This window comes from Pongo pygmaeus, chromosome 1, assembly GCF_028885625.2.
Source record: "Pongo pygmaeus isolate AG05252 chromosome 1, NHGRI_mPonPyg2-v2.0_pri, whole genome shotgun sequence".
Taxonomy (NCBI): domain Eukaryota; kingdom Metazoa; phylum Chordata; class Mammalia; order Primates; family Hominidae; genus Pongo; species Pongo pygmaeus.
Window position 1 is genome coordinate 92573071 of NC_072373.2, and position 116474 is coordinate 92689544.

At 38.7% G+C, this 116474-nt stretch overlaps 1 protein-coding gene and 1 pseudogene across 5 annotated transcripts; one reads left to right on the top strand and one right to left on the bottom strand.

Moving 5' to 3' along the window:
• Window positions 1–18428: 18428 nt before the first annotated feature.
• On the bottom strand, window positions 18429–25208 carry LOC129040009 (protein SON-like; annotated as a pseudogene).
• A 3354-nt stretch (window positions 25209–28562) lies between these two features.
• On the top strand, window positions 28563–52978 carry FCRL3 (Fc receptor like 3). 5 transcript variants are annotated; one of them, XM_054480543.1, is made up of 16 exons: window positions 28564–28776; window positions 28853–28979; window positions 29735–29755; window positions 30812–31057; window positions 31522–31785; window positions 32020–32304; window positions 33118–33405; window positions 33824–34102; window positions 38858–39136; window positions 39484–39603; window positions 46135–46162; window positions 48371–48489; window positions 48699–48767; window positions 50493–50524; window positions 50610–50720; window positions 52694–52940. In XM_054480543.1, the coding sequence occupies exons 2-16, from the start codon at window positions 28949–28951 to the stop codon at window positions 52748–52750; spliced, it is 2229 nt and encodes a 742-aa protein (XP_054336518.1). In that variant the 5' UTR covers window positions 28564–28776; window positions 28853–28948; the 3' UTR covers window positions 52751–52940. The 5 variants fall into 5 exon arrangements, with proteins under 5 accessions (XP_054336513.1, XP_054336518.1, XP_054336506.1 ...); XM_054480531.1 differs by having other exon boundaries at window positions 50610–52978; XM_054480508.1 differs by having other exon boundaries at window positions 33806–34102; window positions 50610–52940.
• The last annotated feature ends 63496 nt before the right edge of the window (window positions 52979–116474 follow it).

Here is a 116474-nt window from a genome sequence, read left to right on the forward strand (position 1 = left end):
ACTGCATCAAGAGTAAAATTTGACAAGTGGAACCTAATTAAACTAAAGAGCTTTTCCACAGCAAAAGAAACTATCAACAGAGTAAATAGACAACCTATGTAGTGGGAGAAAATATTCACAAACTATATATCCAACAAAGGTCTAATGTTCAGGAACTTAAACAAATCATTAAGCAAAAAACCAAATAACCCCATTAAAAACTGAACAGAAGACATGACAGACACTTCTCAAAAAAGACATGCAAGTGGCCAAAAAAATATGAAAAAATGCTCATCATCACTAATCACCAGAGAAATGCAAATCAAAACCACAATGAAATACCATCTCACATCAGTCAGAATGGCTATTATTAAAAAGTCAAAAAACAATATATGCTGGTAAGGCTGTAGAGAAAAGGGAAATCTTACACACTGCTGCTTGGAATGTAAACTAGTTTAGCCAATGTGGAAAGCAGTTTGAGGATTTCTCAAAGAACTTAAAATAAAGCTACCATTCCACCTAGCCATCCCATTACTGGGTATATACCCAAAGGAAAATAGATCATTACACCAGAAAGACACATGCGCTAGTATGTTCATCACCAGTCTATTTATAAAAGTAAAGACATGGAATTAACCTGGGTGCCCATCAATGGTAGATTGGATAAAGAAAATGTGGTACATCACATACTAGAAAATCTAGAAGAAATGGATACATTCCTGGACATATATATCCTCCCAAGACTGAACCAGGAAGAAATTGAATCCCAGGACAGACCAATAACAAACTCTGAAATTGAGTCAGTAATAAATAGCTTGCCAACCAAAAAATTAATAAATACATAAAACCCCAAGACCAGACGGATTCACAGCTGAATTCTACCAGATGTATGAAGAAGAGCTAGTATCATTCCTGCTGAAACTATTCCAAAAAATTGAGGAGGATGGACTCCTCCCTAACTCATTCTATAAGGCCAGCATCATCTGGATACCAAAAGCTGGCAGAGATACAATGAAATACGGAAACTTCCAATATCCTTGATGAGCATTAATTCGAAAATTCTCAAAAAAACTCTCACAAACTGAATCCAGCAGCACATCAAAAAGCTTATCCACCATAATCAAGTAGAATTTATCCCTAGGATGCAGGGTTTGTTCAACATATGCCAATCAATGTGTCGTTCATCATACAAACAGAACTAAAGACAAAAACCACATGATTGTCTCAAAAATGTAGAAAAGGCTTTCAATAAAATTCAACACTGCTTTATGTTAAAAAAAAAAAACTCTCAATAAACTAGGTACTGAAGGAACATACCTCAAAATAACAAGAACCATCTATGACAAACCCATAGCCAACATCACACTGAGTGGGCAAAAGCTGGAAGCATTCCCCTTGAAAACCAGCACAAGACAAGGATGCCCTCTCTCACCACTCTTATTCAACGTAGTATTGGAACTACTTGGCAAGGCATTCAGGCAAGAGAGAAAAATAAAGCGCATCCAAATAGGAAGAGAGGAAGTCAAACTATCCCTATTTTCAGATGACATGATTCCATATCTAGAAAATCCCATAGTCTCAGCCCAAAAGCTCCTTAAGCTGATAAACAAGTTTAGCAATGTCTCAGGATACAAAATAAGGTACAAAAATTACCAACATCCCTAAACACCAATAACAATCAAGCTGAGAGCCAAATAAGGAATACAATCCCATTTACAATAGCCACAAAAAGAATAAAATACCTAGGAATACAGCTAACCAGGGAGATGAAAGGTCTCTACAAGGAGAACTACAAAACACTGCTGTTCAAAGAAATTGGAGATGACACAAACAAATGGAAAAGCATTCAATGCTCATAGATAGGAAGGATCAATATCATTAAAATGACCATACTGCCCAAAGCAATCTATAGACTCAATGCTATTCCTATTAAGCTACCATTGACATTCTTCACAGAACCAGAAAAAAATCTGTTTGAAAATTCACATGGAACCAAAAAAAAAAAAAAAAAAGAGTCCAAATAGTCAAGGCAATTCTAAGCAAAAAGAACAAACCCTGGAGGCATCACACGACCCAATTTCAAGCTATGCTACAGGGCTACAGTAACCAAAACAGCATGGTACTGGTACAGACACATGGAGCAATGGAACAGAATAGAGAACCCAGAAATAAAATTACACAGCTACAACAATCTGATCGTCAACAAAATTGACAAAACAAGGGGGAAACATTCTCTATTTAATAAATGGTGCTAGGATAACTGGCTAGCCATATGCAGAAAATTAAAACTCCTTCATTACACCATATATAAAAATTAACTCAAGATGGATTAAAGACTTAAATGTAAAACCCAAAACTATAAAAACCCTGGAAGACAACCTAGGCAATACCATTCTGGACAAAGGAATGAGGAAAGATTTCATGACAGAGGCACCAAAAGCAATTGCAACAAAAGCAAAAATTGATGAATGGGATGTAATTAAACTAAAAAGCTTCTGCACAGCAAAAGAAACTATGAACAGAGTAAAGAGACAAATACATAGTGGGAGAAAATTTTTGCAAATTGAATATGACAAAGATCTAATATCCAGCATCTATAAGGAACTTAAACAAATTTACAAGAAAAGAACAAACAAACAACTCCATTAAAAAGTGGGCAAAGGACATGAACAGACAGTTCTCAAAAGAAGACATACATGCAGCCAACAATCATATGATAAAAAGCTCAACATCACTGATCATTAGAGAAATGCAAAACAAAACCGCAGTGAGATACCATCTCACACCAGTCAGAATGGCTAATATTAGAAAGTTAAAAAAAATAACAGATGTGGCCAGGTGCAGGGACTCATGCCTGTGATCTTAGCACTTTGGGAGGCTGAGGTGGGTGGATCATGAGGTCAGGAGCATGAGATCAGCCTGGCCAACATGGTGAGACCCAGTCTCTACTAAAGATACAAAAAAATTAGCTGGGCAGGAGTGGTGGCGAGCATCTGTAATCCCATCTACTCGGGAGGCAGAGGCAGGAGAATCACTTGAACCCAGGAGATGGAGGTTGCGGTGAGCTGAGGTCAAGCCATTGCACTCCAGCCTGGGCAACATGGCAAGACTCCGTCTCAAAAAAAATAAATAAATAAAAATAAATAAATAAATAACAGATGCTGGTGAAGTTATGAAGAAAAAGGAATGCTTATACACTGTTGGTGGAAGTGTCAATAAGTTCAACCATTGTAGAAGATGATGTGGCAATTCCTCAAAGTCCTAAAAACAGAAATACCACTATCTAGCCAAGGGTATATAAATTGTTCTATTATAAAGACATATACATTCATATGTTCATTGCAGCACTATTCACAATAGCAAAGACAGGGAATCAACCTAAATGCCCATCAATAGTAGACTGGATAAAGAAAATGTGGTGCGTATGTAACATGGAATACAATGTGGCCATATAAAAGGAGATCATGTCCTTTGCAGGAACATGAATGGAGCTGGAGACCATTATTTTTCACAAACTAACACAGGAACAGAAAACCAAAAACTGCATGTTCTTACTTATAAGTGGGAACTAAATAATGGAACACATGGACACATAGAGAGGAACAACACACATTGGGGCCTATCAGAGGGTGGAGGTTGAGAAGAGAGAGAGGATCAGAAAAAAACAGTGGGTACTAGGCTTAATGCCTGAGTGATGAAGTAACCTATGCAACAAACCCCCATGACACAAGTTTACCCACATAACAAACCTGTACAGTTACCCCTGAACTTAAAAGTCAAATAACAAAAAAGAAAATGTGGTACATATTACCATAGAATACTACATGGCCATAAAAGAGAATGAAATCATGTCCTCCATAGCAACATGAATGGAACTGGAGGTCATAACTTTAAGCAAATTAGTGCAGGAACAGAAAACCAAATATCACATGTTCTTAGTTATAAGTGGGAGCTAAGCATTGAGTATATATGGACAAAAACATAGGAACAACAGACACTATGCGCTACTAGAGCGGGGAGAGAGGGAGGGTAGCATGGGTCGAAAAACTACCTATTGGGTACTATGCTCATTACCAGGGTACAATATACCCATGTAACAAACCTGCATATGTACTGCCTGTATCTAAAATAAAATTTGAAATTTAAAAAAAGAAAAGAGTTAAAGATACATTGAATTATCTGAAGATTTCTTCAAATACCAATTAAATCTGCAAGGACAATTAGTGTGATGTATATTATTTCCTGAAAAGTGTTCTTAATTAAAGCTTTGAGAACATTAAAAAAAGTTATGTTTATACAATACTGTAGTCTATTAAGTGTGCAATAGAATTAAGTCTATAAAAGCAATGTACTTATCTTAACTAAAAAGTACTTGATTGCCTAAGGAATGCTAATGATTATATAAGCCTGAAGGGAGTTGTAATCTGTTTTCTGATGGGGAGGTCTTGCCTCAGTGTTGATTGCTGCTGACTGGTCAGAGTAGTGGTTGCTGAACGCTAAAGTGGCTTTGGTAATTTCTTAAGATAGCAATGATATTTGCTGCATTGACTGACTCTTCCTGTTACAAGACTTCTCTGTAGCATGTGATGCTGTTTGAAAGCATTTTTCCCACAACAGAACTTCTTTCAAAATTGGAGTCAATCCTCTCAAACCTTGCCGCTGCTTTATCAACTATGTTTGTGGGATATTCAAAATGCTTCATTTTCATTTCAACATTGTTTACATCTTCACTAGGAGCAGATTCCACCTCAAGAAACCATGTTCTTTGCTCATCCATAAGAAGCAATTCCTCATTCATTCAATTTTATCATGAGATTGCAGTGATTCTGTCATATCTCAGGCTTCACTTCCAATTCTAGTTCTCTTGCTGTTTCTACCACATCTTCAGTTACTTCCTTCATTGGAGTTTTGAACCCCTCTAAGTCATCCATGAGAGTTGGAATCATCTTCTTCCAAACTTTTGTTTAATGTTGATATTCAGACTTCCTCCCACAAATCATGAATGTTCTTAATAACATCTAGAATGGTGAATCCTTTCCAGAACATTTTCAATTTATTTTGCCTAGATCCATAGGAGAAATCACTAAGATAGTAATAGTCTTGCAACATGTATTTCTTAACTTGAAAATCTAACTTACCCCTTGATCCATGGGCTGCAGAATGAATGTTATATTAGCAGGCATGAAAACAACATTAATCTCCTTGTATATCTCCATCAGAGCCTTGGGTGACCACGTACATTGCCAAGGAGCAGCAATATTTTGAAAGAAATCTTCTATTCTGAGCAGTAAGTCTCAACAGTGGGCTTAAAATATTCAGCAGCTATGTTGTAAACAGATATGCTGTTATGCAGACTTTCTGGCTCCATTTGTAGAACACAAGAAGATTAGACTTAGTGTAACTCTTAAGGGCCTTAGGATTTTCAAAATAGTAAATGAGCATTGGCTTCAACTTAAAGTCACCAGTTGCATTCATACCTAACAAGAGAGTCAACCTGTCCTTTGATTCTTAAAGCCAGACATTGACTTCTCTTCTTTAGCTGTGAAAATTCTAAATGGCATCTTTTTCCAGGATAAGACTGTTTCACTACATTGAAAATCTGTTGTTTAGTGTAACCACCTTTATTAATTATTTTAGCTACTTCTGGATAACTTGCTGCAGCTTCGACACAGCACTTGCTGCTTCACCTTGTACTTTTTATGTTATTGAGACGGCTTCTTTCCCTAAACTTCATGAACCAACATTTCCTAGCTTCAAATTTTTCTTCCACAGCTTCCTCACCTCTCTCAGCCTTTATAGAATTGAAAAGAGTTAAAGGCCTCACTCTGTATTAAGCTTTGGCTTTTAAGGGAATGTTGTGGCTGACTTGATCTTCTATCCAGACCACTAAAACTCTCTTCATATCAGCAATGAGGCTGTATTGCTTTCTTATTATGCATGTGTTCGCTGCAGTAGAATATTTAATTTCCTTCAATAACTTTTCCTTTGCATTCACAACTTGGCTAACTGGCACCAGAGGCCTAGCTTGTGGCCCATCTCAGCTGTTGACATGCCTTCTTTGCTAAGCTTAGTCAGTTCCAGATTTTGACTTAAAGTGAAAGACATGTGACTCCTCCTTTCACTTGAACACTTAAAGGGCATTGTAACGATATTAATTAGAATAGTTTCAATATTTTTTTTCTCAGGGAATAGGGAGGCCCAAGGAGAAACAGAGAAACAGGGGAAAGGCCAGTCTGTGGATCAGCCAGAAAACACACAACGTTTGTCAGTTATGTTCACCATCTTATGTGGGTATGGTTTTGTGGAGCCCCAAAACAATTACAATAGATCATTGATTACAGATAATCATAACATATATAATAATAAAGAAAAAGTTTGAAATATTATGAGAATTACCAAAATGTGACACAGAGACACAAAGTGAGCACACGCTGTGGGAAAAATCGTACAAGAGGACTTTCTGAATGCAGGGTTGCCACAAACCTTCAATGTTTAAGAAACATAGTACTTGCAAAGCACAACAAAACAAGATACACTGGTATATAAATTTAGGCTGAAATATTCTAAACGCTAACTTAAAAACAAAAGTCCATGAACCAAGAGGCTTGAAAGGAGTTCACCTAGACAACCTCCTAGTGTATTCCTCCTAGCCAATCATGCATGAGCCATTGGTTCAGGAGATCAAAAAGGAACTTCATAGCAGCATCTGGTACCACCCTAGAAATGGAGAACTACTCTTATTTATTTATTTATTTATTTATTTATTTATTTATTTATTTTTTGAGATAGAGTCTTACTCCATTATCCAGGCTGCAGTACAGTAGCACAATCAGAGCTTACTGCCGCCTTGATCTCCTGGACCCAAGTGATCCTCCCACTTCAGCCTCCCAAGTAGTTGGGACCACAGGTCTGTGCCACTACACCCAGCTAATTTTTTAAAAAAAATCTTTGGTAGAGATGAGGTCTCACTATGTTGCACAAGCTGGTCTCAAACTCCTTCATCAGATACCTCGAGTGATCCTCCAGCTTTGGCCTCCCAAAGTGTTGGGAGTACAGGGGTGAGCCACTGCACCCAGCTGTGAAAAATTACTCTTAGCTCTTACTTACACACAACCATCCTTGGGAGATAGTACATACTCCCTTTATTAATAGTAACTCTGGAGTAAATTGCTCCAGAGGAATATATTAAAGTATACATGGCAACACAGGCACTTAATGTATCTCCGCTCAGTGACTCCTTGCACAAATAACCACCTCAAATTCATGTTTATCTATTAAGAATTACTGTACATATTTCTGGCTTGCCTGAATCTGGTGGGAACTGCAGGCTTTCAGAAATTCAAGGCCTGGACTGATGGTTAAGTTTCCAGTGACCTCTCTGGTCTCAGATGGAGACTATCTGATAACGAGATGTCACTTAACCATTTAACTTTCCTCCACATGCTTAACATCCATACATATGACTTGCCTGTGCTGAAATCTGAGAAACTGGACCCTGAACCTGAACCCCTTAGAACTGAGAAGGGCCACAAGAACCTATGGTGTGTGTTTGTGTGTGTGTGTGGGTGTCCATTATAGAAAAATTAGAAACATGAGAAATAAAAAAAGATAATTAAAAATCACTTTTATTCCATTAACTCTGAGATAATTGGTAATATCTCAATATCCATCAGCCAGAATATTTTCTAAGCATGTGCTCACATATACATAAATACACAATTTAAAAATAATGATAACAGTAATCTCATTTTTTCTTTTAATAATTTTGTTTTGTTTTCATGCCATCAAGTATTATTCTAAGATATTTGTGTATTGCCTGGTATGTTTGAAAACGTACGAACTTATTTTGTAAATGATTTATTTGAGGGCCTTTATAGTATTGACAATTACTCATTACGATAAACAGCATTACAATGAACATCTTTGTGTTTAAGTCAACATTTTGAGTAGCATTACTAGTTTAGAGAAATGAAAGGCTGTTACTCTATGCAGTCAGACAATAACTTGGCAATATTTCCCCTCAGATATCTCAGTGGTTGTGTGGAGGGTCTATCAGCTTATGATACACTACTGTTGAGATAAATAATCAAAACAATCTTATAGAAAAGAGCTCGGTATACTATGTGAGGAAGTAGAGATCAAACATTGGAGGAGTCTTACTTCCTTGCTTTCTATCTAGGTAAAATATTCTGAAGGGCTGTTTGTGATCCTTGCTTTTGGTTACTTTTTGATAGACCCCTTCAAGTCAGTCACTAAGACAATCTCCTTTCAAATAGATGAATGAGGAGGCCTCATGGTGCTGTGGTCGTTGCTGCTGGCATTTTATGAGCTGGACAACTTGGAATGAGATGTGGAACAGCAAGAGAATGGAGGTCCTGGGATCTGGATATCTTTGAGGTTTTCTCAGAGCCCAAGTCTGTGGCCATTGTCTAGCAGAAACGCTGGGTCTCACTTCCAATGCAGTCTCCAGAGATATTTGAGAATAAAGAAAATGAGATGATTTAGATTTCCAAGAAAATGTAGAAGCAATGCATTTCAAATTCTACTAGGAAAAAAAGAAATCTTTCTTTTTAATAAATTTCTGTTCTGATCTTATAGGAAACTTTATACATGATGTAATTGGTTTTTTTTAATACCACACTCCAGTAATCCATTCCTTCCAAAATGAAACAACACACTTTAGATAACAGATTAAAATTTGTATTAAACAATAGACCCTTTGGTATCACTGTTTATTTGTACACAAGGGAAGATAAAAACTTTGCTAAGAAACACAATTCCTTTCTCTGTACTTAGTAGACACATTCTGTACATAATTTTAGAGTGAAGAAATGGACTCCTAAGCAAAAAGTTGACCTAAAATCAAGAAAGGAGGACCTATACAACCTACAGAACATGGGAGAGACCACTCTTCTTCTGTATGTTCTCTCCCTAGCTCTGTGTCTTTTTTTAAAATATCTTAATATTTTATTATTTCAATAGTTTGGAGGTATAAGTGGTTTTTGGTTACATAGATGAATTATATAGTGGTGCATTCTGAGATTTTAGTGCACCCATCACCCAACTAGTGTACATTGTACCCAATATGTAGGGTTTTGTCCCTTATAACTCTCCTACCCTCCTTCTTCTGAGTCTCCAATGCCCGATACCACTCTGTAAGCCTTTGTGTACTCATAGATTAGCTCCCACTGTTAAGTGAGAACACAGAGTATTTGATTTTCCATTCCTGAGTTACTTCACTTAGAATAGTGGCATCCAGTTTCACCCAAGTGCTGCAAAAGACATTATTTCATTCACTTTTATGGCTGAGTACTATTCCATGGTATACATGTATACCACATTTTCTTTATCCACTCATTAGTTGATGGGCACTTAGATTGGTTCCATCTCTTTGAAATTGTGACTTGTGCTGCTATAAACATACATGTGTATATGTCGTTTTCACATAATGACTTATTTTCCTTAGGGTAGATACCCAGCAGTGGGAATGCTGAAATTAAAGGTAGATCTACTTTTAGTTCTTTTATTATTATTATTATTATTATTATTATTATTATACTTTAAGTTTTAGGGTACATGTGCACAACGTGCAGGTTTGTTACATATGTATACATGTGCCATGTTGGTGTGCTGCACCCATTAACTTGTCATTTAGCATTAGGTATATCTCCTAATGCTATGCCCCCCCTCCCTGCCACCCCACAACAGTCCCCGGTGTGTGATGTTCCCCTTCCTGTGTCCATGTGTTCTCATTGTTCAATTCCTACCTATGAGTGAGAACATGCGGTGTTTGGTTTTTTGTCCTTGCGATAGTTTGCTGAGAATGATGGTTTCCAGCTTCATCTGTGTCCCTACAAAGGACATGAACTCATCATTTTTTATGGCTGCATAGTATTCCATGGTGTATATGTGCCACATTTTCTTAATCCAGTCTATCATTGTTGGACATTTGGGTTGGTTCCAAGTCTTTGCTATTGTGAATAGTGCCACAATAAACATACGTGTGCATGTGTCTTCATAGCAGCATGATTTATAATCCTTTGGGTATATACCCAGTAATGGGATGGCTGGGTCAAATGGTATTTCTAGTTCTAGATCCCTGAGGAATCGCCACACCGACTTCCACAATGGTTGAACTAGTTTACAGTCCCACCAACAGGGTAAAAGTGTCCCTATTTCTCCACATCCTGTCCAGCACCTGTTGCTTCCTGACTTAGGACTTTTAGTTCTTTAAGAAATCTCCATACTGTTTTCCATAGAGGTTGTACTAATTTACATTCTCACCAGCAGTGTATAAGTGTTCCCTTTTCACCACATCCATGCCAACATCTATTATTTTTTTTACTTTTTAGTAATGGCCATTCTTGCAAAAGTAAAGTGGCATCTCATTGTGGTTTTAATTTGTATTTTCCTGATGATTAGTGATGTTGAGCATTGTTTCATATATTTGTTGGCCTTTTGCATATCTTCTTTTGAGAAACGTCTATACATGTCATTTGCTCACTTTTTGATGAGATTGTTTTTTTTTTCTTGCTGATTTGTCTGAGTTCCTTGTAGTTCTAAATATTAGTCCTTTGTCAGATGGATAGTTTGCAAATATTTTCTCCCAGTCTGTGGGTTGTCTGTTTGCTCTGATGATTATTGCTTTTGCTGTGCAGAAGCTTTTTTAGTTTAATTAGGTCCCATTTATTTATCCTTGTTTTTGTTGCATTTGCTTTTGAGGTCTTAGTTATAAATTCTTTGCCTAGGTCAATGTCCAGAAGAGTTTTTCCAAGGTTGTCTTCTAGAATTTTTATGGTTTCAGGTCTTAGATTAAGTCTTTGACTCATCCTGAGTTGATTTTTGTGTAAGGTGAGAGACAGGGATCCAGTTTTATTCTTCTACATGTGGCTAGCCAGTTTTCCCAGCACCATTTATTAAATAGGGTGTCCTCTCTCCAATTTATGTCTTTGTATGTTTTGTTGAATATCAGTTTGTTGTAAGAATTTGGCTTTATTTCTGGATTTTCTGTTCTGTTCCATTGGTTATGACGTGCCTACTTTTATACCAGTGCCTATGCTGTTTTAGTAACTATAGCCTTGTAGTATAAATTCAAGTCTTGTAATACCTCCAGATTTGTTCTTTTTGCTTAGGATTGCTTCAGCTATTTGGGCTTTTTTGTTGTTGTTCCATATGAATTTTAAGATTTTTTTTAATTCTGTGAAAAATGGTGATGGTATTTTGATATAATTTGCATGAAATCTGTAGGTGACTTTGGGCAATCACAAAATTGTGAAAATAACCATTCTTCCAATCCATAAGCATGGGATGTATTTCCATCTATATGTGCCATCTATGATTTCTTTCAGCAGTATTTTGTAGTTCTCCTTGCAGAAATCTTCCACCTCCTTGGTTAAGTATATTACTAGGGTTTGTTGTTATTGTTGTTGTTTATTTGTTTTTACAGCTATTATAAAAGGGATTCCATTTTTTATTTGATTCTTAGCTTGGTTGTTGTTGGTGTATAGCAGTGCTACGAATTTATGCCATTGATTTTGTAACCTGAGACTCTATGTCTTAAATTATACTAGTGCCCTGAAGATGTGGAAGCTGCAGTGAAAGCAATAAATACTGGAGATGCTGAACATCTGAAAAATGAAGAGCTCTTGGTAATGGGCAAAGCATAGGTTGGAAAGTTCCTTGTGAGCATAAAATAAAGCATGGGTTATAGTGCTGTTGGGAAAGGTGTGGCTTTGGGGGATATATTAAATATGGGAGAAGGAATTTGAAAAAAAGCAGAGATGTAGGGTATGGATGGGTGCCAAAAAACCCTCAGAATTGCAGAGTGAAAAAAGATGACGTACTGCTCTGTGCTTGCTTTTCATTCTCTCTTGCAGCTTCATTCAGTGGACAATTTGCTATGTTTCCCTGCTGGTCCTTTCTCATAGATTTTCAGTAACACTGTCCTTCTGACCAGCTCAGGAGGCATATAGATGCTGTCTCAGACATGTGAGATTGAGAACTCTCAGATATGCAAATACTCGGTGGTTTCCTCAGGCCCTGATTGTTCTGCTTTCACATACATCTGCTCTGAAAATACACAGTTTTTCTGGTTGGGCAGACACTGTCTGGTCTTTTAAAGCCCTCTAATCGGCCGGGTGCAGTGGCTCAAGCCTGTGATCCCAGCACTTTGGGAGGCCGATGCAGGCGGATCACGAGGTCAGGCGATCAAGACCATCTTGGCTAACACAGTGAAACCCCGTCTCTACTAAAAATACAAAAAAATTAGCCGGGTGTGGTGGGGGGTACCTGTAGTCCCAGCTACTCGGGAGGCTGAGGCAGGAGAATGGCATAAACCCGGGGAGGCAGAGCTTGCAGCGACAGAGCGAGACTCAGTCTCAAATAAATAAATAAACAAATAAATAAATAAATAAAAATGAAAGTTAAAAAGCCATCTAATCCTGTTTCAGCCCACAGATTTATTTTGTTTTACTTCCACTTTTTTTTGCATTAACAAACTTACATTTGTTGACAAGATGGCTTCAGGCTCTTACTATTAAACTGTACCTTGGAAATACCAAATAAACAAGAGACAAACTTTTGCCTATCAAAAAACCTGTAAAACTGTCATAAATACATAAGGAAACAAATACAGGGAAGCAGAAGCTGCTTAGAGAGGAAGAGGCAAATTAGAGGTAAGAGAATGCTTTCTGAATGAGATCTTTTCTCTCCCCCAGATTTTTCCAAACTGATCATTTCCTATCCCAGCAGGGCAATTATTCTACCAACCAGTGGTAGTGGAGTAATTACTAGGGCACTATTAGAACCCAGCCACTGTGGGAAGCAGATATCAATAGGCACAAGTGTACTGCTCCCAAGAATTCCTGTCTCAACACCATACACAGTGGGGTGGGCAACTAGGGAATGACGGTATCCAGCTAGAGCTCTAGAGGTTTTCTGCCCGAGACTAATCCTCAACACTCCCTCAACATACCAAATCATGACAAGTTAAATAACAGCCAACGAGAGACAATAAATATGAAAATTATAATTGTCAAAATAAGTACCTGACAGGTGAATTGATTAGCATACAGAATAATACTAAAGAAAAAAACATAGTGAGCTGGAAGGCCAGGAAAAACTCTCCTATAAATACCAAGAAGAGGTACAGAGAAGGAGAGTATACAAGTTAAGAAATATGAATGATGGCATAGGAAGTGTCAATATCTATATGATTCATGTACTGCATACAGGTACAAATAAGAAAAGTTATGGAAAAAATAATAACCCCAAATTTTACAAAATCAGAGAAAGACTAAAGATTTCACAATGAAAAGTATCATAATTTGCTAACTGAATTGATTTTAAAAACCTAAGTATTAAAGTCAAATTTGGGAATATCAATGACCAAGGAAAAATTTTGAAATACTAAAGAACATAAAACATTATGTATAAGTCACAGGAATGAGAATAGCCTAAGACTTCTTAACAATAACATTAAATGTAAGAAGTCAATGGAAAATGTTTTCAAAGTGTTCAAAGAAAAAAGGCAAACCTATTATTTTATATCTATCTAGACTTTTATTTAATTGTGAGGGTGAATTAAGATTTTTTCTTTGGTATTACAGCCCTCAAAATCTTAACACACACACACACATGCACACACACACATACACACACGCAAACCACTAAAAACACTTTTAGAGGAAGTGCTACAGCAAGATGAAAAATAAATGCAGAAATAGGCCACAAGATAGGGAAAGTGAGTTTGAATAAATAAAATAATAAAATTTTGTTGTTTAAACAATGAAAAACACACATGGAAAGAAGAAGTAAAATAAAATTCTATTATTTAAACTCAAGAACGATAATGTGATAGAAGAATGGGGAGGAAGTTGTTTTGAAGACATGTAAATGAATGTTGTTATTCATCTTAGTAAGTGAGTAATTACCACCAGAAACAAGAATAGAATGACCTTCAAAGCAGCATAGGAAAATCCACCCCCTTACCCTGTTGAGCCTCCTGTGGCTGCCACTGAGCAGAATATGGCTGTCCCTCCCATGTACAATGATCTTGACAAATGTACCAGGGATGTCTTCACCAAGCAGTATAGATTAGGATTAATAAATCTTCATTTGAAAACAAAATATGGGAATAGACTGGATGTTACAAGCTCAGGCTCAGCCAATCCTGAGGCCACCAAAGTGACAGGTAGTCTGGAAACCAAGAACAGATGGAACAAATATGTCCTGACATTTACAGAGAAGTGGAACACTAACAAGACACTAGGTGCAGAGTTACTGGAAAAGATGAGCTTTTTACATGGACTAAAGCTGACCTGTGATTCAGCCTCCTCACCTAACGCTGGGGGCAAAATTCTAAAATCAAGACAGGGTACAAGTGAGAGTACATCAACCTGGGCTGCAGAGTGGATTTTGACATCTCCAGGCCTTTCATCCAAGGTGATCTCGTGCTGAGTTACAAGGACTGGCTGGCTGGATACCAAATACATTTTGAGATCAAAGAGTCCCAGGTGACCTAGAACAACTTTTTGCGGTTGGCTTCAAGACTGATGAATTCCAGCATTACACTAATATAAATGACAGTGTTTGGCAGCTCCACTTACCAGAAGGTGAGCAAGACTTTGGAGACCACTGTCAATCACGTGTGGACAGCAGGAAACAATAACACTTCCTTTGGAACAGCAGCCAAGTAGCACATAGATCCTGACAGCTTCTTCTCAGCTGAAGTGAACAACTCCTGTGAGAGGTTTAGGATACATTCAGACTCCAAAGCAGTTATCGAAATAATTCTGTGAGTCCTGAGAGATAACAAAAACGTCAATGCTAGTCTAAAACGAGCTTGGTCTAAGACTGGATTTTTTTTTTTTTTTTTTTTTTTTTTGAGATGGAGTCTTGCTTTGTTGCCTAGGCTGGAGTGCAGTGGAGTGCCTATCTTGGTTCACTACAACCTCCACCTCCTGGGTTCAAGCGATTATTGTGCCTCAGCCTCCCAAGTAGTTGGGATTACAGGAATGCACCACCATGCCCAGCTAATTTTTGTATTTTCAGTAGAGATGGGGTTTCACCATGTTGGTCAGGCTGGTCTTGAACTCCTGACCTCAGGTGATCTGCCACCCAGGCCTCCCAAAGTGCTGAGATTACAGGCATGAGCCACCATACCAGCCTAAGACTGGAATTTTAAGCACAAATCAATGCTGTATAATTATTTAATTTTAAAGTATTGTGCAGCATAGCTACCTTCAAAATTTAATGTACCCTCTTATGTTGTATGTCTAGGATTCAAGTATTGCTAGGTATCATGATAAATCTCTAGGTTAAAGATATTTGATCTTTAAGATGTTACCTTTTCAGAGGTATAGAAGGAAGCTGATTCCCAAAAGGCCCTTTCAGTTAGAAATTTGGGAGGAATTGGTGGTCCCTCTAGAGATGTCTGGTTTTTTTTTGTTTTTTTTTTTTTCATTTAGAAACAGCTGCAAGTGGAAGCTGACAACATGTAGGCACTTTGTAAAATCATATTGAGTAAATGAACTTGTGACTTCTCGAGAACTGAACTTTAGTTTCCTATCCTAATGAGAGACTCATTGCTTGAAGTTGTGTACAAATATATCTGAGGGACACTTTTTTAGATGTATGTTCATGGTCTATTTCCACTCTACTCTATCACCTCTTTTATACCAAAAGTAGTTTGCAGGGTGTGGTAAGTTATTTCCTTTGTGACATTTGTGGGTAGCAAGGGTGATGAAGCCAATAATTCAAAACTGATATGATTTAGATCTGTGTCCCCACAAAATCTCATGTCCGATTGTAATCCCCAGTGTTGGAGGTGGGGCCTAGTGGGAGGTGATTGGATAATGGGATGAAATGCTTATGAATGGTTCAGTAATATCCCCTTGGTACTATATAGTGAGTAAGTTCTCATGAGATATGGTTGTTTAAAAGTGGTGGCACCTTCCCTGCCTCTTTTTCTTGTTCCTGCTCTGGCCACGTGCGATATGCCTGCTTTCCCTTCACTTTCCTCCATGACTGAAAGTTTCCTGAGACCTCCCCAGAAACAGAAGCTGCTATGCTTCCTGTACAGCCTGCAGAACCATGAGCCAATTAAACCTCTTTTCTTTATAAATTACTCAGTATCAAGTATTTCTTTATAGCAATGCAAGAATGGACTAATACAGAAAATTGGTACCAAGAAGTGGGGCATTGCTATAAAGATAGCTGGAAATTTGGAAGCAGCTAATGGTAACTGACAGAGGTTAGAAGAGTGTGCAGGGCTCAAAAGAAGACTGAAAGATTAGAGAAAGTTCAGAACTTCTTAGAGACTTGTTAAATTGTTGTGACCAAAATGCTAATAGTGATATGGACAATGAAGTCCAGGCTGAGGAGGTCTCAGATGGAGATAAGAAATTTATTGGGAACTTGAGAAAAGGTCACTTTTGTTATGCATTAGCAAAGAACCTGGAGGCATTGTGTCCCTGCCCTAGGGATCTGTGGAACTTTGAACTTGAGAGTGATGATTTAGAGTATCCAGCAGAAGAAATTTCTAAGAAGGAAAGTATTCAAAATGTGGTCTGGCTGCTTCTAACAGCCTAATGTAAAACTAGGACTTATATTTAAAAGGGAAGCAGAATATGAAAGTTTGGAAAATTTGCAGCCTGGCCATGTGGTAGAAAAGAAAAGCCCATTTTCAGGGAGGAATTCAAGCAGGCTGCAGACATTTGCGTAAGTATAAAGGAGTCAAGGGCTGATAGCCAAGACAATGGGCAAAAAGCCTCCAAGACATTTCAGAGACCTTCTTGACAACCCCTCCCATCACAGGCCCAGAGGCCTAGAAGGACTAAATGGTTTTGTGGCCTAGGATCCAGACCCTGCTGCCCTGTGCAGCCTTGGGACATTGCTGTCTGCATCCCAGCCACTCCAGCTTCAGCCATGGCTCAAAGGGCCCCAGATACAGCTTGGCCACTGCCTCGGAAGGTGCAAACCATGAGACTATGCAGCTTCCACATGGTGTTAAGCCTGTGGGTACATTCTTCCAGAGTGCAAGAGTTGAGTCATAGGTGCCTCCACCTAGATTTCAGAGGATTTTTGGAAAATCCTGGTGTTCAGGCAGAAGCCTGCTGTAGGGGTGGAGCCCTCATGGAGAGATTTTACTAGGGAAATATGGAGGAGAAATGTGGGGTTGGAGCCTCCACACAGAGTCCCCACTGGGGCACTGCCTAGTGGAGCTGTGAGAAGAGAGGCACCATCCTCCAGACTCTAGAATGGTAGATCCACTGACAGCTTACACCATGCTCCAGGTAAATCTGCAGGCACTCAATGCCAGTCCATAGAGTAGCTGTGGGGGCTGAACATTGCAAAGCCACAGGGGTAGAGCTGTCCAAGGCTTTGGGAGCACATTCCTTGCACTGGCGTGCCCTGGAGGTGAGGCATGCAGTCAAAATAGATTGTTTTGGAGCTTTAACATTTAATGACTTCCCTGATGGCTATAGCCCCTTTCTTTTGGCTAATTTATCCTTCTTGGAATGGGAGTATTTACCCAATGCCTATACCTCCCATTGTATCTTGAAAGTAACTAACTTGTTTCTTCTCTTACAGTCTCATAGGTGGAAGGGACTAGGCTTGTCTGAGATGAGAATTTGGACTTTGTACTTTTGAGTTAATGTGGGAATGAGTTATGACTTTGGGGGTCTGTTGGGGGTCTGTATTTTACAATGTGAGAAGGACATGAGATTTGGGAGGGACCAGCTGTCTGAATCAAAAAGGGCAATATAAAGGGAGAGGAAAATAAGAGGGAGGTGAAGTAGGGGAGAGAGAGAATTTTATTCTATTTGCATTTTATTCTATTGAGTGTTAAGCTTTCAAATGTTGTTAGGATCATAAAGATGGGATGTCTCATTCTAAGATGAAGTACAAGTGAGGTTAGATCTCTACCCTATCTGGCCATGCAATGTCTATGACTTTCTTTTTTTTATTATTATTCCAGAGAAGTTAGTATTTGGGCCTTAAGCTTTTGAAAATAAAGTTTAGAAACATAGCATATGAATACCACTGTAATACACATGAAATATTCTATCGGACCCTAAAAATTAACATAAACTTTAACTTTCTAATAGTCAACAGAATAGTGGCTGGTTGCCAATTTTATTAGATAAGTTGGTTACAGCATTTTAATTATCGTTTTACATCTATCTATGTGTAGCTGAAATTCAAAATGCACATCAAAGTAAAACTATATCACAACTTGATGCCATACTAAAGGAACTTGGCCTCTGCAATAGTAGAATTCTAGTCAGACTTCATTTTTTACTCCCTTCTTATGACCCAAGTGGCTTTAATAGGAATGCAGGACTTAGTGCTGATCATCACACCACATACCACTTTCTTTTTAGAACCTCTACAAAATTTTGAGGGGAGATGGTTGCATTAGCCCTGTGGAACACATCTTGCTTGATCACCTCAATAATACTGGCCCAGTATCTGTCCAGCAGAACCCATTGTGAAATAGTACAAGGTGCACAGCCCTTCAATAATTACAGGCAAGTGTTACAGTAGGCTAGCCATAAGGAAGGGGAGTTACATCATAGTACAAAATACAGTATAAAAGCATTATTTAACATTCCACACTGAAGATTACTCTAATGCCTTCAAACAATCATTTGGATGTTAGCCACTTAAACAAATAAATCACTAAGGTAAACAATATAAACATACCAAAACCCTGTATGGTTAAATACAATTTCCACGGTACAAAAATCAAAGCCTGGAGATGTTTCTACAGATTGCTTTTTACCCAATGTCTTAAATTGCCTAATATTTACAACATTAAAGAGGAAACACATTGTGATGCAGAGTAAAATTATCTGAAATGATAATTATAAAACCTCAATCTATTTACGTAAGCCACTCCTGAAGCAAGTGGCATTAGCCATGAGGTCCTTTGGTACAAGGCCCATTGCTTGAAGAACCACAGTAGCTGCTGTGTCTTTAGCATGCTTCTTATTAAGGCTGGCAAAGCTGGGCTGGTAAGCGCTTCCATTTATCAATCCCTGTTCAAGAAAAACATACAATTGGGCTGGTAAGGGCTTCCATTTCCCAATACCCTAAAGAGAAAACGTTTGCAATGATCAGGGCCACTATCATGGACCAATAGAAATTCAGGTGGTTGCCACCTTCTCATTACAGATTTCCATCAAAGCAGACACAGGATGTTTGCCTGACAGATCTTTCACTGCAGCAGAGAAGTTCCCAGACCTCTTTTGTGCTCTTTCTCCTACTGCAACAAGACCTTTTCGGTCTGTCTTAAAATCAACTAGGATGGGTTCCTTATTGCCTTCTTCGTTTTTTCCTAATCCTTCTCCTTCTCTCCAGCCCATTTTTCTCATCAAAACAGCTCCCATTCATCCAGTTACCGGGGCTGCTCTTAAGAACTGATCCTTTTTAATCCAGGCTTGGGAACCAGTATTGGCCAACTGTTCTTGTGTCAAAACCTGTACTCCTGTACTTCCTGTGAACTGGCTAGGAATAGAGTTCAGCTGAGCCCAGGCATCAATCCTTTCCTGAGCTCTATTTAACATGCTCATGTCTTCAAGGTCAAATACATTCTCACTGAGTCTTTTCTGAGCAAGTGCCCATTCACTCATTGCTGTAGAGATGTCCACAGGCTCTGAGGGCAAATTGCTGCTGAAAACATTATCATCATCTTTGTTTTCTTCACCATTTTTCTCTACAGGAATTCATTCTCCATAAACACTATCTGCTTCTTTTTTTCCAATTTTGAGATCCAGATGATACAGGGAATTCTTTTGTTAAGGTTACCTGGCTTTTTAGTGGAGCTGGTTTTTCTGCAGCAATATTCAGATTGAAAAAAATGGGTTTGGGTTCACTGAGTTTAAAGGGATGACGATAAAAAGGAGGTTCTTCTTCCTCTTCATCCAAAACATGAGGTTTATTCACTATTACATCATCATCTTCTTTACTCTGTGTGATCTGTTTACATTTCTCAGTTAGTTCTTCTATAGTAGGTCCTCCTGACTTTTTAGCAACTTTCTCTTCTATAGTAGGTGGAGGTGCAGGCTTTAGGTTTGGCGGGAAAGGGACACCAGCCTTAGCACACATGGCAGCTGCATTAGCTTTGGCTATTTCAAGTAATTGAGCCTTATCCAAATCTGTTAGACATTTGGATGGTCTGCCTTGTTCAGAAGACTTGGATCTTTTATGACGGATGGGAGATCTGCTAAACCTTCTTCTCAAGGGTGTTCTTGATCACCTTAATCTGATTGGTGAGATACTGAAGCTTCGTCTTCTTACCACAGACCTTGATCTTCCCCGGCGGCTGGGGGTGTGGCTCCGGCGGCTTGGGGAAAGGCTAAAGCTCCTTCTTCTACCCACAGAACTAGACCTTCGTCGACGACTTGGAGTATGACTCCGACTCTGACGACTTGGGTTTCGTGCAATGTCTGTGACTTTCTTTCGTCTCTCCACTCATGTGGAACCTTTTCTTTGACAAACATTGATATCATGTTACTACCTTGTTTAATAAGGTACTTATTTCATATTTGGTTTTCACATAGAAATTTGTGTATACAACTTTATCATATCTATCACTGTTCATAAAATCTTGTATACTTTCTTTATTTAGGGATCCTATCTCATTTCTCTTTATATTGCCAACAGTAACTATCAGAATTTCTGAAAGTTGTCACCCATGTTCACAAAGCTGCTCCCCAGGACCAACCCTGCCCTTGTGGGTATCCTCATGGGACCACTGGTGGGCAGTGGTGTAGAATTTCTCAAGAAAATTCAGAAAAATATGTTAGCTATATAACACAAATATCTATTGGAATCCAAGGCTAAAATTTTGCTCTATATTTTTCATGCCAAATTAAGTCCGATAAGCAGTTCAGAGGTTCTGCAATAAGATTAAACAATGAGATCCTCCAATAGCAAAATTATAACAATGTTGAGATGCCACAAATTTTACTACAAGGCTTTTTTCCTCTTGTTAATATCCCTAGGAAGAAATTGAAATTCAAAGATTAAATCCTTCTGTAGGAAAAATTCCAGACACAGTAAAATCCAAATAAACTAAAGCCTTAAATCAAATTGTCTTTAAGAATTTAAAGTAACCTCTGACCCTCAATTTATTATATTCTGCTTAATCTCAACTAAGTGTAAGTTCTCAATGTCTGGATGAAGCTAAGTTTGTTTTAGCAATTGCTGTCTGTACTGTCTCACAGCTGAATCGAATCATTTCTTTCAGAACCTTAGAGATTGTGTTGGTTCAATGCCAAGACTCTCATGAGCCACAGTTTTAACAAATTCAAAGGATCAATAGGGGATAAAAGATTATCACAGCACAGGCCCCATAGCCACTGAATTCTAGAAAGCCAACCCCCAACTCTAGAGCAATAATACTAAGCAGGCTTACACTCTTAGAACCCTTATTTAATGTCTCTACAGACCCTGATGGAGATTCATTCACATATGAAGAAAGAAAAGTAGATAAAGAAATTCATTGTTTAGCTTCGCAGAATGCCAGTCAGTTGGTGCCAGTTGATGCCAGTAGACTCAGAGCCTTTAAACTTAAACTCAGTTGTGAGGAAACTCACAGCACAAGGTTAACGTTGACACTAAACGCATTTACTATTTTAAGGATGGGTGGGAACCATTAATTTATTTCTTTATCTACTTTTCTTTCTTCATATGTGGCATTTTTAGTTTAAGAATAAGTTTCACTTCAAAGATAGTAGTACACTCGTAAATTCTTACTGAAATCAAAAATTACACAGCAACAAAAAAATACTTATAGCCTGTCACAGGCTGATCACAAGCCTTTATAATAAAGTACACTATTCTTAGCTTTAACATCCTATATAAGCAAGCATCGCATATGAGGTAGCAGCATTCCTTCTCATGCTTTCTGAGGATGCCCTACTTTGTAATTGAGTTGTTTCTTTTTTCCCTAACTTTTATTTGAAGTCCAGGGGTACATGTGTAGGATGTGCAAGTTTGTTACATAGGTAAACATGCGTCATGGGAATTCGTTGTACAGATGATGTCATCACCCAGGTATTAAGCCTAGTATTCATTAGTTATTTTTCCTGATGCTCTCTCTCTTCCCAACCCCCACCCTCCAACAGGCCCCAGTGTGTTCTGTTTCCCTCTATGTGTCCATGTGTTCTCATCATTCAGCTCTCACCTATAAGCAAGAACATGCAGTGTTTGGTTTGCTGTTCTTGCATTAGTTTGTTGAGAATAATGGCTTCCAACTCTATCTATGTCCCTGGAAAGGACATAATCTCGTTCCTTTTTATGGCTTCATAGTATTCCATGGTGTATATGTACCACATTTTCTTTATCCAGTCTATCATTGATGGGCATTTAGGTGGATTCTATGTCTTTGCTGTTGTGAATAGTGCTGCAATGAACATATGCATGCAAGTATCTTTATAATCAAATGATTTATGTTCCCTTGGGTATATACCCAGTAATGGGATTGCTGGATCAAATGGTATTTCTGCCTCTAGGTCTTGGAGGAATCACCACACTGTCTTCCACAATGATTGAACTAATATATACTCTCACCAGCAGGGTATAAGTTTTCCTTTTCCTCCACGACCTTGCCAGTATCTGTTGTTTTTTGACTTTTTGACAGTAGCCATTCTGACTGGTGTGAGATGGTATCTCATTGTAGCTTTGATTTGCATTTCTCTAATGATCAGTAGTGTTGAGCTTTTTCTCATGTGTTTGTTGGTCACATATATGTCTTCTTTTGACAAGTGTCTGTCCATGTCCTTTGCCCACTTTTTAATGAGGTTGTTTTTTATTTTTTTCCCTTGTAAATTTGTTTAAGTACCTTGTAGATGTTGGATGTTAGACCTTTGTCAGATGGATAGTTTGCAAATATTTTCTCCCATTCTGTAGGTTGTCTGGTCATTCTGATGATAGCTTCTTTTGCTGAGCAGAAGCTCATTAGTTTCATCAGATCTCACTTGTCAATTTTTGCTTTTGTTGCAATTGCTTTTGGTGTCTTTGTCATGAAATCTTTGCCCGCGCCTATGTCCTGAAGGGTATTGACTGGATTTTCTTCTAGGGTTTTTATAGTTTTGGGTTTTACATTTAAGTTCTTAATCCATCTTGAATTAATTTTTGTATATGGTGAAAGGAGGTGTTCAGTTTCAATTTTCTGCATATGGCTAGCCAGTTCTCCCAGCACCATTTATTAAATAGCAAATCCTTTCCCCACTGCAGCTTGTTTTGGTCAGGTTTGTCAAAGATCAGCTGGTTTTAGGTGTGTGGTCTTATTTCTGGGCTCTCTACTCTGTTCCATTGGTCTATGTATCTGTTCTTATACCAGTACCTTGCTTTTTTGTCACTGTTGTCTTGTAGTATAATTTGAAGTCAGGTAGTGTGATATCTCTAGGTTTGTTCTTTTTGTTTAGGATTGTCCTGTCTATTTGGACTCTTTTTTGTTCCATACACATTTTAAAATAGTTTTTTTTTTCTAATTCTGTGAAGAATGTCAATGGTAATTTAATGGGCATAGCATTGAATCTATAAATTGTTTTTCATGATATCAATTCTTCCTATCCATGAGGATGGAATGTTTTTCCATTTCTTTGTGTCATCTCTGCTATCCTTGAGTAGTGGTTTGTAGCTCTCCTTGAAGAGGTCCTTCACTTCCCTTGTTAGCTGTATTCCTAGGTATTTTATTCTTTTTGTGGCAATTGTGAGTGGGAGTTCATTTATGATTTGGCTCTCTGCTTGTCTATTGTTAGTGTATAGAAATTCTTATGATTTTTGCACTTTGATTATGTACCTTGAGACTTTGCTGAAGTTGCTTATCAGCTTAAGAAGCTTTTGAGCTGAGATGATGGGGTTATCTAGATATAGGATCACGTTATCTGCTAACAAACATAGTGTGACTTCCTCTCTTCCTGTTTTAATACCCTTAGTTCTTTCTCTTGCCTGATTGCCCTGGCCAGAACTTCCAATCCTATGTTGAATAGGAGTGGTAAGAGAGGGCATCCTTGTCTTGGGTCGGTTTTCAAGGGGAATGCTTCCAGCTTTTGCTCATTCAGTATGATATTGGCTGTGGGTTTCTTATGCCCTAGGATGCAAGGTTCAACATATGCAAATCAATAAATGTGATTCATCCCACAAACAGAACTAAAGACAAAAGCCACATGATTATCTCAATAAATGCAGAAAAGGCCTTCAATAAAATTCAACATCTCTTCGTGTTAAAAACTCTCAATAAACCAGACATTGAAAGAACCTACGTTAAAATAACATTTTGTGTCTTTCTTTTCCATTGAATCTATTCAAAGTCTCTTGATTTTCACTTCCTCTTTGAGTGAAATGCTTCTGACACCTTAGCTCTGACTGAGTTCAGTGAGGGACTTCTTATGTGACACACCATCTACCCTCTCAAGTGAGCAGACCAACCTCTGCTTGATATGGAATTGTACTGGCCTAAGAAGACTGCCTCCTAGGGAATATTTTCACCTTGTACTTACATTTAGTTCAGTTAGAAAATGTAACTGACCAGGTGTGTTTCCTCACACCTGTAGCCCCGGCACTTTGGGAGGCGGAGGTGGGTGGATTGTTTGAATCTAGGAGTTCAGGACCAGTCTGGGGAGCATAGCCCCATCTCTATATGAAAGAACTAAAAAATTAAGCCACCTACAATAACTATGTAATCATGTCATTAACTGTTTAAATGTTTTCCCCCTTGAGCCTAGAGAATGCCACATGAATTCAAGAGTGATCCATCCAGTTTGCTGCTTGGACCTGAAAGCAGGGTGAGATTTGGGGTGACTGATACATGGGAAGCTTTCCTAGGCTTCATTCTAGCAATTTAAAACTAGATTCTTATTGGTGTTTTGTAGCATACAAGGAATCTTAGAGCCAAAAATATTATTCCAGTCACCAGTGCCTAAAAATGCTTTAGGGATTTCTATTTTTGCCCCTCCCCCCCCAAAAAAAAAACAAAACAAAAGACTATCTGTTTCAGCTATGACTACCTAGAAAATGTGACTCTGCCTACTGTGGGCCTCTGTTCAACCATCTTGCAGCCTCCAAAGTTCTGTTGCCAGGCAGCACTTGTGTCCTTCCAAGCACTTACTGCCCATATGTAAGCCCTTGCCTTCTCTGTACCTGCTTACAAAGGCTTCACAGCAATCTTGAAGGCCCTCACAAGGTTCTTGTGGCTTTTGCTTATTGACATTCATGGGTACAGTCCCACCTCTATAGAAACAGCCACTGACCTATGAACAAAGCCACCACAAGTTGTGTCACAAAACCATATGCCCTAAGACTGCAAGCATCTTGCCCAGGCTCAGTAGTTAAGTAAAAAAGTGGCTCGGAATAGGCCTCTATAATCTGGAAAATGCCTTTCTCTCTTACTAAACAAATCCCAAGGCTGATAATGACAGGATCTCTTCCCACCAAAAGCCTCTCCTTGTAAATATATAGCTCTCATACATTTGTTCTTCTGTTTTTAGTTCTTTTACATCTAAACCCATGCCCCAATTGTTTGTGTCTCTGAAAATTTGCTCTGGAACTTTAGACTCCCCCACTCCCTCCCCATTTAAATCTCCATATAGGGGAAGGCATATGCTTGTTCATAAACCCTTCTGCCAGTAGAGTTGCATCCAGGGGGAAGAGCATGGAGTTAAGTTTAGCATGGGGCCGGGTGCGGTGGCTCATGCCTGTAATCCCTGCACTTTGGGAGGCCGAGTGGGTGGATCATGAGGTCAGGAGATCGAGACCATCCTGGCCAGCATGGTGAAACCCAGTCTCTACTAAGAATACAAAAATTAGCTGGGCGTGGTGGCACATGCCTGTAGTCCCAGCTACTCGGGAGGCTGAGGCACCAGAATCACTTGAACCCGGAATGCAGAGTTTGCAGTGAGCTGAGATCGTGCCACTGCACTCCAGCCTGGGCAACAAAGTGAGACTCTTTCTCAAAAAAAATCGTAATAATAATAATAAGTTTAGCATGACTCACTTATTCTTCCCAAATTTACAAATCACATAAGGCATGTCACGTCTTCCAGGGTGGAGAGAGTTAAGGAGCAGAAGGAGGAACAGGAGTAGGAGTTGCATGCACATGGAAGAAAATAGATGTCCCCACAACACAACCATTCATTAATGTACTCAGGCAAATGAAAAGTTATTCTGTTCAATTAGATTTGCCGTATTTAGCAAATAAAAATATGGGACTCCTAGTTACATTTGTATTTCAGATAAACAGTGACTACTTTTTAAATGCAATTATATCCTGATACAGCTCTGTGTCCCCACCCAAATCTCATCTTGAACTGTACTCCCATAACTCCCATGTGTTGTGGGAGGGACCCAGTGAGAAATAATTGAATCATGGGGACAGTTTTCTCCATACTGTTCTTCTGGTAGTAAGTCTCATGAGATCTGATGGTTTGATAAGGGGAAACCCATTTCGCTTGGCTCTCATTCTCTCTTTGCCTGCTGCCATTCATGTAAGATGTGACTTGCTCCTCCTTGCCTTCTGCCATGATTGTGAGGCCTCCCCAGCCATGTGGAACTATAAGTCCAATAAACCTCTTTATTTTGTAAATTGCCCAGTCTTGTTATGTCTTTATCAGCAGCATGAAAACGAACTCATACATATCCCAAGTATTGTATGGAACATAATTATAGTAAAAATTATTTGTTTTTTATTTGAAATACAAATTTAAATGAGAACCTTGCATTTTATCTGGCAATCCTCTACTGAGTGTTAGGCACTGTGCTAGGTGCTAGACTAATGTGAATATAACATAGTCCCTGTCTTCAGAGAGAGAGGTAGAAAAATGTAACACTTTTGGCTACAGATGAGCAATTAAATTCAAAATACTCTTTTCTGAGCATATCTTTCCAACCACAGGAAACAATACTTCAGAGTCATCAACAACATCGTCACCTTTGAGCATGAAGTATATTTGAGGTTTATTCATATTTTGAATTAGTCTGAAATGACACACTGAATCTCGAAGCTATCCATATCCCACTGAACCTTCCTTTTGTTGATGACCATGCTGTCCTCAGAGAAATAAAAAATAAGCCCTAACCGCTTCCTTCCCTAAAGATACTTAGATCATTGAGGAATACCGTCAAAGGGACAGGATGTTTCAGTTCACTGTGATCAGTTCTGGAGTGAAGGAAATCCAAGTGTTATTGATGCACATGAGAGGAACACCCAGCCCAAATGTGGGAGGTCAGAGAATACCTCTCAGCAGAAGTGGCACCATACTCTACAATTATTAGTTTACAAAGACCCTGTAGTATGGATTAACTTGGTATAGTTTTAATAAATAATTTAATTTAATTTAAATAAATTGACATAACCAATATATCTTCTCCAGAATATTAGAGAAATCTCTAACCAGGAGTGACTAAGAACACATTGAAACACATCCAATCCTCTTCTATTGTCATCCTGTTCCTTACTGTTTGTTGGTCGTTCATTTGGCAAGTCCTTATTGACAAATTGGTATGTGACAAGTGCTCTGTTAGGCATTGAAACAAAATGAAGAACAAACCAGGCTTGTTCCCAAACCTTGTAATACTATCTAATGAGAAAAATAGGCATTATACAATCACATAAACATATAGAGAAGGATAAAATGTGGTGACTTCCATAGGAGAAAGAACATAATAATATTTGTTAAAAAAGAGGACCCTCTTTCCATTACCTGCCAAGGTTGGGCACCCTGAGGATGGGACATTTGATCTGAGATCATCTTCCATTTCTAATGTAAAGGTCTCTGAATGATGACAACTTTATCCTGGTAGGTACATTCCCAAGAATGGCTTACCTCTAAGTCTAAAACACACATTCCTAACAGAAGTTATATCACCCTCAAAGGGGCAAGAATTGACTCTTGGGAAGATGAAAAAACCTAATTTTTTAATGTATCAAACACAGCTATACATGCAGTACATAAACACATACATAGTATAATTGTGGTATTAAGTTTTCATGGAAAAAGGTGGTGGCTAAAAACAAAAATGTCTAAGAAAGATCCTTAGGGGAGCAATAATGAAAAAATGGTTAAGAAACACTGGTTCAGAGTTTTTATTCAATAGTCACTCAAACAATATTTACTAAAGGCATGCTTTCAAGAAAGAACAGTTAGAGGTGCAGGGGATATAAGGGGTAAGAAAAGGGGCCCTTAAATGTTAGTGGGAAAGAAGACACAAAAGCAAACAAGGAAATAGAGAAAATAATTGCAAATTGTTATAAACACTGTGAAAAAACCACAAAGGACCTGAAACAAAATAATGGGGTGGAACCTCTTTGATTGCAAAGTGAGGGAAGGCTTTTCTGAGAAGGGCTTTGGCTTTAAAAACAGTGGTATGCTTGCTGATTTATCTCCTAATTTGCAGATCTGGGTGAAATTACGGGCAGTCCCTAATCTGTAAATTTGTATTATTTTCCTGTTCAGAAGCCTCATAACAACTTATGTGAAAGTCAAAAAGGTATATGCTTGACATCTTGACTGTGTGACTCACACCATGCTCATTAAGCTTGCCTACATTACGAGCTGCATGTGGAAACAAAGGCTGTGTGAAGACAAGGTAGTGAAGGGGTTTCCCATATGAAAAATACAGAAAGAATTATTTGAATACTAGCAAATCTACAACTTGACACTTCTAGAGAACCCAGGCACAGCCTTGGAGACATTACTCCTGAGAGACCGCAGCTGTTGGAAGATGAGCCCCAACTTCTAAAAATGTGTCGCTACCAGGATTGAGATACAAACAGCATTTGGGAAGGTAGCCACGTTCACATTTTCAGAGCTCAAAGCAAGATATGACACTAAGCTCTTCTTCTCTTTTCTGATTCTTGCAGGTCTCATCTGAGTAGCATCTTCCTGCCCTCCTTCCTGGAGATAAGTAGGGCTTTTGGTGAGACAGACTTTCCCGACCCTCTGCCCAGCCGGTGCCCATGCTTCTGTGGCTGCTGCTGCTGATCCTGAGTGAGTAGATGGGCTATAATGGGACCACGGCCTCAGTTCCTAAAGGTGACCAGGGAAAAACTCAAGGAGCTTCTATCTCTGCTTCTACTTGGGGTTCAGAGACAGCTAGCAAGGGATGGGAAGTGAGCAGAGCTGGGTTCCCAGAACAACCAAGAGGCTCCAAATGCAACCATCAGAGCAAGCCAGATATCCTGCCCTTGGTTTCTCACCCACTGCTTTTCTCACCTCATAGGAAACTTGGATTTTTTCCTTCTGCCAAACCACAACTCTATATCCCACCCTCCCTCTTAAGCCTCAGACTAAATAATTTTTTCAGATAAACAGTTGCTTCTAAAAACCTAGGCATGTGAAGGAAGGTCTACTGAGAAACATCACTTTTTTCTGGAAGTTTTAAGCCAAAATTTAATCAGAGATTGAAAAAGTGAGGGGAACAATAGGAAGCCCAAGGAACAAAAGGAGGATAAACCATTTCTGTAGTCCTTGTCTGCCTCTGCACTCAGAGAAGAGAGGGAGAGAATAAAGTGTGCCGTGTGCCGTGGCCAAGTAAATAATAGCAGAGATGAGGTCAGGCCTTGGACACAAGCCATCACGTTTGTAAAATAAATTATAGGCCATTTTCTTTGTTGCTTAGGGGCTCTGGATGATATAAAAAGAGAGCAAAGAAATGATAAGGAAAAACAAAAGAAGCGGTTGTGGTTAGGTTGTTAGAAAACATTTCAGAGAGTGTCTGATTGTCATTTTCTGCTCCCTCACAGCTCCTGGAAGAGAACAATCAGGTAAGTTTCTCCTTCTCTCTGCCCCTCTGGTCTCTGGATATTGGTCCCCTCAGCCCACACAGCCTGCCCTAACCCTTGCAGGCATGCATCCCATCAGAAATGCTGATGCTCTGGGGTCACATCTGCTACTATATTGGGTGAACAGAGCCTCCTCTGACTTTTTCAGTCTCTAGGTTTTTTTTTCCCCTACATTACCAGTATTCCTCAGAGTAGAGGAAGGAAACATTTGCAGAGCAAAGGGCAGAGGCAAGAGGCTGATGATGAAGGAATCTCATATCTGATCTCCATATTCTCTGATACATCTCCCTCTGAATGTCCAAGCTAGTGCTACTATCAAAGGACATAGAAATAGCTCCCATTCACAGAGGAAGATGCTACAGCAGAATCCTTATAAATCTCCAAAAAGAGCTCATGCCACTGCCACACCTCACTTCCATGCCTGTCAGTCAGTTGCAATTCCATACACAAGTCTGACTTCTCAAGCAGCCCTTCCTCCTCCATTTAAATTCTTTATATCCCTCCATTGTTTACTGTGTCCAACTTAAACGGAGAGTAAAGTTGCCTTCCCCATAGACTTTCAAAACTAAGAAAGACATAAAAGTAATACAAGTGAGAAAATCTTATTTATTTTAAGTGTTAACAAGTAGGAAGTAATTTTCTGGAGTCTAGAAACTACTTCTGAGGTATATACATCCCAGGTTCACCTTTATCTGGACAGAAATGTATAGGACAAGGGAATTTCAGAATCAGCCACATTCTGAGGCCTTTGCAGTGTTTGCCCAATGGCAAATCACATCTCCTGAGCTTTTCTGAGGCAATGCCAGGAACCTAAGACCTCTCCCCTATAATACCCATCTGCGCACCTCCAGGAAATGGATGAGGAAGAACAGATTCTTTCCCAGGCATTTCCCTAGGTTATTTCTGCTCAATTTTCCACCCTGGTCCTGACTGGAAATTAGCCCAGGAAAACTCCTGACTATAGGTTGGGGCTCCCCCTGTGCTGTGCCCACCTCCCATTGACCTTCCCCTGCCTTCATCTTTCTATTTCCTGTTTAGGGGTGGCCCCAAAAGCTGTACTTCTCCTCGATCCTCCATGGTCCACAGCCTTCAAAGGAGAAAGAGTGGCTCTCATATGCAGGGGAATATCACATTCCCCAGCCCAGGGAGACACGTATTGGTATCGCAATGAGAAGTTATTGAAAATAAAATATAACAAGATCCAAATTACAGAGTCTGGAAATTATCAATGTAAGACCCGAGGATCCTCCCTCAGTGATGCCGTGCATGTGGGATTTTCACCTGGTAAGGAATGGAAGGGGAGTGTCTAAAGTCAAGCCACCAGGCAGAATGTCTGAGGGCCGGGTTAATGCAGGGATCCCAGGCAGAGTTGTAAGCAGACATGGGGATATTTGATGCGCTGACCCCAGTGGGGAAAATAGAGATAGGGCAGCAGCATGACGCTGGATTGTCTATCCATCTGCCTCCAAAGAATTGTGGGTGACCCAAGGGCCATCAGGCAAAAAGGGGTTCAGGTCTGGGATTCCTCTTTTGTGAAAAAACATGTGAGGATTTCTCAAGAACATTTTCTGGGAATTGGTTCACTCTCGTAGGGCAAGGAAGAATCAGGTATTGGGGCCACATGGCAATGTGGGTAGGGGCCATTTGCAAGTGTGTATAGAACTGTGGCTCTTGCCTCATGGGTGGAAATGAAAGTGAAGGCAGAAGCAGCAGGGGATAAACTGAGTGTGCTCCTGTGCTCTTTGCAGACTGGCTGATCCTGCAGGCTTCACATCCTGTCTTTGAAGGAGACAATGTCATTCTGAGATGTCAGGGGAAAGATGACAAAAACACTCATCAAAAGGTTTACTACAAGGATGGAAAACAGCTTCCTAACAGTTATAATTTAGACAATATCACAGTGAATTCAGTCTCCAGAGATAATAGCAAATATCATTGTACTGCTACTTGTAAGAGGTTTTACATGATTAACTTTAAAGAAACTTCAAAACACCTAAATATCCAAGTTCAAGGTAATGGCTAGATTCCTGTGGATTACTGGGTTTGGTAGGGAAACTGAGGATAAAGGGAAGGTGTTTATCAGTGGTAATTTCATAAAGAGGATCCTATGGCTCAGCCATGGGAGGGAGATGGTTCCTTCTGCATGTTTCTCTATCTCCTGATGGCTGGTGCTGAGAACACAAGTGCATCTCTCTAGGAACTCTGAGCCTCACCACCCTGGGGACTATGTTGTTTCTTTTCATTAGAGCTGTTTCTACATCCTGTGCTGAGAGCCAGCTCTTCCACACCCATAGAGGGGAGTCCCATGACCCTGAACTGTGAGACCCAGCTCTCTCCACAGAGGCCAAATATCCAGCTGCAATTCTCCTTCTTCAGAGATAGCCAGACCCTCGGATCAGGCTGGAGCAGGTCCCCCAAACTCCAGATCCCTGCCATGTGGACTGAAGACTCGGGGTCTTACTGGTGTGAGGTGGAGACAGTGACTCACAGCATCAAAAAAAGGAGCCTGAGATCTCAGATACGTGTACAGAGTGAGTGTCTAAGGGGCTGCTCTTCCAGAGTCAGAGCTGGGGAGAGGAAGGCCAGTGATATCTCCTGCACCCCTAGGATGGTGGACATAACAGAGAGGAGAGTCCAGCTATTCTGGTAATCTTCTCTCTTTAAGCTCAACATTGGTCTAACAGCCCTAGAACATTTTCATCCACTTGAGTCAGGTAATAGTAATTATTGATCAGTTACTGATTGCCCAACCCTATGGGGTTACAGAGATGTACAAGATCGGTTCTCTCATGAATCAAGAGACAACTAGAAGCACAGCTGAACACATGCAGTTTTAAGAGGCCCCTGTGGTGCTTCCATTTGGTGATCTAAACGCACAACAAAATAGTCTGAAAAGGGGAAGATAAATATGAACTCTAATAGTCAGAGAAAGATGTGGAGACATGGATGTAAATCTGGAGAAGTCTTGAAGAATAGGAGAAGGGTTTGGATTCTATTTTGATCTTCAAAATAGAGGATCTCCAGTGTTCTCTTTTCTTTTGTGGTTTATTGATGCATCAAAGATTCCTTAGAGATAAGTGCATATAAAATGTGACCAGAAAACATTGGGTTTACAGAGATTATGGACTTGGTGCCCACATTTCTCAAGGATGAGAATTGTTGTGGGAGTGAGAGGGATGTTGCTTCCTTTATAATCGTATATACAATTAATTTCTTATTTCCTGCTTTGGGCTTCTGCCTGCTGCACCTGCTGCTATTGGCCTATTCATGGTAGCTCCAGCCTTCCCCTTGACCTTGATGTCCCTGCCATCAGGACCTTCACATGCCATCTTGTGTTCCCCCAGGAGTTCCTGTGTCTAATGTGAATCTAGAGATCCGGCCCACCGGAGGGCAGCTGATTGAAGGAGAAAATATGGTCCTTATTTGCTCAGTAGCCCAGGGTTCAGGGACTGTCACATTCTCCTGGCACAAAGAAGGAAGAGTAAGAAGCCTGGGTAGAAAGAGCCAGCGTTCCCTGTTGGCAGAGCTGCATGTTCTCACCGTGAAGGAGAGTGATGCAGGGAAATACTACTGTGCAGCTGATAACGTTCACGGCCCCATCCTCAGCACGTGGATTCGAGTCACTGTGAGAAGTAAGTTCCGATTCCTTTCACACAGCCTCGAGTTGCAGGCCAGGGTTTAGGTTCTCTGTCAGCCACTAGGATCTCCTAAAAGAGGCATAGGGAGGGAGGGAGGGGAGGGGAATGGGGGGGGAGAGAGAGAGAGAGAGAGAGATTTAAAAGCTATCCAAGAAATGGAAAGATGGCAAAATAAGTTGAATCACCTTACTTCTTGTGGGGAAGACTGAGTGGCGATGAAAACAAAATTACCCAAGATTACCTCTCACTGTTTTGGGGAAATGCTTCTGATTGTTAGATGAGAAAAATGTGATCAGTGGGGAAACAGAAACAATCAAGGGACAAGGGACATATTCATTGCTAGGCTCTTTGAGAGAGGTTGTGCATCTGTCACAACATCAGAATCCTCTGACAGCCCTTTTGTCTCCTTCAGTTCCGGTATCTCACCCCATCCTCACCTTCAGGGCTCCCAGGGCCCACGCTGTGGTTGGGGACCTGCTGGAGCTTCACTGTGAGTCCCTGAGAGGCTCTCCCCCAATCCTGTACCGATTTTATCATGAGGATGTCACCCTGGGGAACAGCTCAGCCCCCTCTGGAGGAGGAGCCTCCTTCAACCTCTCTCTGACTGCAGAACATTCTGGAAACTACTCCTGTGATGCAGACAATGGCCTGGGGGCCCAGCATAGTCATGGAGTGAGTCTCAGGGTCACAGGTGAGCCAGATATACCCACAGCAGTTAACAGCCAATACAACAGATCATGTCTTCTCAGAAATAGCTCCACTGGGCTATTTGCTGGTTGATATCCCAGTAGACTTCCCACTCTTTCTGACTCCGCCTGGGAGTTCTGGGATTCTTCCTTGTGATTACACATTTAGTAACTTAGACCATTCCTTTTTTTTTTTATTCCTCTGTAATTGTCATCAGTAGCCATCCATATACCCCATTCATTTTTTTTTTTTTTTTTTTTTTCTGGTAGAGGCACGAAGGCTTACCAGAATACCAAATATGTGATGGGTCAGCAATTACTGACAAAGGAAAATGGCACAGAAAGCCTTTATTTCTGAATTCCTTTGCCCAGGAAAAAATGACTGGATCATCCTTTGCCACAGTTTTCTGCCCCTATCTCGATCTAAATTCTCACTTGGTTCCCTGGATCATTAAAGTGACTCTCTTCATGGATACCCACTTCTGTGGGTTCCCTGTCAGCCACTAGGATCACAGCAGCAGGCCTCTTTCATGGCCTCCAGATTCTAAAGACCTATCTAACCTTCTCACTTTTTTCAAATGCCTTCTGAGTGGGTCTCATTTAATCTGATGTTCTCAGTATCCCCTAACAAAATTTTCCTTCAGCAGAGGCACCAGGGCATCTCGTATTTCCCATGTCCAGCCCCTAAGAACAATTAGCAATGTACCCAATCATTTAGAAGAGAACCTCCAGTCCAAGTCATGGTTATCCCAAAGTGCTCAGCATTGGGAGGATGGGAGAGGGCACTGGGGCCTAGGAGAAGATGGCAAAATAAGAAAGATATGGTAATAATTGCCAGTGACACAAACCCGTACATTCTCTGGATTTTGCTATGGACTCTTGTTCTCCAATGATTCCAGACTATTAGAACACTTATGACATTTTGGTTAATAATAATCCTTCCTATAGGCCAAACTTGGGTAATGATTTAAGGAGGTATTAAAATCTAGGAATGCCAGACAGTGTGCTGAAACAGAGACTCAAGTCTTGAACAAGAAAATACCATTTGTTTAACCTTGAATAAGTCTTCTTACTAGTCTTGTGCTTATTTTCCTCCCTTATAAAGTAATTGAGTCAGCAAATCATGGGGGTACAAGAATTCTGGATCTCACACCACTCTCCCTTAAACACGCACCCCACATATGTGTATATTAATAACATATATTTGTGTATTAATTATATACATGTACTACTGTATTAATGGGCACATTACAAAACAAACAGAAAAAATAGAAATTAAATAAGGGGCTGGGTGCAGTGGCTCATGCCTGTAATCCTAGCATTTTGGGAGGCCGAGGTGGGCAAATCACTTGAGCTTAGGAGTTTGAGACCAGCCTGGGCAACACGGAGAAACCCCTGTCTCTACCAAAAAATACAAAATTCAGTTGGGCATGGTGGCATGCACCTGTACTCTCAGATACTTGGGAGGCTGAGGTGGGAGGACCACTTGAATCCAAGAGGTTGAGACTGCAGTGAGCCAAGATTGCCCAACTGCACTCCAGCCTAGGCAACAGAGTGACACCATGTCAACGAAAGAAAGAAAGAAAGAGAAAGAAAGAAAGGAAGGAAGGAAGGAAGGAAGGAAGGGGAGAAAGAAAATGAAATAAACAATATTTTAAAATCTTTGATTTAGAATATTTGACTAAAATTATTATAATTGAATATGCTTCATTTACTTTGAAAATCTTAGTTTACTTATGGTGGTACAATTATTTGAGGTTTGGTTCTGAGTTTGGCCTTACTCCTATTAGTTTTAGTGTCTGTTACTGCTTAAAGCTTTATCTTACCAATATATCTACATCTAAGTGGAAGCAGATCATCACTGCTGCTCTTTTAATTCCATGATACTCATTTTTCAATCCCACAGTCTAATTATGCAAGGGTTTTCATTGAAATTTGGTTAATAAATTTATGTTTTTGTTGATGTTCATTAGTTGTTCTTGTAAAGTAAGTGGGAAGTGCTGCATGTTGAATTTCCTTTTTTTTTTTTTTTTGGGGGGTGGAGTCTTACTCTGTTGCCCTGGCTGGAGTGCAATTGCACTATCTCAGCTCACTGCAACCTCCACCTCCCAGGTTCAAGCGATTCTTCTGCCTCAGCCTCTCCAGTAGCTGGGATTACAGAGGCAGGCCACCACGCCCTGCAAATTTTGTATTTTTAGTAGAGACGGGTTTTCATCATGTTGCCCAGGCTGATCTCGAACTTCTGAGCTCAGGGAATCTACCCGCCACAGCCTCCCAGAGTGCTAGAATTACAGGCATGAGCCACCACACCCAGCCACTGCATGTTGAATTTCTATTGAACGTGTTTAAACTTTGGTTGCCATGTTCTGTTTCCATGGATTTTTAAAGGTGCAGATATAAATTTTTAAAGTTGACATACTTACATTTTCTGGTAATAAGACCACATAGAAATGTAAACATTTTTAAACAACCATTTTCCAAAATATTATCTCCATAGCATGAGTTTAGAAAAGCATTAACAATATGAGTACTGTTAAAGGTCACTTTTTAAAGTGTTTGCTAAGTATTAACATTGTCAGTAGCCACTGATCACCAAAAAGTCAACAAAAATTAAATACTAATCTTTCTTCATGGAAAAACACGTAACTTATCTTTACATTTAATTCCTCTTTTTAGAACTTTGCTACAAAATAAGTGAACTTTCAAGTGATACAAAAAGGTTTGAGGTCACTCCCCAATCTCATCACAAAGCATTGTAAATATTTTATGATTTGGCCAGGCACAGTGGCTCATGCCTGTAATCCCAGCACTTGGGGAGGCAAAGGAAGGATTGCTTGAGCCCAAGAGTTTAGATCAGCCTGGGCAACCTGATGAAACCCTGTCTTTACTAAAAATACAAAAAAATAGCAAGGCATGGTGGCACGATCCGGTAATCCCAGCTACTCTGGAGGCTGAAGCAGCAGGATCACTGAGCCCAGGAGGTCACGGCTTCAGTGAGTCATGATTGCACCACTGTACTCCAGGATGGGCAAGAGAGTGAGAGCCTGTCTCAAAAAAAAATAAATAAAGAAAGAAAGAAATTAAATTAAAAAATTAAAAATATATTTTATGATTTAAATTAAAATCATCTGTAAAAACACTTAAGTAGCCAATTAAAAGGGCATTATGTTCCATATGCTGAGAGTTAACAAGCCAAGGCACTGCTGTCCCACCCTCTGTCCCTGTGTGGCCCTGCCTTCATAAGAAACCCTGTCTTATCCCAATACACAGTGTGACATCTGCCTGAGCAAGAGCACCACCATGAATATTAGTAAAGCTGAATATCTTTTTAAATTTCAAGCTCAAAAAGAAATACTCTTAAACATTCTCATATTTTCTTCTTACACTTCAATCTGGTGTCTTATAGCCCATCTTGGAGACCACTTAAGTTGACAATAACCATGGTCTTTTTCAGTCTTCAAATTCTTTGATTTTAAGGGAATATGCATTCAGAACCAGAGGTCCCATGAGCTGTAGAAGAGGGGATGCAAGAGGTTGGAAATCTCTCTTCCCAGAATACGAAAACCCAGAGACATGGGTGAAAGGCACAGTGAGATCACAAAGCACCATACAAAAGACTCACCCCTGAGGTCCTCTGCATCCCACCCAGGTCACTTCATATTTAGAGGCTATACAGAAGGGACAAATTCAAACAATTGGTTTCAATTTAGCAGGAACTCTACGCTTCCAATATCAGGACTTGGCACCTCTATCCTGTTGAAGCAGCTGGTGCTATCTTTCTTGCAGCCAGCAGATGGCTCATTTTCAAGTTTAATCATTGCCATTCAGTGAATAGTTTCCACATTCACACTCATTCCCTTTAGCCAATCTGCGATGGAAAGCAGAGCTTTAGATCCTTATCAAGCTGCCCTTGCCAATAAAGCACACAGCTTATATCTAAAGCACTACACACAGATTGGTTCATCCAGTTTTCCTCACAACTTTGCAGAACCAGCAATCTTACAGTTAACATTCCATATTAAGGGCTTTCTATTCTTCCCACTATGCCATTTCTTTAATTGTTCATTAAAATGGAAATCATTGTTGCTAGAGCTATATCTGGATATTTTTGTGACAGTTTGGTTCACTTCAGTTTTCCATTCAATCATCAATTATTGAGCATAAATTTTATATGCCAGGCAAAGTTCCAAGAGCTATAAATACAGCAGCGAATAAACAGATAATTCTCCATCCTATTGGGGAATCATATAAAACAATGATTAGATAGATAGATACATACATACATACATAAATAGAGAGATGTTAGGTAGTGCTAAATACTATGTAGAAAAATAAAGCAAGGTGATTAGGTAGAGAGTAATGGGTCCTGCCTTTAGATAGGTATGGAAGTCTCAGTCTTAGAGCTAAGATTCAGGTGTAGGAATTTTAGAAACCTTGATTTTAGTTATATTTTTATCAGTAATAATAACCAATTTTTATAGTGCTTTACATACAATATGATTTTTATTACAATAGCTTGAGATATAATGTATCATTAGCTCAGTTTTACAGAGGAATAAACTAAGACTTAGAGAAATTAAAAAGTTCTTTAAAAATCAAGCTTATAAAGCTATTAAAGGATAGAGACAGGATTGAAGCCCGGGTTCTACAGAATCCAGGTGCATGTTCCCGCAACTCAACTATGCTGCATATTCCTTTATTAAGTTCTCTTGTATACCTTCTTAAGTAAAACTGCCAGTGAACTATTTTTCCTCCCTCAGTTCCGGTGTCTCGCCCCGTCCTCACCCTCAGGGCTCCCGGGGCCCAGGCTGTGGTGGGGGACCTGCTGGAGCTTCACTGTGAGTCCCTGAGAGGCTCCTTCCCGATCCTGTACTGGTTTTATCACGAGGATGACACCTTGGGTAACAGCTCGGCCCACTCTGGAGGAGGGGCATCCTTCAACCTCTCTCTGACTACAGAACATTCTGGAAACTACTCATGTGAGGCTGACAATGGCCTGGGGGCCCAGCACAGCAAAGTGGTGACACTCAATGTTACAGGTGAGTTAGTAGTACCTGGGCTAGAGGTCACCGTTATGGTAAATGAAACAGTTATCTGACCGATTGTACAAATTCTACCAATACCAAGGAGGTTTTGAACATGCACACCAAGGCTTCAGACTTCTGGAGATTGGTACTGATCTTATATGGGAGAGGGAAAGGAAATACATTTTAATCTTAGATGCTGGCAAATACATTTCATGTGCTTTTGAAAACTATGGTTTTCAAAATTACAAATGATGCTACAGGAGGAATCAGAAACCGGAACATACCCACCCTACTCGCATGATTTTGTCTATATCCAAAACCTGTGCCACTGGAACTCAAGTACAGCTCCCTCTACTCAGGAACTTCCAGGAGCAGAACAGGCCTTACCACTGTGGGAGTCACGGGGCTGGTGCTCAGCATCCTCGGCCTTGCTGCTGCTGCTGCTCTGCTGCATTACGCCAGGGCCCGAACGAAACTAGGTGGGTGTCTAGGTCCTACCTTGTGATGTGATTTTGCCGTTGCTATAATAATTTGAAGTTGTCTGGTGCACCCTATAAAGGTCAATTATTCCCTTCCAAGTACTAGGCCCTCAGTTCCACTACTCACTGTCACTCTGTAGGCAATTGTAGCAAAAACAATAGAATAAACTTCTCAATAAAATTTTTACCTCATGTGTTTAATTTGAGATTTATATTAGGTAGCAGAGTTTTGCTTCCAATTAAAAATTAGAAAATTAATTAACTCATGTTCTATCTCCCTAAGAAAGTCCTTCATTCGTAACAAAAAATAAATAAATCATCATAGAGGTGACCATAAACTCCGAGATATATTTGAATACCAGCTAAATATAGTGAAATTCGATAAAATAAATAAAGAACGCCAAAAATGAGATTAAAAATTCAATTTCCAATTGTTGCTAGTATATAGAAACACAACTAATTTTAATATTAATTTTATATCCTGAAATCTTGCTAGACTCACTTATTAGTTCAGTATCACTTTTGTAGATTTCATCAGATGTTCTATATAGATGATCATGTTGTCTGCAAAGAAAGATAGTTTAACTCTTTCCTTTCCAATCTTAATTTCTTTTACTTCTTGTTCTTGCTTAATTGCACTGGTTAGAACCTCTTGTACAATGTTGAGTGCAAGTGGTGAGAGAAAATATTCTTATCACATTCCAGATCTTAGGGCAAAAGTATTCAATCTCTCCCCATTACAGATTACTTTAGCCGTGGGTTTTTTTCAATGCTGTTTATCTGGTGGAGGAAGTCCCTCCTATTCCTAATTTGCTGAGAGATTTTACACAAATAAGTTTTTGTAAAATGATTTTTCTACATTTATTGAGATAATAATGAGATTTTATTTTTTAGTCTATTGATAAGGTGAATTTTGAATGTCAAAGCAGCCTTATATTTCTGGGGTCAACCCAACTTGGTCATGATCATTGATTTGATTTGCTAAAAGTTTGCAAAGGATGTTTATGTCCATGTTTATGAGGAATATTGGTTGTTAGCTTTCATTTCTAGAAATGCCTTTTTATGATTTGGTCTCAAAGGAATACTCACTTAGTTACCACTTCCAGAATTTTTCATTCCTTTTTATATAGCCATATTTTCACCTGGTATCAATTTTGTTCTGCCTGAAGGACTTTTTCTTTTTTTTAACATTTCTTACAGTATGACTGTCTGCCAGTGAATTTGATTGATAAGGTTTCTCAATTCCTCTATATCCTTACTGATTTTTTGTCTACCTGATCTATCAATTATTGAGATAGGGGAATTAAAATCTTTAACTGTAATTGTGAATTTATCCATTTCTTCTGCAATTCTATCAAGTTTTGCTTCCAAAATTTGGAATTGCTCATTATTAGGTGGATAAGTGTTTAGAATTTTCATGTTTTTGATGAATTATCCACTTTATCCTTATGAAATGACCCTCTGTATCCCTCGTTGAATCACTTACTGTGAAACAGTCTTTGTCTAATATTAATATATTAATATAATTAGTGTTAGCATGTGATTTTTTCCATCCTTTTGCTTTTAGCCTATTTGTACCCCTATATTTAAAGTTAATTTTAATAGATAGCATGCAGCTAATTCTTGTGGGTTTTGTTTAGTTTAATATTATAGTCTGCCTTTAAAATGAGGTGTTTAGACCATTTACACAAGTGTTATTATTGATAAGATTAGGTTTCATGTCTATTTTGCTATTTGTTTTCTATTTTTCACATCTATTTTTTGCTTTACTTTGACTTATTTTTGGAATAATTGATTTTTTAATTCTACTTTACTTCCTTTGTTAGTATTATAGCCATAACTTTTTTAAAATTTTCAATTTTTATTTTAGATGTAAGGGGTAAACGTGTGGATTTGTTACATGGTTATATTGCATGATATTAAGATTTGGGGTACAGATCCTGTCACCCAGATAGTAAGCATAGTACCCAATAGGTAGTTTTTCAACTCACGCATTCCTCCCCGTCTCCCCCATCTAGTAGTCCACAGTGTCTGTTATTGCCAAGTTTATGTCCATGTTTGTTCAATGTTTAGGTCCCACTTATAAGTGAGAACATGTGGTGTTTGGTTTTCTGTTCTTGTGTTACTTGGTTTATGATTATGGCCTCTAGTTAAATCTATGTTGCTGCAAAAGACAGGATTTCATTTTTTTATGGCTGCATAGTATTCCATGGTGTATATGTGCCACATTTTCTTTATCCAGTCTAACACTGGTGGGCACTTAGGTTGATACCATATCTTTACTATTGTGAATAGTACGGCAATGAACATATGAGTGCATGTGTCTTTTTGACAGAATGATTTATTTTATTGTGGGCGTATACCAATAATGGAATTACTAGGTTGAAAGGTAGCTCTATTATAAGTTCTTTGAGAAATCTCCAAACTCCTTTCCACAGTGGCTAAACTAACTTAAATTCCCACCAACAGTGTATAAGCATTCCCTTTTCTCCTCAGCCTCACCGGCACCTATTGTTTTCTGACTTTTAAATAATAGCCATTCTGACTGGTGTGAGATGGTATCTGATGGTGGTTTTGATTTCCATTTCTCTGGAGATTAGTGATGTTGAGCATTTTTTTATGTTTGTTGGCCACTTGTTTGACTTCTTTTGAGAAGTGTCTGTTCATGTCCTTCACTTATATTTTAATGGGGTTATTTGGTTTTTGCTTGTTTATTTGTTTAAGTTCCTTACAGGTCTCAACATTAGACTTTTGTCAGATGCATAGTTTCCTAATATTTTCTCCCATTCTATAGGTTGTCTGTTTACTCTGTTGATAATTTCTTTTGCTGTGCAGAAGCTCTTTAGTTTAATTAAGTCACACTTGTCAATTTTTGTTTTTGTTGCAATTGCTTTGGGAACTTAGCCAAAAATTCTTTGCCAAAGCTGATGTCAAGGAGTGTATTTCCTAGGTTTTCCTCTAGGAATTTTATAGTTTGGAGTCCTACATTTAAATCTTTGATCCGTCCTGAATTAAGTTTTGTATATCGTGAAAAGTAGGGGTCTAGTTTCAGTCTTCTGAATATGGCTAGCCAGTTATCCCAGCACCATTTATTGAATAGAGAGTAATTTCCCCATTGCTTCTTTTTGTTAGCCTTGGCAAAGATCAGATGGTTGTAGGTGTGAATCTTTATTTCTGAGTTTTCTATTCCATTCCGTTGGTCTATGTGTCTGTTTTTGTATCAGTACTATACTATTTTGATTACCGTAGGCTTATAGTATAGTTTGAAGTTGTGAGGTATGATGCCTCCAGCTTTGTTGTTTTTGCTTAGGAATGCTTTGGCTATTTGGGCTCTTTTTGGTTCCATATGAATTTTAAAATAGATTTTTCTAATTCTGTGAAGAATGATATTGGTAATTTGATAGGAATAACATTGAATCTGTAAATTTCTTTGGGCAGTATGGTCATTTTAACAATAGTAATTCTTCCAATCTATGAGCATGCAATGTTTTTCCATTTATTTGTGTTGTCTTTATTTCAGCATTTTTTTTTAATTTCTCTCAGAAACCTTTCACTTCCTTTGTTAGCTGTATTCCTAGGTATTTCATTTTCTTTGTGGCTATTCAAAATGGAATTGTCCCATTGATTTAACTCTTCACCTGACTTTGTTGGTGTATAGAAATGCTACTAGTTTTTGTACCTTAATTTTGTGCCCTGAAACCTTACTCTTGGCAGAGTCTTGAGGGTTTTCAAGGTAGAGACTCATGCAGTCAGTGAAAAGAGATAGTGTGACTTATTTAGCTATTTGGGTGCCTTTTATTTCTTTCTTTTGCCTGGTTGCTCTGGCTAGGACTTTCAGTACTATCTTGAATAGGCGTGGTGATAGTGGACATGCATAGTTGTGTCCCTTTTTCATTAATTAAAAAAAATTTTTTATTTCTGCATTAATTTTGATCTTCACCCAGGAGTTATTCAGGAGTAAGTTGTCTAATTTCCATGTATTTGTTAGTTTTGAGAGATCTTCTTGATATTTATTTCTATTTTTATTGCGCTGTAGTCTAGGAGTGTACTTGGTATGATTTTTTTAAAAAAATTTATTGATATCTGCTTTATGGCCCAGCATATGGCTGATCCTAGGATATGTTCCACATGCAGGTGAGAAGAATGTATATTCCATAGTTGCTGGATAGAATATTCTGTAGATGTGTGTTAGGTCTATTTGGTCAAGTGTCAAGTTTAAGTCCAGAGTTTCTTTGTCAGTTTTCTGCCTCGATGATCTGTCCAACTCTGTCAGTGGGATATTGAAATCTCCCACTATTATTGTGTGACTGTCCAGGTTTTTTTGTAGATCAAGAGGAACTTGTTTTATGAATCTGGGTGCTGAAATGTTGGGTGCATATATATTTAGAATAGTTAAGTTTTCTTGTTGGAAGCAATAATTATGTGTTTTGTTACTCTGGTAATTGCTTTAGGGCTTATAGTATACATCTTCAACTTATTGCTATTTTCACGTGATATTATATTACTCATAGAAGGCTAGTCACACCTCCTACTTCCAAAATTACTTTTCTTTTCTTCCTCTCATTGTTTATCTGGGATGCCATTTTCTAATCTATAACATACTAAAAGAAGACATTTGAATCTCAGTGTTGAGGTTGTCAGTCAGCACAGCACCAGGAGAGAAAACTGACAATCATTTCACATGATCCATGTGAATAGAAGCCCAGGTGGTCTGTCCCCTAGACTTAGGGGAAGTGTTATTTTAAATAACAAACTCACTAAGGAATTAGGATAGTTCACCAAGCAGAGGGTCTGTGCTCATCTTTTCTCAAAATCTTGCTTACTGTACTTCCTCATAGCAAAGTCTCCCTTCTCATCATTGACAAGACTTCTCAGGAAGAAGCTCAGACCTTCTACAATTTTTCTAAAAGTTAAGGGCTCTGCTCCTTGCCTGAGTGAATCACTCCTAAAAGGAATGATAGGTTTATTGACTCTATAGTAAATCTGGCTGTGTTGAAATTCCAGTAATAAAACTTGCCAACTTGATATTGGGCAAATAAGTTAAACTCACTAAACTTCAGTTTCTTCATCTATGAAGTGGTTATAATAATGACAGTATCTACCTTTTAGGTACTATGACACAACCTAGGTAACTGCTTAGCACAGTGCTGGCCTATATGTCTTCAAGGAATATTAGCTTGTATAATAAATAGCCACCTGTCTAGGTCTCAGTTTTCTCTTTTACAGATAAGGAGATAGACTGACTCCCAGATACATTCTGGGTCTGAGCTAGCCACCCACAGAAAAGATACTGGTTATTGACTGATGTGGATTGTGATTGCTCTGAGGAGATTCAGGACCAGATCCTGATCATACCCCTCTAGCTTAACTCAGGAGGCCCACTCCCTGAGGAATAGGGAGTTACTCAGTTATTTTTCATGAGAGTCAAGGCTGGTATGTTTATTTTGAGCAATGATTTGTGTTCTCTAAGCCAATGAGAACGATTAGAGCCACAGATTTTAAAAAGGCAAAGGACAAGGATGGGAACCTGGATAAGGCTTGTATTGGGGCAAGGCTGAAAGATTCAATATTTCATTGATGATGGAAACTTGCCATATTTTTAAGTCTGATAGATTTGGCTTCAAGGATAGAATTCTAACAGGTAATCACCTATTAGAAAATTGTCAATTTGTTATTTTTAAGTCCTCAAAGTACATACTTTGTTCAGTTGTTTAACAAATCTTTGCTGAATATTTTTAACTGCTAAGCATGATATTAGGAATACAAAAAAAAATTTAAGATGAGGTTTACCACCTCAAGTAGCACATCCTTTCATGAAAGAGAGAATTAGAGGCAAATAGAAATAAATAATTACAAAACAATATAGTAATTTTAATATTACATGGTCTTATGTGCATGGAGACAGTTTACTTAATCCAGACTGTTGGCATCAGGGACAGCTCTTGAAGAAAGATAAATTGGAGTTAGCCAAGTGAAAGAGGAGAGAAGAGGTGTGGAAAAGCCATTACATACCCAAACGATTTGCAGTTCGGTGTTGCTGGAATAGACTTGCAGGGGTGAGGGGTCACAGTTAGAGAAAGAGAAGGTAGAGCTTATCATGGTAGTCCCATTGATTCATATTAGTGAAGGAATTCTGTATCAATTTTGAGCATCCCTTGGCCCCTCTAGGCCTCAGTCTCCTTGTCTCCACCTTGTAGAGCTGCAGTCAGGATGAAGAAGGGGGTTTGAGGGGAGCACCTGACCCAGGTTTTGACCTACTCAGTCACAACTACTTAGAGTTGCTATTCACCTATTACTGATTGAAAAATGATTCAGAATAAGTGTGATTCTGGGCAAATGCCTTTCAAGGCCCCACCTTCCTCGCCTATAACATAACATAGGGGGAGTAAGGAGGGTGGAACTGGATAATCCTTGAAATTTGCCGTAGCTTAGATCTAGAATGAATCTGATTTCTAGGAAAAAATGTTCTAACAGAGAGTTCATTATCTACACAGCTCACTTACCACCAACTTTCCTTTGTTTGTTTTGCAGAAGGACTTTCCGCCACTGGAACATCTAGGTGAGGTCTCTGCTTCTTGTGCTGCCAATATTTTCATGATTTATTTATATGCACAAGACTTGTTTATGTTTTTTTAAAATTTGAATGGATTTCCTAGTAGCATTTTTACATTCTTACAAAATAAAAAAGTAGATATAAGTGAATGTCACTTTCACTTATATTTGTGAACGATATTCCCTGTCTACTTAAACACAATATATGTTATTGGCTATCTATGTTAATTTATCTACTTTCTTAAATGTGTTCCAGCAGAGATTTGACCACTAATGTCTTAATGGCATTACCTTTCATAGGGCTATGTTATTGGCTATCTATGTTAATTTATCTACTTTCTTAAATGTGTTCCAGCAGAGACTTGACCACTAATGTCTTAATGGCATTACCCTTCATAGGGCTACAGTGCATTCATTTCCTTCTTCCTCATTCTTCCACTCATTTGGGAAATTATTATTGAAGGCTGGCAATGTTCAATTCACAATATTAACTGCAGAAGGAAATGAAATTGGAAAAAAATCCACTTTACTTGAAGAGCTCACATGGCACCTTGCAGGAAAGGTAGATTATTGTAATATGAGGTGGAAAACTGAAAGGGACCTTTTAAAAAACACAAGGTTTAAGTTCTGTAAGAATGCAGAGGTCTTTGCGTATCAGTGTTTAATCATTTACACCTTCAAAAATAGCATTTAAAATTAGTCAAATATGAGTTTTTGCCTTTCAAAGACGCCCTGAGGCTGCTGGCCCTCTGGCCTTGCCTTGGCTGTCCTGTTTTGTAATGCTTCCCTGGGCTTCATCTTGTGCCATACATCTTCTGACACTTTATTAATAAATGGTGCTGGGAAAACTGGCTAGCCATATGTAGAAAGCTGAAACTGGATCCCTTCCTTACACCTTATACAAAAATTAATTCAAGATGGATTAAAGACTTACATGTTAGACCTAAAACCATAAAAACCCTAGAAGAAAACCTAGGCAATACCATCCAGGACATAGGCATAGGCAAGGACTTCATGTCTAAAACACCAAAAGCAATGGCAACAAAAGCCAAAATTGACAAATGGGATCTAATTAAAGAACTTCTGCATAGCAAAAGAAACTACCATCAGAGTGAACAGGCAACCTACAAAATGGGAGAAAATTTTCACAACCTACTCATCTGACAAAGGGCTAATATCCAGAATCTACAATGAACTCCAACAAATTTACAAGAAAAAAACAAACAACCCCATCAAAAAGTGGGCAAAGGATATGAACAGACACTTCTCAAAAGAAGACATTTATGCAGCCAAAAAACACATGAAAAAATGCTCATCATCACTGGCCATCAGAGAAATGCAAATCAAAACCACAATGAGATACCATCTCACACCAGTTAGAATGGCAATCATTAAAAAGTCAGGAAACAACAGGTGCTGGAGAGGATGTGGAGAAATAGGAACACTTTTCACTGTTGGTGGGACTGTAAACTAGTTCAACCATTGTGGAAGTCAGTGTGGGGATTCCTCAGGGATCTAGAACTAGAAATACCATTTGACCCAGCCATCCCATTACCGGGTATATACCCAAAGGATTATAAATCATGCTGCTATAAAGACACATGCACACGTATGTTTATTGCGGCACTATTCACAATAGCAAAGACTTGGAACCAAGCCAAATGTCCAACAACGATAGACTGGATTGAGAAAATGTGGCACATATACACCATGGAATACCATGCAGCCATAAAAAATGATGAGTTCATGTCCTTTGTAGGAACATGGATGAAACTGGAAACCATCATTCTCAGCAAACTGTCACAAGGACAAAAAACCAAACACCGCATGTTCTCACTCATAGGTGGGAATTGAACAATGAGAACACATGGACACAGGAAGGGGAATATCACACTCCGGGGACTGTTGTGGGGTGGGGGGAGGCGGGAGGGATAGCATTAGGAGATATACCTAATTCTAAATGACGAGTTAATGGGTGCAGCACACCAACATGGCACATGTATACATATGTAACAAACCTACACATTGTGCAGATGTACCCTAAAACTTAAAGTATAATAATAAAATTTTTAAAAAAAAGATCCAAGCAGAAGAAGACACAATATTTTTACTTGAATCATGCTGGACTGGAGGACTTCCTAAATACTGATTTCCTTGAAATTCTCTGTAACCCACAGATACTTTTTAATCCATTTTCTCTCCCCCTCTTTCACAGTCACAGTCCTAGTGAGTGTCAGGAGGCTTCTTCGTCCAGGTTTTCCAGGATAGACCCTCAAGAGCCCACTCACTCTAAACCACTAGCCCCGATGGAGCTGGAGCCGATGTACAGCAATGGTGAGGACTTCCTGGGGGCAGAAGGCTCTAGGGAGGAGCCAGGGAGGGAAGAGGGATTGAGCGACAGCCCATGGCCCTGTCACAAATTTAAAAATGACATTCCTAACATTACACTGGGAATAGAAGTTGGTTATAAATTTGGTGATTGGGAAGTAGAGTCTAGAATATGAGCTCTTGACTGCAACCAACTATGATATCTTCTCTCACAGTAAATCCTGGAGATAGCAACCTGATTTATTCCCAGATCTGGAGCATCCAGCATACAAAAGAAAACTCAGGTGAGATGCCTTTCAGGCAAATAGAAGTGAGGTGGCAGTGTTTTGTTGAAACTGGCAAGGGGTCTTTGATCAGAGTTATTTCAAATACAAGCCCAACACACAAGGCATTACTTGCCTCCCATATTGTCAGTTGTAGAATCTATCCATTTCTTCTTACCTTTACACACTGCCACCATGATCCCATAAATTCTTTGAGGACAGACACTGTGACTTTTTCACTAATGTATTCACAGCATTTAGCTCAACGCTTGGAAAACTGTAGGCCCCCTAAAATACTGTTTGAATTAATGGGTGAATAATCAAATGTGGAGACAATTGTCATTCTTTTAACTGGTCTCTTTATTTCTACTACTGTTCTCCTCCAGCCTTCCCACGATCTATTTCCAGCATGATCCCTTTGAGGTGCTCTATTGTTCACATCAGTGCCTAGATTAACTTCCCTCAATGACACCCATTCCAAAGCATGATCTTTGCCTTCTTCACGCTGGCTCCTCCTGCAAGCTTTGCCTAATGTTCTTCCTCTAGCTATACTGAACTCTTGGCATCTTTATGCTTGGTGCTCATGTTTCTTACTGGTCCTGAAATGTCCTTGCCTCTAGTCTACTTGGTGACCCCTACTCATATTTCAAGACATAGATCAGGTAACACAATGAAACTCACACTGATGCCAACTACCCTTTCCATATTCTAATCTGGGAGGAGCCATTTATTCTTTATGGCAACAACATAGTTCAATATGTATTTCTGTCTTGGTGCCCATAATACTTGTTGCATTTATTTCTATGTCCATTTCTCCCCTTCAAAATTATAGAATTCTTGATCACATGAATTGAATTTCTGTCATTTCTTTTTTTTTTTTTGTGAGATGGGGTCTCATTCTGTTGCCCAGGCTGGAGTGCAGCAGTGCGATCTTGGCTCTTTTCAACCTCTGCCTCCTGGGTTCAAGGGATTCTCCTGCTTTAGCCTCCTAAGTAGCCGGGATTACAGGCATGCATCACCATGCCCAGCTAAATTTTGTACTTTTAGTAGAGACAGGGTTTCACTATGTTGTCCAGGAGTTTCTGTCATTTCTATCTCCTTATACCTTACCTAATGCCTAATAGAAGGCATTGCTTAATGAATGCTTATTGGCTGCACAAATAAATAAAAGAGATACAAAGCCCCTTGGAAAGGTAGAAAACACACACACACTAAATTTTCTCAATGCTCCAATGCAACTCTTTGGCTTCCTGGGAAATTGTCTTGTGGACTTAGAATGCCGGTCTCCTCTCTGGCCTCTTCCAATTTCCCTGTGCAAGTGAAATGACTCATATCTGCCTCCTTCTCCCAGAGGATCAACACAGCCATAGAAGTCTGCAGTGGATTGGGGGTGGGTGCCCCTCTGGGGTTATAATGAGCCAGAGGAGCAAGAAGGAAATTGTCATGAAAATAGTTCTGGGCATTTGGTGGGCAGAGGAAAGTCTTTATTAGTGTTTGTGCTTGGGGCAGTACTTTTTCTATTTGGGTTTGGAAGAATCCAACAGAGGAAACAGTCAAGAGATCAAGCAAATCAAGAAGATTGGCTTGGAGTACTTTTTCTATGTGGGTTTGGAAGAATCCGGCAGACGAAACAGCAAGAGATCAAGCAAATCAAGAAGACTGGCTTGGAATGCAGTGTGCATAGGTTATAAGTTGGAATATACTGCCCACAGTTTAATACTTTTCTTTGCTACTCCTACCCAACAGCTAATTGTCCAACGATGCATCAAGAGCATGAGGTGAGTCACATTTCTTGGCTTTCTTTCCTCTCTGGCCTTCCTCTCCTGTATTTAGGTACTTACCTTTTGTGTTTTTTTCTACCAGGAACTTACAGTCCTCTATTCAGAATTGAAGAAGACACACCCAGATGACTCTGCAGGGGAGGCTAGCAGCAGACACAGGGCCCATGAAAATGATGAAGAAAACTATGAGAATGTACCACGTGTATTACTGGCCTCAGACCACTGGCCCCTTACCCAGAGTGGCCCACAGGAAACAGCCTGCACCAGTTTTTTTTCTGTTCTCTCCAACCACACATCATCCATCTCTCCAGACTCTGCCTCCTACGAGGCTGGGCTGCAGGGGATGTGAGGCTGTGCAAAAGGTCTGCAAATCTCCTCTGTGCCTGAGTCTGTGTGTTCCCCAGGAAAAGAGTGGGCAGCCTCTGAGCAAGCACTGTGTTATTTTCACAGTGGAGACACGTGGCAAGGCAGGAGGGCCCTCAGCTCCTAGGGCTGTCGAATAGAGGAGGAGAGAGAAATGGTCTAGCCAGGGTTACAAGGGCACAATCATGACCATTTGATCCAAGTGTGATCGAAAGCTGTTAATGTGCTCTCTGTATAAACAATTTGCTCCAAATATTTTGTTTCCTTTTTTTGTGTGGCTGGTAGTGGCATTGCTGATGTTTTGGTGTATATGCTGTATCCTTGCTACCATATTGGGAACAGCCAAAAGAAGTTATAGAACAAGATTTTAAGGTGACTCTATCTGAAGTGTATTTTTGTACTTATAGGGTGACATTCCCAACCAAATTACCCTAGTTATGATTAAAAATAACCTCAGCATTTCATTAAAGACTCTGCTAGTTTAATATGTGACCTCTATCCCCACTGCAAAGACCTTATGTGTAAAGAATCACATTAATTGTAATTTTTGCTTCGTGACATAGTCTCATCATTTTCCATGCATGATAGATTTCTAGTCAGTCAGTTTTATTCTTAAAAGCACCCATTAACCCGAGACAATAACCTACTATATCTATGTGGCTTCTCCCATTCTCTTCCTCTACCTCACTCCATCTGATAAAAAACCATTCTAAATATCATGTTCATTATTCCCATGCTCTCCTATTTCTATCATATTAATGTATCTATGTGTTTTCCTTAAATATGTTTTATATTAGTTTTAACTATAAGTTAAAGACCATATTGTTGTAGATAATTTTTTTTAGTATTCTCCCTTCATGTTGTATTTCTAAGATTCATCCATATTGTTGCGTGTTGCCATAGTTCATTTGTTTTTATTGCTGTTTAGTATTTACTTGTGTAAAATATCTGCCTTAATGTTTTCCTAGCTATCACTATCAAAAACTCTTTCCACAGTGTGTTGAATTTTTAATATGACAAAAATGAAAATGTACCAACAATTTTTAGTGACTTCACCTCCATTCTGAAATCCTGATGTTTCCAAATATCTCTGAACACCTCAAGTCCTAGGGACAACTGAGATTATATTAACATTAATCTCTGAATGTTGCCAATTCTAGGCCTTCACTTGGTTCATGTAGGAACACCAAGTCCCTTTCAAAGCACCACATCTTCTTCTAATCAATATTTCTTGGAGTCCCTAGGGAATGTCTTACATGCATTCAAACAATCACCATTTCTGGAGATACACAACAGGGTCACCATAAACTCTGCTACCCTTAGGTTCCATCACTATGGAAGCTGAGTTTCACCAGAAGGCACTTTTGTCCTCCATTACGACCAGCAAAGCCAGCTAAGCCACAGCTGCTGGCCTCAAAAAATGTGATGATCAATCCACACTGCTCCCACTGGCCTCTGTTACCCTTATCCTGGCCTTTGAGAGCAGGGCACGATGTCCTGCCTATACTGAGATGCTGATCTCTGCCAGTTCATGTTCATATTGGTATTAAAATTTTAAGGTCCCTTGAAGAGGGAGGAGGCAAATGTCTCTGTCTTCTATGTGATACACTCTGCTTTTTTTTTCTCTATGGTAAAAATATGTAAACCAGTTTTGGGTACCAACCAACAGGCTGTACATGGAGGCTCTCCTCCTTTCTAACCCTGCTGCTGATTTGGAATTACCTTGCCAAGTGCCTTTGTGCCTTATAGTGAACTTTCTCTAAGGGACTTGTCATCTCTTATCATTGTTTATCCATTTTCTAGATTCTGAATCTAATAAAGGACAAAATTCAAGATTTTCCATGTCTTTGTAACACTTAGCCCTGGGCAAATCAGAGTATGTGAGTGGAAGGAGGGGTGAGCCCTAACTGTACATCTCAGATATAACAAAAGTGCAAATTCTGATTGCCCTGTAAAATGAATTATTCTCATGCATTGCTCTACTTGACTTTTCCCTTTGAATTCACAACTAAAAACCCATAGCCCAGAAATCTAAAAAACAGTAATTTTAGTGGAGCTTTTGAAAATAAAAGACCATTGGAAAAAGTACCAGTTTCCACTGTCTTTCTCACACTTACCCTTTTAGTATATCTTTACATCAGAGCCTATTCTCACTCATGGTTTACCAAAGAGAAAGCCACATGAGAATCTTAGGTTTTGTCACTAACGTATATGAAAAAGATTATTTTAATTTTATCAAGACCAGATTTGGGTGGGGACACAGAGTGAAACCATATCATTCTGCCCCAACCTCTTCCAAATCCCATGTTTTCACGTTTCAAAATACAATCACGCCTTCCCAACAGTCCCTTAAAGTCTTAACTCATTCCAGCCTTAATACAAAAAGCCAAGTCCAAAGTCTCATCTGAGACAAGGCAAGTTCCTTCCAACTAGGAGCCTGTGAAATTAAAAGCAAGTCAGTTACTTCCAAGATACAATAGGAGTACAGGCATTGGATAAATGCTTCTATTTTAAATGGGAGAAATTGGCCAAAACAAAGAGGCTACAGGCCCCATGCAGGTCCAAAATTCAGTGGGGCAGTCATTACATCTTAAAGCTCCAACATAATCTCCTTTGACTCTGTGTCTCACATCCAGGGCACACTGATGCAAAGAGTGGGCTTCCATGGCCTTGGGCAGCTCTGCCTTTGTGGCTTTGCAGGGTACCGCCCCCATCCCAGCTACTTTCATGGCTGTCATTGAGTGTCTGCAGCTTTTTCAGGTGCACGATGCAAGCTGTCAGTAGACCTACCATTCTGGGGTCTAGAGGATGCTGGGCTTCTTCTCACAGCTCCACTAGGCAGTGCCCCAGTAGGGATTCTGTGTGGGGGCTCCAACCCCACATTTCCCTTCTGAACTGCACTAGCAGAGCTTCTCCATGAGTACTTCATCCCTGCAGCAGACTTCTGCCTGGACATCCAGGAGTTTCCATACATCCTCTCAAATCTAGGGAGAGGTTCCCAAACCTCAATTCTTAACTTCTGTGCACCTGCAGGCCCAAGACCACATGGAAGCCACTAACGGTTGGGGCTTGCACCCTTTGAAGCAATGGCCTAAGCTGTATGTTGGCCCCTTTAGCCATAGCTGGGATGCAGGACACCAAGTTCTGAGACTGCACAAATCAGCAAGGCCCTGGGCCTGGCCTATGAAACCATCTTTTCTTCATAGGCCTACCAGACTGTGATGAGAGGGGCTTCTCTGAAGACCTCTGACAGCCCTGGAGACATTTTCCCCATTGTCCTGGCAATTAACATTTGGATCCTCATTACTTGTGCAAATTTCTGCCTCTGACTTGAATTTCTCCCCAGAAAATAAGTTTGTCTTTTTTATCACATGGTCAGAAGGCAAATTCTCCAAAATTTTATGCTTTATCACCTCTTGAACACTTTGCTGCTTAGAAATTTCTTCCAGCACATACCCTAAATCATCTCTCTCAAGTTTAAAGTTCCCAAGATCTGTAGGGCAGGGGCAAAATGCCACTAGCCTTTTTGCTAAAGCAGAGAAAGAGTGACTTTTACTCCAGTACCCAATAAGTTCCTCATCTGCATCTGAGACCACCTCAGCCTGGACTTCATTGTCCACATCACTAACAGCATTTTTGTCAAAATCATTCAACAAGCCTCTAGAAAATTCCAAACTTTCCCACATCTTCTTGTCTCCTTCTGAGTCCTCCAAACTGTTCCAATCTCTGCCCAATACCCAGTTCCAAAGTCACTTCCACATTTTTGGGTATTTTTATAGCAGTGCCTGACTCCCAGTACCAACTTAATACATTAGTCCATTTTCACACTGCTGTGAAGACATACCCAAGACTGGGTAATTTATTAAAAAAAGAGATTTACTTTATTCACAGCTCCACATGGCTGGGAAGGCCTCAGGAAACTTACAATCATGGAAGAAGATGTAAGAAAAGCAAAGACCTTCACACGGCAGCAGGAAACAGCGAGTTAGCAAGAGCAGGAAAGACTGCCTTACAAAACCATCAAATCTTGTGAGAACTCACACACTATCACGAGAACAGCATGGGAGAAACTGCCCCCATAATCCAATCACCTCCCAAGAGGTCCCTCCCTTGACACATGAGAATTATGGGGATTACAATTCAAGATGAGATTTGAGTTTTAGAGCAAAACTATATCAACGGTTTTGCATCACATAATTTTTTACAGGTGTGTTCTGGAATAGTTTCTATAAATTGATCCATTCTTGTAAAAAAATCAAAAGGGATTTGAATAAATATATAGATGTGGGTATAAATATAAATTTAGATACTCACCAAACTGTTGAAAGTGGTTATTTCTGGTTGATAATGAACAGTATTTATTATTGTCTATTCAAACTTTGATTTCTTATAGTGCTATGTTGACAAAAGTTTTGGTAAACAGACAATTACTCTGCAGGTGGAAGAGTAATTACTAAGTCTTTTTTGGCAATCAGCAACAATATTTTTAAATGTGCATCCCTTTAGCCCTTTAATTCTACACAAGATTGTTGATAATAAAGAAAAAGTTAGTTCTGTATAAATTACATCAGCGGAAAATTGGTTAAATAAATTATGGTACATCCATAATACGTAGACTGTTATCACTATATAATTATATAACTAGAAAGTCCAAAAAAGTCAAACAAAAAGTGTAAAGTGTTGAAAAGTGTTGATAAATTAATAAAAATTAATTATATCCATACACGCCAGTTGCAAGTTGTGGGAAATTCAATTGTTTTTAAAAAGGAGATAATATTTATGACAATAATAAAGACGATTACATTTCTAGAAGTTCACATACAGAAAATAAACAATAAATAATAACATCCAAAAATAAGAAATAAGGGAAACCTTGAACTAAGATAGAAAAATATCCTGGTTATTTTAAAAAGAAGACATACACATGGCCAATGAGCATATAAAAGTGTTAGACATCACTAATCATTAAAGAAATGCAAATCAAAACCACCATGATATACCATCTCACCCTAGGCAGAATGGCCATTATTAAAAAATCAAAAAATAACAGATGCTGGTGAGGTTGTGGAAAAAAGAAAATGCTTATACACTGCTAGTGGAAATGTAAATTAGTTCAGCCATTGGGAAAGCAGTTTGGTAATTTCTCAAATAACTTAAAACCATTTGAGAATTACCATTTGAACAAGCAGTCCCATTACTGGGTATATACCCAAAGGAATATAAATCATTCCACCAGAAAGACACGTGCACATGTATGTTCACTGCAGCACTATACACAATAACAAAGACATGGAATCAACCTAAATGCCCGTCAACAGTAGACTGGATAAAAATAAAAATGTGGTATAAATAATAATGGAATACTATGCACCCATAAAAAGAATGAGATCATGTCATTTGTAGCAACATGGATGGAGCTGGAGGTCATTATCTTTGGTAAACAAACACAGGAAGAGAAAATCAAATACCACCTGTTCTCACTTATAAGTGGGGGCTAAATTTTGAGTACATATGGACACAAAGAAGAGAACAACAGACACCAGGGCCCACTTGAGGGTGGAGGTTGGGAAGAGGCTGAGGATTGAAAAAGAACCTGTTGGGTACTATGCTTATCACCTAAGTGACAAAATAATCTGTATTCCAAACCCCTAAGAAATGCAATTTACCTATATAGCAGACCTGTGCACGTACCCCCGAACCTGAAATAAAACTTAGAAAAAATATAAAACTAAAAAAAATTTAAAGAACAAAATATATCCTGGTTCTTACCTGAGGTAATTAATGACAACAAAATGTCTGCAGCTCATATATTTAATATAGCTGAAATTGATACTAGAAATTAAAAAATAAGATTTCAAAGGGAAATAAACATATAATCAGAGCCATTCTGTTATTCAAGCAATATTCCCAAGACTTTATATTTTTTCCAAGATGCTTGACTGAGAAGAGGGTGTCCAGAGTTGCCAACACAACTCCTCTATTCATTGGGAAAAAATTCTCAATTATACTTGAAAAGAATAGTTCTTTTGGCTGGGCACAGAACTGCAATCCCCGAACTTTGGGAGGCCGAGTTGGGCAGATCACCTGAGGTCAGGAGTTCAAGACCAGCCTGGCCAATACAGTGAAACCCCGTTCTCTATAATAATACAAAAATTAGCCGGGCGTGGTGGTGGGCACCTATAATCCCAGCTACTCTGGAGGCTGAGGCAGGAGAATTGCTTGAACCCAGGAGACAGAGGTTGTAGTGAGTCAAGATCTTGCCACTGCACTCCAGCCTGGGCAACAAGAGCAAAACTCCATCAAAAAAAAAAAAAAAGAAAAGAAAAGAAAAAGAATAGTTCTTTCTATAAATTAGTCTATCATGAATTTTACTCCACACAATCTGGTCATTTTTCTCTGAATGAATAAAGCCAAGCCCCAAATCTACCAAAGTTGAGCACACACTATAAGTCATGCACTATATTGAGTTTTTATGTACATAAGTGCTGTGAATATAGGGCATGACTCATAGACTCACAAAAGATTCCAAGAGTTCAGTATTATAACACCTATTTAAAGATGAGACTGAGGCTCAGGTGGTTTAAATAGTTTATCCAATAGTTTATCATATGCAAAGTAAAGCAAAATCCAAACCCAGATTTGACCAACTCTGAAATCTGTGCTCTACATTGTCACACTACATTGCCTTCTAGTTACAAGGATGATACTAGAATTCAACAGGACCAAACAATTTTATGGAAGGAGAATGTTATGCAGTTTACTAAACAACTGGCTTAAGCATGTGTAAATGATATTCAAGATTGTTCTATTATGAACCTCTAACCCTTCCCAATAAACACAATGCAGGTTCTCTTCTTTCATTGTCTTGGTTTTGCATTGTTCATTGATCCTTTATTTCTTCCCTCAGTGATCATTTTGTATGCAATTTGCATCTAAATGACTTTTCCCTTCTGTCAGGATTTTAATGTTACTTGCAAAAAAATTCTTATTCACTGTGTTTAAAATTGCTCAAAGTACAGAATCTTTATCAAATCTTTTTTTAGAGGTTTGCTTTCCTGAGATGTCAATGTTAGTAGAAATATTTGTGTCTCTGCAGTAATTTGTGTCTCTGTTTATCAACATATATACTATTACTTCATGAAATATACATCACAACCAACAAGTTTTTAAAAAATCATTCTATTTAATGGAGAGTGAGCTTCTAAAGAGTCTGATTAAATAAACACATAAATATGTAGGTGATAGATGATTAATGATAAAGAAGATGATGATGATGATGATAGATATGATAGATAGATAGATAAATAGATATATGCATACATACGTACATACGTACATACATACATACATACATACAGGTAGATCTGCACAAAAGTTGTGGTCTCCGAAATACCTCCTCTGTCACAGGATCAATCATTTCCCCCCACCGGTAGCATCTCAGTTTTATTCCTTAACTTCAGCACTCACTATTTGAAAGCTACTGAAGCAACAGCACTAAGCTGGCAGTGGATGTATAGATGCAACGCATCAACCAGTAGGCTCAAAAAAAGACATTCCTCCCATTGCTCAAAAGACTCCTCATCTATTCTTCAACTGACTGACGTACATTGAGTAACTAGCATTGAAAAGATAAATAAAACAAAACTCCCCTCTGTGCTTAAGTTTTGGGAAAATGGACAGAATTACTTTTATTTATAATTTCCTCTGAGGTAGAAAGGAATAACTGAAATTGTTAGCCTGTATCACTTGATATTACACTGAACTTTTTTTTAGCTTTGAGAAAAATGAATCTTAAGAAAAGAATCTAATAAGTTCACTGATGACCAATAAACATCAACTGATACAATTTATCAACATCACTCATTTTACATCAGCCATTGTTCATGACTTTATGTAAACAACACTAGAATGCTTTGAAAACCTTAAAAATAACTCAGATATTGAAGTATGAAGTGTATTTCAAATTTTATGGCTTTTCTATTTGGTATCAATAGCTTAGACAACAGAAAGTATAATGCATATAAAAATGCAATCTACTTTGAAGTTTTTAATATTAGGCAAATGAATTCAACTAGCAAACTAATTCACTGAGGAAAAATTTACTTCTTCTTAAAAAGGAAAATATATATATATTTTAATTTTGTTATAGGGTCCCATATGTCTTGTTTCCAGATCAGAAGATGCAAAATACAATCCAGAAATGTGGGTGTGGCCTTTAGAAGGATTAAGGAACTCAAGTGGAGTCTATATGTGCTTCAAATTTGCTCCAAACTTTTTCCTCCTGGAGGCCCCAGGAAGGATAAAGCTATTTTATAACAATAGCCCATCAACGTGGACTCCCTGAAAGGTCCTTTGAAGGACAGGCACAAACAAAGCCAGACTGCAAAGACTAAAATAAATACCCAGTATATCAATGTGCAGATATCATCACACTTCCACAAAGATAAAAAACATTCTGGGAAGTATGACCTCACCAAATAGATAAAATAAGGTGCCAGAGACTGACCTAAAGTGATGGAGATGTGTGATCTCTCAAAGAAATAATTCAAAATAGCTAATTTAATAAAGCTCAAAAAACTTCAGGAAAACAGAGAATTGACTCAGTAACTTATCAGAGAAATTTAACAGAGTAATTGAAATAATTTTTAAAAATCAAACAAATTATAGCACTGAAAACTACAACAAATTAAATAAAAAATGCTATAGGGAGCATCAACAGCAGAATTAGTCAAACAGAAGAAAGAATTAGTGAGCTTGAAAACAGACTATTTGAAAATAGAAGAGAAAAAAAATAATAATGACCAAAACTTAAAGGAGCTTTGAGACCAAATCAAAAAAGCAAATATTCAGGTTATTGGAGAGAAGGAGGGAATGAGAAAACAAAGAGGCAGAAAGCTTATTGAAATAAATAATAACAGAAAACTTTCCAAACTTGGAGGAAGATATAAATATCAGGTGCAGGAAATTCAAAGATCACCAACCAGATTCCACTCAAATAAGAATACCTGAAGACATATTATAATCAAATTCTCAAAGGTCAAAGACAAAGAGAGAATCCCGAAAGCAGTAAAAGAAAAGAAGCAAATAGCATATGAGGGAGAAGCAATATGTCTGGCAGGGGACTTCCTTAGCAAAAATCATACAGGACAGGAGAAAGTGGGACATTATAGTCTAAGTGCTGAGAGAAAAAGTTGCCAACCAAGAATCCTGTACCCAGCAGAGTTATCAATAAGAAATGAAAGAGAAGGCCAAGCACAGTGGCTCACATCTGTAATCCCAGCACTTTGGGAGGCCAACGTGGGTGGATCACAAGGTCAGGAGTTTGAGACTAGCCTGGCCAATACAGTGAAACGCTGTCTCTAATAAAAATACAAAAATTAGCTAGGCATGGTGGCATGTGCCTGTAGTCCCAGCTACTCAGGATGCTGAGGCAGGAGAATTGTTTGAACTAGGGAGGCAGAGGTTGCAGTGAGCCAAGATCACACAATTGCACTCCAGCCTGGACAACAGAGTGAGACACTACCTCAAAAAAAAAAAAAAAGAAAGAAAGAAAGAAAGCAATATAAAAGAAATGAAAGAGCAACACTTTCTCAAACAAACAAAAACTGAGGAAAATTATCAGTATCAGAACTGTCTACAAAAAAAAAAATGCTGAAGAGAGTTCTTTAAACCAAAAGAAAAAGATGCTAATGTGATTGCTATGCTAATACAATTGTTGTATTTGAACAACGTGTATACTTAGTAAGAGAGTAAAAGACAAAACCATTAAGAATAATGACTTTAAAAATCATATAAGAGACAGCAATATAAAAATTTAAGATGTACATCAAAAAACCAAAATGTGGGGGCAAGAAGGGAGTTAATGTGTTTAGATTTTTTTGTTTCTTTCTTTTATCTTTTTGGTGATCAAAATTAAGTTGATATCAGTCTTAAATATTTGCTGTAACTGTAGGATGTTTTTTGCAAGCCCCATGGTAACCATAAAGTGAAAACCTATAATAGATATATTAAAAATAAGAAGAAATGAATGAAAACATGCTGCCATGGAAAATCATTTAAGCACAAAGGAATACCGTACAAAAGAAAAGAAGGAAGGGAGGAGTTAGATAACAAGTAACAACATGGCAGTAATAAGTCCTTACCTATCAATAATAACAGTAAACGTAAGCAAACTAAATTCTCCAATCATAAGACATAGAGTTGCTGAGTGGATTAAAAAGGAAGTGACCCTCACTTTTATATGTGACCTTCAAGAAACTCACTTCACCTATAGATTGAAAGTGAGAAGACGTAAAAAGATATTCCATGCAAATGAAAACAAACAAAAAAAAGGCAGGAGTAGTTACACTTATACGAGATATAATAGACTTTAACTTAAATACTGTAAAAAGAGAAAAGGGTGGTCACTATATAATGATAAAGTGGTCAATTCCACAAGAGGATATAAAAATTATAAACATCTAGGCACCCAACACTGGAGCTCCCGAGTACATAAAGCAGACAACAATAGATCTAAAGGGAGAAATAGACTTCAATATATTAGCAGTAGAGGACATTAACACTCCAATTTCAGTAGTGAACAGATTATCCAAACAGAAAATCAACAAAGAAACATCAGAGTAAAACTACACACTAGACATAGTAATAGGCCCAACTGACATTTACAGAACATTTCACCCACCTGCTACAGAATACACATTCTTTTCATCAGTTCCTGGAACATCCTCCAGAATAGACCATTTCTTAGGCCAGAAAATAAGTTTTAACAAATTCAAAAAAGCAGAAATTATATAAAACGTATTTTATGACCACAATGGAATAAAACTAGAATTCAATAACAAGAGAAATCTTGAAAACTTCACAAACACATGGAAATTAAACAATAAGCTCTTCAATGACAATGAAGAAGTTAAGAAGAAAATTTTAAAATTTCTTGAAATAAAGTGGAAATGCAACATACCAAAGTCCATGGAATACAGTAAAAGATATATTAAGAAGGAAGTTTATATAAAGAAATATTTACATCAAAAAACTTGAAAGACTTCAAATAAACAACTAACAATGCATGTAAAGAAACCAGAAAAGCAAGAACAAACCAAACACAAAATTAGTGAAGAAAAGAAACAATAAAGATCAAAGAAGAAATAAATGAAATTGATACTAAAAAAATACAGAAGATTAACAAAATGAAGAGTTATGTTTTTGGGTTTTTTTTTTTTTTTTTTGCTTTTTGTTTTTTATTCTGAAACAAGGTCTTGCTTTGATGCCCAGGCAACAAAGTGCAGTGGTCCAGTCACAGCTCACTGTTGCCTATATCTGCTGGGCTCGAGAGCCTCTCACCTTGGCCTTCCAAATAGCTGGGACCAGAGGTATGAGCCACCACACTTGGCTATTATTATTTTTCTTTTAGAGATAGGGTCTCAATATGTTGCGCAGGCTGGTCTCAAACTCCTGGGCTCTAGTGATCCTACCACCTCAGCGTCTCAAAGTGTTGGGATTACAGGCATGAACCACCATGCCTGGACAACTTTCTGAAAAGATAAACAAAAAAAGATAAACCTTTACCTAGACTATAAAAAAAGAGAAAATACCCAAAAGAATAAAATCAGAAATTAAAAAAGAGACATAACATTCGAGACCAAAAGACACACAGTATTGTTAGAGACTATTATGTACAACTACACATCAACAAATTGGAAAACCTAGAAAAAACAGACAAATTTCTGGACACATGCAACCTATCAATACAGAACCATGAAAAAATAGAAAATCAAATAAACCAATAATGAGTAATGAGGTTGAAGCCATAATAGTCTCCCATCGAAGGAAAGCTCAGGACCTGATGGCTTCGTTGCTGAATTCTACCAAATACTTAAAGAAAAACTAATATCAATTTTATTCAAACTCTTCAAAAAAATTAAAGAAGACAGAATACTTTCAAACTCATTCTACAAGGCCAGTAGTACCCCAATGCCAAAACCAGACAAGAACACAGCAAAAAAGAAAACTACAGGCCAATATCTCTGATGAAAATAGAGGCAAAAATTCTCCACAAAATAATAACAAACAGAATTCAACAACACATTAGAAAGATAATTCACCATCATTAAATTGGATTTGTCCTAGAGTTGCAAGGATGGTTCAACATACAAAAATCAATAAATGTGATATCAAATTAATAGAGTCAAGAACAAAAACCATAAGATTATCTCAGTAGATGCAGAAAAAGTAAATTTGAAAACATTCAACATTCCTTTATTATAAAAGCTCTTATAAAACAAAATATAGAAGAACATATCTCAAACTAATAAAGGCCACATGTGACAAACCAGCAACACTGTACTGAACTGGGAAAAATTAAAAGCCTTTTGTCTAAGATCTAGAACAAGACAAGAATGCTCACTTTTACCACTTTTATTTAACATGTACTGGAAGTCCTGTCCGAGTAATTAGGCAAGAGAAAAAAAGGAAAAAAAAGAAAGGAAGAAAGAAAGAGAGAAAGAGAGAGAGAGAGAAAGGAAGGAAGGAAGGAAGGCAGGAAGGAAGGAAGGAAGAAAGGAAGGAAGGAAGAAAGGAAGGAAGGATGGAAGGATGGAAGGAAGGGGAAAAGAAAAGAAAAGAAGGAAGAAGGGAAGGAAAGAAAGAAAGAGAGAGAGAGAAAGAAAGAAAGAAAACTGTTATAGCTGATAAATGAATTCAGTAAAGTTACAGGATATAAAACCAACACAAAAATATTAGAAAAGTAGCATTGCTATATGCCAACAGCAAACAATCTGAAAAAGAAATCAAATTTACAATAGGTACAAAGAATATAAAACATATAAAAATCACTTTAGCCAAATAAGCAAAAGATCTATACAAAGAAAACTAAAAAAAATTTTATTGAGGATTTTTGCATCAATGTTCATCAGGGATATTGGCCAGAAATTTTCTTTTTTATTGTGTCTCTGCCAGGTTTTGGTATCAGGTTGATGCTGGCCTCATAAAATGAGTTAGGGAGGAGTCCCTCTTTTTCTATTGTTTGGAATAGTTTCAGAAGGAAAGGTACCAGCTCCCCTTTGCAATTCTGGTAGAATTCAGCTGTGAATCCGTCTGGTCCTGAGCTTTTTTTGGTTGGTAGGCTATTAATTACTGCCTCAATTTCAGAACTTGTTATTGATCTATTCAGGGATTTGGCTTCTTCCTGGTTTAGTCTTGGGAGGGTGTATGTGTCCAGGAGTTTATCCATTTCTTCTAGATTTTTTAGTTTATTTGCATAGAGGTGTTTATAGTATTCTCTGATGGTAGTTTGTATATCCATAGGATCAGTGGTGATATCCCCTTTATCATTTTTTATTGTGTCTATTTGATTCTTCTCTCTTTTCTTCTTTATTAGTCTGGCTAGCAGTCTATCCATTTTGTTAATCTTTTAAAGAAGCCAGATCCTGGATTCATTGATTTTTTTAAAGGTTTTTCATGTTTCTGTCTCCTTCAGTTCTGCTCTGATCTTAGTTACTTCTTGTCTTCTGCTAGCTTTTGAATTTGTTTGCTCTTGTTTCTCTAATTCTTTTAATTATGATGCTAGGGTGTTGCTTTTAGATCTTTCCCACTTTCTCCTGTGGACATTTAGTGCCAGAGATTCTGGTATGTTGTGTCATTGTTCTCATTGTTTTTAAAGAACTTATTTATTTCTGCCTTAATTTCATTATTTACCCAATAGTCATTAAGGAGCAGGTGGTTCAGTTTCCATGTAGTTGTGTGGTTTTGAGTGAGTTTCTTAATCCTGAGTTCTAATTTGATTGCATTGTGGTCTGAGAGACTGTTATGATTTCCATTCTTTTGCATTTGGTGAGGAGTGTTTTACTTCAAATTATGTGGTCAATTTTGGAATAAGTGTGATGTGGTGCTGAGAAGAATGTATATTCTGTCAATTTGGACTGGAGTGTTCTGTAGATGTCTATTAGGTCCACTTGGTACAGAGCTGAGTTCAAGTCCTGAATATCTTTGTTAATTTTCTGTCTCGTTGGTCTGTCTAATACTGACAGTGGTGTGTTAAAGTCTCCCACCATTATTGTGTGGGAATCTAAGTCTCTTTACAGGTCTCTAAGAACTTGTTTTATGAATCTGGGTGCTCCTGTATTGGGTGTGTATATATTTAGGGTAGTTAGCTCTTCTTGTTGCATTGATCCCTTTACCACTATGTAATGCCCTTCTCTGTCTTTTTTGATCTTTGTTGATTTAAAGTCTGTTTTGTCAGAGATTAGGATTGCAATCATTGCTTTTTTTTTTTTCCCCCGCTTGCTTGGTAAATTTTCCTCCATCCCTTTGTGTGGTCTTTGTACGTGAGATGGGTCTCTTGAATACAGCACACCAATGGGCCTTGACTATACAATTTGCCAGTCTGTGTCTTTTAACTGGGGCATTTAATCTATTTACATTTAAGGTTAATATTTTTATGTGTGAATTTGATCCTGTCATTATAATGTTAGCTGGTTATTTTGCTAATTAGTTCATGCAGTTTCTTCCTAGTGTCAATGGTCTTTACAATTTGGTATGTTTTTGCTGTGGCTGGTACCGGTTTTTCCTTTCTGTACTTAGTGCTTCCTTCAGGAGCTCTTATAAGGCAGGCCTGGGGGTGACAAAATCTCTCAGCATTTGCTTGTCTGTAAAGGATTTTATTTCTCCTTCATTTATGAAGCTTAGTTTGACTGGATATGAAATTCTGGGTTGAAAATTCTTTTCTCTAAGAATGTTGAATATTGGCCGTCACTCTCTTCTATCTTGTAGGGTTTCTGCAGACAGATCCAATGTTAGTCTGATGGGCTTCCCTTTGTGGGTAACCCAATCTTTCTCTCTGGCTGCGCTTAACATTTTTTCCTTCATTTCAACCTTTGTGAATCTGAGAATTATGTGTCTTGGAGTTGCTCTTCTCGAGGAGTATCTTACTGGTGTTCTGTGTATTTCCTGAATTTGAATGTTGGCCTGTCTTGCTAGGTTGGGGAAGTTCCCCTGGATAATATCCTGCAGAGCGTTTTCCAACTTGGTTCCATTCTCCCTGTCACTTTCAGTTACACCAATCAAATGTAGGTTTGGTCTTTTCATATAGTCCCATATTACTTGGAGGCTTCGTTTGTTCCTTTTCATTCTTTTTTCTCTAATCTTGTCTTCATGCTTTATTTCATTAAGTTGATCTTCAATCTCTGATATCCTTTCTTCCACTTGATTGATTCAGTTATTGATACTTGTGTATGCGTCATGAAGTTCTCATGCTGTGTTTTTCCGCTCCATCAGGTCATTTATGTTCTTCTCTAAACTGGTTATTTGAGTTAGCAATTCCTCTAACTTTTTTCAAGGTTCTTAGCTTCCTTTCATTGGGTTAGAACATGCTCCTTAGCTCAGAGGAGTTTGTTATTACCCATCTTCTGAAGCCTACCTCTGTCAATTCGTCAAACTCATTCACCATCTAGTTTTGTTCCCTTGGTGGTGAGGAGTTATGATCCTTTGGAGGAGAAGAGGCATTCTAGTTTTTGGAATTTTCAGCCTTTTTGCTCTGGTTTTTCCTCATCTTCATGGATTGATCTATCTTTGATCTCTGGTGTTGGTGACCATAGGATGGGGTTTCGGTGTGGAAGTTCTTTTTGTTGATGTTGATGTTATTCCTTTCTGTTTGTTAGTTTTCCTTCTAACAGTCAGACCCCTCTGTTGCAGGTCTGTTGGAGTTTGCTAGAGGTCCACTCCAGACCCTGTTTGCCTGGGTATCACCAGCAGAGGCTGCAGAAGAGCAACGATTGCTGCCTGTTTCTTCCTCTGGAAGCTTTGTCCCAGAGGAGGACCCACCAGATGCCAGCTGGAGCTCTCCTGTAGGAGGTGTCTATTGACCCCTGCTGGGAGGTTTCTCCCAGTCAGGAGGCACAGGGGTCAGACTGCCATTTGAGGAGGTGCTGTGATGGGAGATCCACTGCTGTCTTCAGAGCCAGCAGGCAAGAGCAAGTCTGCCAAAGCTGTGCCCACAGCCACCCCTTCCCCCAGGTGCTCTGCCCCAGGGAGATGGGAGTTATATCTATAAGCCCTTGACTGGAAATGCTGATGAATAAAACTGAAAAGGACATAAAAATGAAAAAAAAAGTCATTATCAGTTGGAAAAACTGATATTATTAGAATGACAATACTACCCCCAAACAATTTACAGATTCAATGCAATCCCTATCAAAATACCAATGACATTCTTCACAGAAATTTTTAAAAGTCTTACAATTTATGTGGAACCATAAAAGACCCTAATTAGCTGAAGCAATTCTGAGAAAAAAGAACAAATCTGGAGGCATCACACTCTATAACTTTAAAATTTATGACAAAGCTATAGTAACCAAATCAGCATGGTACTGGCATAAAAATAGATTCACAGACCAATGGAGTAGAACAGAAAATCCGTGTATGAATCCATACATTTATAGCAAATTCATCTTCAACAAATGTGCTAAGAAGGACAACCTCTTTAATAAATGGTGCTGGGAAATTTGGTTAACTATAATCAAAAGAATGAAACTTAGATCTATATCTCTTACCATCCACACACAAAAATAGATTAAAGTCTTAAATCTAAGACCTGAAATTGTGAAACTACTAGAAGAAAGCATTGGGAAAATGATCCAGGACATTGGTCTAGGCAAAAATTTTCTTTGTAAAACCTCAAAGCACAGGCAATCAAAGCAAGAAATAGACAAATGTTATTCCATCAAGCTAAAAAGTTTCTGCACAGCAAAGGAAACAATCAGCAAGCGAAGGAAGACATAACCTATAGAGTAGGAGAAAATATTTGCAAACTACCAATCTGACAAGGGATTAATAAACCAGAGTTTATAAGGAGCTCAAACAACTCAGAAGAAAAAAAACCAGCAAATAATTTAATTAAAAAATGCACAAAAGACCTGAATAGACATTTCTCAAAAGAAGACATACAATGGCCAACAAATATATGAAAAATATGCTCAACATCACTAATCATCAAGAGAATGCAAATCAAAACTACTGTGAGGTATTATCTTACTCCAGATAAAATTGCTTTTATCAAAAAGACAGGAAATAACAGGTGCTGGCGATGATGTGGAGAAAGGGGAATCCTCATACACTTTTGGTGGGAATATAAATTAGTAAAGTCACAATGGAGAATAGTATGGAGATTCCTCAAAAAACTAAAAATAGAACTGCTCTACCATCCAGCAATCCTGCTACTGTGTATATCCAAAAGAAAGGAAATCAATATATTGAAGGGATACCGACACTGTCATGTTTATCACAGCACTATGAACAATAGAAAAGATATAGAATCAACCTAAGTGTCCATCAACAAATGAATGGAGAAAATGTGGTACATATACACAATGGAATATTATACAGCCATAAGAAAGAGTGGAGGTCATCATATCAAGTTAAATAAGCCAGGCACAGAAAAACAGTTATTGCATGTTCTCACTCATATGTGGGAGCCAAAAATTGGATTTCATGAAGAGAGAGTGGAATGATAGTTACCAGAGGCTGGGAAGGAAAGGGGAGAGAGAGGTATGAAGAGAAGTTAGTTAATGTGTACAAAAATACAGTTAGCTAGAAAGAATAAATTCTAGTATTCAATAGCAAAGTAGGGAAATTTTAAATAAATAATAAATTATATATTTAAAAATGAAATAATATGTTGTACATTTTAAAACATCCAGAAGAAATATAATGTTTCCAACATGAAGCAAGATAAATGTTTGAGGTGACAGATATCCCAATCACACTTATTTGATTATTACACAATGTATACATGTATCAAATATTACACATTTCCCCAAAAATGTGCAACTATGATGTATTAATTTAAAACATACAAAAAATTCCTTTCTCTGTTTTCTAGAAATATTATATTTTCACTTTTACGCTTAAATCTATAATCCACTTAAAGTGATTTTTTTCATGTTGTTTATCGTGAGAAAAAAATGTTTGTTCATTTTTCTTATAAGTGCCCTGTTGTTCCAACACTATTTACTGAATAAACTTTATTTTGCCTCCTGTTAATTTGGGTTGTCTTCTTAGTATGTGGTTGCAGGAGTTATTTTTGGTGATGGTCAGTCTGGTCAACCACAAGGGAGACACAGAGGAGGCAAAGGAAAAAACAGGTTTCTTATACTCAAGGTCCTAGAGGGACAGAGTCACTGCATGCTGAGAGGGAGTGATGTGGAAAAGAGCACCAAGGAAAAAGGCTCAGCCAAGCAAGTGGGGAGCAGAGAGCGGGCAAACACCAGAGGGTAAGTGCCTTTATTGGAACTCAGGTTGAGACACACAAGAAAAGGAATACACAAGAAAAATTTTACTGGTGTGTTGAAATGTTACTAGGTTATGGTCAGGAGAGGTTGGGAAAGGAAACTTGTGGCAGGGGCCAATCTTACCACACTGTTGCACCTGGTTGTCTGGGTAGGATGCTCTCAGCCTGTTTGTGGGTTGTTGAGGAAGCAAGAAAATATGAAGTTTTAAAATATACAATACAATATAACTTTGTCAGATAAATGCCTACCAAGTATTTTCTCCCATTTTGTGACCTGCCTTTATAGTTTCTTAACCGTAATTTGTAATTTCAAACTTTTTCGTTTGATGGAATTTATCATTTTTTTCTTGTAGTTCATGCCTTATGTGTCCTGTTTAGAACTATTTCTCTGACCAAATGTCATAAAGATTTTCTTATGAAATGTAATGTTTTTAGCTCTTGTGTTTAGCTATGTAAGGCATCCTAAGTAAAATTTTATTGCGGCATGAGGTCAGGGTTGATGTCAATTTTTTTCACACACAAATATCCAATGATCTTAGCACTCTGTTTTGAAGATTACCTGTTTTTTGTTTTTCCTTTGAATTACCTTGTCATTGTTGTCAACAACCAATTGCCTATATAAGTGTGGGTCTACTTCTGTACTATTCTGTTCCATTTATGCTAAAGCAGGGAACCCACTCAGAGATGTTTCTTTCCCAGGCTGGAGTGCAATGGCGTAATCTTGGCTCACTGCAACCTCCACCTCCTGGGTTCAAGCGATTCTCCAGCCTCAGTCTCCCGAGTAGCTGGTATTACAGGCGTCCACCATCCCGCTGGGCTAATTTTTACATTTGTAGTAGAGACGGGGTTTCACCATGTTGGCTAGGCTGGTCTCAAACTCCTGACCACCAGTGATCCACCAGCCTTGGCCTCCCAAAGTGCTGGGATTACAGGCGTGAGCCACTGCTCCCGGCCTATTTGTAGTTTTTTGAAAAACCCTCATACTCTTTTCAATAGTGGATATACTAATTTATATTCTCACCAATAGTTCCTTTTTCTTTGCATCCTCATCAGCATTTGTTATTTTTTGTCCTTTTCATAACAGCCATTCTAACCAGAGTGACATGATGTCTCATTGTGGTTTTGGCTTGCATTTCTCTGATAATTAATGATGTTGAGAATTTTTTCATACGCTGGTTTGGTCATGTGCATGTCTTCTTTTGAGAAATGTGTATTCAGATTTTTGTGCATTTTTAAATCAGATTGTATTTGTTTGTTTGGTTTTTACTGTTGAGTTGTTTGAGTTCCTTGTATATCCTGTATATTGATCATTTGACAGACGAGTAGTTTGTCTCTTTATTCTGTTGAGTGTTTCCTTTGCTGTGCAGAAGCTTTTTAGTTTGGTGAAATCCCATTTGTCTATTTTTGCTTTTGTGGCCTTTGCTTTTAATGCCTCATTCATAAAATTTTTGCCTGGACGAATGTCCTGAAGTATTTTCCCTTTGTTTTTTTTCCCAGTAGTTTTAGTTTCAGGTCCTACATTAAAGTCTTTAATCATTTTGAGTTGTTTTTTGTATATGGTGAGAGATAGGTGTCTAGTTTCATTCTTCTGCATATAAGCATTAAAAGCTATCAGTTTTCCTCCTAATGCTCATTTAGCTGTGTCTCAAAAATATTGTCCTCATTGATATGGTTAGATTTAGGCCTTCCATCTTATTATTTGTTTCTTGTTTTCCTCTGATTTTTATTATTTTTTCATTTCCCTTCCAGCATTCTTCTAGATTACTTGTACATATTTTAGTATTTCATGCAGTGCCAAATAGTTTCTAATAAACATTTTTTCTTCAACACATTGCTGTTTTAAAATATGTTGTTAATTCTCAAGTATTTGAGATTTTCCTAAATATCTTATTGATACTGACTTATAATTTAATTACTTTGTGGTTGGAGAACATAATATTATTTCAATCCTTTCAGATTTATCAGCACTTGTTTTATGGCCTGGCATATGGTCTCTCTTGGTGACACACATGTGCACTTGAAAATAATGTATATTCTAAAATTTTGGAATAGAGTGTTCTATGAATATCAATTAATTAAGTCAAGAAAGTTGAGAGTGTTGTTCAAATTTTTTGTGCTTTTGTCTCATTTTACCAATGGCTGAGAAAGGAATGTTAATTTTTTACCATGATTGTGGAATTATTCTATTTCTGTTTTTATACACAAATTTTTGCTTCATATATTTTGAGACCCTAATAAAAAATGCACACACGTTAATAATGTCTTCCTGAAATAGTCCCTTTTGTTATAATAAAACACCTTATTTTTGTCTAATAATATTGTTTGTCTTAAAGTTTATTAATTCAGTAGTAATGTAACCTCTTCAGCTCTCTTACGTTTACTGTGTAAATAACATATCTTTATCCATCTTTTTTACTTTCAATCTGTTTGTGTTTTTGTTTTTCAAGTGAGCTTCTTGTAAGCATCATATACTTTGGCCTTACTTTTTAAAATCTATTTAGATAATCTTTTCCTTCAGTTAAAATTCTTATACTATTCATAGTTAAGGTGATTATTGATATGGTTGAATTTAAAAAATTTTTATTTTCCATTTGCTCCACCATTTTTTGTTCATTTTTTCTCCTTTTTCTCTTTCGAATCATTTGAATTATTTTAGTATTCCATCTTACTGTATCTGTTTTCTTTTTTTTAATTAATTAATTTATTTATTTATTTATTTATTTATCATTATTATACATTAGGTTTTAGGGTACATGTGCGCAATGTGCAGATTAGTTACATATGTATACATGTGCCATGCTGGTGTGCTGCACCCACTAACTCATCATCTAGCATTAGGTATATCTCCCAATGCTATCCCTCCCCCCTCCCCCCACCCCACAACAGTCCCCAGAGTGTGATGTTCCCCTTCCTGTATCCATGTGTTCTCATTGTTCAATTCCCACCTATGAGTGAGAATATGCGGTGTTTGGTTTTTTGTCCTTGCGATAGTTTACTGAGAATGATGATTTCCAGTTTCATCCATGTTCCTACAAAGGACATGAACTCATCATTTTTTATGGCTGCATAGTATTCCATGATATATATGTGCCACAGTTTCTTAATCCAGTCTATCATTGTTGGACATTTGGGTTGGTTCCAAGTCTTTGCTATTGTGAATAATGCCGCAATAGACATACGTGTGCATGTGTCTTTATAGCAGCATGATTTATAGTCCTTTGGGTATATACCCAGTAATGGGATGGCTGGGTCAAATGGAATTTCTAGTTCTAGATCCCTGAGGAATTGCCACACTGACTTCCACAAGAGTTGAACTAGTTTACAGTCCCACCAACAGTGTAAAAGTGTTCCTATTTCTCCACATCCTCTCCAGCACCTGTTGTTTCCTGACTTTTTAATGATTGCCATTCTAACTGGTGTGAGATGGTATCTCATTGTGGTTTTGATTTGCATTTCTCTGATGGCCAGTGATGGTGAGCATTTTTTCATGTGTCTTTTGGCTGCATAAATGTCTTCTTTTGAGAAGTGTCTGTTCATGTCCTTTGCCCACTTTTTGATGGGGTTGTTTGTTTTTTTCTTGTAAATTTGTTGGAGTTCATTGTAGATTCTGGATATTAGCCCTTTGTCAGATGAGTAGGTTGTGAAAATTTTCTTCCATTTTGTAGGTTGCCTGTTCACTCTGATGGTAGTTTCTTTTGCTGTGCAGAAGCTCTTTAGTTTAATTAGATCCCATTTGTCAATTTTGGCTTTTGTTGCCATTGCTTTTGGTGTTTTAGACATGAAGTCCTTGCCCATGCCTATGTCCTGAATGGTAATGCCTAGGTTTTCTTCTAGGGTTTTTATGGTTTTAGGTCTAATGTTTAAGTCTTTAATCCATCTTGAATTGATTTTTGTATAAGGTGTAAGGAAAGGATCCAGTTTCAGCTTTCTACATATGGCTAGCCTGTTTTCCCAGCACCATTTACTAAATAGGGAATCCTTTCCCCATTGCTTGTTTTTCTCAGGTTTGTCAAAGATCAGATAGTTGTAGATATGCAGCATTATTTCTGAGGGCTCTGTTCTGTTCCATTGATCTATATCTCTGTTTTGGTACCAGTACCATGCTGTTTTGGTTACTGTAGCCTTGTAGTATAGCTTGAAGTCAGGTAGTGTGATGCCTCCAGTTTTGTTCTTTTGGCTTAGGATTGACTTGGTGATGCGGGCTCTTTTTTGGTTCCATATGAACTTTAAAGTAGTTTTTTCCAATTCTGTGAGGAAAGTCATTGGTAGCTTGATGGGGATGGCATTGAATCCATAAATTACCTTGGGCAGTATGGCCATTTTCACGATATTGATTCTTCCTACCCATGAGCATGGAATGTTCTTCCATTTGTTTGTATCCTCTTTTATTTCCTTGAGCAGTGGTTTGTAGTTCTTCTTGAAGAGGTCTTTCACATCCCTTGTAAGTTGGATTCCTAGGTATTTTATTCTCTTTGAAGCAATTGTGAATGGGAGTTCACTCATGGTTTGGCTCCCTGTTTGTCTGTTATTGATGTATAAGAATGCTTGTGATTTTTGCACATTGATTTTGTATCCTGAGACTTTGCTGAAGTTGCTTATCAGCTTAAGGAGATTTTGGGCTGAGAAAATGGGGTTTTCTAGATATACAGTCATGTCGTCTGCAAACAGGGACAATTTCACTTCCTCTTTTCCTAATTGAATACCCTTTATTTCCTTCTCCTGCCTAATTGCCTTGGCCAGAACTTCCAACACTATGTTGAACAGGAGTGGTGAGAGAGGGCATCCCTGTCTTGTGCCAGTTTTCAAAGGGAATGCTTCCAGTTTTTGCCCATTCAGTATGATATTGGCTGCGGGTTTGTCATAGATAGCTCTTATTATTTTGAGATACATCCCATCAATACCTAATTTATTGAGAGTTTTTAGCATGAAGTGTTGCTGAATTTTGTCAAAGGCCTTTTCTGCATCTATTGAGATAATCATGTGGTTTTTGTCTTTGGTTCTGTTTATATGCTGGATTACATTTATTGATTTGCGTATATTGAACCAGCCTTGCATCCCAGGGATGAAGCCCACTTGATCATGGTGGATAAGCTTTTTGATGTGCTGCTGGATTCGGTTTGCCAGTATTTTATTGAGGATTTTTGCATCAATGTTCATCAAGGATATTGGTCTAAAATTCTCTTTTTTGGTTGTGTTTCTGCCCAGCTTTGGTATCAGGATGATGCTGGCCTCATAAAATGAGTTAGGGAGGATTCCCTCTTTTTCTATTGATTGGAATAGTTTCAGAAGGAATGGTACCACTTCCTCCTTGTACCTCTGGTAGAATTTGGCTGTGAATCCATCTGGTCCTGGACTCTTTTTTGTTGGTAAGCTATTGATTATTGCCACAATTTCAGCTCCTGTTATTGGTCTATTCAGAGATTCAACTTCTTCCTGGTTTAGTCTTGGGAGAGTGTATGTGTTGAGGAATTTATCCATTTCTTCTAGATTTTCTACTTTATTTGCATAGAGGTGTTTGTAGTATTCTCCAATGGTGGTTTGTATTTCTGTGGGATCAGTGGTGATATCCCCTTTATCATTTTTTATTGCATCTATTTGATTCTTCTCTCTTTTTTTCTTTATTAATCTTGCTAGCAGTCTATCAATTTTGTTGATCCTTTCAAAAAACCAGCTCCTGGATTCATTAATTTTTTGAAGGGTTTTTTGTGTCTCTATTTCCTTCAGTTCTGCTCTGACTTTAGTTATTTCTTGCCTTCTGCTAGCTTTTGAATGTGTTTGCTCTTGCCTTTCTAGTTCTTTTAATTGTGATGTTAGGGTGTCAATTTTGGATCTTTCCTGCTTTCTCTTGTGGGCATTTAGTGCTATAAATTTCCCTCTACACACTGCTTTGAATGCATCCCAGAGATTCTGGTATGTTGTGTCTTGGTTCTCGTTGGTTTCAAAGAACATCTTTATTTCTGCCTTCATTTCGTGATGTACCCAGTAGTCATTCAGGAGCAGGTTGTTCAGTTTCCACGTAGTTGAGCGGTTTTGAGTGAGATTCTTCATCCTGAGTTCTAGCTTGATTGCACTGTGATCTGAGGAATAGTTTGTTATAATTTCTGTTCTTTTACATTTACTGAGGAGAGCTTTATTTCCAAGTATGTGGTCAGTTTTGGAATAGGTGTGGTGTGGTGCTGAAAAAAATGTATATTCTGTTGATTTGGGGTGGAGAGTTCTGTAGATGTCTATTAGGTCCACTTGGTGCAGAGCTGAGTTCAATTCCTGGGTATCCTTGTTGACTTTCTGTCTCATTGATCTGTCTAATGTTGACAGTGGGGTGTTAAAGTCTCCCATTATTAATGCGTGGGAGTCTAAGTCTCTTTGTAGGTCTCTAAGGACTTACTTTATGAATTTGACTGCTCCTGTATTGGGTGCATATATATTTAGGATAGTTAGCTCTTCTTGTTGAATTGATCCCTTTACCATTATGTAATGGCCTTCTTTGTCTCTTTTGATCTTTGTTGGTTTAAAGTCTGTTTTATCAGAGACTAGGATTGCAACCCCTGCCTTTTTTTGTTTTCCATTTGCTTGGTAGATCTTCCTCCATCCTTTTATTTTGAGCCTATGTGTGTCTCTGCATGTGAGATGGATTTCCTGAATACAGCACACTGATGGGTCTTGACTTTTTATCCAATTTGCCAGTCTGTGTCTTTTAATTGGAGTATTTAGTCCATTTACATTTAAAGTTAATATCGTTATGTGTGAATTTGATCGTGTCATTATGTTAGCTGGTTATTTTGCTCATTAGTTGATGCAGTCTCTTCCTAGTCTTGACAGTCTTTACATTTTGGCATGATTTTGCAGCGACTGGTACCGGTTGTGCCTTTCCATGTTTAGTGCTTCCTTCAGGAGCTCTTTTAGGGCAGGCCTGGTGGTGACAAAATCTCTCAGCATTTGCTTGTCTGTAAAGTATTTTATTTCTCCTTCACTTATGAAGCTTATTTTGGCAGGATATGAAATTCTGGGTTGAAAATTCTTTTCTTTAAGAATGTTGAATATTGGCCCCCACTCTCTTCTGGCTTGTAGAGTTTCTACTGAGAGATCCGCTGTTAGTCTGATGGGCCTCCCTTTGAGGGTAACCCGACCTTTCTCTCTGGCTGCCCTTAACATTTTTTCCTTCATTTCAACTTTGGTGAATCTGACAATTATGTGTCTTGGAGTTGCTCTTCTCGAGGAATATCTTTGTGGCATTCTCTGTATTTCCTGAATCTGAATGTTGGCCTGCCTGGCTAGATTGGGGAAGTTCTCCTGGATAATATCCTGCAGAGTGTTTTCCAACTTGGTTCCATTCTCCCCGTCACTTTCAGGTACACAAATCAGATGTAGATTTGGTCTTTTCACATAGTCCCATATTTCTTGGAGGCTTTGCTCATGTCTTTTTAGTCTTTTTTCTCTAAACTTCCCTTCTCGCTTCATTTCGTTCGTTTCATCTTCCATCACTGATACCCTTTCTTCCATTTGATCGCATCGGCTCCTGAGGCTTCTGCATTCTTCGCGTAGTTCTCAAGCCTTGGTTTTCAGCTCCATCAGCTCCTTTAAGCACTTCTCTGTATTGGTTATTCTAGTTATACATTCTTCTAAATTTTTTTCAAAGTTTTCAACTTCTTTGCCTTTGGTTTGAATATCCTCCTGTAGCTCGGAGTAATTTGATCGTCTGAAGCCTTCTTCTCTCAGCTCATCAAAGTCATTCTCCATCCAGCTTTGTTCCGTTGCTGGTGAGGAACTGCATTCCTTTGGAGGAGGAGAGGCGTTCTGCTTTTTAGAGTTTCCGGTTTTTCTGCTCTGTTTTTTCCCCATCTTTGTGGTTTTATCTACTTTTGGTCTTTGATGATGGTGATGTACAGATGGGTTTTTGGTGTAGATGTCCTTTCTGTTTGTTAGTTTTCCTTCTAACAGACAGGACCCTCAGCTGCAGGTCTGTTGGAGTACCCGGCCGTGTGAGGTGTCAGTCTGCCCCTGCTGGGGAGTGCCTCCCAGTTAGGCTGCTCAGGGGTCAGGGGTCAGGGACCCACTTGAGGAGGCACTCTGCCCATTCTCAGATCTCCAGCTGCATGCTGGGAGAACCACTGCTCTCTTCAAAGCTGTCAGACAGGGACATTTAAGTCTGCAGAGGTTACTGCTGTCTTTTTGTTTGTCTGTGCCCTGCCCCCAGAGGTGGAGCCTACAGAGGCAGGCAGGCTTCCTTGAGCTGTGGTGGGCTCCACCCAGTTGGAGTTTCCAGGCTGCTTTGTTTACCTAAGCAAGCCTGGGCAATGGCGGGCGCCCCTCCCCCAGCCTCGCTGCCACCTTGCAGTTTGATCTCAGACGGCTGTGCTAGCAATCAGCGAGACTCCGTGGGTGTAGGACCCTCTGAGCCAGGTGTGGGATATAATCTCCTGGTGCGCCATTTTTTAAGCCCGTTGGAAAAGCGCAGTATTCAGGTGGGAGTGACCTGATTTTCCAGGTGCCGTCTGTCACCCCTTTCTTTGACTAGGAAAGGGAACTCCCTGACCCCTTGCGCTTCCCGAGTGAGGCAATGCCTCGCCCTTCGGCTCGCGCATGGTGCGCACACCCACTGACCTGCGCCCACTGTCTGGCACTCCCTAGTGAGATGAACCCAGTACCTCAGATGGAAATGCAGAAATCACCCATCTTCTGTGTCGCTCATGCTGGGAGCTGTAGACCGGAGCTGTTCCTATTGGGCCATGTTGGCTCCTCCGGAATCCTGTTTTCTTTTTAGTAATACATCCTTGTATTGTTTTCAAAGGTTGATCTAGAGGTTACAATATACATTCTTAACCTTTCATGGCCTAGTTAAAATTGATACTCTGCCTCTTCATTGAAAATGTAGAATCTTGAAATTGATAGGTACATATATGTCCACCCCTTCAATCATTTATAAGATGGTTGTCCTATCCTTTCATTTATATCCCATAAATGTCCAATCATTTATAGGATGGATGTATAGGCATTATATCAATGTATTTTTTTATTGTTATTATACTTTAAGTTTTAGGGTACATGTGCACAATGTGCAGGTTAGGTACATATTTATACATGTGCCATGCTGGTGTGCTGCACCCATTAACTCGTCATTTAGCATTAGGTATATCTCCTAATGCTATCCCTCCTCCCCCTCCCCCCACCCCACAACAGTCCCCAGAGTGCGATGTTCCCCTTCCTGTGTCCATGTGTTATCAATGTATGTTATAAAAATCCCACAAAAATTGTTATAATTTTTAAGTACTTATATTTTAGATAACTTAAACAGAAAGATGCAGTCTTTTCTATTTTTCCCTAGATATTTACCACTTACAATGTTGTTACTTTTTTCTGATGATCCCCATTATTTCTAATTCCATTTCCCTTTAGCCTAAGGACTTCTTAATTTTTTTTTTTTTTTTTTTTTTTTTTTTTTTAGACAGAGTTTTGCTCTTGTCGCCCAGGCTGGAGTGCAGTGGTGTGATCTTGGCTCACCGCAACCTCCATCTCCCTGATTCAAGCAATTCTCCTGCCTCAGCATCCCGAGTAGCTGGGATTACAGGCATGCACCACCATGCCCAGCAAATTTTTTGTTTTTAGTAGAGACGGGGTTTCACTATGTTGGCCAGGCTGGTCTCCGACAGGGACTTCTTTAGAATCTCTTGTAGTGTTTTCTGAAAATTAGTCTCTACATTTTGCTTTACTTATTTTTTGAAAAAAAAATGTGCATGCATTTTTGAAGGATATTTTTGCTCAATATAAAAACCAAGTTTGATAATTGTCTTCCCTTTCTTTAAACATTTGTTTTTTCTCTGTCTACAATCAAGATTTGGTCTTTATCTTGGATCTTTAGAAGTCTGATTATGTTTTTGGTATGGTTTTCTTTGAATTTATCCTGTGTAGGGTTCATTGAAATTCTCAAACCTGTAAATGTATGTTTTTCACCAAATCTGAGAAGATTTCAGCTGCAATTTCTTTAAATATTATTTTATGTCCAATTTCTCTCCTTTTCTGCTGGGATTCCAAATATATGTATGTTACAGTTTTTGATAGACTTGATATTGTCCCACATGTCCCTAGTTTCTGTTTATTTTTCAAACTTTCTTTCTATATTTTAGATGAATAATTTAATTAATATGTTTTAATTTTATTCATTCTTTCCTTTGTCCTATTCATTCTACTGTAAGTCCATTTGATAAATTTTTAAAATATATTACAGACTTATTTCAAAAATTTCTATTTGGTTCTTTATTTATATATGTCTGCTGAGATTTCCTGCCTTTTCATTCATTTTATATATTTTTAAAAATCTCATTGAGTATAGTTATTGTGCCTACTAAAACAATTCTCATCAAATAATTCCAACATCAGATGCATCTGAAGCTAGCATCTATTGATTGTCTTTATTCTGAAAAATTGAATTAATTTTCCTGCTTCTTTGTATGTTGAGTACTTTTCATTTTATCTTGGACATTTTAATGTTATGTGGTATAGATTCTGTGTTCTGTGACATCCAGCGTGCTGTTTTTGTTTTTGTTTTTTGTCTTAGCAGGCATTTAACCCAGTTAGACTCAATGTGTAAGCTCTGCCTTTCCTTCTGTAGGTGGTGGTTTAAATCTTAATTCAATTATTTAGTTCTTTGGTGTACTGCTTTGAGACAGTCCTGTGCTTATATGGCTCAGGTGTCAGCCTGAACTTGTGTATTTAACCACACAGAAAATTAAGGGACTTCCTTCTCTGGCTCTCTCCTCTATGGAATTCTCCCTCCACCTTCTAGTAACTGCAGTTAATCAGACTCCCTTTTTAGATCCTCTGGCCAGAAAGACAATGAGCTACCAAAATTTTACCAACCTACAATATGCCTTTTCTGCTACAAAAAACAAATCCACAAATCAAATCTACAATAAAAATGGAAAACTAACTGCTATGCCAGTCATTTCTCCAAGTTTCATCTCGCCACTACACCCTGGCTGCTCTTTTACTCTACAGAATTCTCAGGTAGTCATTTTCTGTATTTTATGTAGCATATAATTGTTACCAGTTTGATGGCTTTTCTGATTGTTACCAGTTAGATGGCTTGTCTGAAGGGAATTTACAATATTATTCCAGAAGTGAAATTCTAGCTTAACTATCAATGGGCATATTTGTACTCACTGGTCAGTAAGGTCTGCATTATTCAGGATGTATCTACATATGTGTGTATATGCATTTTACGTACTTGGACTGCAATTGTATTAAATGCTTATTTTACATATACGAACACTTTTCGTGCTTTAAAAATATTCTTTTAAGACATGAGTTTAATAGCTTTATAATACTGCATCATATATATGTACCCTAATTTACCATTCTTCTGTATATTTTTGTTTTTTTACTTTCATAAAAACTTTCAGATGAAATCTTTTCCTCTCTTCCTCAGAATAAACTTTTATTGTGAAAAGTAGTATACGGAACTTTGCGTCTCATAATCCAGAAAGTTTTTACATTGTATGGTACCAGCAGGAAATAGTTTATGAGTTCCAACACTAGGTGCTGTAATTTCTTTATTGTTTTTGCAAAAATGATAACAGAAATTATATTTTATTGTTAAATTTTAATTTACTTGACTATTAGAGAAGTAGAATATAATCTTATGTGTTTTGGGGAGTGTTCTTTTTTTAATCAATAGTCCATTTAGGATAAAAATTTTTCACATTTTCAATAAGTTAAGATACTCTTTTCCTAACAAATTATGTGAGTTTTTTTAATGAACTAAGGATAGTAATCTTTTATTAATTATGTGTGATATAGATATCCATGGTATGTCTTTTGCCTTTTACTTTTGTTTATGGTATCTTTAACCTACCAAGGTTATTTAATAGATTATGAACATGTGCTAATTTACCAAGATATCTTGCTTAGCCATAGGTTAAGACATTAGGACTTCTACTGAAACTTCTCTAAATATGGAACCAAGACTTCATCTGAGTTTGAGATTAAGAGAAGAAATTACCATAGGTAATGTGGAGACAAGTCACTTCTCCAAATGTGTTCTCTAAAGTGTGGTGTTTTGATGGTCAAAACCTCCTAAAATTAGGTCCAGGAGAGAAAGAATTAGAAATAGGAATTGCTAACAGAAAAAGACCATTTCACAATCATGGACTGAGGGTTACTGTTCAAGAGAACTATAACCCTTGGGCCACCCAGTCTATAGAGCAGCTTCATTTTTTGCAAAAGTGAATATGGTGGTATATAGATTAAAGTATTAATTATTTTCTGTGCTACACACTTACAGGAGAAAACTCTTAATATCCAAGACAAAAACAGTGACTTGCTGATGAATGAAGAGACGTGTGTTAAAAATATAACTGACAAAGGCCAGGCATGGTGGCTCACACTTATAAACCCAGCACTTTGGGAAGCTGAGGCCGGTAGATTGCTTGAGCCTAGAATTTCGAGACCAGCCTGGGCAACATGGCAAAACTCCATCTCTACTAAAAAATAAATAAATAAATAAATAAATAAATAAGAATATAACTGACAATGTAGGAGCCTCTTACAGGTTCCTTTGATGCCTCGGTTTCCTCTGTTTACTCTGCTTTTTGTGGTAAAATCTTATTTACAAATTCTTCTCTTCCTGACAATTATAAATTCTTATCTCTCCCTTCCTTGGATTGAAGAAAGTTGAATGAACCTATCTACACAAACTACTCTTAAAATGGATCTTTACCCTCTTTCCTGTCCATAGGCAATTACTGTGATTCTTCTTTAGCAGCTACTGTTTCTTCAGCCCTTCTGCTAGCATAGGGCTGCTTTACATACACCATGTGGAGTCAAAAAAGAACAGAGAGAAGTAGTCACAAAAAGTGGAAGTAGTGGTTAGTGGGTTCTTGAGAAAGTTCTCCAAAGGTTACAAACTGAAAAGGTTGAAAAATTAACAGTTCTATGCTAATCTCTGGTTTCTCCTTTTTGGCAGCTCCATGCAGAAGAAAAAATAATCTGTGACTTCTGTGCTTTCTTCATGACCTCCGGGCAAGACTGACTCTCTGACCAGTGCACAGGAGACTCATCAATATCTATCTAAGCCCTTTCTCTCTAACAGCTGCAAGAGTGTGGTCTTCTATCATCTCAAGCCAAGGAAACGCAATGGTTACACTCCTCTCCACTCTGGTCACCTGCTTTCCGTTTTATGTGAGCAGGTCCTGCCATACAAAATAAACATATCTGCTGAGAAATGCCAATGAAGGAGACAGAAGAGATCTTCAAAGGGAAGGGCAGATTTTGTAAGTGGTTGTTGATGGACCAAATTCCATGTTATAAATCTCAGGGTGCAGTAGTTGATATAACTCCATTGAGATGGGCCCTGAAAACAAATATGCACAAAAGGAATTTTACAGATAAATCCATGTTCCATGCCTAGAATAAAGTACATCATTATAATCATTATCTGCTTTCAATATCCAACCCTGCCATTTAGTTTCAGCTTCAGGTCCACCGGATCCTTCAAATATTTCTTCATACAATCTCCTTTTGTCCCTCAGGACCTGCTGGAAACAAAGGCCTCCAATGCTAATAAGGAAAAGAGAAGGAGCCTTCCTCTCCATGCAGGTTTAAGTCTACTGAAAGTGGAAATTGCTTTTTTATTTATAAATACTGATAGGACTCTTTTGGTAGCAGGGAACATGGACCAACTTATGCAACCTTAAGTAAAAATGGTAATTTATGGTAAAGGAAAATGGATAGCTGTCATAATTCTAAGCAGGAAGGTCATGAACAAGCTGGAATCAGAAAGTGGGAGGTTGTTGGGATCCTTGGAACTACTTCGACCCTGCAATCAGACAGACCCCTCTACCTGCCCTCTGTGTCCTTGGACAAACTGCTCAACCTCCCTATGCATGTTTCCTCATCTGTAAAATGGGAACAATGATATCCATCTTTTAAGATTTTTGTGAGGATTGAATGAATTAACACAAGTAAAGAGATTGGATCTAGGTCTGAAGTTTGCTAGCCACTCAAATACTAGTTACTTTATTGGTTGTTTCATATTTTCTGCCCACATATGTTGACTTCTATTTTGTTTCTTTTAAATAATTTGCCACTTTCTGAAATTGTCTTATTTACCTAATTGCTTACTTGTAAAGCATGGGTCTTGTCCTCTAGTATTTCAGGTTTATCACACCCTCAGTAGAGGGAAGGCAATGAGTGTTCTGCTACATGTCCTGTTCGCTGGAGCGGAGAATTTTCAGCCTGTTTCTGACCCAGTCCTCTGAGTACCTCCGCTTTGAAAGTTGTAACTGTCTCTCATTCCCAGGGCTGTTTCTATCTCCTTAGCCAAAAGCCACACTTCCTAGCCCAAGGAGGGGAGCTCAGTGAACCTCAACTATAAGGCTGAACCAATCAGGATTAATGTGGTTTCAAGCCAGACTGAGTAGATGACCATTACTACTGCTACTACTTTAAGTTCTGCCCCCTTTGAAGGATTTCCTTCATCACTTTCTTTCAAGAACAATACTAATTGCAGTTGCAGTAATACAACAGTCCACTTCCAGTTTTGCTAACATATTATACAAAATCATCTGTGAAGCAAGCCCTGGTTTTCCTTCTGTAGTTATCTAGTTAAAAGGAATTCCATATGAGGCTATAGATGTGAACTTCAGGAGAGGAGGGAATGCAGTAAAAGTTGGTACCTTAGCAGTCTGAGCCACCTGCTCATACAACTTACTTATGCCTGGTTAAACCTAGTCATATATACATCATATATATATAGATGTATTGCTGCTGTGCATGTACAATCTTGTGGCTACATAAAACCCCACTCATGATGAGCAGTTCGAATTGCAGATTGCATGGTCACTTGATGTCCCATGTTAAGTATTAAGTTTTTAGTAAGGTCTAGGCAAACTTGATGCTGTATCCTAAAAGAACATTTATCTCCAGAAGAGAGTATAACTTTTACCTAAAATTCTAGAAGTCTGTGCTCTAATTTTCCTTTTCTGACTCCTTAGAAGCACCATACAACATCCATATTTGCTACAGTCATTTCAGGCTACATCGGAGCTACCACACCACAAGTCTCAAGTGGTCAAGCAGCTTTCAAGGCAATCTGGAATTATTGCAGAGCCTTCTCTTGCCCTGAGCCTCACTCAAAACTAATAGTGTTATGGGCTCCTCAGCAAATGGGTAAGAGTGGTGCACTTAAATGAGGATATATTGCATCCAAATTCCAAAGATATCCACCAGGTATTGTGCCACTTCTTTAGTAATAAGAAAGTGCAAGATGCAGCAATTTGTTTTAACTCTGAAGACATTCTGACATGTGAATAACAGCATAATCTAACGTATAGGGGTTTCCTGAGAAGAAAATGAATTACTTAGCCCAACACATGACATTAAGTCAGTGCTTAATAAGTATGAGCTATGATGATGATGACAATTATGTTTATTATTACTACTATACTTGAAATTTAAGCAAGACTTAAATTTAAGAGAAGGCCTTTTTAGATTTCCAAAATCTTCCCTTCTCCACCTCCCAACTACAACATACTGCAATCAGAGGAGTAAAAGAATAGAAATAATGTCTGAGGTAGAAGTAATTGTATCTATATCTCTTCATAAAAAGTAGATATCAAATTCAAGAAGTCAGTTCTACCTGTGCAAACAGCTGTTATGTGCTGAATCATTTTACATGTAACAATATGTTCCAGTAAAGTCTTAGACCACTTTATGGTTTTTAGTAAAAATGTGACAGAAAGTGTCCTCACTCCATGCTGATTCTATATGTTTGTGTGAACTTGTTGTCTGGGAAGGGGTGTGGAGAACAGAATGGCTCGGGGAACAGTGACCTCCACCTCCAAGAAGATAAACAGGCCTTTGGGATTGAAGAACTTAGCCCTCCTTAATTCTAGAAGAAATAGCTCTTTAGGAGCCTCTATGGGCTCCCTAATAGACAACTAATCTCTACTTTGGAAAAGAGATTAAATGTCTTGAGTTCAGCAGTCAAAAGCACTGATGGATGGACCTGGAATGAGAATGAGGGGGAAGGAAAGAAAAATAAGATTTGAGTCAAGGAGAAAGGTAGTCATCTGCTCCTGAACAGATAGTGCTCCTCAGTGTCTCCCTGACACTGTTTTCAGGGCCTGTCTATATCTCAGGAAGTGCCAGGGTCATTCAACCGTAGAATCCACTACTGAGAAGACCATTTTACATTCTTTCCAAAGAAGCTTCCTGGACACTCTTATGGTATCATTGTCACCCAAAAGCTTCAGAGCACTGGCCACACACTCACCCGTGGAACTGTCATAGAAAAAACCTGGGATACTTGTAAAATCGATGGAGCACTAAGGACCCACTGGGTGAGAAAAAGCTGGGCAGTATATACTCTGGAAGTGGACTGGAGCAGTTTAGTGCATGCCAAGTTTGAGACAAATAGTCGTCTCTTTTTTATTTATTTATGTATTCTATATGCCAGGCACTATTTGAAGAGCTTTCACATATTAACTCATTTAATAGTGATGAAGAAGTTGAGATTTTTGCCCAAGGGGAGAGCCAATAGCTTTTAGAGCATAGGAGTTTTTGCAAGGTGTAGGCAAAATAGAATCTATAAGGAACCACATGGTATATAGAAAGTGGCAGATAAGAAGTACTCTTGAAATATATCAAGTTTTTAGATTCTAATAGGAAATAGAGAACATGTTATTCTCTATAAAGTCTTTCTACCCTTATTAGACTAGAAATTACATAAAGATAAGGATCATGTCACTTTTGTCAACACTGTGCAACCAGTGAAACACAGTGAATACTCAGTAGATAACTGTTAAATGAGTGAATGAAGTCCCCCAGACACAGAAGCTAAGAAGACTTGAACCTTTCTAACAGGATAGCAGGTCTTAAAGTCCCTGGATAGCTTCTTGTCTACTTCAGCCATAATGTCACCGTGTATTTAAGAAGACTTAAAAACAAGAAAACAACTTCACTTCCTTAGGACCCATGGCAGAAGCATGCCATTTAGCAAATAGCAGTATCCTTGGCTTCCCTTTTTCAAAATCTCCTAGGCAATGCTCATGGGTGCCACTGTGGAGAGCATCTGTACTCAGACCTGAACTGTATGGTCATTCTCCAAGATAAACTTCCTTTGGGTTTTCCAGGACAGGTCCTCATGTTGCTGTGGCCTTTGATGCTAGTTCTAGGTGAGTGAACACCATGAATCTAGACCTGGATTGGGGGGGGCACTGAGCACTAACCTCAGATGCTCACAAAAGCTTCTGTTGTACTTTGTCCTAAGGCAGTCTCTAGGCTGAAAGGTGACTGGGCAAACATTTTTGGACTATAAGCCTCTGGCCTCTTAAATAAGAATTTAGCAGCACATCAAAACCAAAATGATGATAATAGAAATGCTAGTATTTGTTGAGTGCTCACTAGTAAAGTATATGTTTTAATCCATTTTAATCTTTACACTAAATAATACCAAGTAGGATTTGTATCAGAATTGAAGACTATATGGAAATTCACTGTTATTATATGAAAAAAACACATCACAATGCTAAATAAAAGAAACCACATTGATTAGGCACAGTGGCTCATAATCCTAGCACTTTGGAAGGCTGAGATGTGCAGATCGCTTGAGTCCAGGAGTTTGCAACCAGCCTGGGCAGCATGGCGAAACCCCATCTCTACAAAAACAATTAGCTGGGTGTGGTGTTGTGTGCCTGTAGTCCCAGCTACTCAGGAAGCTGAGGTGGCAGGATCACTTAAGCCTGGGAGGTTGAGGCTGCAGTCAGCTGTTATCACACCACTGCACTCCAGTCTGGACAGCAGGCTGAGACCCTGTCTCTCAAAACAAAAACAAAAAACAAACAAAAGAAATTATATAATGACAATGGGTGTCAAAAGTATTGACATAAGTATGAAAAATCAATATCCATTCCAAAAATAAGTATTCTTAAGCCAGAAGAATACTTACTTAACATGATAAAGAATATGTGTTCTAGACTGACAACCAATATTACGCCTTAAAAACAAGACTAAAATTGCCATTCAAATTGGAGCTAGAACCAAGATGATTGCAATCATCATCATTTGCAATAGTTTTTAGATCCTGGCCAACACACTAAATTAGTAACAAAAATAGGAAGCATACACATAGGAAGCCAAGATTTTAAAAAGTATTATTTATTCTTTATTCATTCCCAGTGCATTTATTTATCACCAGCTTGTTTGCTATTAATGCTATGAAATATACAGCCCCTGCTCTTGATCATATCATCTATGTGGTATAGTTAGAAATGTATGAATATTCATGAATTGGGAAGATTGACCATAAATATAAAAAATTATGAAATCTGTGAATATTATTAATTACCACTTGGAGATTATAATAAAGAAATATCACCTACAGTAGCAATAAAAGTGAAAACATAGGAATAATTAAAGTTTTTTAACCTAGAAAAGGAAATATATAAAACTGTAATGTATAAAACTTCAATGTATAAGGGCATATCATTAGCCTGGATAGAAATATTAAAGATGTTATAAAGAAATCAGTTCTCCGCAAGTGAATTTGTAGGTTCTGTATAATTTCAAACTACCTGTGGAATTTTCCTTGGAACTCAATAAAATGTTCAAAAGTGTACCTTGAAAAATATGTTGGTAAGTATGCCAAAGGATAAATTCTTTTCTAAAAAAACAGAAACATTGGAAATCTAATTATATATATTAAAGAATAGATTCCATATAAATATAGGTCAATGGAAAATAATACAAACCCAGAAATATATCTAATTACATGTTATTTAATATATAAAAAATAGACATCATAATACAACATAATACAATAGATATTTACAATTCTCCTACAAGTTCAGATAATTATAATTATATTTTTTAATTATCAAAAACATGATAGAAAATAAAATTGACTATTTTTTAATATAAATTATTTCTTCCTAAACATTGAAGTACTAGAAAGATTAGAGATTTTAAATCTAAAACTTAAAAACTTATGTATTGCAATAATAACATAACCTTAATAGCAACTAATGTTGCATTAGGATATTTGCAGCAAGGCAAATAATTGAGATATGATATAAAGAATTCATGTTCATTGGCCAAAAAAACTTGAAAATGTTATTGGGTAAATGGATAAATATCAGAATTATAGAATACACAAACACTCCCTGTAGCTGCTGCTTACTTGCCTGCAAGCTTCATAAAACCCATTGCTTATCCTCCAAACCTAGCAGAGTGCCTGGCACATAGCTGGCATTCAATAAATATGTCTTATATTAATGAATAAATGCATTCAGGAAATGCATGCAGAGTTACAATTTGCAGTCATTAAATTTGCAGCAACAACAACCCCCAAATGCTGGATACTGTACAGCGTAGGAAGGTTGGATAAGTTATACATTGCTGTGGCGGTGGAAATGGTAAAGCTCATTTAGAAAGCCAGTTAACAAGAAATAACATAAATAAGTACATTTTGACTCAGTACTCCCAGTTCCAGAAAGCTAAGATAAAAGGGTAAGACTGCAGAAGATAATATACACAATGATATTCATTGTAGTTATTATGATAATATTGAGGGAAAAAGAGCAGAATGAAAAACAGTCTTACAAGAAAACTAGGTTAAGATTATGCACATACAAGGTTAATGTTTGGAAGGGAACAAGTAGTGAAACCAGATGAACTATGAAATTGAGAGTATGCATGGATTGTTTCACTTTTTAAAATACAAACAATATTTAAAACATTTGAAAAATGATAGAAAAACTGAATCTCAGGTTTCAACAAAAGAGCTTCAACATTTTGACTCTGACTTATTCCTGTTATATCACAAGCTGCATAAATAGTCTTTTCTTATTCAGCAAAAGGGAGAAGTTGGATATTCTTTTCAGTGCTCTTACAATGCTCTATATTTCCCCTTATCATAGCCCTACCACACTGTGTTATACTGCTTATTAACTTAGTTTGTCCTCCAGTAGATTATAAGTTTCTTGAGGGTAGGAGCAGTATTTCATTCTTCTTGGTAACTGCAATATTTAGGCCAATGCCTGCACAGTAAGTGCTTAAAGAATGTTTGTTGAATGAGTGAATGAATGAATGCATGAATGATCAAGGAAGTTGCCTCCACTGAGTGCTCTTGCAAAGGCACTGTCTGCCAGGTAAGATCTTGGTAAGATCAGGCATCTGCTAAACCCCACTTTGTATAGTAAAGCCAAACCAGAGAGCAGTTAGAGAAACCAGCTGCTGAGGAAAGGGAAGGGTTGGACGTCCTTCTCCTCTGTCTTCCTGCCTCTGTGAAATTCCACATCAGCATCTGGTACCAAAAAAAAAGAGAATGGCAGAGGAGCCAGTCCGTCCTTATGTTGAAGTGGAGAAGTGTTCTTTGCTGTCTGGGTTGGAGTAGAGTGACACAGAGAAGGCACAGAAGGAAGGCAAAGAAGGGAAAGTGTGAGTGTGCAGCCTATGCTAATTTCTCATGCCTGTCCCTCCTGCAGTTCCCGTCACAGGACAGTCCTGTAAGATCCCCTCTGTTTCTTCTCCTTGGCTTTGGAGTAATAGTGCCCAGCAGAGGAGCCTGGGAAGTCTGCACCAACCTGTGTCCCCAACAGCTGCAGGGAACTGTACACCTTTCCACCGGGCCCAGTCACTTTGGCTCCGCCTACCTCGCTTGCTCTCTCTGACACCTTCCGGCTCTGCACTGCACAAGAGTTGTGATTTCTGATGCCTTCTGCTAAAGGAAAATTGTACACCTGACAAAGGAAGGGCAGGCATCAAGACAGCCTGTTACCCTGGTCACAGATGCACTAAGGCTTCTGGGGACTCCCCAGTTGGAAGTCCACACTGGGGAGCAGGGAGGCAACTCTGGAAAAAAAGATACTCGCAGGAATGGTCTTATATCCAAATCTTTGGTCCAAGCTCAGAACAAATTCCTGTCGTTTCTTCCTTTTTTACTTACATAGTCAGTATTTGATACTGACCCTTGTTAAACTTCCTAGCCCCTAGTCTGCACAAGGGTCAGAAGCCATTTGGATGTAAAGGGGAAACATCCTGTCCCCAAATATTTACTTATTTGTTCTGATCCATTTGAGACCCTGATACATGAAATCATATGAAGAAAGTCCCATAACTACCCTACACCATGTGTACTCCCTGGTTCCTTGGCCATCCCCGAGCAAGAGATAAGGCTTTTGCTAACCTATTTAATGTTAGGGTCTCTCTCTGACTTTCTCAGACAGAGAGCATAGTTTAATAAAAAAGATCATGGTACTAAAATTTAGAGACAATGAGGTTTATCCTTTCTTTGTAACATTCTAGCTCTGTGACCAGAGGCAAAATGACCTGAGGCTAATTTAATTATTTAAAAATTAAACATGATGATTATGAGCCCTTGGATATAATGATCTCATGAAAAGAATATAGCCTGGAGTCTGGTGCCCAAATGAGGCTTCATTCACGTCCATTTCCTTGCCCTGCCTTCTAATCAGTCTCCCTAACTTCATATTGTGTCTCACTGAAGTCTGTCCACTGACAGAGTGCTCCATCAAAGTTCAAATTCTATCCCTCTCAATCTCCTCCTTGAAACCTTTCCATGACACCTTACGGCTTTTATAATAAAATTAGAGCCACTTACTCGGGCCCTGCATGCTTCTCTGATCTCATTTCCCCCAACACTCCCAACTCCTGAGCACTAATGTCATTTCTCCACCTCTGTGCCCTTTCTGCCTTGATTACTCTCCCCATTGCCTCTCTCCACACACAAATGCTAACATCCACCTGCAGACTCATGTTCTCACTCACAGTTTTGTGAAGTATCATCTCCTTCAGGTACCTTCAAGGATCCATCCACCCTCTTCAACAAATATACACACAAACACACACTCTACACACACACATATGTCCTACACACTGGGCTTGGTGGCTCTTCTGCTCCCAAGATTCCCGATGTGTATTTCTGTTATTGCACTTACACCTTGCATTATAATTATATTACCTTATATTGCGTTTCTGTTTTTCCACCAGTCAACTTCTTGGTGGCGGATACCATTTTTAAAATTCATTTTAAAAATCCAAGCAACATGCCTTAGCATATACGAGCATTTGATGAATAATTATTAGATTTTTAAAAAATGAATTTTTTAATGGGAGAGGTAATACATGCATGGGGAAAAAAAGGAATTATCTTCTTAAAACAAACTACTCTTGGCTCTATGTTCATCTCTGGCTTTTATTTTTGCAGCTCCTGTCAGTGGACAGTTTGGTGAGCTCTCCTGTCTTTGGCTTTTCAGCATCTCTGGTTAAGAGTGTCTCTTCCTAATAAATAGAAAACATTTGTGGTGGCTGCCTGAGCTCTCTAATATCTCCTGTTTTCTTGCTGAGGTCAGCAGGGATTTGAAAGTGATGCCTGGTTTTCTGGCATCGCCCAAGGGCCAGGATAGCTCCATGGTCACCCTCTGACCCTCCCTGGGGGAAGGGGTGAGTGCCCAAGCAGCTCCTGGCTTTTGCTAGGCCCTGCATTTATTGTTATTGCCAACAGACCCCATTTAGCCAAGCAGGACATCTTCAACTCCATGGTAAGCATGCTGGACTCAGGATAGGATCCTCTCCAATCAGAGAGCCAGAAAAATCCTCTGAAAACCTTCCACTGTGCTGATGCCAGCAGGAATGCTGCATTCTCTACACTTTGGAGTAAAATCCTCTAGGACATCCAACACCTGGGTCCTTACAAAAAAGGAAGGCACAGAAAGGGGAGAGAGGGGAGAAGACAAGTTATCTGCATCCCACATTTAATTAGTTCTGGCTCTTACTGCCATTCCTTTGGCTCAGAGTGGATAATTGAGAACCCATGAATAGCAAGAACCCTCTACTACCGCTCTCCTTGTCCAAATCAATGGCCCCAGCTGTAACCTTGTCCTGGTCACCTCTGGATGCCAGTGAGTGACTTGTCTCTTCCTTGCACTGACACAATTAGCTATGGTGGGATTCTTCTGGGCATTTGAATCATCATTTACAAAATAAAGATGTTAGGTAAGTTGAGCTCTCAAGGTTTTCTCAGGGACAAATCTTAAGATAATAGGATTTATTCTTTTAGGGAAAGTGCAAAATTGTGATTTCATCATCACCTTTGGAGTTTCTTATGAGTGTATGAACATGATGAAATGGCAGCGCAGCATTGATTTTCTCTGGGACCCACTTCCATGTAAGGCTACCTAACTGTGATATTTGACGGTGAATCCTTCTGGTATCACCCTCCTGAAATCATTTTGCTCATTGCCATCCCCTGGGCAATTTCTCCCTTGGGTGAGGTGAGGACCACGGACTGACAGGGAGTTTGAGCTATCAGTGACCCTCCCAGAGGACCTCTTTCAGATCCTCCAAACCCAGGTCCTCCAGGCTATGCAGCAGGAGGCCCTGAGGCTGGGTCTGCAGGTACCTACACCTCAGACTCCTTTTCTCTTTCCTTGTCAGCAAGGACACACAAGTCCGTTATTTTCCTCCAGCCTCCATGGACCACAGTCTTCCAAGGAGAGAGAGTGACTCTGACTTGCAAGGGATTTTGTTTCATCATCAACCTGACGATAGAAGTACTTGGTGGCTGCAGGAGCAGATAGAAAAGCATGCCAATCTGAGTTGGGAAGTTAGAACAAATTTCTTAGAAGAGCTCATGTGTGAGTTGAGACCTGAGGATGAGTAGGAACATTTCAGGAGAAGAGGATCGTGGTGAGGGAGGGAGGACGTGTTCCAGGAAATGGACAGGGGTCACTTCTTGATGAGTGCAGCATAGACTGAACAGTGGAGAAAGGAAGGATAAGGTTGGGGAAGAAGACATGGTTAGAACATACTTAGAAGTAGAGTAAGGGCTTGGGCCACATTCTGCAGGGCAATCTGGGCTCCATGAATCATTTACATGTTGGGGAAAACCACTCCAGCAGCACAGTGGCAAACGGGTCATAGAGTAGCCAGTTTGGGGAGCAACCAGGAGTAAAGGAGAGGGCTCAACAAAATAGTGTCCGGTTGGACAGCACGCCCAGGCCAGTCCCAGTAGAGGAGGTGGAACATGAGAAGGAAGGACTCTGGGCAAGGGAAGAGGCAGTATGAGAGTGTGTACCACTGTCACCAAGGGCAGAATGAGTTCTAAGCAGAAGAAAGTGATCCAGTTTGGATAAGGCAAAGCTAAGAGAAGACGAAAGATAAAAACTGAGTCACATCCAGTGAATTTAGCCACAAAGTACTCTTTGGCAGAAGAACACAGACTAGACCCAGAATACCTGGGTCTGACTGCTGCCTCTTCACTTACTAGCTGTGTGACCCACCCACTTGGGTCCTCAGCATCTTCATCTGTGAAATAGGGACAACAATAGTACCCGCCTCGATGAATTGCTTTGATGATTAAATTAGTGTCTGTATATATATCAATATTTACAAATTACACCCAACAAATATACATACACCAGAACTTAGTTAAAGACACTATAGTGTCATTATAACAAACATCTATTTTATTATTTTTATCATTATAATCATAATTATATTCAGAAACATGAAAATCAGCTTTAGTAGATAGTTGGGGATAAAAACAGAGTTGGAATGAACAAAATGTGCATATGAGATATGAGATAAAGAAGTAGAGATGATAAATGTTGGCCACTTATTCCAGAAGACTGACCACAGAAAAGTGGAGAAACAGACTGTGAGGAACTTCAAATGCAAATAGGGTTGTTTTTCTATTGTCTGATGGTTTTTCTAACATGGAGAAGGTTAAACACATGCAAATGGTGTTTGCAAGAAGCCAGAGGAGGTAAGAACGTTTTTTCTAGGACTGAGGCAGGTGTGCACAGGATCAAGAGACTGAAGAGAATCCCCCACAGTCAGGCCAGGGAGGCTCTTCCATGGTCTCAGGGCACAGTACTGAGTGAGGAGCTGGTGCAGGTAAGGATGTGGTTCAGCTGGTGGCAAGACAAGGGAATTCTTCCTTGAAAGCAACGTCTCCTCTGCAGGAGAGAGGCAGGTCATACAACAACGGGAGCTGGGAGGGGAGAAAAGACGAGAGGTGTGGTGGAAATGGAACAGGCAGGGAAAGACCAGCATGGAGGATAGGAGAGCTGGTGAGAGAAGCCTGGGAAGTGGCTGGGTCACCCTGTGGGTAGGTGGAACCTGGAGACTGTGGACTGGAGACTGAACGTCTTCATTGGCCAAACATTGAATCTTTGAGCCAAAAACTACCTGAGACAGGTCTCAATGAATTTGGAAAGCTTAGTTTGCCATGGTTAAACACATGTGCCCTGGATTCAGCTCTCTGCCTTCTCCAAAGATGATTTTGAGGGCATCAATATTTAAAGAGGGAAGAGCAGATATTGGAGAAAGAGGAAGAAGTTTTTAAAAGGTGTCCGCACATAAGAGACAAACAGTTTCACTCATTTGAGTCTTTGATCAGCCTTTATCAGAATATACGATTTACATGTGAAAGGCAGGGCAGAGGAATAGTCACTTCTGCCTTCCTCTAGCCCAGCGAGTCTGTATTTTTAAATCAGGGGAACAATCAGATATGCATTTGTCTCGTGTAAGCCGCAATGACTTAAAGTTCTGTCCTTTGTACTGCAGTTGTGAAAGTCAACTATCAATTTACATTGTTAGGGTAAAACAGAACCATTTAAAACAGAACCATTTTAGGGTAAAGATCTTGGGGTCCACAAAGAAATTTTTAGAGGGCAAATTTTCAGGGAGGTATGTAGCTTTGTAAAAAGTCTTTGTGGCTATCTTATTAAGGAATAATTTTTTAAAAAAAGTTTTTATTCAGGTCAGGTTTGCCTGAAACAGTTCCCAGCTTGACTTTTCCCTTTGGCTTAGTGATTTGGGGTTACCAAGATTTATTTTCCTTTTATGAAATCTACAGTAAGAGGCAGAAACAAATCTTGACTAATTTCTCTCTCTCTCAGTCCCCGTGTCTCATCCTGTCCTCACCCTCAGCTCTGCTAAGGACCTGAATTTTGAGGAAGCCAAGGTGACACTTCACTGTGAAGCCCAGAGAGGTTCACTCCCCATTGTGTACCAGTTTCATCATGAGAATGTTACCCTGGGGAGTAGGTGGGCCCACTCTGCAGGAGGAGTGGCCATCAGCTTCTCTCCGACTGCAGAGCATTCAGGGAACTACTACTGCACAGCTGACAATGGCTTTGGCTCCCAGCACAGTGAGGTGGTGAGTCTCTCTGTCACTGGTAAGCCCTGGGTTCCTGCCAATCACCCACTCCTGGCCAAGAGTCCTCTCTAACCCAGCCCTTCAGAAGTTAGCATGTACCTTCCAGTTGCCTCTGCTTCTTCTTTGGGACAACCTAATGTCCTCCTCCACTCTCTGGCTCACTGAACCAGCTGTCTGCCACTTTCAGCCTCATCTCGTTGCAGTCTTGGTGCCTTCCCACCCCTGCCTAATGATACAGCAGCTTTCTCTTCCCTGCTCCTCAAATTCTGAGCAACCAAGCACTTTTCTCATGCTCTCCACTTGTCCTGTAGATCCCACAGATGCCTGATTTTCATTCACTAAATTGTTCTTAGTAGATACAGACTCAGACTCAGTTCCCAGGAGCACAGAAATGTCCTCTGTCCAGTTAATATCAGACATCAATGAATAACCAGATGCAAAGTCACGTAAAATACAAAGACAAGTAGCTGGATCACAGTTACCCCAGCATGTGTCTCTTGCTTAAGCCTTTTTTAGAGTTGACTGGGCACTAGGTAAGAAAGGCACAGGCAGTGGTGGGCTGGGGGCAGGCCAGAAGACAGCTTCACCTCCGCTTGCCTGGCTTAATGCCCTCACAGTTATTCAGGTAGCTGTCAAATACTTATGACATCAAAAAAGTTTATGTGGTGCTTTGGGTCTCAGTTTTGAACCATCCGTGTGTGGCTAAATGCCAGGTTCAATTTTTTTTTTTTTTTAAGATGAAGTCTCACTCTGTCACCTAGGCTGGAGTGCAGTGGCATGATCTCGGCTCACTGCAACCTCTGTCTCCTGGGTTCAAGCAGTTCTCTACCTCAGCCTCCCGAGTAGCTGGGATTACAGGCACCTGCCACCATGCCTGGCTAATTTTTCTATTTTTAGTAGAGATGGGGTTTCACCATGTTAGTCAGGCTGGTCTTGAACTCCTGACCTTGTTTTCCAACCACCTCAGCCTCCAAAAGTGCTGGAATTACAAGTGTGAGCCACCTCGCCTGGCCACTAGGTTCAATTTTTAAAGAGACAGTGTGATTTGGGCCTATACTTTTGACAGAGTGTCCAGTCTTTGCTGGGCCTGGAAGCAATCTCAGTTTCCTCTCCTGTAAAACAATAATACCAGCTTGGAAGACGAGGGAGAATCCAGTCCCTCCCACATGGATGTGTGAGATTGTGGAGGAGAGGACAAGGGAACCCGGGGGAAGATATTACATGACTTAGAAAGAGAACTGTGCCCCTGACATCCAAAGGCCTAAGGAAAGTGGAGACAGTGACGTCGTGATCAAAGTCAGTCAGAGATGTTTAAAGTCCTATTCAATGACTCATTTCTTCACCTAATACTGATTGCATATATTTCATGGACCAGACTGGACTGACATCCAAGGATGCATCTAAGACTAGACTAAACTGGCCCTGCTCACACGGTTCATAGGGGTTAATAGCAAATGCAAACAAGTAATAGAGAAAACATCAGTCTGAGGATAGAAGTACCTGGTGGCTGCATGAGCAGATAGAAAGGCATGCCAATCTGAGTTGGGAAGTGAGAAAAAATTTCTTAGCAGAGCTCATGGGTGAGTTGAAACCTGCAGGAGAAGAAGATTGTGGTGAGGGAGGGAGGACACTTTCCAGGAGCTGGAGAGTGGTCAGTTCTTGGTGACTGAAGCATAGACAGAACAGTGGAAAATGCAGGATAAGGTTGGGGAAGACAACATCATTAGAACCTACTTAGAAGCAGAGTAAGGGCTTGGACCATATTCTGCAGGGGAATTTGGGCTCCATGGAGGTTTTAAATGTTGGAGAAAACCACTCCAGCAGCACAGTGAGGATCAGGTCATAGAGTAGCCAGTTTGGGGAGCAGCCAGGAGTGAAGGAGGGGGCCCAACAAGAGAGTGTCCAGTGGGACAGAACCCCCTGGCCAGTCCCAGTATGGGAGATGGGACATGAGAAGGAAGGACTCTGGCTGAGGGAAGAGGCACTATGAGAGTGGGTACCACTGTCACCAAGGGCAGAACGTGTTCTAAGCAGAAGATAGTGAGCCAGATTGGATAAGTCAAAGCCAAGAGATGATGAATGATTAAAAACTGAATCACAGCCAGGCGCAGTGGCTCACTTCTGTAATCTCAGCACTTTGGGAGGTCGAGGTAGGTGGATCACCTAACGTCAGGAGTTCGAGACCAGCCTGGCCAACATAGTGAAACCCTGTCTCTACTAAAAATACAAAAATTAGCCGGGCATGGTGGCAGGTGCCTGTAATCCCAGCTACTTAAGAGGCTGAGGCAGGAGAATCACTTGAATTCAGGAGGCTAAGTTTGCAGTGAGTTGAGATTGGCACTGCACTCCAGCCTGGGCAATAGAGTGAGACTCTATCTCAAAAACAAAAACAAAAACAAAAACAAAACTGAGTCAAATCCAGTGAATTTAGCCACAAAGTACTCTTTGGCAGAAGAACACAGACTAGAACCAGAATACCTGGGTTTGACTGCTGCCTCTTCACTTACTAGCTGTGTGACTCAACCACTCGGGGCCTCAGCATCTTCATCTGTGAAATAGGAACAACAATAGTACCCACCTCATTAAATTGTTTTGATGAATAAGTTAATGTCTGCATACATGTCAATATTTATAAATTACATCCAACAAATATACATACACCAGAACTTAAAGGTACTATAGTGTCATTATAACAAATATCTTTTTTATTTTTATCGTTATCATCATTACTACATTCATAAACCTGAAAAATCAGCTTTAGTAGATTATTGGGGGTAAAATCCAAGTAGTAATGAACAAAATGTGCATACGAGATATGAGATAATGAAGTAGAGATGATAAATGTAGGTCACTTCTTCCAGAAGGTTTTCCACAGAAAAGTGGAGAAACAGATTGTGAGGAACTTCAAACACAAATAAGGTTGTTTTTATATTGTCTGATAGTTTTTCTTACATGGAGATGGTTAAACCCATCAAAATGGTGTTTGGAAGAAGCCAATAGAGGTAACAACTTCATGTCTGGGACAGAAGCAGGAGTGCACAGGTCAAGAGACATAGGAAAATCCCCTTGGGCAGGCCAGGCATGGCTCTTCCCTGGTTGCAGGGAAGCCTGCATGGTTGCAGGAAGGAGTGAAGAGCGGTGCAAGTGAGTCTGGTGGTGGTAAGACAAGGAATTTCTTCCTTGAAAGCATCATCTCCTCTGCAAAAGGAAAGCAGGTCACACTACAAGGGGAGCCATGAGAGAAGAAGAGACCATTGGTCTGCTGGAAAAATCAACAGATAGGGAAAGACAGGCATGGAGAATAGGGGAGCTGGTCAGAGAAATCTGAGAAGTTGCTTGGCTGCCCTCCAGGTAGGTGAAGCCTGCAGACCCTGGACTGGAGACTAGGCATCTGCACTGGCCAAGCTTTGAAATCTACAGTAAGAGGCAAAAGCAATTCTTGTCTCAATTTTTCTCTTCCTCAGTCCCTGTGTCTCGTCCTCTCCTCACCCTCAACTCTGCTGAAGCCCTAACTTTTGAAGGAGCCACTGTGACACTTCACTGTGAGGTCCAGAGAGGTTCCCCACGAATCCTATACCAGTTTTATTATGAGGACATGCCCCTGGGGAGCAGCTCAACACCCTCTGTGGGAAGAGTGTCCTTCAGCTTCTGACTGCAGGACATTCAGGGAATTACTACTGCACAGCTGACAATGGCTTTGGTCCCCAGCACAGTGAGGCGGTGAGCCTCTTTGTCACCAGTAAGTGCTGGGTTCCTGCCAATCACCCACCCCTGGCCAAGTTCTCTCTCACCCATTCTTTTAAAAATCTGTTTGCACTGTCCAGTTTCCTCCCCCAATCAACTTAAACCCCTTCTTGGCTTCCTCCTCAACTAACTAGCTGGGGTTCTCAGTCCTCATAAGTCCTGGCTCAGCCAGACCCCTAAAATAGCTCAGTAGCTTCCCTAGCTTTTAGCAAATGTATTTCTTTACTGTATTTTCTTCTCATTTCTTGCATGTTATATCAGTACACCAATTTTTCTTGATGCACAGAGCGTGTCCTACTTCTCTACTGACATTTACATATTAACTTAGCTATAAGCACAGTCTAATAGATAAATATTGGTCAAGACCTTACATTCTCCAAAGGATTTCCAAGCAGTTAGAACTCCTACAGTAGATTTGGAGAAGGCTGCTTTTGAACAAAGGGGGAAATGGCTCCCTAGGAACCAGCTCCTCAGACTTCCGGAGTTTTTATGATCCCTTGTTTTCTAATCCACTAAAATCAGTATCATTTTATTGCATTATTAAAAAAACTTTTATTGAAGTATGACATACATTCAAGAAATGTGTGCAAATTATATGTGTATGATTTGGTGTCTTCTTGGGAGCTAAGCTGCTTCTTTTTTTACTTGAATCTTTGTTTAGTAGAAACTGGGGGAAAGTTTATTTTCTTTTCAGAGAAGCAAAATAGTATGATAGAAAAATCTTGAGCCTGATGTGTCAGACATGCCCGTAGTATAACTTGTTGAGTAAAGAGGTTATTTTTAAAATTTAAATGTTCTGAGACTACTCCAAAGTCAGAGCCACATCTATCTAGGAAGCTTCTAGACTTCATGCATTCTGTATCCCATTACCATGTTTTTATCCATGTTTTACTTTCTTCTCATATTTAGCAGCATCTTAAGCCTCTTTATTTTCTGTTTCTTGACTGTCACCCTTAATGCCAATGGAATGTAAGCTTCATGAGAACTGAACTGCATCCATCTTGGTCTCCACAATATCCCTGTGCCTACTCAGTGTTTGGCACACAGTAGGTCCTCAGTCAACATTTGTAATTTAGTGGACAGATGATATGACAAGATGATAAGAAGGGATTTTAAAAAATCATCTAGCAAAGTCCAAGAGGAAAAAAAACAAAGCTATTTTAGAAATGAAATACCAATTTGAAGCAATAAGAATAGAATGGATACCTTTGAAAACCGTTAACTGAATGAAGAACCAATCGGAGAAAATAATACAGAATGCAAAGTAGAAAGATACAGAAATAAAGGCAAAAATTATAATATGGAAACCAGACAATGGAGCCCCCCAATTATCCAATTACATCAATAATTAAAATGGAGACCCTCAGAAAATTGAACTGAAGAGTAAAATGAAACTCAAAGATGTAGTAGAAATTGTTGGGAAATAAAGAAAACTTGAATATGTAGATCAGAACATATATGTTGATGAGGTTATTGAACTTTGAGGTTAAAAATATATGTATGTGTTTATGATCATGGGGAAAAAAGCAGCCATCTCAGAAAGAAAAATATCAAGTTAGTCTTAGACTTTGCAGAGCACTCAGTGCCAAAAAGAGAGGAATGATGTCCCGACTTGGACCCCCAAGGGAGGAATAATAACTGAGAATTTTATATCAACTCAAAAAGGCATTGTCAAAAATACAGGGATTCAGGAAACTGAGAATGCACTAAGCCTTCTGGAAAAATCACCTAACGACAAAATCTAGCCCAACAAGATGTAAATGAATATAAAGGACGCATAATGAGGAAACTGCATTATGACTGGCTCTCAGCCCTGGCTGCACATTAGAACCATCAAAGAACTTTGTAAAAGACACATTACTAAGCCCCTCTCCAGACTAATTCAATTCAGAATCTCACAGATGGGGCCACAGAATCAATATTTTTTGACACATCCTCAGGTGAGAATATTGTGTAGACAAGATTGGAAACCACTGATTTCGATATAGAAACAAAGACTAATCAACTGTGAGAATTATGGTCACAGAATAGAAAGTAACTATTATGAACACTGAAAATGTAAAAAAAATGTAACAAAGAAAAATCAGTTATTCAGAGGAAGAAGAGGAAGCAAAGGAACAATCATTTTCTCATGACTATTATTATTTCAGAGTAAATTGTGAATTATTTCACAATTGGAAAAGAATGGACAGTTTTAAAAATTAATGACAGATTTCAAGATGTCCATTTTGTAATCATTTCTGAATACTTTGGCAACAGTAACTCATTATTCATGGTTTACACTTCACTAAAATTCCATGGAAAACCAACTAGCTGCCTGTAATGTCACATAGGATAGAACAAGTGAATTCTTTGGGTCGAGCAACCATAGATGTTAGGACTGACAAAAAATAAATAATAAAAATAAACTTGTGCATTGATATGGCCATATATGATCAGGGAAAGAAGAAACAGAAACTCTTGTACACCATTATTACAAGTGTAAATTGATTCAACCTTTTCTTCTTAATTGACACATTACAATTGTATATATTTATAGAAGTGATGTTTTGATACATATACATGATGTATAATGATCAAATTAGGAGATTTACTGTACCCATCATCTCATGCATTTGTCATTTCTTTGGGATAAAAACATTCAACAGCCTCTTTTCTAGCTCTTTTGCAATATATTATACCTGACTGTTAACCATCATCACCCTCCTGTCCAATAGAACAGAATTTATTCTTCCTAATTATAACTTTGTACACATTAACCAACTTCTCCCTATCCTCCTCTTCCCTCTCCCCTCCCCAGTCTCTGATAACCACTGTTCTACTCTCTGCTTCTATAATATCAACTTTGGTTTTTTTAGATTCCAAATATGAGTGAAATCATGCAGTATCAGTCTGGCTGTGCCTGGCTAATTTCATTAAATATGACATCCTCCAGGTCTTTTCATATTGCTGCAAATCACAGGATTCCATTATTTTTTTATGGCTGAATACTATTCCATTGTGTATATATACCACATTTTATTTATCCATTCATCTGTTGGTGGACACTTAGATTGCTTCTATATCTTGGCTATTGTAAATAGTGCGCAATAAACTTGAGAGTGCAGGTATCTCTTCAACATAGTGACTTTATTTCCTTTGAATATCCACCCAGCAGTGAAATTGGTGGATAATATGGTAGCTCTATTTTTATTTTATTGAGAAACTTCCATGCTGTTTCTTTTAGTGGCTGTACTAATTTACAATGCCACCAGCAATGTAAGGGTTCCTTCCTCTCCACATCCTAACCAACACTTGTTTTCTTTCAACATTTTGATAACAGTCATTCTAACTGGAATGAGGTGGTACCTCACTGGAGTTTTGGTTTGTATTTCCCCAATAAATAGTGATATTGAGCATGTTTTTTCATGCACCTGTTGTCCATTTTTATGTCTTCTTTAAAGAAATATCTGTTAAAGTCTCTTGCCTGTTTTTAAATCAGTTTCTTTCTTTTTTTTTTTTTTTTTTTTTGCTGTTAAGTTCCTTATATATTCTGGATATTAACACCTTGTCAGACATATACTTTGCAAATATTTTCTCCCATTCTATAAGTTGTCTCTTTACTCTGTTAAATGTTTCCTTTGCTGTGCAAATTCTTTTCAGCTTGATGTAATCCCACTTGTCTAATGTTTGCTTTTGTTGCCTGTACTTTTGTATTTTAAAAGGTCCAGTCTTTTAGAAGAACAATTTGACAATATATGATATTACTTAAAATGTTTGTATACTTCATCCCAGAAATTCCATGTTTAAGAATTTATCCTAAGAAATGCATGTGTAAATATACAATAATATATCTACAGAATTACTTAAAGCAGCATTACTTGACATTTAAGAAGCAGCAACATCCCAAACATCCATTAATGGAAAAATGCTTAAATATATTATAGCATATCTATACAATGGAATACTTTGTCATTGCTAAGAATAATCAGGTAATATTTATCCAGAATTATCAAGTTGCAAATTTAGGAGTTGTACTTTATTGTGTGTAAATTATGCCTTAATACAGATGAGTTTTACAAGTTAGTGATTTAGATCTTTAAGTAATACCACAGAAAGATGCCCATAATATATTGCTAAGGGGAAAAAGCAGGTAGTAGACCAGTATGTTATTGTGATCCCATGCACATGTGTGCTTTTAACGTATTTATTTCTGTGTCTATATGAGTGTACTTACACATAGAAAAGATCAAGAAAGTATCACCAAATACTCAACAAAGATAATTTCTGAAAAATAAAGAAAATGGTAAAACTTTTTATTTTTACTTAAGTAATTCTGCAAAGTTTGATTTTATTAAATGAAGAACTGGATTTTTCTTTTTTTTAATTTCAATAGTTTTGGGGAACAAGTGCTGTTTGGCTGCACGAGTAAGTTTGCTTCAGACCTTTCGTGAGTGGACAATTTTATTTCACACTGTGGTAAGACAGGGAGAGAGTAAAAACCTCGGAATACAACCAGACAGGGAATGGGAATAGCTGCTTAAGTTTAAATATTAAAATGATGAAAATTTAAATTATCTGTATAAAACTCATTCAGCCCATGGGACACTGACTTCAAGTAGTGTATCTAGAAGTATATAATTATCATAAATATCAACTAAAGTTTACATGGATGAACCCTGAAAACACTGCAATTTCTACTGAGTGCATTAATGACTCTAAACTCGTGGTTCTTAAAGATCAATTTGAGTCACATATCCTGTGCAGCTTATTAATCATGCAGATACTGAGGACCTACCCTGTATTTACTGAGTAAAATGCTACGAGAGTAGGGCCTACGAATTTGTATTTTTGCAAGCTGCTTTAGTAAAAGAATATTTGAGGAGTAATTTATTTGAAGGGTTCCTGAATCTATGTGTAGTTTTAAGCCATATTATTTGTTTGCAATAATAAGTAGCAGGAGTATTATTTTCTATTTAGAGAAAGAAAAAGAGAGATAGAGAGAGATAGAGGATGGAGAAGTAGAGAGAGAATGAGAGATAAAGGAAGAGACATTTCCTTTTTTTGCCCTAAAACCACCTGTTTTGAAATTGAAACCATGTCATCCTAAAGTCCTTTAATTTAGTGAGAAAAGAAGCATGTGGTAGCAAGGAACAAATAAAATGCTTACGCTCTTTGACTTAACAATCTCTCTCTTAAGAATTTGCCTTCTGAAACAATCATAGATGTCCATCCCTGAAAACTGTAGACCCTAAATTGTCAAGAATAAGACTCATTCAATAAATTAAGTTATGGTCATTTAGGGAACATTTTGTGGCCACTGAAAGTCAGATTCAGGAATGATATTAATAACATAGAAAGTTTTCATAATATATTAATTGAAAAACAAGTTACCAAATCTATAATTATAATTCCTATTCCATAAAAAATACACATAGACTGTCAAGTATATGAAGATGGAAAAGAAAACTGGAAAAACACATGCCAAAATGTGGCTGGTGAGACATTAGATGATTTTTACCTTTCAACTTTTTGCTTTTGAACTTTTCTCAAAGCTCATGTGTTTAAACAGAAAAAAAAGAAATTATAATTATTGTAATAATCCTTTTTCCAACCCATTTTTTGAAATACAGCCTATTTGGAAAAACAATGAGAGGAAAAGGGAAACGATGAGATGAACCAAATAACTCTGTTGTGTTTCTCACAGCTTCGCTGATCCTGCAAGCTCCACCTTCTGTGTTTGAAGGAGACTTCGTGGTTCTGAGGTGCTGGGCAAAGGCGGAAGTAACACTGAATACTATGTACAAGAATGGTAACGTCCTGGCATTCCTTAATAAAAGCTCTGACTTCCGTATTCCTCATGCAAGTCTCAAGGACAATGGTGCATATCACTTTACTGGATTTAACGGAAGCAATTTCTCTGTTTCTTCCAACATAGTCAAAATCCAAGTCCAAGGTAAAGCCTTCGTTATTTTGTGAAGTGAGTTGGTCAAAAGGAGTGTCCCTGGGGACATAGAGGTAGAACAGGAGGAAAAGCGTGGGCTGGAATACCATTAAAACTCTGAGGAGTATATTCCTGCAAGGACCAAAAGAAGTACAGTAGTGCTTTGGGCTGAAGGAAGCCAGGGATCAATGGCATCCATTTCTTTGCCTGCTTTGGGATGTGCTGCTGCTTGAAGTGTGTTTTTCTCCAGAGCACATCTCAGCCTCATTGCTCTGGGACTGTTGTGATTCTTCTCTTTAGAGCTGTTTTCACATCCAGTGCTGAGAGCCAGCTCCTCCCAGCCCACCAATGGGAGCCCAGTGACCCTGACCTGTGAACTCCGCTCTCTCCAGAGAGATCAGATGTCTAGCTCCACTTCTGCTTCTTCAGAGATGGCCAGACCCTGGGATCAGCCTAGAGCAGCTCCCCGAAGTTCCAAATCAGTGCCATGCGGAGTGAAGATTCAGGGTCCTTCTGGTGCGAGATAGATACCGTGGCTCACACAGTCAGAAAACGGAGCCTGAGATCCCAAATTTGTGTGCAGAGTAAATTTTTGTAAAAGGGGATATTGGAGACAGAAAGAGGAGGGTAGAGTAGGGACAATGCTTACACCTTAGTTCCTTTTTTCCTCTAAGTGGGGAGCAGGGGTCTATTCTAGACAGATTCTTGTTCTATCTTGAGCTCTTCTTTCTGCTAGTGCATTAGGAGTGGAATGATTATCAACAGACTCTAAAAAATCTCTAAAAAAGAGACTTCTGGATCTTTGCTAAATCTCTCTAAATTTGCCCTTTCATATTGCAAAATAATCAGATATTTATCGAGTGTCCATAATTGTGCTATAGAGGCTATGTCCTTACATGTCTCACCATGTAAGGACATAGTGAGAAGGTACCATCTCTGAAACAGAAAGCAAGTTCTTACCAGACACTGAATCTGTGGGTGCTTTGATCTTAGACTTTCCAGCCTCCAACTGTGAAAAATAAATTTCTGTTGTTTATAAGCCACCCAGTCTATGGTATTTCATTTTTGCAGCCCAAATGAACTCAGACAATCTCCTTTCACTCTATCATGTCTCTTATAAAAGCTTTCTCTCAAATCTCTTCATTTCTGGTGTCTAATTGGTGAGGTTTTTCCCATTTAAGGTATTGTGACTGCCAATGTATATGGAATTATTTCTATCACCTTATTATTTCCTTCTACTTGTTGCGTTTTACCTATTTTCTTTTCTAACTTCCTTCATTAAATTTAAATCTTTATTCTATTTTTTCTCTACTTTTTTTGGAATTTATACACTGTATTTCTATTCATGTGGAGATCTGACCTGAAATTTTTATATGTATTTCTAACACAAAGCCTATATAAATATCCCCTTATATCTGCTTTCTAAAAATTAAAGGACTTTGGAACACTTTCAAACTTTTCATCTTCCTCTTGTCTTATCCAATATTATTTTTCTATATTTCCACTACCACAGTTATAAATTATTATTTTTTATGAAATCAGTGTTCAGATTTATTCACTGTTTGCCAATTCCTCTGCTCACTATTTCTTATCCCTTTTCAATCTTTCCTTCTAGGACCATTTTTCTTCATCATGAAGAAGTTCTTTAGTGCTTGTCTAATGGTGGTGTGTATTCTCAGTTTTAATTTGCCTGGAAATCTCTTTATTTTATCTTTGTTGAGTAATAGTTCCATTGAATAGTTAATTCAAAGATTAATTGAATTGAATGTATAATGTCTGATGATATTATACATTTATAGTCCTGCTGTGTTGTAATTTTCCTTTCATTCTTTTGTAGATAACCTGTCTTTTCTACCTCTGTTTATTGTACAATTTTATCTTTGTCTATAGTGTGTAATATATTTATTCAGGTTTATAGCTGACCCAATCATAGGCAAAACCAGTGCCAAATGAAGATCTGAGTTAGACCAATAAATAAATTTTAAAAACAGAAAATTAATAATATAATATTTATGATACAATCAATGCTTCCAAGAAAACTGTGTATAAGAAATGACTAAAGACCCTTGGGAAAAGTGAGGATCCCATGTCTAGAGAAGGTGTCTTGGGCTAACCAAGCCTTCTGCTTCCATCGCTGGGGATAGAGCATCTCTTGCCCCAGTGGTTCCTGAAGGCACCTGATCCCACTGTGGCCCTTAGTGAGATATTCTCAGTCAATGGAGGTCCACTTCCAACAGGCACAGGCTCCCAAGTTATGACTACCTGGATTTGCTTCCCTACTGAGTAAGTTTGAAATATTATCTGACTATATAGATATATATTTACCATCAATATTTTTTAATATTTCTATGTCTTTTACCTGTTTCTTTGCTTAAGATTTTTCCTTCTCATTACCTCCTGCCTGTTTTTTTCTTCAAACTGTTTTGTTTTGTATTACAGGCTTGACTTCTCCCTTTAGCTCTTTCTAGAGTTTAAGTATAGTTTTCTGAAGCTCTGTTGCAAATTTCTCTGTTAACTGTGGTTCCCAGACTGAGACTTCTGGTTAGTGGCCTTTGCTAACTCTATCAGAAGCTTGTGCATTTCCTAACATGTTGGTAATTTTTTACTATTATCATATCTTCAGCAGTGATTGTTCTTTACAAGAGCCCACACTGTGCCCTGAGATGAGGAAGTCTCCTCATGGGTTTACTGTTTCCACTGCTGGAGTCCTATAGGTTTCATCTATTTTTAAGGTAGTTTCTGGGCTCAAAGTTCTAGCACAAAGTGAAAATTAATGTCCACACTCATGCATTGTGCAGGATTGGATTCCAATTTCTCACAGATTCCATCTTTAAGACAGGACAGGTGGCATTCCCCAACCTGGTTTCCCAAATGAGAAGACAGACTCATTTTCCTCCTATATCCACCCCAACCCCTCATCTGGCTTTGAGCAGCTTCACTACAAGCACAAGCACAGCCTAGACTTCATCTTCATGTAGGGATATAAAACATGGGCCTGTAAGGTCTGCTTCTGGTTCTGATAACTTCTTGGGTCTCCAGAACTTCAAATCCCACTCACCACCCCCCACTTAGCATTGAGTTCCCTCTTGTTTCTGTACCTGGAGTTTTCCTGAACCTAAGTTACATAATTAAAATATTTTTGTTATGTTTTTATCAAGCACTATTGTGCGGTCAGAGTGTTAGGAGGGGCTTACTGAGTCAGTTCAAGTGCCTTCTTCTCTGGAAGTTTCCAAAGTGTCTTTTCCATTTCTGTAATTCTTGTTGCCCACAAATGTACAACATTTGGGATGCAGTCAGCCATTACTTCAGGCAGAGGTTAGAACCCTACTGAGAATGCAGAACTCAGTGTTCACCTTTTGACTGCCAAAATGGGCAAGAACTAAATTTTATTGATAGAAAAAAAATAGATTTGTGTGTTCCAAACCAAAGATTGTAGATTCAGAGGATAGAGTTCTTCAAAGTCACAAACTAAAAAAATGCCAGGTAAGATATGTATGTGAGTAATTTTCCACCATCTATATATAACATTCTGGATCTAAGTAAGCATTGAAGAAATGCCTGAAGTTGAGACTCTGATTATGACTTAGAAGGGACTTGATATCACGATTTCCTAGGACTCAACAGAGGGCGCTGTGGGGCAGAAGGAAACAGAGCAGGCCAGGTGATAGGACCTCCAGATAGGTTGACAGGAAAAACAAAGACAGGGGGATTAGGTCCCACTTACCTTTGACAAGCGAGGGCAGAACCTCCTCCCAGGGGGCCCTGTTGAGCAGAAATTGGGGCATGGTATGTTTCAGAAGAACAAGGGCCTCTAGAAGTGCTACAAGTTCTCCTCAGCTTGTGCATGATGCTGGGAGATTCTGCAGTTCTCTTGGGCCTCCATAGAGAAATGAATTACTGAGAGGAGTAGTGGGCCAGAAGATGCCTGAGCTCAAATAAGGAATATCAGAGTGCATGAACCTCATTACAGAGGCTGTGGCAGGAACCACAGGTGTCAGCAGCACCTGCCCACCCAGCCCCAGCCAAGCAGGACCAGTCCCATCAGCAGCAGATGTGAAGAGTGATACCCAAAGACCAAGACAAGATTCCCTGCAAACACCAGAGCCAAAAGATGGACCTCCTTCCCCCAACTCCATGACGACAGGCAGGGAGAAGCAGTAAAGAGGATGGAGATGAAAGAGACGGGAAAGGCCTTCCTGAGTAGTTCTACGTGGTCATCAGGTGGTTCTCTGGGATTGATAGTGTCCAGGCTAATTCTTTCTCCCCCAGGGCATTTTCATAGCTTCCCTGGATAGATAGCCTTTTTCACCCATGCTGCGAATCTGTCACCTACTTTGTCATTCACAATGCACTCTCAGGGTGACCACTGATGTCTCTCTCTTTGGCCCCTGTTTCCTGGCTGGTCCGTTTTCATACAGACTTTCCCTACTAGGGTTCTATTGCTCCTTCAAGTGACCCTCTTGACAAATTTTTAAGGTCCCATGTCCAGCAGATGAAAAGCAGGTTCATTTGACTGCTCAATGGGGATGCAGTTTCCCCACTGGCGGTCCTGACTCTGCAGCCATAGGCTCAGATGTGAGTCAAGCACCTGTCCAGTGCATCCCCAAGTTGCAGGGGACACACATCAAGTTCTCTGAATGGTCTCATTGATGCCCCTCTCACCAGGCTTGAGGTGAAGGGTAGGTACCCATGGGGTGTGGAGGGGACTCATAGCATAGCTCTTTCCAAATAACTTTTTTTCCCATCATCACCAAATCCTAAGTTTTTATGCCTTCAATATAAATGGGAGCTTAAGAGTCTCAAACCCAGTTTTCAGAACTAGCTTTGCAAATTCTTCAGTGGAAGGCATTTTCCCAAGAGGTTTTATTGTACCCTCCAAGTTCTGTGGGGATTGTAAAGGATCTGATGAGGCATTTGAAGGGCAATTAATGTGGATTCAGCTGCGTGTAGTATAGGCAGGGGACACAGAAGTGGTGGAGGAAGCTACAAGACTTTGGCTGCTACACCTTCTCTAAATCTGGGGTTCTGTATCACTTTCTCACAACATGACTTTGGGCAAACTATTTTGCTTCTTCAAATCTTGGTTTCTTTGGCCGTGAAATATCTTGCCTGCTCATCAAGGTGCTCTGAAACTAAGTTAGATAGTCAATGAAGAACATGCCTTAGAATTATAATAATTATTATTTTATTCCCTCCTTCCCAGAGTCTGTGCCCCTCCCCCAGATCCTGACTGAGTCATCATCCATTACACCAGGCTGGTGCAACGTCACCATGGAGTGAAGGGTTCCAGGGACCACAGATGACCTGAACGTGACCTGAGAGAGCCAGGGCCTCCCCAGGAGCTGGAGCAGAGAGGGACACTAGGACCAGCCTCCAAACCATGGACTCTGGCTGTGAGACTGCCCCCGAGCCAGTTCAATGCCAGCCTCACTTGTGTGGTCAGCAACTATGTGGACCAGAAAACTGCCACCAAAAACCTTGGGGAAGTATGTTGGGCTCAAAAATGTGCCAAGCAAGGTGAATATACTCAGCTCAGAAGACACTTCTTTTCCTGGAGATTAGGGGAAGGGGAGTTGTGCTGACCATCCCATGCCAACCTTGCCACCTCGGGACAATAAATGCCAGCTGGGAAGACCCACCAATAGTAAAAATTTGCATATGCCCCAGGAAACTATCTGGGGAAGGGATGGAATCAGGGGTTTTAGGAAGAGAAAAGAACAGCTATACTAGGCACTTACCTCTGGTCTGCTCTGAATCCTACTTGAACAGCCACTGAGTGTGTGAGGAGTCATATTTGTAGCAAGTAATTTCAATCGGGAAACATGAAGAAATTAGAGAAAGGCAAGTTTTAACTCATAATATTAGATAAGAGCTTTCTGTGGTCAGAGTCATACAAAAATGGAATGGAAGCCTTAGGACACACTGAGGTCCCTGTCATTGGTGGGGCATAAGCACAGCCATGGCCACTTGATAGGGGTGTTATAAGTGCAGGAGGGGGCAGGACTTTATGGTAAGTTTCCTTCCAACAGCACATTCTTAGATTCTAGGTAACTCTCTTTGACAAAAATCACATAGACTTATTCCCAGCCACAAACTGTCAGGTGGAGCAGAGTGCCTGGTACTGAGCCAGTCCCCTACAGGAAGCATGACAGCCCCAGGACCCAGTCACCTAGTGGCCTCTCTCTCCCTGCTCTGTGTCTGACCCAACAGGGACTGGAACTTCACTCTTACTCCCATTACCATGGACGATGCTTGCAAAAGGCCTTGTGCTCCTCGGGCTCCTTGGGAAGTTGGAAGTCTAACTCACCAGGAAAAAGTTTCCAGCAGAAGGGAAGTAAGAACTACCCAAGCAGCCTTGACAACTGGATGGGACTTTATTCCTTGTTCATCAAGTTTTCTTAACCATAAATGAAAGATTTCTATCTTCTGCCAAGATGTACATTGTATTTGTTATTACAAAAATGATCTATTCATTACAAGTTTGAGTGAACCCACTGTCAGTAGGATTTGGTCCTTAAGCCCTTGAAAGAGAAAAGACTAATATAAGTTTTACAATATTTCCTGTGTTCGTTTTTTGAGGTTTATACATACATGTAAATCAATTTAAGTAATGTATGTTTTTCTAGAAATTGTGCATTTAGTGAGTATTTTACACTAAATAGATGTTAATTGTATATTATATCTCTTAGAGTTTGTTCTTGTTGTTGTTTGGCTATTTCATATGTGAGAGCAGCTTGCTCAAAGGCTAAGTGATAAATTTGGTGAAGATTCTAACCTTGAGAGCTACAGAATCCTGTTCACCAGTTCACAGTTTTTCTCACTGGGTCTGTTTACCAATGCAGTTTGGTGATTCAGCAGGTACTATGTGGTATGTGATACACTGAGGGATGTCCTCCTCCTCCGCTCCCCTTACTAAGAATTTGGAAGTAAGGGAAATATGGTTGGGTGGTTTTGTTTGTTTGTGTTTTAGCAGTTAAATGTAATTCTGTATACCTAGATCACAGGAAAGGTATAGAAATTCTAGTTTACAATCCAGGGTAAGACTTAATCTCACATGACCTAAGAAACAATATGTCAATCAGAAAGATAATAAGAAATGTAGCACAAAGAAAGGTAAGTGACAGAGACAAATAAAGTGCCCTGTTAAGCTGGAGGAGATTATTTTGCACTGATCCAGTAAGTCGTATTGCCCTGATCCAGTAAGTCCTACAATGTACAAGAAAAGCTCAGACTCCAGGTTGTCGGCGGAATCCACACTAGCAGCATCTGCTCACTGGCCCTGACTCCCAGCTCCCCAAGCAACTTATGGATGTCTTAGTTTCCCATGTTGTCTGTCTTTGAAAAGAGGGTGCACTGGTTAGGGTAACAGAAATATCCAGTCACTTTGACAAGTATACTTCTTACTGTCAATTAATAAATATGCATTCTGGACTCATCTATTCATAGTTTATCATATCTGTTAGCAAGATTTGCATCCCCAAGACAGGTCAGCTTTGGACATTATTTGATGGAGCATGGAGCCACTAGGCTCAGTCTCAGGGTCTGAGGGTCAGACTCAGAACCTTGGTGAACACACCAGTATAAGGCCAACCTGTGGGGTCTCATCATTCATTCATTCCTTCCTCAGCCATTAATTATTGTGCTGTACACTGAGGACACGCTGAGGATTGTCTTGGAAGACAAGCTTTGTCTTGTGTATGTGGCAGCCCTCCTTGCCACATACATTCCCATTTGAATTTTATGAAGAGTCCACAAAAACCACGTTTGAGTTCTCAAGTTCAATTACGCATGAGAATTGCATATTGACTTTTTAAGAAGCAAAGATGATCCGCAGTTTGGGGATAGGGTCCAGGCATCTGTGTTTTTAAAAGCTCTGCAGGGCACGGTGGCGGGCGCCTGTATTCCCAGCTATTCGGGAGGCTGAGGCAGGAGAATGGCGTGAACCTGGGAAGCGGAGCTTGCAGTGAGCCGAGATCACGCCACTGCACTCCAGCCTGGGCGACAGAGCAAGACTCCGTCTCAAAAAAAAGAAAAAAAAAAACACTCTGCATGTGATCTAATGAACAGCCAGGGTTGTGAGCAATTCAAAGGATTGTTCATTTGGATCAATTAGACCAAAAGTTCACTTTGCCTGTACTGTCTACACAAATCCAGAGATGATTAGGAGTGGTTTCAATAAAGATCCTGAAGGGGTTGTTTCAACACAATAGAATGCTAAAAGGCGAGCATGGACATAAAAACTGTAACTGGTTACCAAGATGACAAGCCTCTTGTTGGCATAATGTGGCTTTATCTATTTGAAGCACAGCACTGACCATGTCACTTGCGTGCTAAAAAACTGTAATAGACAATCTCTTTTTCTGATAAATATTACAGAGAATCTGATGATACAAAAAAAATCTCAGAAAATAACCACTGTTAACTGTTTCAACTTTTCGACTTCCTTTATGCCCACATAAACATATGAATAAAGACAGAAGACACACTTCACAATTTCAAAACTCAACAGAAAGCTAAAATAATCAAGATGATGTAGCACTGACATGAAGATTGATTACGGGAATAAAATTGAAAGCCCGGAAATAAATCCACCCATCAATAGTCAATTGATTTTCAACAAGGGTGCCAGAACAATTCAATAGGATGAAATTAGAAATCAATAATGTTAAGAAGTTTGGGAAAATCACAAATCTGTGAAAATTTAAAAAGGTAGTCTTCAACAACCAAAGTGTCAAAGAAGAAATCACAGTGGAATTAGAAAACACTTTTAAGATTTTTAAAAAACCCTTGAAAATACAACATACCTCATACCATAAACAAAAATTAATTTAAAATGTATCAAAGACTAGATTGTAAGAGCTAAAACTAAAAAACTCTAAGAAAAACATAGCTGAAAACATTCATGTATGAAATTATTTGTTTATTAGGCAGTAGTTTCTTAGATATGATATTTAAAACGCAAACAACCAAAGAAAAAACAGATAAATTGGATTTCAACAAAACTAAAAACTTTTATGCAGCAAAGAACATTGTCAAGAAAATGAATGATGACCCAGAAAATGGAACAAAATATTTGCAAATCATATACCTTATAAGAGTCTACTATCCGGAAAATATAAAGAGCTCTTATACCTAAATGATAGGAACACAAATAGCTCAATATTTTTTAATGAGCAAATAATTTGAATAGACATATCTCAAATGAGGTGGAAAAATATTTCACATTCTATTAAAGAAATGAAAATCAAAGTCACAATGAGATACTTCTTTATATCTACCATGATATTATAATTTAAAAGTCACACAATACCAAATGTTGACAAGCATGTGGAAAAATCAGAACCCTCATTTATTGCTGGAAGGAATGTGAAATGATGCAGCCACATTGGAAAGCAGTTTGGCAGTTTCTCAAAGTGTTAATCATATAGCTTACACATGACCGAGCAATTCCACTCCCCAGTAAACTTCCAACAAAATTGAAAACATATTTATATAAAAACATGACATTATTCATAATAAAGGTGAAAATAACTGAAATGTTCATCATCTAATGAATGAATGAACAAATTGTAGTATATGCATACAATGGAATATTTAATCTTTATATTTTCTTCCTTCTGCTTGCTTTGGGTTTGGTTTGCTATTCTTTTTCTAGATTCTTAAGTTGGAAGGTTAAGTTATTGATCTAAGATCTTTCCTTTTGTTTAACATAAGCTATAAGCTTATGTTAACATAACAATAGCTATAAGCTGCCCTCTGCATACTGCTTTCAATATATCCTGTAAGTTTTGGTATGTTGTGTTTCCAGATTTTTCATCTCAAAGTATTTTCTAATTCTATTGTTATTTCCTCTTTGACGCTTTAGTTGTTGAAGAGCGCATTTTTAAATTTTCATAGATGTGTGATTTTTCCCAATGTCTTGTTGTTACTGATTTCTAATTTCATTCCACTGGCTTTGGAGAACATACTTTGTATGATTTCACACTTTTTAAGTTTATTGAAGCTTATGAAATAAAGTTTTATGGCCTAATATGTTGTCTTTTTGAAAGAACATTCCATGTACAGTTGAAAAGAATGTGTGATTAGCTCAATAGCGGACAAGCAGTTCAAAATAAGGAAGATGAAGTGTTCAACAAACTTATGTTAGGTCTAACTGGTTTGGGGTATTCTATTGTCTTCTATTTTCTGAATAGATTTTCTAGCCATTATTGAAATTGTTTTATTAAAGTCTTTAATTGCTATTGTTGAATTACCTATTCATACTTTTGATTCTGTCAGTTTTTGTCTCATCTTTTCAGGCTCTTTTGTTAGTTGCGTATATGTATGTTTATAATTATTATAATTCTTTATTCCTACATTGTCACCTTTTTCATATTAAACAATTATTTTGTATGGTGTCATTTTAGTTCCCTTCTTATACTATATATTTTGTAGTTATTTTCTAAGTGGTTTTCCTGGGGATTACAATTGACATATTAATTTATACATACCTGGATTGTATTAATATCAGCTTAATATAAACATTGATAATATAATATATAATATTTACATAACAGAATTCATTTAACTGTCCTGAATTTAAGGTCAACGTATTAAAATACATGATATATTACAACCAAATATAAAACATAACTGAAGAAGACAAGATACAATGCACAAAACTAAATTTTTTTTGAATAAATGTAAAAAGGGTTATTCTTAACTGGAGACTGTCTCTCCCTCTCTCCCTTGAACTTCTCAAAAGATTGTCAATCATTTTATCACACTCACATATTTTAGGATAGAGAAGTACTCAAGCCTTCTTTACTCTTCTCTGTTGTATCCAGTCACAGTTTCTCCACAAAATGTTTGATACCCAGTCCTTTGAGGATATATCTGACTATATCACACTCTACACCTCCTTATTGTAGTCATCTATCTACCAACCTCCTGGTCACTTCTCACCAAAAACAAATTCAGACATTTTCTCTAGCCAAATTCCTGTACTCACCCTGCATGGCATCAGCACCCATGCATGCATCAACTAGGATACTTGGCTGCAAATAACCAGCTCTGATTCAGGGTCAGGAAGTCACCACCAGCACTGCTGGCTGCAGAGCCATGCAATACCTTCCAAATGCACATTGATTCAAGAAAAATCAAAGACCAACACCTTTTCTCCCAACACCCACAGATATAGAGAGACACATGTGGGCCTCTGCTATGGCAGAAAATCCAGTGACACCATCGCTGTCCTTAACACAGAAGGGCAGAAAAAGCAAAAGGGTGACTTCTGCCTCACTTCCAACCTCCAATCCCACCTCTGACAATGAAGCTTAAATCACATTCAGAGCCCCATCTGCAGCAGAGCCTGGTAAATGTGGGGTTCACTTTACTGCCTCCAGGGTAGAGGAACTCTACTGAATACCTGCTCACCATATCTAGCACACCTCTTTTACCCTGCTAAAACCCCATGGATAAG

What these genes read in the sequence shown, in the direction of transcription:
- FCRL3 (XM_054480519.1), top strand. Translation starts at nt 28,949, where the DNA reads ATGCTTCTGTGGCTGCTGCTGCTGATCCTGA. An exon ending in CCTAAATATCCAAGTTCAAG is followed by an intron (nt 31,786 to 32,019) that starts GTAATGGCTAGA and finishes TCTTTTCATTAG; the next exon opens with AGCTGTTTCTACATCCTGTG. An exon ending in TCCGCCACTGGAACATCTAG is followed by an intron (nt 46,163 to 48,370) that starts GTGAGGTCTCTG and finishes CCTCTTTCACAG; the next exon opens with TCACAGTCCTAGTGAGTGTC.